The 144,179-nt window shown below is 47.5% G+C and overlaps 1 pseudogene; it reads left to right on the top strand.

The window, feature by feature from the left end:
- Window positions 1-55,224: 55,224 nt before the first annotated feature.
- LOC113619254 (cyclin-dependent kinase 2-associated protein 2 pseudogene) lies at window positions 55,225-137,693 on the top strand (annotated as a pseudogene).
- The last annotated feature ends 6,486 nt before the right edge of the window (window positions 137,694-144,179 follow it).

Genomic DNA, 144,179 nt, shown 5'->3' with positions numbered 1-144,179 from the left:
AGTTGACACAGTCATCCAGGCAGGAGCTTATGGGGTGCTATGGGCTGAATGTTTATGTTCCCCCACTCATATACTGAAGCCCTAATCCCCAAGGTGATGGTATTAGGAGGTGGGGAAGGTAATTAGGTTTGGTTGAGAGCATGAGGGCGGGGCCCCCATGGTTGGATTAGTGCCCTTATATGAAAAGGAAGAGACACCAGAGAGCTATGTTTCTCCACTGGTGAGAAGCTGGGCATCTGCAAGCCAGGAAGGGTTCTCACTAGGAACCAAATCAACCAGCACTTTGATCTTGGATTTCCCAGCCTCCAAAACCATGAGAAATATATACCCATTGTTTAAACCCTCCAGTCTGCAATATTTTGTTGTGGCAGCCCATGTTTACTGAGATAAGGGGCTTGAACCGGAACAGAACTGGTGAAGATGGTGACATGAGTTTTGGAGGAAGGTCTGGCTACTTATTGAGGGATGAGGAAACGGAGGGAGGAATCAAGGACTCTCCTGTGTTTTTGGCCTGTGCACATGGAGTGAAGGTAGCTCTGTTTGTTAAGATGAGGATGGAAGGGCCAAGGAGGAAGGGGGTGGGGAGAAACCATTCGGTTTTGAACATGTTAGAGAGGAGATGCCCATTCGACGTATAAGGGAGCAGATGCGTTTGTCAGTCTGGAGCTCAAGAGAGGGATGTGGACAGGAGGTATAGACGTGCAAGAGAAGGCAGAGAAGAGAGAAGGGGAGGGATGAAAAGAGGCTCTGGGATGGGCCTCTGGGGTGCTCCAGTGTGGGAGGGCTTGGCTAATGGGTCAGCCAAGTTCAAAGGAAGGCCTTGAGCACTGACCTAGAGGAATGAAGGCCTCCCTCAGGATCAGGAAGCCCCTTGCCAGGCCAGGCATTTCCCGTCTTGTTTCCCCTCTTGTTTCCAAGGATTCCTGGACAAGGGTCCCTGGAAAGTGGAGGCCCTTAGGGGCTTGGAGGAGCAATTTGCCAACTGGTATGAAAGTATTCTCATAGTTAAACAACCAGAATAATTGTCCCAGAGTCCACTGAATATCACCAACTTCAAGACCCCTTGGCAGGGGTGACCTGGGTCCGCCCCCCCCAGTTCCCTGATCCCCCTCTCAGGAGGGATACTGGCCTGGTTGCCAACTGGTCACTGTTTCCAGATCCTGAATTTTCATTAAAATCCTGGGCATTTCCCCAGAGCTCAAAGGCGTCCCAGTTAATTATGGGCAAACATTGGCTCTCCCCCCGGAAATCTGCCACCCCAGCCTGCCTCCGTCCCCTATGATTTTATTAAAATCCACCTTGCCAGCCAGGGCCCTGAGATTTATGGCCACAGCTAATAGGCTGCCTCCCCACGAGACATAAATCTGGGGCCTGCCCAGGGAGCTCCTTGCTGCTAAGAGGCCGGTTAATTGTTCCACCTAGAGGGTTCCACGGAGGAATGTTCAATTAGGCCTCTCAGAAAATTTGGAGCATTAAATAAGGTGGACGGGGATTTGGGCGCCATTATTTTCTGAGAAACAGCCCTTTCTTGCTCCCTTGGCTGGTTGCAGGCCCCTGGGCCTCCTCTGGCTTTTCTCAGCCCAGGAGGCATTCTTGAGGGTCATGGAGCAGTGTTCTCCATGGTCAGTTAGAAACAAGACAGCCCCAGGATTTATCTTCCTTCAAAAGTCCTTGGAACTTTCTCACCCAAAGTCAACTGCTGACTGGCCTCTCTGTGTCCTTGGTGAGTCACCTCAACTCTTAGAGACCCTGTTTCCCTTCCTCTAAGATGGGGCAACACTGACTGCTCCAGCTGCCTCACAGCAATGCTAGGGGATCAGGTTCATTCATTGGTTCATTCAACAACTATTGGCTGAGTCACGGGCACAATAAGCTATTGGCTTCCTAGGTGCCAGGAAATGTACCAGATCTGGGGTTACAGGGAGAAAAACCTCAAGGTCCTGCCCTCAAGGAGCTCACAGTCTCGACAGAAGGCAGGTGAAGGGACCCTGAAGAAGTGGGCTGGAAAATGCCATGATAGAGGTTCTAGGATAGGGAGCTGGGAGCCCAAAGGGGATGCAGGAAGATGACATCAGTCGCAGAGGACTTCCTGGAAGAGGAGATAGGCATTACATGTTTTTGTTGTGCCTGGGCATGGCTGAGCTCCCACATGGCGTCATCGCAGCACATCCCATTGCAACATTTCTTTCTCAGAGGCTAATTTGTGAACACATTTTGGGAATACCTTGCTTTCACTCTAGACTGACAACCACGGGAAAGGGGTCTACTGCTATAGATTAAGAACCTGGAGTTCAGAGAGAGTGGGTAACAGGCCCACGACCACCCCGCTAGCAGATGGTAGAGCAAATGGTGAATCTGAGGCTGACAGCTCTGCAAGACGTGAGGTCAGACCAGGGGACTCCAGCCAGGGGACCCCAGCTGCCGTGATCCACAGCCCCGTGAACGGCTGGCAGTGATGGCCACAGACCTCAGATCCCATCTTCTGCTGGGTCCTACCTGTGGGAGAGGCCTTTCATTAAGTCACTGTTTCTGGAGACCTGAATTCTGGCAAGTCTTTCATTTGTTCCACACCTCTTTGCCTGAGTCCAGCTGTGACCTTGGTCTGGCCTCCCAGGTTACACAGCCCCAATCAGTGGAAAGAGGACCCCCTTCTCTCTCTCCTCCAGGATGGATCGATCCCCTAGGCTTTCGGAACTTGGCCCGCAAATGGGTCTGGAACCAAGATTGAGCCACCAACAGACCCCTGTGTCACACTGCCCACCCTGTAAGAAGTCTCCTGATTAAATCTTCTCAAATCACCACACATGAAAAATACCATCTCCTTCCTGTTGGACCCTAACTGGTATCAACACCAAGTAAGATATAGACTGAGAAATGTCCCCTAGGTTTAGGCTCGAATGATGAGAACACTGATTCCAACCTTATTTAGGTCAATGAGCTTTGGGCCTCTGCTGATTTGAGGTTGAAAGTTTTTCCCAGTCTCACGTAATACATTAACAAGGACATCACACACAGGTAGCTCATTCTCTAAATCCAATGCCTTGCTCCTTAATGAAAACAGCTTGCAAAGTGGAAGGGCACTCAACGCGGAGCTGCACGGGCCTGCGCTACTCCTGGCAATCTTCCTTCACCCACTTTGCCTTCCCGCCCCCAGTTTCCTTATCTACCATTAGGAATAAAACAACCACCCTCCGAAGATGGTTGCAGAGGTATGTGGTGAAATATGGTTGGGAAAATACTTTGCACACTGCAGAGTGCCACAGAAACAGGAGGGATTATCATTATGCTTTGCATTTTTATTTTTAACCTGCATGAAATTCTGGAAACTCTTGGCTGCCAAGAAATGCTAAGCTGTCATTTCTGTTCCACGGGGAAATGGGGTTTATTTTAAGTGGGGGATTGCATGGCGTGCAGCTTATTTATTTGGGAAACGTGGACGGATCCAAGGCAGCCCTAACCACCCGGCTCTCAGCTTGGCATCGCCCCCGAGTTCGCTCCAATGGATTCGTCTGTTTGCAGGGGAGACACTTTCCAGAATCCAGGAACAAGGTTGTTTTCACCCAAGGGCACTGCCTCCCTCACCTCTCTCACCTGTAGGGTTGGGCAGCCTGGACTTGGGCAGCCTGCCCCCAACTCAGCTCCCCTACAAATATAATAGTAACTTTTCACACCAGGGGAGGTGTCACTGCTGGGTTCATTAGCACAGAGGAATAGCAACCGCTAATTCTCCCAGCAAGCCTGTAGTGGATGGCGGGATTCCCGGCCCCAGTCCTCCTTCGGGAGGGGACATTCAATTCTCAGCTTTGGGGAGCGTTGGTGGCCAAGGCTCTCTCCTGAGTCCTTCTCCAAACATGCCCTCAGCTAGAGAACCATCTTACTCAAGAGCAGGAGGGAGACGCAGCCCCAATCCAGGGAGGGGCCAGCTCTGTCTGAAGGGCCATGCCTCCTCCTCCTGAGCCCTTCTCCTGAGCCCGTGTTGTATCTGCAGTGCTGCTGGGTCTTGCTTCCCTCCCTCCCTCTCTCTCTCTCTCTCCATCTGCACGTAAATCACAGAGTCTGTTACCCAGGATGGACCTGTGACAAACCCTAAGAGTAGCTATCCCACTTCAGAGATGAGAAAACTGAGGCACAGAAAACTGAGAAACTCTCACGCAGCCCGCAGCTGGAAATTGAGAGCTGGGTTTGGAACCAAGGCCTTCTGGCTCCCAGGGAGGTGTGCTGTGCCCTCAGCATCAGCAGATGCCCACTGTGTGCCCACGTGGTGCAGCCCACCCCTAGCCCACCAGACACGTGGGCCTCCCATGCACAGGGAAGTATGGAGCGTGGAGAAGGCAGTGGCTGGCCACGTGGCCACTCTGCTGGCCTGCCCCAGCTGTTCCTTCCTCGATGCGCCTCCCCACGGTACCCGCAGCTCCGGCTAACAGACCTGCCACCTTGGCCTGGACCATGAGGCTCCCGACATTCCCTGCCAGAGGGGAGGGATGGGACACCCCATGCTGGTCCATGGGGACTCAGGTGACTAAGATACAGTCCCTGCAGACCCACAACTCACCATCTAGCCAGGGAGACTGATATGTCAACAATTTTGTGCCCCAAACCTGACGCACCAGGCACAGCGCTGTGCACTGGAACACAGAGGAAGGACACTGGCCCTGCCCTCTGTCCCTGTCCAGACTCACTGTAAGGCTGCTGGCTGCAGAAAAGCACCCTAGGTGCCAACAAAAATTAGCTCAAGGCAGTGGAAAGAGGGCCCAGCCTCACTCCACTTTCTTCTGCTCCAACAACTGTATGCACTTAGTGGAACCTAATTGCCTTGGATCCCCAGCTACAAGGAAGTCTGGGGAATGCAGTTTTTGGTTTTCCAGTCCCTGCAGTTGAGAAAGGAGCAGCAGATGGGGGTGAGCAGGGATTCTGGGGGCCAACCAACCACATCCATCTGCGCTGCAGTTCTGTGGGCCTTGTCAGCACCCCACACTTCCCTACGTGTTTATGGTCTTCTCCCATGAGAATGTACCCCCAGGACCTACCCAGTGCAGGGCTTTTGGTAGGTGCCCAAAGACTACTTGTTGAGCTGATGAATGAGTCTTGTTTAAACCGTTGCAACTGCCTCTCACAGATTGTGCTGCCCCCAGCCTTTCACCATTTCACCCTCCACACTGCCTCTAGGGGTCCCTTCCCCTAGAATAAAGTTCATGCTGTCTCTCCCCTGCTAAAAATCTTTCCATGTGGCTGAAGAACCAAGTCCAGGCTCTCCTGCCAGCCTGCAGAGGCCCCTTTAACCCAGACGCTGCAGTCCCAGCTTCATCACCTATGCATCCTCCCCCGCCCACTTGGGCTACCCTCAGCTGCTGGCCATTCCCAACACACTGCAACTTGCCTTGCCTCTCTGCACTGCATGTCTTCCCACACTTCTTTGAGGGGCAGACTCCTATTCAAACTTCAAAGCCCAGCCCCAAATTCCCCTTTCCTGCACAGTGGTGGCTCTCTACTTATCCTTTTCTATTTCCTTGCCTATCTCCTCTCCAGACAATTGGCTTTTACAGGCCAGTGACTCCATCCTAGTGATCTCTGCAACCCCAGAACCCATGCCTCGCACAAAGTGGGCACATAGGAAATGCTGAATGGATAGATAGATAGATGGATGGATGAATATGCAAGGTGAGTTCAAAAAGCAGCGAATTGTCTGGTATAGCTAAAACGTGGAATTTGGGACATATTTATGGAATTATTCTCACACCGTCTTCCCAACTTGATCCTCACTTCCAGTGCCATGACATAGTCAGGGGGCAGATTTCACTCCCGTTTTATAGGCAAAGAAACTGAGGCCGGAAGAGGTTTAAGCAACACACATCGGCAAGTGGCATCGCTGAGACCAGAACACTGACTGCACGATTCCAGAGGCAGTGCTCCTGGCTCAGCTCACCCCTGGGCAGCAGGACGTGCCACAATTAAGACTTCACCAAGAAGGAAGGGCCTTTTGATCCAAAGTATACGGCCCTTTGTGCTCAGAGCAATTAACACAGAGCACCGGAGCTGGTGCACCCGCCCGCGTGGGCGATGCCAAGCAGCCTGCCCAGCCCTGCCTCAGACCAAGGGCCCTGCTTGATGCCCAGCACAGCTGGAGGAGCCTGAGTTTCTCAAGTCACGCTAGGGAGCTCATGGGGCATCTGTCCGCTGCTGGCTACAGAGTTTGGGCCCCAGACCGACTGGCTCCAGCCCTCACCACTTCCATCCTGACTCAAACCTCCCCTTCTCAGACGGGCCCACTCTGACTACCCCACTGAAATCTGTACCCTCCACCCCACAGCCACTGCCAACCCCTGGAACTGACTGTGCTCTTTTTTTTTTTTTTTTTGCCATACGCGGGCCTCTCACTGTTGTGGCCTCTCCCGTTGTGGAGCACAGGCTCCGGACGCGCAGGCTCAGCGGCCATGGCTCACGGGCCCAGCCTCTCCACGGCATGTGGGATCCTCCCGGACTGGGGCACAAACCCACGTCCCCTGCATTGGCAGGCGGACTCTCAACCGCTGCGCCACCAGGGAAGCCCCTGACTGTACTCTTTTTATTCACCTGTGTGTCCCCAGAACATCCTCTGGAGCCTGGCTTATAGGAGACGCTCAATAGACGTTGGTGGAATGAATGAATACAGGAGCACCGCTACCTAGAGGTGTAACTTTGAGCGAGTCACATGACCCCTCTCCAGGCCTCTGTGTGCTGCTCTGTATAATGGGGAGAGGCACTGCTACCTCATCCAGCCAGAGTAAGACTCCAGGAGATTACAGAGGTGGGAGCACTTGGTATGGAGCCTGACACTTATTAGGGCCTTGGACTTTTTTCCCTGCCCCTCTGATCTCTCCCCAACTCCTGCAGTGGTACTTGCTAGTCATCTAATATAACTTCATGTCTCTGAGGGAGCAACTGTCTGAAGGTAGAGGGAATCATGGTCCCATAAGCTACCACTGGGTAACAAATGACCCCAAACTTAGAGACTTAAAACAATCATTTTGTTCTATGTCATGATTTGGGAGTCAGAGATCTGGGCAGGGTTTGTGGGGTGATTCTCAAGCTCCACGTGGCTTTGGCTGGTATTCGACAGGTAGCTGGGCTACGCGGAAGGTGATGTGCAGACACGAAAGACAAATTCGAGGCGATCCCCTTGACACCTGGGCTCGTTATCCAAGTCCTGGCAGGTATGGAGTGTCAGAGCAAACATCTCCAAACGGGGAGAGACTCTGATAGAATGATCACTTACGACATCATCTCCAGCAAGCAGCCCTCCGTACTCAACTCCAGAACTCACTGGGTTGAAACCACAAACGTGTATCTCTCTCTGCTGAAGCCAGATCAGCTCTTGAGGCCACCTGACCCCCTGGCAGCAAGCAATCCAATCTCAACATTTGCTGTATTAAGTGGAGTTCCCAGGAAATGGCCTCCAAGACACTGATGTGCACACAGGGAATTTATTGAGGGGTGATCCAGCCAACACCACCTTTGGATCAAGGGAGTGAGGGGAGGGGCCCCGGGAGGAGAAGCTGAACCTCAGTGCAACCTCAGCGCAACCTCAGCAGAGACCTCGCTATCCGTGAGAATCTCTGCGGCTGGGATGACCTTCAGATTGTCCAGAATCAAGGCCAGGCTTCTGCCCCCCTGGCACAGACCAGCCATTCCATTCTGTCTGCCTCAGTGGAGGGGGTGTAACCCAGGTGAGGCTGCTGTCAGCAGGGCAAGGAGGACCTGAGTGGGACAACGGGAGGGACACAGGTATTGGTAGCATATCACAGTATCCATTGCAGTTGCAAAGGAAATTTTGCTGTAACAGAATACCGCAGACTGGGGACTTAACAACTGGTATTTATTTTCTCACAGTTCTGGAGGCTGGAAATCCAAGATCAAAGCGTCAGCATGGTCGGGTTCTGGTGAGAACCCTCTTCCCCGCGTGCAGACAGGCACCTTCTTACTGTGTCCTCAGATGGCGGAGAGAGAGAGAGAGCTGGGGGTAAGGGAGAGGTCCTCCTCTTTTCATAAGGCCACCAATCCTATCAGACTAGGCCCATCCTTATGACCTCATTTAACCTTAATTATCTCCTTAATCACCTTCAAATACAGTCACATTGGAGTTAGGGTTTCAGCACACGAATTTTGGGGGAGGGGGTCATAATTCAGTTTGTGGCATAAAGTTTTCGAAGATGCATGACTTCCTGGAGACAGATAAAAGGGTGAAATGGTTTTTTCTTAGTTTCCTGTAGCTGTCACCACACCTTGTCACAAACTTAGTGACTTTACACTAATTTATTATCTTACAGTTCTGGAGGTCAGAAATCGGAAATGAGTCTCAGTGGGGCTAAAACTGAGACTGGTTCCTTCTGGAAGCTTTAGGGGGAATCCACTTTCTTGCCTTTTCCAGTTTCTAGAGGTCGCCCGCATTTCTTGGCTTGTGGCATCTTCCATCTTCAAAGCCAGCAGTTTAGCAGCTTCTATTTCCTCTGGTCTCGGCTTGCATGCTTCTCTCTCTCTCTCTCTACATCTGACCCTTTTGCCTCCTTTTTATAAGGACCCTTGTGATTACATTGGGCTTACCCAAGATAATCCAGGGTAACCTCTGTCTCTGAGGACTGTTAACCTTAATCACATCTGCAAGGTCCCCCTTTCCATGGAAGGTGACATATTCATTCACAGGTTCCAGGGACTAGGACATGGACATCTTGGGGACCATTATTCTGCCTACCACTGGTTTTCAAGAATTTCTTTAGCCACAAGCTAAATGGGGACCAAATGAGGATCTGGTGGTATTAAATCAGAGAACATTTGATGAGCAAACCCACTGCAATGAGGACAGTGTAGCAGCTTTCAAGGAGAATGATTTGAATAGCAAAACCTTGGGAAAGGCCCCTGGGAGCACTGATGAATTCCTCCAATGTTGTGGTAAAAAATGATGCTATTTATGTGATGTATCCTGTTGTCCTCACTTTGTCAAGATCTCCTGAAGGGTCAACTCTCATCTATCTGGACCAGTCCCAGGAATTAGTCCATAGTTTTAATAGACTACATTTTTTAAATGGTTTTCACAATTTAGAACTTCGTTTACAAGATCGACCCCAATTAGCCTCTTCCTGTCCCACATGATTTACTATGACTTTTTGGTGCCTATCCCAGAATCTTGCATCCTTGAGAGCCAGGCTGTCCAGCTTGCAAACAGTGGACAGGTCCAGAGTCTCGCAGAGGCACAGGACAGGACAAGAGGAGGAGGAGGGGGCCATTCTGCAGGGGGGGCTTGGGTCAGAGCCCTTCAGAGATGAGCTGATCTTGAGATGAGGTGCTGGTGTGGCTGGCAAGACAGGGAGCGTGATCAGGCAGGGGGTTCACAAGAGTGTAGGCACAGAGGCATGAAACCACCGGGAAGGTTCTAGAAGGTTCTGGAACTCTAAACTGTCCCAAAGGGGTGCAGTGGTAGTGGGGAGACTAGGAAAGAGGGGAAGGAAAGTACACTGTAGCTTAGGTTGGGGGTAGGGGTGGTGACAAGAGCCATGGAGCCTCCCACAGAGAAGAGAGAACCCAAACGTCATGTAAGACCAGGAACAGAATTGCAGCTGCGTTCAGCTCTCTGAATGAGAAGCGTTAAGAGCCAGGAGGGGAGGTGGTAAAGGGTCATGGTAAGGAGCCCAAGATCGTGGGTCACACTGCTTGAATTCATATTCTGGGCTTGACTACTTTCTAGCTGTGTGACTTTGGGCAAGTTACCTCACTTCTCTGTGAGTCTGTTTCCTCACTCTACCTAGGAGGTTGTTGAGAGGATGTACTGGGTTGGCTCCTGTAGACTTCTAAGGCCAAGCCTTTGCACAGGAAAAGCATTTGGACATCTGATCTCGTCGGTCCTCTCCTTGAGAACCTATCTTACTTTTGGACTATTTTCGTCTTACTGAAAAGGATTTATGTTTGGGATTTGTAACTCACATTGTTATAGCCTTCTTATCCATTATTTCAGTTTCTCTTCTGACAACCTTTTTATTCTTCTTTTTTTAAGCAACTTTTTTGATATATAATTGACATACAATAAATTGCTTATATTTTAAATGTATAATTTCATAAAATATTCACATATGTATATGACCCTGAATCTATCATCATAGTGAAGCTGATTAACATAAAAATCATCACTCCCTCAAAGTTTCCTGCTATCTCTTTGGAATCTTCCCACTCCTTCTCTTTCCATACATTAGGCAACCACTATTCTTTTGTCACCACAGATTTTCTAGAATTTTATGTAAATAGAATCATACAGAATGTACCCTTTGTGTCTGGCTTCCTTCACTCAGCATGATGAATTTGAGATTCATCCATGTTGTTGCATGTATCAAAAGGTCATTCCTTTTTTATTTGTTGAGTAGCATTCTATTGAATAGACATACCACAATCCGTTTATGCGTTCACTTGCTGATGGACATTTGAATTGTTTCTAGATTGGGGCTATTACAAATAAAGTTGCTATGAACATTTGTGTATAGGTCTGTCTGGACATATGTTTTCATCTCTCTTGGCTAAATATCTGGTAGTAGAATGGGTGGGTCATATAGTGGTGTAACTTTTTGAGGAACACCCAAACTGTTTTCCAAAGTGGCTGAAACCTTTCACTTTCCTCCCAGCAGTGTGTGAAACTAAGGTTGCTCTGTATCCTCTCCAGCACCTGGCATAGTCTCTCTCTATTTAACCATTCTAGTGGGTGTGTAGTAGTATCTTTTTGTGGTTTTAAGTTGCTCTTCCCTAATGATTAATGACCCTGGGCATCTTTTCATGTGAATATTTCTCACACTCATATCTTTAGTTAAGTGGCTATTCACATCTTTTGCCCATTTTAAAAAAATTAGTTGTTTGATTTCTTATCGGTGAGTTGTAAGAATTCTTTATATACTCGAGATACAAGCCCTCTTCTGGATAGGTGTTTTGCAAAACACTTTGCCCAGCTTGTGGCTTTTCTTTTCATTTGTGAGCGTCTTTTGAAAAGGAACACATTTTTATTTGACAAAATACAGTTTGATGTTTTTCTTTTATAGTTTGTGGCTTCTGTACCCTATTTAAGAACTCTTTGCCAAATCCATAATCACTATGATTTTCTTCTATGCTTTCCTCTTGAAGTTTTATAGTTTTAGCTCTTACATTTAGATTACATGTACATGTAGATTTATGATCTATTTCAGCTTAGTTTTAGCATGTGTTTTGAGGTAAACGTCAGGGTTCATTTTCTCATACATGGCTATCCAACTGTTACAACATCATTTATTGAAAGATTATCCTTTCCTCATTGAGTTGCCTTGGCACTTTTGCAAAAATCAGTTGTAGGGCCTGGTTCCAGCTCAGATAAAGGAAGCATCTGTCTCTCCTACAGAAAGCAACCCTAAAACCTGGACAGAATGCATGCAGCAGCTGCATGAGACTCTGAAAAGGAACCGATAGTGGAGGAAGAATGTCAGAATTTGAAGTACCACTGAGAAATAGTTTAGCATTTTTAAAATGCATCTGGAATCCTGAAAGTGAGCCCTGTGGCCCAGAGGGTGCTAGAAGACACCCTTATCTCCAGCTTATGGAGTGAGAAATAGAACTCCCAACCCCCAGGCAAGTGTGGAAATTCCCTGAGGTTTCCATTCTCTCACACCCCTTTCCCAATCCCCAGGAAACCTCAGGCAGCTGTGGAAGTGCCAGTAGTAAGAACCTGGAGGAGCCAAAGCTGAGGAGGTGGAATGTTTTCTCCCCATTGCTGGAGCTGTGGTCTCGAGTGTGGTCAATGCTCATGGCCTTTTCCTCTCTCCTTCCTTCTGCCATTTGGCTCTAAATATGGGTACAGCTGTAGAGTGTGAGGAAGAGTAGATTAATTGAGTCCCAGCTTTCTTGCCAGAAGATGGAAAAGGGAAGCTCCAGGGAATTGGAAAGTACTTGGGAAATCATGGAGGAGGAAGAACTTTGAAAAGTGACCTCATAAAGCTGCTTATGAATTCCTGGATTTACCTCCCTCCTCTCACCCCCTGACCTATGAGTGTGCAGATCTTATCCTATGCATGATATCTTTGAGAACTAATGTAATAAATAGACCACCCAAGTCCCAGGGTAACCAACGGCAGAACATATGTGGAACACACTTGGCCAGCATGGCAAAGTCTCAGTAGAAGCTGAGACCATTGATTTGAGACCCTTCTTCTTTGTCTAAAATGGGCATTTATTGCTATAAATTTCCCTTTCAGCACTTCTTTGACTGCATCTCACACATTTTGATAAGTTGTGTTTTACTTTTCAATCATCTCAAAATACTTTCTAATTTCCCTTTAGATTTCCTCTTTGACCATTGATTGTTTAGAAGAGCAATACTTACTTTCCAAATACCTTTCTGTTATTGATTTCTAATTTAATTCCAGGGTGAACAGAGAATATACTTTATATGACATGAATCCTTTTAAATTTATTGAGACTTGTTTTCTGACCCAGAATATGATCTATTTCAGTAAGTACTCCATGTGCACTTGAAAAAAATGTATATGTTGCTCTTGTTGGATGGAGTACTCTAAAAATATCAGTTGGGTCAATTTAGGTAATAGGGTTATTCAGCCTTTCTATGTTCTCAGTGATTTTTGTTCTACTTGTTCCAGCAATGATTGAGAGGCGGTGGTCAAATCTGTCACTAATTATGCATTTGTTTATTTCTCCTTTCAATTCTATCAGTTTTACTTCATATATTTTAAAGTTTTATTAATAGAAGGCTTTAGGATTTAAGATTTAGATTGTTATTTCTTCCTGATGAATGACCACTTTATCATTTTGAAATTATTCTCCTTATCCTTGGTAATATTCTTTGCTCTGAAATCTACTTTGTCTGATATTAATGTAGCTAACTCTAGCTTTCTTTTGCTTAGTGTTAACATGTTCTTTTCCTATCCTTTTTATAAAAACAAATTTGTATATTTACACTGGGTTTCATGTAGGCAAGAATAGTTGGGTTTTGTTTTTAAATCCCATCTGACAATCGGTGACTTTTAATGGGAGTGTTTAGACTATTTACGTTTAATGTAATTATTTATATGGTTGGGTTTAAATCTACCATCTTACTATTTGTTTTTTTAATTGTCTCATCTGTTCTTTGTCCTCCCTTTCCCATCTTTTATGTCATCTTTTTAATTTTATTATTATTTTTATGAAGATTTTGTAATTCCTTTGTTGGCTTATTTTAACTCTTTCTGCTTCTTTAGCAGTACTTTAGGGTTGATGGTTTACATTTTTAATGTACCCCAGTTTACCGTCAAGTCATATTATACCACTTCACATATAGGATAAGAGTCAACCCCCTCTTGGCCTTTGTGCTATTGTTATCGTACATTCAACTTTCACGTGTTATAAACCACACAACACATAATAATTTTCGCTATAAACTGCACATTGTGTTTTAATGACAACAAAGATAAGGAAAAAAAAAACTTATAGTTAACAACATATTTACCATTTCTGGTGCTTTTTTTTTCCCCTTTGTGTAGATCCAGGTTTCCATTCAATACATTTCTTTCTGCCTGAGTGGCTTCCTTTAATACTTCTAGTAGTATTGCTTTCTGCTCTGCTGCTTGTAATTTTTGTATGTCCTTTTCCTTAACCCTAACCTTTTTTTTATTTCACCTTTCTTTTTAAAGATATTTTCACTGGGTATAAAAATGTATTTGATAGGTTTTCTTTCTTTTTTCTTTTAATTCTCCAAAGGTTTTACTCCACTTATTTCTGTCTTGCATTGTTACCAATGAGAAGCCTGCTGTTACTGTTCTCATTGTTTCTCTATACATTATGTGTCTTTTAAAAAATAGACTATTTTTAAGGTTTTCTCTTTATCACTTGTTTTAAGCAATTTGATTATGATGTGCCTTGCTGAAGTTTTCATGTTTCTTGCACATGAGGTTCATTGAGCTTCCTAACTCTGTGGGTTAAAATTTTTATCAAACTTAGAAGGTTTTTAGCTATTAGTTCTTCTGATATTGTTCCTTTTATTCCCTGTCTCTCCTCTCCTACAATTACACCTATATTAACATATTGGAGGTTGTACCACAGCTCACCGATGATCTGTTCATTTTTTTCCTGGTCATTTCTTCCCCCTCTGTGTTTCAGTTTTGTATAGTTTCTATTAATATGTCTTCAAGTTCACTAATCCTTTTTTGTTTCCTCTGCAGTTTTTAATCTGCCGTTAATACCATAAAGTGTTTTGCTTTTAAAATCTCAGATATTGTAGTTTTCGTTTCTAGAAGCTTGATTTATGTTCTTTTTATATCTTCCAGATCTTGACCTAATACGCCCATTCTTTCCTCTGCTTTCCTAGACACAGTTATTTTTACTGTTTTAGGATGCTCGCCTCTTCATGTATCATCTGTGCCATTTCTTGTTCTGTTTCTATTGATTGACTTTTCTCATCTTAGATTGTATTTTCCTGCTTCTTTGCATTCCTGGTAATTTTTGTACCATTTATTACGATTTGTTTTTCTTATGTGCTGGATATTTTTATATTCTAAGTATTCTTGAGCTTTTTTTTCTGTGACACAGTTAAGTGACTTGGAAACCATTTGTTCCTTTTGTCACTTGCCTTTAATCTTTTAGATGATATCAGGGAAGCCTTTAGTCTAGAGCTAATTTTACCCACTCCTGAGGCAATAAATACCCTTCTGCATACTCTATCTAATGTCCTTTGAACTATGAGGTTTTCCCACTCTGGCCAGTGAAAACTCTATTCCTGGCCCATTTCTGCTCTAGGGATTTTCCTCTCTAATTCTTCGGTGGAGGGAGGTTTCCTCCCATGCGTGTGCTAAGCAGTACTCAAGTGAAGACTCCAGAAGGACTGTCTACAGATCTCTCTGTGTATTCTCTCCTCATTAGTATTCTGTCCTGTGAACTACAGTCATGTCATACGCCTGAACTCCCAACTCCATTCCTCAGCTCATGGCCACTGCCAAGTTCTGCCTGGGCTCCACCTCCCTGCATGGCTCTCTGGAAACGGTCTCCAGGCCAAAATCTGGGCAATTGTAGGGAACCTCTTGTTTGTTTTCAGTTTTTCAGGAATTGCTTCTTGCACTGCCTGATGTCCAATATCTGAAAACCATTGTTTCTCATATTTTATCTGGGTTTTTAGGGGAGGTTAAATCTTATTCCTGTTACTACTGCTGTGCAAGAAGCAGAAATATTCCTATAACATTTTAAGGTAGTTTTTTCCCTCCTTTTAACTGACCAAGAAACTCAGGCTCAGAGGGGTTATGACACTTTCCCATGGTCACACAGCTGGGCTGTGGAAGCAGTAGGTCTGTAAAAGAGATCCTCTGCCTTGGAAGCTTGTGTCATTTCCCTAATGTCCCCCACCCTACCCCCATGCTGATAACCCTGAAGAAATTGACTAAGGGTGGGCATGAAGAGCCCAAGTTCAGCTACTAGAATTGCTGTTTCATGAGTCTCCATTTGGATCAAAGATATTCAATCCAATGGGTCCTTGTTGAAAATTTAGGGAAAGTTACGGACTCTTTCCCCAGAAAATCATGTTTAAATATTCCTAATTTTGCATACAATTTTAGGAACTCTTTGATTCTGTTGTGGCAGAAATGGCAGGTAGTCTAGTCAACATCTACTCCCTTTCTTTCTAAGAGCAATCTTTTGGGGAGGCAACAATGTACCAACTCAAATACAAACACAATTTCCCAGCCTCTCATTAAGTTTGCAGTGACCAAAGGAATGTGTGCGGAAGAGCTTCCCAGGAAAGGTCTTAGGCATGAATGAACCAGCTGACATACACACTTTTGGCTCTTGCATATACCCCTTCTTCCTGATCAGAAAGACACCATGAGGGTGGGAGTGGAGGAGGGTATACCCTGTGACCATGAGAACAAGGAACGCAGGCTGCAGATGGCTGAGTCGATAGGGGAGGAGGTATGGGTTCAGATGAGTCCTGGATCCTGCACCTCCTCTTTTTGGAATTATCATGTGAGAGAAAAACGAATCCTTATTTGACTCCACCCCTGTAATGTGGCCACGTCTCATTGAATTCCTTAAGGAGAAAAAAGACTTTGTCTCCTTCATGTTTTGACTCCTTCACTGTAACTTTCATGGTGACAAGCACAGGGCTGGAAACATGGTGGGAATATTGTAAATGAAAATGACAGAAGATGCTACTTGGAAAGTATAATAAGACACAACATTATCACCCATTAAAGCACAAAGAAGCTGATGAGGTTAGTCTTTTCAGAGAGCAAGGCCTTGCAGAAGCGGGACACGGAGAGGCTAGTCATGACAAGGGGCAGTAAACTGCGACTCAGGCCCCAGATCCACCTCTGGCTCTGCCAACGGCTTGGGCAAATCACGCCTCCTCTCTGAACCCACGTTTCCATCAGAATAAAGCAGCTAAAGTCCTTTCCAGCTTGGATTTCTCCTTACCTTTGACTTTCTCCTTACCTTCATAACAGTGGCCGTTACGAACCTACCCTATTCCTATAAAGGTCCATGGAAATTTCACAGCACCCCCTCCTGAGCAAGGGGGATTTAGACTCAACCTGTAGGTCGGTCTGTCCTGTGGCTGATAAGGAAACGCCTCTCATGGGAGTTCGGACAGCAGGCTTTCCTTGAGGAAAAGGACGTGGTAACCGGGAGGTCTGCTCAGTCGAGGAACGTTCAACCACTTAGTGGAGGGGCAGCGGAGCCAGGCGGCTACGAGTAAGTCAGATGGACCAATGCATCCTCGAGTGCTATCTCCAAGCCTCAGTACACTCCACTGTAGCAAAGGGATCATGGCAGCACCTTCCTGAAAGGAATTAGGATCATTAAAGGAGATGAGAAGAATTTAAAGTGCCCATGATGCCAAGCTCCAAATGCAGATGACTATACTATAGGTGCTGGCAGTGTGCTGGGGGATGTGGAGGGGGTGGGGGAATTGAATTGACTCACCTTCCGAAACACCTCCGCCCCACCGGGCAGCATGCGCGCGCTCAACACCCCCATTGTCTTTAAAACTCTTAAAGCTTATCAGGAAGATCTTTCTCTTTTATCTCATTTCATATTTCCCTTTACCTCTGCCAACTAGGATTTATTGTTTCCCTTCTCATGTTTTTATGAAATGAGGACAGTGACTGGGAGAGGTAAAGTATCTTGCCCAAGGTCATGTGCCGGTCAGTTGCAGGGCCAGGTCTGGGTGATGACATGGGCCTCCCCTTTAGTGACTTACCCTGTTCATTTTGCAAGAGAAGAGCAGCCCAAACACTACGCATCCTTGCATCAGAACGTGCTACTTCGTGATGTACAACATGTGAAAGTTCTGGAATGCACACTGGAGAAGTCTGGGAGGCCTCAGTGTAGGGAGAAGCAGGAAAGAGCAGGAGGAGGAAGTCATGCTAAGAAGAAGGACCTTCATAGCAGAGTCACAGAGATGGAATTTAGCCCAGGGTCTGAAGGAGCTAGAGCAAGAGACGAGACGGGTTAGGCTAGAATAACCCAGATTTTGGAGGTCCTGGAAGGATGGACTAAGGGGCTTTCAAGAGTTTAGCTTAGTTTCTTTTTCTTTTTTTTTTTTTTTTTGCAGTATGCGGGCCTCTCACTGTTGTGGCCTCTCTCGTTGCGGAGCACAGGCTCTGGACGCGCAGGCTCAGCGGCCATGGCTCACGGGCCCAGCTGCTCCGCGGCATGTGGGATCTTCCCGGACCGGGGCACGAACCCGCGTCCCCTGCATCGGCAGGCGGACTCCCAACCACTGCGCCATCAGGGAAGCCCTCCATGGAATTTTTAACTAACTCTCATGGCATGCTAATAAAATTCCCATGAAATGTTCACAGAATTTGCATTCAATTATCTTAGAAACCGCAAAGGACACTCAGAGCAATCCTGCAGAATTCCCTGGGAACAAAAACAAACTGAAGCCTCTCGAAACCATCAGGAACAAGACAGGTCCAGTCCTCAGGGGTCTCTGTCAGAGGATGCTCAGGATGGGGAAAGAAATGGGGGCTTCTTCTCCAAATGTAACGAGAAGGTGGGTAGTAGGTATGAGTCAAGCTGCATCTTCAGACTTGAGCAGCAGGAAAGAAGACGCAAGATGGGGGGCAAATCTGGACTTTTCTCATCAAATATTTTCCCATTCCATCCTGTGTTGTCACACTTCAGAGGCATCTCCACCCAGGACCTAGAGACAGTTAAATGGAACGTCCTTGTAAAGTCCTTCCCATTATTAACCATGCCCCACCCCCTTCTCTTGGAGCCCCAGGCTAGCCATGAATGTTCTCCAAATCATTAATTAAGCCTGAGTCAATTAAAAGCCTTGGGTGTTGGCACATAATGGGCACCATCTATTGATGGAAGGTAATTCTTTTCAGGGCGGTATACAGAGACGTGGCGGCCATGACTGCATTGAGCTCTCCCCAGAGCCCGCTGTTTCAGGACAATGCACTGGGTTTTGCAAGTCAGCCTCTGCAGAAACTGGATCCCAAGGGTCTCGGCATGGGGGACAGCTGTTACACAAAGGGGATGCCCAGGGAGGTCAGGGAGGTGGCTGGGCAGCGCTGCCCAGCCTGCAGTGCAGAGGCATCTGCCAATGCCTGGCCCGCTCTGAGTCAGCCTGGCCCTGTCCCAAACTCTGGGCCTGGGAGCCGAGGCCCGATGAGCTGGCTTGCTGGCCTTCACGCCAGGTTTGCTGAGCAGCCCTGGATATGTCTTCCCTACTCTTAGCTGGACCGACTTCCAGCTTGTTCCTGAGGTCCCAGCTTGTGACAGCTTCTCCCTAGGGCACCCCAGGCTAAGCTCACTGCCTCCACTTTATGCTTGCGTGGCACCTGGCATGTACCACGATCCTCGTTAATTAAATGTGGGATGAGTTGTTTAGGGCCTGGGCTCCTGGCACGGCAGAGACTCGGCCTTTTTCACTGCTGACTCCGCAGTGCCAAGATGGTGCTTGGCACACGTGGTGTGTTTGTTGAATAAATGAATGATGACAATCCCCAGGATGCTATGATAACAACAAGAATTGTAAATAAGGGACTTCCCTGGTGGTCTGGTGGTAAAGAATCCGCCTTCCAATGCAGGGGATGTGGGTTCGATCCCTGGTCAGGGAACTAAGATCCCACGTGTCACGGGGCAATTAAGCCCGCGAGCCACAACTACTGAGCTCAGGTACCTCAACGAAGAGCCTGTGTGTGGCAGCTAAGACCCGACGCAGCCAAAAACAGAAAATAAATAAATATTTTTTAAAAAACCTCAAAAAAATGGAAAAAAAAAAAGAATTGTAAATAACACTAATGGAACACTGGCCATGTGCAGACCCTTGTCTGAGCCTTTCCATGCCTTAAACACATTTAATAGAAGAAGGACCACAGATAGAAGGCACTCATGTGGAATATTTATGATAATAAATATTTACTAAGTGCCTACTATGTGGCCGGCATTACCCTTGGCACTTGTTTTCCACTTTACCATTCAAGGTTCAAGTTACTGACTGAGTTTCTTTTCAGACTAGTTCCTTGGGGTGTGTGTGGCCCTGAAATCAACTGGGACCCCAGAGTCAATATCGATATTAATAATAGTCCTAAACATCAGAATAGCTGCCTGTCTTGTTTTGTGCTTTTATTGTTTACGTGTCATCGGCCAGACCTGGGTCTCTGGGTAACCCTGAGCTGCCAGGATGCTGGGAAAGTGAGTGCCCCATCTTTGCAGTCTCTGTGGTAGGTGATGGGTCAGCAAGAGGGGGGTGCTGCTGGGGGAGCCATCACGGTGGCTGCCACAGTCCCAAGAAAGTCTCTGAGAGGCAGTGAGCATGAGTCCTGGCCTTTCCTCCTTTGAAGGAGGAGGGCAGTGATGCCCATACTGACCACCAGTCTCCACGTCCTGGAGGAGCACAGATGGACCCCCTGCAGGCTGCTCCACCTTCACCACTTCTTACCACCTTCCTGACTGTTACCACATCCACGTGCCACCTGGACTTAATTTACTTAACAATTTCCTTTCAATTCCCTCATCTTTTAAAAACTTTAATCTCATCCTAAGCAACAATATCAATGAAATCAGTTTGGGTGTGTAGGTAGCAAAGACCAATGTCTCTTCCACAAAAATGACTCTCCCTGTCTTCCCTGTGGAAGAACTCTAATTTCCTTGCCTGGCCACTGGGATGCTTTGAATAAAAACTTACTGTCCTGGCTTCTCTTTTGGCTAAGTGTGGTTTTTATAACCTGTCCTCATCAATGGATGGGAACACAAGGTATGAGTTAAAGGAGAGGAATGTATTTTTTTTTTCCTTTCCTGTTCTGCTTCTTGCCATCTGGAATGTAGGCTGGATGGCTGCAGCTGCAGCAACCAGATTAGACCTCGAGGCAACCTTGAGAATGGAAGTCCTGCACAGCAGACTCACAGGATGGAAGGAGGTGGGGCCTTGATCTTGCAGAGTGCCATGCCAGCCCTTCACTTTTACCAAAGGAGAGGTAAACTTCTTTCTTATTGAAGTCACTCGTTTGTTGCTGTTTGTTGATTGCAGTGACCTGTGCCTAACTAATATAATGTACTAGAAATATTTCTGAGGGCATATTAAAATAAATGCCTAAGTATTAACGTTCTAAAAGGTTCATGACCGATGATGTCATCCTGGTTGCCGCCAAGGGAATGCTACCAGAACTTAGGAAACACTGACATCACGCAAGTGAAAAAAACCTTAAAAACTATAAAGTGCTCTACAAACCTCATCCTGGTGTCCTGTTCTTGTCCACTCCCCAGTACGTAGAAGGTACGTACTTATCTGAAAGGTGATCACAAAAGAAAAGGAGCAAAGGGACATTGATGATGCAAAGTGTGAAAGAACAGCCCCTCTGCTTTCCTCCCAGGAAAATCAGAATATTCCATCTCCTTTCTCAGATGTGGCAATAACCTCAGAATTCACACTGAAACTTACCAAAGGTGTAATCCCCCAAAGCCAAGAGTCATGGGTTCCAGTCATGGCCTGTGCTACTGGTTACCTGCGTGACCTTGGGCTGGGTAGTTGATTCCACTGAAATCAAAGCATTCAGTTCAACTCTCCAAATATTTACTGGACACTCACTTAGTGTGAACCTGGTGCTAATGCTTTGTGTCAGGCTCCTTGCCCTTGAGGAGATCATCATCTGGCTGAGGGTGGACTTGTCCCTGGGAAATCAGGAAGAGAGAAGTTAGAACACAAACCTGGACTCCGAGGGCATCCCGCTGCTGTGAGCTATTTGTTGGTGTGCCAAAGCCACTCTTTGTTTTTTAATTGAAGTACAGTTGATTTACAATATGGTGTTAGTTTCTGGTATACAGTAAAGTGATTCAGTTATACATATATATACATATTCTATTCCATTATGGTTTATTATAGGATATTGATTATAGTTCCCTGGGCTACACAGTAGGACTTTGTGTTTATCTATTTTATATATAGTAGTTTGTATCTTCTAGTCCCAAACTCCTAATTTATCCTTCCCCCACCTCCTTTCCTCTTTGGTAGCCATAAGTTTGTTTTCTATGGCTGTGAGTCTGTTTCTGTTTCATAAATAAGGGTCATATTTTAGATTCCACATATAAGTGATATCATATGGTATTTGTCTTTCTCTTTCTGACTTATTTCACTTATTATGATAATCTTTAGGTCCATCCATGTTGCTGCAGATGGCATTACTTCATTCTTTTTTATGGCTGAGTAATATTCCATTGTATATGTGTACCACATCTTCCTTATCCATTCATCTGCTGATGGGCATTTAGTTTGCTTCCATGTCTTGGCTATTGTAAATAGTGCTGCTATGAACACTGGGGTGCATGTATCTTTTCGAATTATAGTTTCCTCAGGACATATGCCCAGGAGTGGGATTGCTAGAACATATGGTAACTCTATTTTTAGTTTTTTAAGGAACCTCCATAGTGTCTCCATAGTGGCCGCACCAATTTAACATTCCCAACAGTGTAGGAGGGTTCCCTTTCCTCTACACCCTCCCTGGAGCCACTCTTAGCACAAATTCTGCCCATGCCTACCCAACTCCCTGTTGGCCATGGTGGGAGGTGGGAGCATTTGCACCATGGAAATTGGCAAATGCTACAGATGAAGGGCTTTCCCCAGAGAGCTGGTTGTTAAACACTTCCCGCTGTGTCACTGATTATTTATTGTACATGTTGTACACAAGACAGTGCCTGGTACACAGTGCTCCGAACAGGGTCAGTGATGAGAGTCATCGTGATTAGCACAGGGCAGCAAGGCTCACGTGGATCCCAGGCCCGGTGGACCGAGGACATCTTCTACTCCAAGCCATGGGTCAATCCTTTCGTGGTCTTGAAACTCAGAACCTGGAAGAGCATGGCCGAAGGGCAGGATGACCCTATTCCCGTGCAAAACTAGGATTCTTTGCCTTCAGCCAGACACCACTGCTTCTGTTCCAAAGCAACAATAGTGCAAGGTGGGACTTTATGCTCCTGCTCTAGAGGCCATTGAGCTTGGCCACCACCGTCCAGCCCTGCGACTTGGAACAAGTCACTTGACCTTTCTGTGCTTCCCTTTCCTGGTCTCTAAAATGGGAATGACAGTAGCATCAGAAAAATGGCACCTAGTAAGTGCTCAGTAAAATTTACCACGAATAAAATAACATATTGCCAACATCAATAGTGCCCTCACATCCGGGTATATTTCACCTCCACACACAGCCACCCAACCACTAGATCCAGCAAGATGCTTTGCCGCCATTTGGAAGATGCACAAGCGAGGTGCAGAGAGTTTGGAGGTCTAGCCGAGGACACGGTGCAAGGTGTGGGATCTGGCCCGTGGCACACCCAACCCCACCCCGCCCTGCTCTGTGCACCACACTCAGGCAGCCTCCGCCCCTTCCCAGCTGAGCAGCTGCCGCCCCAGATAACTTCTGTGTCCCCTCATCGCAGTGGGAATTTCAGAAGTCAGTGGCTTGGACAATTGCACTTTCTTTTCTCTTTCCAAAGAGGGATCAGCCTCAGAGGCCCTTTGAAAGAGCTGTGATTACATCTTCATTTGTGGGTAATGGGATTAGCATGGCTCACGGCGGAGCCTCGGGGCGGCAGTGGGGATTGGCAGCCCTGATGGTGATGGTGATGGCCGGAAAGAATTCTCTGGGCTGCTCAGCCCCTCCACACTGCCCGGCTCCAGACACTGGAGGGGGGTGAGAGTGCACCCCACGGCCTCTGATGGACGCAGGGACCGGAAAATGGAATTAGCCCCATCCCAATGCACTGAAGGCTGGCTGCCTCCCCCGGCCCTGGACTCTGCTAATCAAGAATCTCTGGGCCTGGTGATGTGACCTGCCTGAGTCAGCTACACCCAGTTCTCAACAACCCTACTGTGTGCCAGGCCCAGTGGTACTTACTGGGGGTGCACACCACATGAGCCTTCCCCATAACCTGGCTTCTGTGCCAGCCTTTGTGCCAAGAACTGTGCGTGTATTATTTCAAACCATTCTCACCACGTTCCCGGAAGGCCACTACCGGCCATCCCAGGATGCTGTAAAAATCGTCCCATTTTACATACGAGGGAATAAAAGCTTAAGGATAAATGATGCTGAAAGATGTCCCCTAAATTGACATCAGTGGTTCCCAAATCTGGGGCTTTAGAGATGACTGGAAAGATTTTGAATATTGGTATAATGCTCACTAACATGTTATGTACTTCTTTAATATTTTTCTGAAATTTCCTCTTTAAAACATTAATTATTTTCTTAACTTTTCATTTTGAAAAATTTCAAACTTATTAAAAAGTTGCATGAATGGGGCTTCCCTGGCGGTACAGTGGTTGAGAGTCCGCCTGCCGATGCGGGGGACATGGGTTCGTGTCCCGGTCCGGGAAGATCCCACATGCCGTGGAGCGGCTGGGCCCGTGAGCCATGGCCACTGAGCCTGCGCGTCCCGAGACTGTGCTCCACAACGGCAGAGGCCACAACAGTGAGAAGCCCGCGTACTGCAGAAAAAAAAAAAAAAAAAAAAAAAAAAAGTTGCATGAATGGACACCCATAGGCCCTTCATTTAGAGTCTAAATTCACCAGATGTTAACATTTGCTGTATTTGTTTTCTTTCTCTCTGTTTATATATATAATGTATATTTATATACATATATCTCTGTATATTTATGTACATAGTTATACATACCGTGTGTATGTATATGTGTAGTTATATATGTGTGTATATACATGTATAAGTGTATGACACATACATGTATAAATACCTTTTGATGAACCATTTGTGAACATCAATGACATCACTGCTAACTACTTCCGTGTGTATCTCCTAGAACAAGGGCATAACCACAATCTTGAGTATCACACTCAGGAAATTTAACACTGATTCAATTCTATTATTTAATTTATAACTGACATTCAAATTCCCCCCATTTAACCCAGTAATGTTCTTTAGGGCTTGTTTTTTCTTTTAAATCCAGGATATAATCAAGGACCACTCATCACATTTACTTTATCATCTCTCCAAGATGTCATCGGAAGAATTGAAAGCAAATCGGGGAAGGGAATTCTCTCTCCCTGTGTGGTTAGGGACCACTGCACCAGCAGATCACAGTAAATCATCTGTCTCGCGTGCATGTGGCACCTTCGGGAAGCCCTGCCCTGTGCTATATTGCTTCAAAGAGTTGGTACAATGATAGGTAACACCCAGAGCCTGTCCTTGAGGAGCGCCCTGGATTCAGTTTCTTCACTCGCCAGTGCGGAAGACAGTAGGTCTGGACTCCCCAACAGTTCCCTCCTCTCCCCTTACTCTCCCAACCCTGATTTTGTTCAGAGCAGCAGTGAGCCGGTTCCCAAGAGACAACAGTTGATCTGGGCCGGCCCCGGCCAGCCCAGCAGCCTCTGCTGGGGGCTCACTTTCTCATCCTCCCTTGCAGGAAGGGTCGACCAGGTGACCAAGGTAGCCAGTGAGACAGGAGGGGAAGTCTGCTGAGATATCTGCCACTGGGTACCTTTTTCCTTGGCTGATAATAAAAAGAAACCACTTCGGGAAATGCCCTCCCCCTCCTTTCTTCCCACTCCTTGCCTTGAACTTGGTTGCGATGCCTGGAGCTGTAGCAGCCATTTGTGACCAGAAAGCAACACATGTTAAGACAAAAAGCCAACTGTCTGAGGATGGAAAGAGCCTAGTTCTGTGCTACAACGTTCAGCGGCTGCTCCAGCCCTGAACTGCCACCCTCCACTACGCCTGGTGGGAGAGAAATACACATCGTTATTGCTTAAGCTACTCTTCAAAGCATTCCTAATTGATACTTTCAGAGGCTTCTAAGAAACTTCCAGACACAGTGGAAAGTATAAGGCACAGGGGGCCAGACAAAACTAGGCCCAAACATCAGAGGCAGACTCTAATTAGGTCTAGGATACATGATTTAACCTCTCTGTATCCAAAGGTCTCAGCTACAAAAAAGTGAGAAAGAAAGAAAGACAGAAATATAGGAAGGGAGGGAGGGAGAGAAGAAGGAAGGAAGAAAGAAACAAAAGAAGGAGAAGTTCCAGGAATGCTGTAGGCTGGAAAGACATGCTTTTGTACCTATATTTATTTAATTGCCCATTCAACAAATATTGGTTGAGCTCTTATTGCACCGTCCATTCAATAACACTTTAATGAACATTTCCTATGCTCTAAGCTCTGTTTTAGGCACTGCAGGTATCTCCGTGAAACAGACAGTTTCCTTCGGGTTTCAGTTACACGCCAGCAATTCGGTGGGTCAGCAGCTGGGACTGGTTCCATTTTCACAGATAAGGAAGCTGAGCCTCAGAGAAGCTTGGGCCCCACGGCCGCCCAGCTTGAGCGCGATGGAGCAGGGCCTCCCATGGCCTGGACACCGGCAGAGCTGTGCTCCACTGGGTCTTGGGATGGATCACGCCCAACCTGACCAAATCACAGCGATTTTGCAGCTGTACACGCTCTAAAGGAAGGACTGTGCATTTCCAACATCTTTGGGAAATGTGTTTCTGATTTTGATGCCATTTTATCAGATACATAAAGTGGATTATCTGGCGAATAGACAGGCTCGGTGGAGCATTATAAGCCAACAACGTTTGCTTTCAACTCCTCAGAGCTGAGTGAATCACCAAGCTGGGAGAACGCTGTCCTGGCTGGCACAGTGCACGCTCTCCTATTTATTTTTACCATCCTCTTCTTCTTTTTTTAATTTTTTAATTTTTTAAATTGAAGTATAGTTGATTTACAATGTTATGTTAGTTTCAGGTGTACGGCAAAGTGATTCAGTTTATCTATCTAGCGATCGATCTATATTTTTTTCTTTTTCAGATTCTTTTCCATTATAGGTTGTTACAAGATACTGAATACAGTTCCCTGTGCTATTTGCTGTTTATCTATTGTATATATAGTAGTGTGTATCTGTTAATCCCAAACTCCTAATTTATCCCTCCCCACCTCCTTTGGTAGCCATAAATTTGTTTTCAATGTCTGTATGTTCCTGTTTTGTAAATAAGTTCTTTGTATCATTTTTTCTAGATTCCGCAGATAAGTGATATCATATGATATTTGTCTTTCTCTGTCTGACTTAACTTCACTTAGTATGATCATCTGTAGGTCCATCCACATCCTCTTATTCTTTCTTCTTAGAAATACAAGTGCAGTGTTTCTTTCTCCAATTAGGGGAGAGAACTCCACTTTCTAGAACTTCTACTTAGGTGTTAGTTGCTGTCATCCCTACCTCATTTCGTCCTCATGTCAACTCTGGGATTTAAATAGGTGTCATTCATCCTATGTTACAGATAGAGAAATGAGGCTCAGAGGAGTCACATAACTTGCTCATGGTCACACAGCCTTCAGTTCAGGGCCCGATTGTAATGATTTGTTTAGCATCTGTCTTCCTGTTTGATCCTAAGTGCAGAAACCACGGCTGATTCATTTACCACTGAATCCCCTTAGTTCAGGGCCTGGTGCCTAATAAACATATGTGGAATTGAAATGTGCTGTTTAGGACCCCTTGCTGCTGCAGAGAAGTCGTGGCTACAATTCTCCAATGTAGGTACCTTAGTCTGAAAGGGGATGAGTGGGGCATAGGGCAGACAGAGGAGAAGGGGACTCATATTCCAGAGTAAGGCAAAGCCTGGCGACAGCCAGATACCAATGAGACTTTCCAGTCATGACCCAGGATCTGCTCCATCTGGGCCCCTGCGATTTCCATCACACAGATTAACGAAAGCCTGGTTCCATTTCCTGAAACAGGAAGAGGAGGGCAAGGCACACGGGCTTGGGCACTAGGACTCCCTGAGTGAGCCGGAGTTCCTGGGTAAACCCCTTCCCTTCTCCAGGCCTCAGTTTCCCCATCTGTAATATGAAGGCAGCTGGCTTCCTAGACTCAATGTTCTCTCAATTCAAACACCCTCCCAGAGCTAAGCTGTCTGGACTTTTCCCAGCCCCTCAAGGAAAAAATTCAAAAGTCTAGCCTAAGACACCTTCTTATCCATTTGTAAAGGTCAGGTAGCTTAACAAACCATTAGGAATTCACCTTATCAGTGCACAGATGATAACAAAAATCACACTTACATGGCACTCGCCAGGTATTTCATCATCCCCTTTCAACAGGTGAACAAACTGAGGCACAGAAAAGGTACATGATTTTCCCAATGAGCCACAGCTGCTAGGCAGTGGCGGCTGCCTCTCAGTCAGTGCTCCTAACCGCCACACTGGGCCTCCGTCCAGTTTGGTGTTGCTGAGTTCTAGACCAGGGGCCGAGACCTTAAACACAGTGTTTCTCATTGAGCTCCCTATGGGAAGATATTGCTGTCACCCCCATTTTCAGAGAAAGTAGCTCACGCTTACACAGGAGGTTGAGCTTGCAGTAGGGTCTCCTCTGCAAATTTTGTCCTCATGTCCCTAGAGCTGGGTTATTAAGCAGTCTGACCTAGGCTGGAATCCCTCTTCTGCCATCCAGCTCTGTGACCGCAGGAAAGTTGCTCAACCTCTGTGATCCTTAGTTTCCCATTCTGGAATCTCTCTCATAGAGCTGTGGAGGGGTGTAGTTCTTTTTGCTTTACCTCAGGGAAGGAGAGAGAAACTCCCCTGAATTATTATTTCCAGGGAGGCTGTCATGCTGGGGAATTGAGAAAACACGCAGCTGCTTCAGGCATTCCCTCGAAGTGAACAGAGCCTGGGTTGGACGGCTCTGCTTGGGCCACTGCATGTGAGGATTTGAGGGCAGTCAGGCTTCTCTGTCAGCAACCAGATGCTATTCCTCCCTCCACCCTGCCAGGGTTCCTGGAATGCCACCATTATGGCACTGTGGTCCCCAGCATCTCCTGACCCAACCCTAAAATACTCAGGAAGGACTGACGCTGCAAAGCATAGAGTTACTAATACAAATATTCACTCCCATTTTTAGAGGGTTCACTGTATGCTGGACTGTGCGAAGAGCTTGGCATGTATCGTTCTTTGAGGTAGGTGGTGTTCTCCCTAACTTACGGATGAGGAAACAGGGGCCCTGTTTCATACGCTATGGTAGTGCTGCGATGAAGGGCATCCTTCATCCCTGCCAAACTATATGGCTGTCGCTGCCTGATGTGTCCAGGCTGTGAACTTGAGGCTGTGGACTCCTGGAGACCAGGGCTGCGTCTGATTCATGTTTATATCCCATATTAGGGTTTGTCACAAGGTAGGTGCTCACTGTTCATTGAATGAATGAATGATTGATTAAATGAGTGCACCCCCTGCTCCTGTGTCAATGACTGACCGGCAGTTCACCACACTCATTTCCTCTTCCTCCTGGACACTCAGCTGGACTACATTTCCCAGACTCCCTTGCAGTTCTGGCCAATAGAACATGGGGAGACATTACGTGCACTGTTTCCAAGGCTGGTTCATAAAAATCTTCCATGCAATCCTCCACTCTTTCCTTCCCCCCATTGTCTAGCCATATGCAGAGGATCTGGCAAAGAATTCAGAGGCTGGAGGGATAGTGGAATCATAAGATGGAAGGAGCCTGGTGCCTGAGTCACTGCCCAAAGGAAGACTGCGACAACTGCCTGCGTTGGGCTGCTATTTGGCCAAGAAATAAGCTTCCACCGCGTTAGTAACTGAGGTGTGGAGGCTGTTTGCAGAGCAGCAGACCACCATAACTGACAGAGGAGTTGGAAAAGAAAGCTTCTCCGAGAATCGGAGGCCCTCAGTTTGGAGAGGAACTTGGACATCACAGAGGCCAAGTTCCCACCCAGTGCAGGGATCCCTTTACAACATCTCTGCCCACAGTTCTCCCAACCAGCCTGGCACCCCCACCACGATGGGGAGCTCACTCCCAGCGGAGGTGTTGTCTTCTATCTTTGGACTGCCCTGGGTGCAGGAAGAGATCTCTTTACCCCGAGCCGCACCTTAGCCCCCCATAGAGTGAGCTGGCATCTCGATCTTACACATAGTTGAAAGTGAAGCCCAGGTCCTCCTGGGTGACCCGTTATTTCTTCAGTCAACAAATGTGTACCGAGGCCCCGACCTGCCAGGCCCGCTCCAGACTAAGCACTGCCATCCATCCACCTTTCCTCCAGGGCCATGGTCCGTAGCACCTGCCCCGTGTTTATCATTTCATGTGCACGTGAGAGGTCTGATTCTCTTCAGCTCTGCCCCTGGCATTGGTCTCAGTGGGAAATGACCATAATAACATTTCCCAAACTGTCATGTGTGCAGCTCTTGGCATCCTTTATCTGATTTCATCCTCATCACAACCCTGTGGGATGGGGGTAATTTTAACTGATGGGGGTCAGTTTCCTGAACTGAAGAGGAATCTGAGGTTCAGGGGGTGACGTGACTTGCCCAAGGACTATACCTAGAAAGCAGCAGCACGGGGCTCAAATCCAGGTGTGCCTGACACCAAAGCCCAGGTACTTCCTCTCAAGTGGCGGGGAGCAGCCCCCGCCCCCCCCAAAGCTGCTGATAAAGGACGAGGCTAACAACTCTGGCCCCTAAACAAACAGAAGCAGGGGCTCGCCTCCTAGCATCTGCGGTCCAGGCCCGAATTCCATCCACCTCAATTGGCCTGGCTGTGTCCCTGGAGGGCTGCGGCTCCTCCCTGGGCACTGGGGAAGCGGAGGTTAAGGGAGGAGCCTCTGGGGTCTGCGCTGCAGCCGTTGCTTGTGTCCAAATCAGTTAAGGGAAGCCTAGGGTTTGGCAGGGCCAATTGCTGGGCAGACCTCTGTTGACCGGAGAGTTGCTAACACATGTCCCTAATCCGACCTACCGGCCATTTGCCCGGCGCTGGGACACACGAGCTGCTCCGAGGACCTGCTGAGTGGAGACAGTAGGACCCCAACTCACTGGTCCTGTGCACCTACTGTGTGCCAGGGGCTCACACACATCATTTTCTCTCATCCTCACAATGGGTCAGAGAGGTAGGTAATACTAGACCCATTTTCCAGATAAGGAAACTGAGGCTCTGAAAGGTGAAGTCATTTGTATACACAGTTGGGGGTGGGCGGACCTGGGTTTAAATTCTGTGTTCGGAACAGGATTCCCCAGCCTGTGGTTAGGAAACTTATAAATGGTGACTTACCCCTCCCTAACACCTTGCACACCATATGGCCCTGTATGGACAGGAGGACCATATGGCAATGGCCCCACTGGATCATGAGCTTGGTGAGGACAGGGACTGATCTGATGAACCCATCTGTTCCCATGGTTGGCACACAGGAGACCTCCGGAAATGGTGAGTGGATGAGGCTCCAGGAGTTAGCTGTGGGAGGGCGTGTGGGTGCGGAGGTGGACTGGGGAACACAGGAAAGGAGAAAGCAAGCAGAGTAAAATGGCAAAAGATATGGAGAGAAAGTCAATAAGAAGGCAAGTCTGGAGGGGAAGCAGGTTGCAACAAAAGCAAGAGAGAGAAGAGAAACAAAGGGAAAGGGTCTCAGCAAAGAGAAGATCTCGGCCTCCACGAGAGAATAGACAGAGAAGCAGGGAGCCATCTCAGGAGGTAGTGAGCTCACTGCCCCTGGAGGTGTGCAAGCAGGGCTGCATGAACCTGTGACTGGATAGTCCTAGGGAGGCTTCGTGCATCCCAGAACTGCTGCGTAGTCTTCTACCCCTGAAGATAGAGGTTCTGATCATGATAACCGCCCCCTCTGACATATAAACACGTTAACAGTGCTCATTTCATGATTCTCATAGCACTTTGAATGGAGGTAGAAAGACCCAGAATTGTAAGCTCAATGCCGCTCTTCTGCATTGCTGTAGGTGCTCTGTCCTTAACCCTGAACTTTCTCAAACCCAGGCAGAGGCCAGCTGAGATCTTGACGAAGGCAGAATAACACCATTAGATCAGGTTTAAATTCCTCTGCCTGCCTCAGGGCTGTCTGTGGCCCGGACCTGGTCCCTCACCAGCCTCCTCTCCCTCCAAACCCCCATCCAAACTCCTCAGAAGCCTGAGCTGCCCCAGCCAGTCCCTCCCCTCCCTGACCCCATTAGTCTGGCACTGGATGGAAGTTGACCCTAGAAAGAGTTGTGACTTTGGACTCCTCCAAGGAGGAGTCTGTCTTCCAGAAGCTGGGGGAGCCAAGGTCTGTCTTCCAGAAGCTGGGGGAGCCCGGCAATCGTCACAAGGTCCACCATGTTGGGCAATTTTCTAGCTCTGTGACCTCAGCCAAACTGCCTAACCTCTCTGAGCTTAGTTTCCTCAACCCCAAAATGGCATGAGCAGTAGTTCTCAAACTTTTTGGTCTCAAGACCCTTTTGCCCTCTTAAAAATTATTGAGGACATCAAAGAGCTTTTGTTCGTGTATGTTGCATCTACTGACATTTAGAAATTAAAACTGAAAATGTTTTAGAGTATTTATTAATTTATTTAAAAATATCAATAAATCTCTTGCATTTATTAACATGAATAACATATTTTTAATTTTCAAAAAACCAAATCACAGAAAAAGTGGCATTGTCTTCCACTTCTGCAGATCTATTTACAGGCTGGTTTAATAGAAGCTGAATTCTCATAGCTACTTCTGCATTCCTTCTGTTGCAATAGGTTGTTTGCTTATAGTAGATGAGGAAAATCTGGTCTCACAGATACATAGTTAGAAAAGGGAGGAATATTTTAATAGACTTTTCAGCTAATTTCTTGATACTACACAAAACTTGACAAGTGGTAGTATTTTAACAGTTAGTTGTGATGTGAAATTTGAAAACATATTGATGAACTTTTTGGGGTTTGTTACATTAACATCCATTGGTCTACACAGCGCTTTGAATGGATCTCTTTACCTAGGTGTGATTTGGAAACAACATCTGTTGGCCATTTATAAAACGCTGGATCACTGACTTATGAAATCTTCCAAATATTGACACGTTAAATGATATAACATAAAACAAATCACATTCATTCATCTCACCACCAATCTCAATCATGTCACCACCAAAAAAAGTCTTTCAGTCATTAGGGAGCAAGCTGACCATAGGAGAATCAAGTTTTCCGAAATTCCATATTTTGTCAAAAGGTCAAATCTTCTCATTGGCAACAAACACCGTTGTTTACCCTGAAGTGAAAGGCTTGCTTCCGCCATTTTCAAAAAATACCTGCCTCAAATCTAAGTCTGCATGATCATGGGTAGCCTGTCAATCACTCTTTTGACTAAACAATGGTGCTTCATGAAAAAAGCAGCTAGTTTAGCTCAAAACCCAGACAACTGCACACGTAACTTTTCCTCAAGGCAACTGTCACACTTCAGTCTGCAAAAGACGTACTTTACGTATACTTTCCATTTTTTCACACAGAATATTAAAAAGATGTGTACTTGAGGGCTGAGATTTAAGAAAATTAATGACTCTTATTTTATTGTTTACTGTGAGTGCATAGCAGTGAACAGTAGAATGACTATTAGTAGAGTTTGGGGCCAGTGTTTCTGTTCCAGTTAAGGAATCAATTTTACTCACCATTGGCTTTGCACCGTCAGTGACATGTCAACACAGTGAAACCCCATTTACTATTAGTATTAATATTAATATTACTAGGATACTATATAGTATTAACAGTACTAATATATAATACTATTAGTATTATCTAGGACCTTGGGGAACCCCCAGAGGTCTGTGAGCCATTCTTTGAGAACCACTGACATGAAAAAAAAAAAAAAGATGGCGTATGAAGTCAGATAGAACCGCAGGTTGTGCTGTGTGATACTGAGCCACTCAACGTCTCTGAGCCTCCGTTTCTTCATTCGTAAAATGAGGACTGTTACCTGCCTTGCAGGTTTGTCTCGAGACTCAAATGAAACAATGTCTATGAAATTTCTTGATACAGTGCCAGGCATGTAGTAGGCTTTTTAGAAATATATCTTCCCTTCTGTTATGTACTGAACTGTGTCCCCCAGAATTCCTATGTTGAAGCCCCAAACACCAGCGTGACTATCTATGGAGATAGGCCCTTTATGGAGGTAATTAATGTTAATGAGATCATAAGGGTGGGGCCCTAATCTAATAGGACTGGTGTCCTTTTAGAAGAGGAAGAGAAATCAGAAATTTCTCCCCTCACCATCCCTCTCCCAGCAAGCACAGAAGAAAGGCCATGAGAGGACACAGTGAGAAGGTAGCCATCTACAAGCCAGGAAGAGAGCTCCTATCAGAAATTTGCTGGTACCTCGTTCATGGACTTCTAGCCTCCAGAACCGTGAGAAAATAAATGTGTGTTGTTGGAGCCTCCCCCCTCCCCCCGACCGTCTGTGGTATTTTGTTATGGCAGCCTGAGCAGGCTAATACTCCCTCCCCATACCCTTCTCCTCCGAAGGCCCTTGTATTAATGGTTTGCATGGTTTGAAAGTCCTCTGTTAGTTGGAAAGAACTGGGCATGAGCAGACGATATTAGTGTTAGAAACTCCTTTCCCAGACAGCCCTTGGGCAAAGCTCCCAGCCTCAAGGATCATGCCTTGAAGGAGATTTCTGATGAGAACATTCCAAGATGCCAGTGGAAAATCCTGATGCTGGGTATTTGGAAACCATATTGGGAAGAAAGCAATTTTCTGGTTTATTTTCTAAAACAATAAACAGTGGAAAGAATGCCAGGGTGGTAGTTTTAACTACCACAAGTCAGAGAAAATCAGCTTTAAGTCCTAAAACCATCAAGTAGACTCACCAAGACTGATCCGTCACATGGGGACACCAGCAGCCCATCTGCTGGTGGTGGTGGTGGTGGTTGTGATGATGACAGTGATGACAATGGGGATGAAGATGATGCTGATACTGATTGTGATGATAGTGACAATGATGTAGATGTTGATGATGATGATAGTCATGGTAATGATGATGATGATGATGGTGACGACAATGATAATTATGATAATAAAGATGCTGATGCTAACCATGATAGTGGAGACGATGGCAGTGATGATAATGGTAACTATAGTGATAATGATGATGGTGATGATGATGACAATAAAAGTATTATTTTTTTGAGCATCAACCATATGCAAGGAGCTGTGCTAAGTGCTTCTCATGTGTCATCTCATTTGATGAGAAGTAATACTTGAGAGAGAGACATATCATACCCATTTTACAGATAAGTAAACTGAGCCCAGAGAGGCAGAGTAACTTGCCCAAGCACATAGCTGGTGAGTGGCTGAGTTGTATTCTTTCCATCTGTCCCAAGAGTAATTTATTTTCTTTTCTCTTTTTTTCTTTTCCTCAGTTTGTTATTGGGACTAAACCTAGGCTAGCAAGAGACTGAAATCAGGGTTTGGAGTTGTAGAAAAAGGAAGCTGAGAAACTTGCCCAAGGTCACACAGCTTGTAAGTGACCGAGCAAGGATGTGACTCCAGGTCTGTCCTCCCAGGCTCTGTCTGGCTTCAGGTGCTTGGGGCTGATGAGCAGGTATATGGCCTTGCCAGTGTGACTTCCAGAATCCAAGGGTCCCCTTGGGGAACCAGGAGAGGGAAGCGGCTTGGCCTCAAAAGACAACAAGCTGGGCATTTGGGCCCCACCCTGCCTTCTTCTTAGCCCCTGCCACCCCCTCTTTGCACCCCATCCAGCTCCAAACCAGCTTTCTGAGATGGTCTCAGCAGAATGCTGACTGCAGGCAACTCAACGGGGGCAGGCTTCCCAGAGCAGAAGCTAAGAGAATCTCACATGTTGGGTGTCTGTGTTGGGAGATGCAATGGGAGGGGTGGTGCTCAGCGGAGAGCAGACGTAGAGATGGGGAAGGAGGGACAGGGGCTACAGCACCTGCTGTCTTGTTTAACCCCCACCCTGGCTTTGCGGGCCCAGCGTTCCCATCAGGGACTGAGGCTCAGAGAGGTCGAAGCTGCTGCCCAAGCTTTTACAACTAGAGAAGGGAGGAGCTACAATTGGCATGTGGGTTCCTGGTACTCTCACACTGAGGGTCTCCCCACCACGCTGCACTGCTTCTCTTATGCTTGGAGAGGTCAGATTTTTCTGGACAGCAGGCCCCAGAGATGGAGAGGAGGAGAAGAAGCATCTATCTTTGAACTACATGTGGGCAGGTGGCAGGCAGGGAACTGACCCCTCACTATGTCCCAGGCCTTGGCCCAGGCTCCTGGCTCCTCACCACAGCCTCCGGGGACAGGGTCGGGGGGGATGACTAGGCCTTTGTGACTAATGGGAATTTGATGCTCAGAGAGGTCAAGTGACTGGGCAAAGTCACACAGCTGCTGTGTGGCCCTGCTGGGGGTGCAAGGGCCTAAGGTGGCTGACCTTTTCCTGCAATGATAACAGTGACAGCAGCCCTTACGCTGCCCTGCTCCAACTGCCATGTGTTGATCTACGCCATCCTCTCAACAGCCCCATAAGATGGTCATTATTACTAATAAGGCACAGAGAGCTTAGGTGACACACCAGGAAGTGGAGCCTGGGGTTTGAACGCAGGCAGCCTTGCCCCAGGGTCTGTGCCCCTCCTCTTTACTTCTCTTCTCTTTACTTGCCTGTCTGTCCTACCTTCTTTGATTAGCCTATGGACCTTCTAGGCCTGGCTGAACCCATCCTTTTACTTCCTATGCACAACTCCATTTTGGAATGGGGAGACAGAAAGGTTAAGCAAGGTCACCTAACTTGTGAGTGTTGGAGCTGGGATTTAAACGTAGTCCAGCTGTGGGCCCACGTTCCCGGCCACAAAGCCACGCCGCCTCCCATGCCTTCCCGTGACACACGGACGAGAATGGCTTCCTGGGCTCTCACATGCTGCCCCTGCCCACCTCTCTCTCCTTGACCTCCACCACCCTCCCCTTCTCTCTGGAAGCCAGACACACTTGTTCCTGCCACAGGGCCTTTGCACCTGCTGTGTTCTTGCTCAGAGCCTCTGCCTGAAGTGGGCTTCTTCTGGTCCTCAGCTCATGTCACCTCCTCACAGAGGCCTTCTCCCAGCCCCTTCAGAGTCCTCTCTGCCACAGACCCTGCTCCACCCTATCGTCACCACCTGAAGGCATCTTGCCTCTTTGCTTACTCACGGGTTGTCTGTGTCTACCCCTTACTGGGGCAGGTCTGCCTTGTCCACTCATGAATCCCCAGAGACCAGTGCTATGCCAGCACATAGTAAGGACTCAATTAATATTCATCCAAGAAATGTTGAATTGGGGGGATGTTGTGGTCTGAATGTGTGTCCCCCGCAAAATGCACATGTTGAAACCTTGACCCTCCACATGACGGTATTAAGAAGTGGAGACTTGGGGCGGAGCCCTCATGAATGGATTATTGCCTTATAAAGGAGACCGCAGAGAGCTCCCTCGCCCCTTCTGCCGTGTGACGTTACAGTGAGAAGATGGCTGTCAGTGAGGGAGCAGGCTCTCCCCAGACACTGAATCTGCCAGTGCCGTGATCTTGGCCCTCCAGCTTCCAGAACTGTGAGGAATAAATGTTTGCTGTTTCTAAGCCGCCTGCTCTCTGATATCTATCTGTTAAAGCATACTGAATGCACTGAGACAGGAAGGTGTTCCTGTCCCCATTTCACAGGTGAGAGGACTGAGGCTGGAGCAAGGTAATGAGTAGGGTGACCAACGGACCCAGTTTGCCCAGGACTTTCCCAGTTTTAGCAATGAACTCGGCACACCAGGATGGGTGGTCCCCCCACCTTCCCCTCGCTGCTAGATGGAGCCAGCTTGCTGGGCATGGTCCCTCCATCCCCACCCAGCCCCGCTAGGGAGGAAGGCCTGAAACAGCAAGGGAAGGGCGCACATGACTGCCCAGGCTCTGAGGTGGAAAAAAAAAGAAAAAGAAAAGAAAACCTCAGCCACCACCGCCACGCAGTCCCTCTCCTGCTCAGCAAGCACCCAACCTCTTCCCCAAACCAAATGTGACCACCTCTCTTGTCATCACCAGACACTGGGAGGTACTGAGGCCCTGTGGGGTTGGCTTCAGGGGCAGAAGGTTACGCAGCTCAAGTGACAGGGCCACTGAGACCCAAACCGGGGCTTCTGGCCACTAGCAGTGGCGTTCTTCCCACCGAACCAGGCCTGCCCCTCGTGCATGCCCACCCTCATGTGCACACCCACCTATGTACGTGCAGGCGTCTGGTTTTGAGTTTATGTAACATGCGTGCTTTACCCATTACGCATTGCGGCAGTATCACAAGGATGAAGCCCTGCTCGCATCTGCCTGCTGGGGAAACCAAGGCACAGAGAAGGGAAGGCGAGGAGACCTGCCATGTAGGGTGACCAACTCATCCCCACTACCCCGGCCTTAGTGTCCCGGGTACCCCTGAGTCCCAGGCAAACCGGGATGACTGGGAGCCTGTTCCCTAGCTTGACAGTGACGAGCACGGTGCCAGGAGCCTGAACTCTACCATTTCATGTCATTCTCACACCAAACCTCTTTATGGGTGTTATTCTTCCCATTTTACAGCTGAGGAAACTGAGGTTCAGAAAGGTTCAGTCCCCTGCCCAAAATTAAGTGATGGAACCAGAACTGGAATCCAGGTCTTTGGGTGACCTTCAGGCTTTCCGCAAAGACAGACTGCCCCCAGGAATGGCGGAAACATAGCTCCCCCTTAAAGACTCTAAGGTGGCCGGGTCCCAGGGGGTGGGCATCTTTGACTACAAGACCCTCCTGTTCAGCTGGTGGCAGGCATCCCTGGGGGTCACCCTAAGTGGGACCGGGATGGCTTGCTGGAGTTTAAGCCCCTGAAGGCCAAAGATCATTATCCCTGGGTGAGGTCTGCCGGTTCTCAGGTCTTAGGAGCCACCATGTGAAGTGGCAGCCCTCCTAAGACCCAGCCACCATACAAAGAAGCTCAGAGAAGTTTACTGGATGGGGAGAGACCACGTGGAGAGGTGGATGCACACTTCTGGAGTGTGCTGGTCCAGCCGAGCTCCCGGCTGAGTGCCGCCAACCCACAGGATCGTGAGATGTAATAATCATTACCGTCTTAGGCCTCTATGCTATGAAATGATAACAGATAATGGAAAGAACCCTTGAGGGCTCCTGTGTGCATTTCCTAAGAACAAGGACATTCTCTCACATAACCACCATGCAGTTATCAAAGTCAGGGGATTTAACATTGGCATCATATTATTATCTAATCCACAAGCCTTATTCAAATTTCACCCGTTGTCCCAATAATGCCCTTTACAGTAATTTTCCCCTCCAGTCCCAGATCCTTTGAAACAAACTTGCTCCTATTGGCCAAGAGTATCTCATACAACCGCAGAATAGTAGGACTGTCATATATGAAATATATCACCCATCTGAGCAAAGGAAACAAGGGATTGGCCGTCCCCCGGGCCCATGACACAAGCCATCTCCCAGCCCCAGGCAGGGGAGCCCTGATAAAGTGGAAGGAACTCACTCCTCAGACTCTCAGAACATGGGACATCCCCCGCCCCTACCCCGGAGCCTCAGGCTTCCACCTGCAAAAATAACCGCTTCCCAGATTGACGTGCTCATCCCATGGGCCTGCCTCGGGCAGAGCATGCCAGGAGGCAGGCATCCAATCGACAGGGGTTTCATCCTTCCTTTCCAACAAAACGTACATACATTTTCGCTCAAGAAAGCCTCTGTGCCCACAAGACGGAAAAAAAACTCTTCATGTTAAAGAAAACTGCCCACTCCTGGGACCACGTCAGCTTTCCTGTGTAAATGTACTACACTAGGCCCCAGGGATTACCACCCCACCATCCCTAGAAACGTTCATGGACCAAACACAATTCCATCAGTGGTTTGAGAGAGATGCTCAGGTCCAAGTGGCCCATGCAGACGCTGCCAGCGCATAGCCTAACAGATCACGCCCCTCTTGGAACCAGATTTAGCAGTACATGTGGTCCATTCTCCCCTCTCCCACCTTTATCCCTGATTTCCGCTTATAAATCCACTTTGAGATTCGGCTTCCCTATCCATCCATCTCCTGCAGAATTCATAAAGGAATCCAGTGACTGCCCACCACGCAGCAGGGGGCCAAGAGGGTAATTGCAGGGCTTGTCCCTGTGAGCAGGGCCCTTAGCAAAAATGAAAGGCCCGGTCCTTTCATTGATGGTGATTGCCTAGAGAATCCTGGGGGATGGGATCAGAGGCTCCCAAAATGTCAAGGCATGTGGAGCCCAAGAGAGGTACCCATGAGGGGGTGGGGGGGGCGTGGCCGTGGTCACGCGGTCCTCCCACAGGACCTCATCCTCACTGCCACACCCACTCCTGCTCAACAGGTGTGACTCCAAAGCTCCCAGAGTTTACGGGCCTGACCCGAAGTCAGAGAGTGCTGGGTTCACACACAGGTCCCTTGGCACTGAGGCCAGTCCTGTGACCCAGGAGGCTTCTCCCTTGTGCTTCATCACATGGGCTCTGGAGCTGGACAGGCTGGGTTCAAATCCCAGCTCCACTCCTCGTTGTATGACCTTGAGCCCTCAGTCTTCCCAGCTGCAAAATGGCAACAACAATGATAGCTTCAAGATCAGGTTGCTGTCAAGGGCTTAAAACAGGGCTTCCCCTATAGCAGGTGCTGGGTTATCACATCATCTTGTCCTTAACCAATACAAATGTCCCAACATCATTAGACATAAGCAATGTGTTATTATTGTTACTGAGGTGAAATTCACATAGCATCAAATTTACCATTTTAAAGTGTGCGATTCAGTAGCATTGAGTGCTTTAAGAGTGTTGTGCCACCGTCACCACTATCTGCTTCCAAAACCTTTCCATCATCCCCAAGGGAAATCTTGGACTCATAAACAAGTCACTCCCCATTTTCTCCTGCTCCAGCCCCTGGCAACCACTCATCTGCCTTCTGTTCCTAAGATGTCTCTTCTAGACTTTTCATAGAAATGGAATCCTACCATATTTGTCTTTCTGTGTCTGACTTCCTTCACTTAGCATCACGTTTACAAGCTCATCCACATGTAGCATGTTTCAGGGCACCATTCTTTTTTCCTGGCTGAATAATATTCCACTGCGTGAATATGTATATATGTGTGTGTGTGTGTATCTCACATTTTGTTAACTCGTTCACTTATCAGTTGATGGACGTTAGAGTTGTTTCCATCTGTTGGCTATTGTGAATCATGTTGCTGTGAACACACATGTACAAGTTTTGTATAGATATTTGTTTTCCTTCCTCTTGGGTGTATACCTAGGAGTGAAGTTCCTGGATCATACGGTAATTCTATGTTTAGGTTTTTGAGAAATCGCTGAACTGTTTTCCATAGTGGCTGCACCATTCTACATTCCCACCAACAATCACAAGCGTTCTGATTTCTCCACATCCTCGCCAACACGTCCTTCTCCACTTGTTGATTATAGCCACGCTAGTGGGTGTGAAGGGAGTAAAAATGTGGTTTTCAAACAAAGCTAAAAAGTGATTTTTTTTGCTCAAGCATTGATCCCTCCACCTTGACACTCTGTGAGCTCAACAGGAGACTCAAGCTCTAGACGAGGACGGACTGTGGCCAAGGATTTCCCCTTGCTGGGCTTAGTTTCCCCCATCACAGGACCTGGTTGGTTTGGATTCATGTTTCCCACGTGACCTGTGTGTTAACAGCAGGGAAAAGAGGCCTGAGACGTGTTGCCATTAGAATGGAGCCGTGCAGATCCTCTCCTGGGTACCAGAGGAAGAAAAGATGAGTCATTTGGGTGGACCTGCCTCCACCTGGAGTTTTTCTTCTTATACATGGAATCTGGTACACATTTGGGAAGGATCTGTCCCCATTGATCAATTTAGCTCTTCGATGTTATCATGTTAATGTCTCAAGCTGAGCCCCCAGCCCTCCTGGCCACCAACAAGCTCTTGAGCCACATCAGAAATAAGGGAAGTCCCTTCCTGCTTGCATTCTAGGCTTCTCCAGCCACTGCCACTGCCCTGAGTGGGCCTCACAACCCCCTGTGGCCATGCAGAACGCTCCAGGGCTCCTCTGACTCTATTGCAACCGCTTGTCCATCTCTCACTGCTATGCTTTTGCTCGTGCTCTATGTACCCTCTGCCCAGAACACCATTCCCCACTTTCTTCATCCAACCTGCTTCTACAGATCTGTGAAAGCTCAGTTCAGCACCACTTCCTCCAGGAAGTCTTCTCTGATGCCCCACCTGGATCTAGGAATCCTTTCCCTGGCTCCAGGGGCCCCTCTGTCATGCCACTCTTTACTCTGTTTTGAGTACCTTCTATTTAACCAGGCTCCTCCACTGGGCTGTGAGTTCTTTGAGCAGGAACTGTGGGGTTCATCTTGGGGTCCCTAGTACTCATCCAGGCTGTGTCTGGGATTAAAGTGCCCACAAGGGATGGTGGTGTCTGCACTGAATTTTCCTCTGGGCTCCAGCCTTCCCCAACTCGTGCAGTCTTGATGGACAGGCGATCATGGTACCTGAGGCAATTGACCATGAGCTGGGCAAGTGGCCCAAGCTGGGCCAATCAGACGTCCTCTCCTGAGAATTTCAGGCATGACAGAGTGACTCAAGGCGGGATAAGGGCTGACACCAAGTTGTTCTGACTTCCCCTTACTTCCTGGTACCTAGAAGCCCAGAGTTTCCCCAGGTCCTGTCTTTGTGAGGCCTAGTGGTTCAGGGTCTCCTGACCTCTGTGAACTACCCCAGATCTTGGAAATAAAAGTCTTTTACTGCATAAAGTTTCGCCAGGACCCGTTTCTGTTGCTTACCTCCAAAGAACTCTGGCAGATACAATACATCCATCTTTTTTAAATAGATGTGTGAATGGGTGAACGAATGAGCCCCGTCTTGAGGGCAGAGACAGCCAATCAGTTGGGAAGGGTGGGAGGAAGAGAAGGCACTGGCAGCAGAGAGCTCACCACCAACAAAAATCCCCAGGAATCCACATGTTGGCTGGAATGCTGAAGCAAAGGGGGGCGGGCGGAGTCCTGACTTCAAAACTGAGCCTGAAACTCGACGTCGGGCAAAGCATGAAGTGGAAAGCCTGCTTCATCCGTCCTCTACGGGGCAGGGGCTTCACACAGCTGCTGGGGGACACGCGACGAGAGCATCACCTCTAGAAGGTGCACATCCCAGGACACTCTCTGTCATCTTGGCCTCCTTTACTTTGTGTTCATTGTGGTTTGATGTAAAACAGAGAGATGATGCCCGAACATACACAGCAGCTTCAGGTGGTGGGACTGGGGACAGGAGTGAGCTGGGAATGAGGCTGTGGACAATGCCCCTCTCCCCAGTGTTTTGATAGAGAACTTGGTGTGCAGGACGGCGCCTCGCGGCAAGCTGAGGAACCAAGGCCCGATTCAGCCAACAGCACACTGCGGCAGAGTTGTCTCACTTGGATAAAAATTGACAGTCTCTCCCTTAAGCTTTTCAAAAGGTGGGCTCCAGATGGACTAAAGCCTTAGACGTGAATGTTACAATAACAAAGCCAGTCAAAGAACGCGTAAGAAGGTATCTGTGTGCCTAAAAATGATTCGACTCCAAAAGACCCTAAAGTGCCAGACAGAAGGGAGAAAAAACTGATGGATCCGCCAGCACCAAAATTAAGGATTCCTGCTCACAAAGGAGGCCACAGGCAAAGGCGGCACACAGGGCGCACGGCACAGATGCGACTGACGAGCGGTTACAATTTAGAACATCCTGGAACTCTCACAGAACAGTAAGAAAAGGACAGAGGTCTGAGAGAAAAATACACAACGGTGGGGCGGAAGACAGGCCTAAATGCCTAATGAGAGATGTTCAAACTCATTAGTAAAGAGAAGCACGCGTTTAGACCTGTTATGGGCCCGTAGAAAGGCCCGGTACTAAGTGGTCGGGCTAATGTTGGCGGGAATGTGTCACAGAGCAGGGCACCCTCATGCGCTGTGAGTGGGACAGGCTGGCCCAGGTCCCTGAGCCCCCACTCTGGGGTATCGAAGCAGGATGCCAGGCAGCTATCACATTGGTCTCTCCAGACAGGACACAGATGCCCAAGTGGCACTGGCCACAGAAACAGAGGGACAGGGGACAACCTGGCATCTGCCCTTCACTAGGGAACGTGTGTGATGGTCAAGGTTGGGGCTCCAGGCATGTGACGCCATGGGGTCACGTGGTAAGCAAGGAGAGCAACAGCGACGATCAGAGGTCACAAAGCAGGGCCGGCATTTGTCGGTCCAACCCCTATGTGGCCGCTTTCTAGCTGTCTGAACGAGGACAAGCGAACTCCCTGAGCCTCTGTCTCCTCTGGCGGATTAAGGGATTAGCTGAGTCCTGGAGCGGCAGGACCCCCAGGGCCGGGTCCGTAGTAGGTGCTCAGTAAACAGTAGTCATCAGCGTTTGCAAACGTGACATCCGCAGCAAGGCAAGGCTCTCACACACGAAGCTGCTTGCCTTCACTCCTTGGGCTCTCCTGCTGCCCAGCCAATGTCCCTGCAACCTTGTGGGCACCGAGTTCTTTATTTAGGCTCCTGACGTAGGCTCCAGTCTCTCTCGGGTGTGTTAGAAGCTGCACGTACCACCCCTGCTCCCCAAGCTCTGTCCTGCCCCAGGAAATGCAGCGGAGCTGATCCCGAGGCCAGAGTGGCCCTCTGCATCGGCTGTTCCTTCCTGCCCACCCCACCCCCCCGTTGGGGCCCTGATTAGCCTGGGTATTGGATGACCCCTGCTCTTCTTTTCTGCCCCGCAAGGGTTAATCAGCCTTCCTGCTGGGCGGCTGGGAGACTCGGAAGGAGGCTGCAGGGCGGCCTGGCGGCAGGAGGCTTTCATTACTTTGATGGGATACATGTGCTCGGCTTTATCTCCGGCCCTTTCTCCGTAATTCAGCGCTTGAACGTCTCAGCTGTCGGCCGATCTGCAGACAATTGCTCGGGGTAATACTATCCGGAAAAAGCTGATAAAACGCAGATGTGACGAGGCCTCTGAAATTTGCGGTTTGCTAAGTGGTTTGCTGCGATGCTTGCCCCTGGCCGGGCGGCTTCCCCACGAGGTTGGGAATGGAGGGGGTGGGAGTCGCCTTTTTTTCAGTGAAAGGTTGAAGAGAGGAAGTGACTGTAGAATTTATTTTCTATAATTAGGAAGATGGGCAAATAGAAAGTGGAGGGTGATGTGACCATCCCACAGGACTCACGTGTTCACGGGCCCCTCTGGTTCCATCTTAACCGGCCTGTGGCAGACCTCCAGGAGTTGGGTCACCCAGGCTTCCTCTGTGCAGCTTGGAGTGGGCGTCGTGCAGGGGGCCCTGGGAGGAAGTCTGTGTGACCTTGTGCAAGTCACCTGACCTCTTGTTCAGCCGACTCAACCGAAAGACCAAATCACTAACAACCTCAGTTACTTACCACATGTGATGCTGTGATGCACATGGCAGGCTGTCAAGCACACAGTAGGTGTTCAATGAATGATGCGGAGCTTCCTTCACTAGCTTACGTTCCCAGATGACCCCAGAGAGTAAAAGCGATAGGATTCTGACATGAAGAGACTGGATCCCAGTTGGGTGGTAGGTGAGGGCCCGGGCTGTTTGTCTTCAAAATCATGACTTCCCAGGCCAGAGTCAAAAGGCTGGACCCCCTTGTGCGAAACAACAGTCACCAGGGTCTTCCTGGGCCAAAGGAAGGGTTAGAGCAGTGGCCTCAACTGTACCGTGTGCCCAAACCACCGCAATCATGTCAGAGTGCAGAGTCCCATTCCGGAGGTCTGGGGGGCCCGAGAAACTGCATTTCTCGCAAGGTCCTATCGATGCTGAGGCCACTGGTCCCTGGACCGCACTGTGGGTAGCAACAGGTGGGAGGGCCCCAGAGGCAGAGCCGGGCTGAGGGGTGACCTCCTCGCCACACCTCTTACGATGCACCTTCCTTCACTGGCCAAGAGCTTTATTTTCAGACAGTGGAGGTATCCACATGAAAGCATCCCAAATACAGCATATTTCTTTATGTCCTTCCCAAATTGCATTGATGACAAAGGAAAAAGTACACAAATTGATACCATCATGTGCTACCCTTGAGGTCACGTAACGTGGTTCTCCAAACAGCCGATGGGTCTGACTCACAGCAGTAAATACTGCTGTGCTATCCATGTGCTAGCATCTTCCCACAGGTCAGTAATTCCACAAAGGGAGCCTGTGGAAAGGTGGTCACTGCTTCAGGATACCCGTTGGCTCTCTTTTATGCTTATGCTAAGGTGAGAACAGCCAGCACACATCAGGCCCCTTCCCCTTATGCTACCTCTTGTCCTAGCCCCGAGCGGTGAGTTGATTACACCCATTTTCAGATGAGAGAAACTGAGGCCCAAGAAGGTTGAGTCGTTTGCTCTCTCTCAGCTGATGGGAGCAGAGCTGGGATTCAAACCCAAGTGTGTTTAGGAGTTTCCGGCTACAAATTTGCACACTTGCATCTGTCCCACGCTGCCTCTGGACAAACACCCCCACCCACACCCCTCTCCAGGTCGGTGGGCAGACGCTTCAGCCAGCTCCAAAAGTGAGGGCCGGGCCTGGGGTTTTCCCTGCAATTAGAGGGCCCGTTTGCAGTTCCCACCTTTCAAAGAGAGAGGGCGTCTCTCCCCCTGCCTGGTGTGGGCAGAGCTGGTAGCAATTTTCCCACAATGTGTAAATTAGTCAATCTCTGAGTCTGTAAACGGGGGCCTTTGAAGGGGCCTTAATGAAGCACTCCATTAGGGCTTAATGACGGCCGCCTCAAGCATTACTGGACCGAGTGCCTTTTGATGTCTTGGGGCCACGGGTTGGAGGCTCAACTTATCTCAGTGCCCCGGCAGGCTTAAAAAAAAAAAAAAAAAAAAGGCAAAAAGCGCCCTTAGAGAAGTTGAAAAATTTTTAATGAAAAAAGTTAGTCCTGGCCTGACTGGTGTTGACACTTCAAAGCCAGTGCGCCCTAAATTGCTGTAGACTGCTTAATTCAAAAATGCTCCCTCGCTGGTGACAGCCCAATGGTGACAAAATACAATTGGCAACAGGAGACGGGCAAGATCAAAGGCTGGCTATTGTAATAGTTTTGTTCCATGAAGAATTGCTTATTGTCAGGAGTTTTTCAGCCTTTTTTTTTTTCCTCTTCTTTTCTTCCTTTCCTTTTTTTTTTTTTTTGATTTTCTCCTTTTGGCTCCAGCGCCATCTCTGTATCCTCTGGTTCAGAATCCGCTTACATAAATACTTGTAATTACATCCTTCTGATAATACATTTCAGTTTGCAGAGGCCGCGGCTGCCTGTCCGTCTCTCTTGAGGTTCGTGGAGCCGTGTGGTTGGTTGGACTGTAAAAACCATTTCTGTGTTTTTGTTAGAAAAGATCCTATGAGGCACCGGAGGGTAAATTAGAGCTGGGATCTGCTTGTCGTCCTGGGGACTATTTTAGGATTTAGTTCAGATTAAACGGCTGCCGGCCCGGGCCCTGGCGGAGCAGAGGGGTAGCATCAGAGGACCCGGCTCTGAAGTCCCTCTTGTCGACTATGCTGGTTTCTCCTAATCTCAGTTTCCCCAACAGCAACCCTGGGGCTCATCGACTCACAACCCCTCCTCCCCCCCATTATTTATGGAGCTCTGACTTACAAAAATACTTGCCTTGTAGGGCTGTTGAAAAGACTAGGAGAAAGTGAGGATAAAAGCACTTTGTAACCTGGAAACTCCCTCCTCCTCCCCCTTCTCGGTTTTGGAGGGTGTGTGTTCAGTCTCTTCAGTTTACCTGCTTCTTAGACCCCAAACACTGCCTAGGAACACAGAACCTAGTACTCTGGTAAGCTGGAGGGGGTGTAGGTGAGGGAACGTGTCCCCAGGCCTGGGCTTGTGTCCTCACTGCTCTTCTCAGCAGTGTGACTCAATTGGGTCACTTTACTCCCCGCAAACCTCAGTTTCCTTCTCTGTAAAACGGGACTCATCATCCCCGCGCTACCAAATCTCATGGCTTTTCCTGAGCTGACCCAAGGTTCATTTAAGCAAAAGGACGCAAAAGCACTTTGTAAATGGCCAGAATGCCGTAAACATCACAAAGTCAGTTCGAGTTATTTTCCGATAGACATAAGCTGGAGGAGGCTGTTCTGAGCTGGGTCGAGGCTGAGGATGACTGGGGACCGTCAGGAAGCAGGAATGCTCCAGTTCCTTTTATTGCTTCAAATATTAGTCACCAGGAAGCCGCCCCATGAAGCATACAAGCCTCACGTATCATTTCCTCATCTTGAATTCATTAAGAAGACCGGTATGGGGACAATTAGAGAAACCTTAGGCTGATGACATCTCCTTGTGATGGAATTTGCTTCTGCATCCACTCTGCCTCCCTTGCAATGCCCCAGATCCTGGCCGATTTGGTTTCTTCCAAACAAAGTGTCTCAGATATACTGTAGGACTGGGTTAGTGATTCTCCAGACATTTGGGGGCACACACAGCCCTGAGAGGTGATGGCTTGTGGGTCAGGTTGATGTCTGTCTGTTTACATGGACTGCCTCTCTTGCTTTTCTACTTTCCTTCAACCTAACTTCTCCGGCCATTCGCCACCCTCACCGCCGTTGTGTCTCTCTGCCCTTTGTTTTGAAATTCCATGGGCACCAAGCATTCTAAATTCCCAAACTTGTTAAGCAAACATTCTAGGGTGGCACTGCTCTAAAGCCAACACTCTACGGGGCTCCACCCCTGCTTTCTGAGGGTGTCGTCCAAATGTCCACAGGCCGTGTGAGGCCCGCAGTGACTCTGAGACCTGTCCGTTCCCCATAATCACGCACAAGTATGCATAAACCCAGCTGAGCAATTATGAATAATTAAATCAATTAGAGACAGTCTAGCACCAGGGATTATGGCTGCTCAGAGTGTGGGCCTCTGTAATATTTTAACAGTAAATGCAAAAGCCCCAGAAAGGACTGGCGGGAAGAGGGGAACAAAAGCAGGTCCAAATGCCAAGTCATGTTGCTTGGTGACCCTCCTCCGTGGAATCGGCGGCCTTCCCAAGGAAAACAATGGCAATGAAATGCCAATAAAATATTTGGGGGGGCAAGTATGAAAGCTTCAAAATGAGTTAATTAAAAAAGGATAAAACATGAGTCTCCAAAAGTATGTTGAGTAAATTTAGTGCTTGAAATTTGACAGAAGGAAAAGGTATTCAAACACGAAGCAGAACTTTTTAAAGTGGCAGGGCTGGGCAACTGGTCGTTTTTCTTCTAAACCAGCCTCCCTCCATCCATGCGTGGAATGAAGCCCAGGGGAGGCCTGGAAGGCGTTGACAGCAGTGGTTCCACAGACCAGCCAGGGCACCTCTTTTAAGGCCCTTGGGAGTGGGGACCTAGAAACTTGTTTTGGGCCTGGGCGGTGTACAAGGTGCGCAAATTCCGAAAGAAGCAAAGTTAAAGCGCAAGGTCTTGACTCCACTCAGGCTAGCTTAGCACAGTTAGCCCACCATAGATCCCAACAAGTGAGAGCCTGAGAGAATCCACACTGTTGTGACTCAGTTCCCCAGAAAGTGGCCAACCGGTCCAGATGCAGGGAGCGAGTCCAGAATTAAGGACCCATCCTAAAACATCTTCTTGTGGAGATGGGATTCTTCTCGGCAGCCCCGGTGGTTTGAGAGCCGCCATCAGAGGTACCAGCTTCCCCGGTTCTGTTGCCCCAATGGCCTGGACACGGTCGGGATCTGACTGGTTAATTGTGGACAGTTCGGGGATAATTAGGGCTACGATGGATATGATGAAATCAACAGGAACATTATCTCTTTTCTGTCTTCTCAGAGTCTAAGGCAAGAGCATAAATATGGCCTCCTTTGGGCCAGCAGAGGGGTCTGAACTGAGCCCTTCCAGCAACAAAGGACGAATGTGCCTTTTGAGTGACGGTCTTTCCAGGTTTGCTGACGAGGGCATATATGTTATGCAGGAAAAGAGTAGGAATACCAAGGGTCATCTCCAACAGCCAAATCCAGCTGTCTGCCTACAAGTGTGTGCAAAAGCACTGCCTCCCATCCTCCATTCCTCCAAGGTACCAGTTAACAGTTTGTGTTGGTCGTCCACTCCTACGATGATCTTCAAGACTGCATTGTAGACGAGGCTACCGAGCTCAGAGAGGTCCAGGAACCTCCTCAGGTCTCTGCATAGCAAGGGGAAGGCCGAGGTTCAATCCAGATTTTTCTGACTGGAAAGCCCACGCTCGCAGTTTCTGCCTTCTGCGGCTTCCCTGTGCAAGCGCGATGAATATTGTGCCAACAGCCAGGGGAACAAAGATACTCCAACGACCTGCTTCCCCAAAATGGATGAGTTCGGGGTCCTCACCTGTAATCTGCAGGATTGCTGCAAGGCTTAGCAATCACATCCCTGTGCGAACCTGATTTCCTCCAAATCCCAGTGATCTGGCTTCCCCGGGGCTTGATCCTCTGAGGGGCAGGGGACTCTCACCATCATCAGCCCCCGCAGGTCCCTAGCTCCCCACCCTCACCTTCAGCTCAGGCAGTCTGCTGAGATTCCGGCCCTAGTGGCCTCCGAAGGGACCCCAGCACTTTTGAGAACCTTCGGGGACATCTCAGGAGCGCGTCGTCTTTCTCCAGTCTCTGCTAAAGCTCATCCCCCCCTCATCTACTTGGCATCTGTGTCTACAGTCTGATTCCAGCTCATTCAACAAATGTCACCAGCGAAGCCCTGCGTTCTCAGGGTGCCCACACAGAGGGTGCTCTGTGGTAAGCTTCAGAGCTGGGGGAACGACACCCTTGCTCCTGCTGTGGGACACACTGTTAGAGGGTCCCCTGCCCCGGCCTCCACGGGCACAGGGTGGAGCACTGCCGGTTTCCTTTCTAGAAGCTGTCGTCTCTAGGGAACCAGGTGGGGGTCTGTCCAGGGGATAGATTTGAGTGAGGCTGCGGTCAGAATCCTGCGTCACTCTCTTCTAGGGACCTGGGCTTTGTCACTAGGTAATTTTCTTCCAACTGCCATACCTGCCTAAGCAAATAACGGGTCCTAGAATGTGTTCTTCCTCAGCAGGCTCCTGACCTGCCCAGGCACCAACCCCAGGACCTTCCTCAACCATCAGCCAGATGAGCCCAGAGACGTTTGCTTATCGGCAGTGGATGCTCTGTGGGTCCGCGCTGGGACCCCTCTGCACACGCATGATGCTTCAGAGGATGCCCTTGGTTCACGTCAAGCATAAGCTAAGAATACCCTTATTGGTATAAAGAAGAGCAGAGGTGTGCTGTCAGCTTGAATCTGGTGTAGGATGAGCAGATTGGCGTCATCCCGTTGAACCTTTCATGACGATAAGATCAAAGCGCCCTTTGGGGTCTAAGGGTGGAAGCATGTTTCCCATTTCGTTAGGCGAGTCCTCGTGAAAGCCCTGGGGGCGGGTCCTTGAACCCTGGGAAGATTCTCTGCCACGTTTTCATGGTCACCAGGAGAACGAGAGGGGCAGGCAGGAGACCCTGAGCTGGCAAACTTCTCCAAGTGACCTCTGTCCCTGCTGGTGAGGAGGCATCTCCTCCTGTCAGGACAGTGCAATCCCACCTCGAGTCTTGTTCAGCCCTTCTCAACCGCCAGCAGCCTTGTTATCAACTAACTGCGCAGGAAACTTGGTGGGACTGGGGCATAGATGATGGGCATGGGCGGTCGGAGGGACGAAAACCCAAATCTTTTTTATTTGCAGTTTTGTCCAGGGCCTACCCTGCACCAACCCTGCACCCTGGTATCCATCCCATCCTGTGGCTGTGACGAGGTGTTAGTTCCAATCCTGGCTGCGGACAACCGGCCCAGGGGACAGCAACCAGGTGGGAACCTGAGCCCCGCCCCTTAGAGCTTGTTGGCCAGTCAGGTCACTGTTCCAAGCCTCAGCTTCCCCATCCAGGAAATGGGGACCACCCTAAGGCAGGCCTGGCTGTCGCACAAGAACGAGGAGAGGGAAGAAATGAGACTATGGGTGAAAAGGGACTTGCAAACTGTAAAGTGCACGTACTTTAAAGGCAACACTATTTCATCAGGAATTCTGTGGAATCAGAGAATTTAAGGCAACATATCTTTATTTGGTTCCCCTGACATGGTCGTGAGGAGTGAGCAGATCCTGAGTGTGTATTCTTCCAAATATTGTCAGTTTCCAGCGGCGCTTCACCCCGCAGGGGCAGCAAAGGAGGAAGCCCGGTGGGCAGAGCGCGGGATCCACCAGCTCAGCTCTGCTGTCTTTTCTGCTTTAAAAATGGGTGAGATTTCCATACAGAAAGATTCTAGCCCTGGATGGAAAGCCACAAAGTGCGTCGGCAGACCTGTCAGGGAGACAGACCCCCATAAATAACCCCAGGCAGGACCCCAGAGGAAGAAGCCAAGCTCTTTGCTGAGTAAAAAGGGAAAAACAAATCCCATTTTCCCAGGGTATGACAATGTCACACTGGCCTCCTGAGATTCCTGGGAGAGCGAGGCTCCGGGAACAAAAGTGCTCCTGGCGTTTGATTTGCCGGAATCCCTCCAAGCTCTCAGCTCTCCTGGCCCCAGCCTCCCTGGGTGAGCTTGATTAAGTCGTTTCCCCTCTCTGAGCCTCAGTTTCCCCATCTGCATCATCGGGGGTGAACTGGATGGTTTGAGGCCACCCTGTGCGTTCTGCCACCCCAATCTTCAATCCACCAAGGCCCTCTTCCTGCCATGCCCCTGTCACCCTCTCTGAGCCCTGCCTCTGCCCCAGGGGCTTCCAGAACCCCACCTCTGGCCAAAGCCCCTACGACTCCAGACTTCCCCTCCTCCCCCGCCATTTCCCTACAAGGCCACCGCAGAAAGCAGCAAGGCGGACAGAAAGCAAGGATGTTTTAATTTACTCGATTAAGTCACCATGTGGACAGAGGCTCACGAAGGAATCTGCTCTACAGAACTTTTCGTTTAATAGAATTAGTTGAAACCAGATCAGCCAGCCCCCATTCCTGCAGGCCATCTGCCCAGACGTGGAAACGGCTTCCCTAAACAGAACCCCATGCTGCCGGGAGCCTCCTCTAAATGGCCGGCAGGGAGCTGCCCCCTGCACCCGCCTGTCTGTTCAAATGGGTTCAAAGTCCTTCCCTTTGGGGCCAGCTGGGCTGGCAGAGCTCAAGTCCACTTTCAGCTAAGACTTGGGAGCTATAATCAGATTCACATTCAGCTCCACCTGCAGGGAACTCCTGCCAAAATCGGGGACTGTGCGAAGGCGATGCCAACATAGAGACTTTTAATTCAGAAAAGAAGTCTTGTCAAGTCATTTGCCTGAACTCTTAAGAAAATTAGATAAACTAACATTTACTCAGCATTTTAGAGTCTCCCAAGAAGTTTCCCACGTGTTTTATTTAATCCTTGTGACAAACCTGCAGGAAGGCTCGTCATCATCCTTTTGTAGACAAGGGTGAGAGAGGTTTAGTAACTTTCCCAAGGCCACACAGCTAGGAGCAAGGACCTGGGGACCTCTAGGACAGCAGTAACAGCATATGCCAAGTAGGCTGTTCTGAGACTGAAGTGAAGTGTGTAATTGCAGTGCCTCGCATGTGGTACTTTTCTGCCCTTCTGTGTGCATGAGTCCAGAGCTGCTGGTTCAAATCCCACCTCTGCCCAAATTAGTTATATGACTTTGGGGAAGCCATCTAACCTCTCTGGATCTCAGTATTTTCATCTGTGGAATGGGAGAGGGCAGTGACCCCTCTCTCTCGGGGTCGAATGAGTTGATGTATGGGAAACTGTCTGGCCCACGGTTAGGCATCTGTAGCCCAGGCTGGGAATCCCAGGTGCCAACCTAAATCCTATACGTGGCCCCGCCCTTATAACTCAGAAATAAGGCTGCCAGTGCAAAGACACTCAGGAAGGAGGACGTGCTGTTTAGAGCAGGGGTCAGCAAAGTCTGTCCCTTGGGCCAAATCCAACCCATCTGCTTTTGTAAATAAAGTTTTATTGGAACACAGGCACACCCACTGGTTTACATATTGTCAATGCCTGTTGTGACAGAAACCACAAGGCCCTCAAAGCCTAAAATAGTCACTCTCTGGCCCTTTACAGAATAAGTTTGCCAACACCTGATTTAGAGTAAGAGGGTCATACAGTCTCCCCTGCCCCGCCCCACACACCCCAAAGAGGCTGAGCACTCGTGGGCGAGGAGAGAGGAAGCTGCTTAGGGACACTGTATCCTAATTGTTAAAGAGCTTATTTAACCTCTCAGGGTCCCACTCCCTGATCCGAGCGAACAGTTTGTGTCTTAAGTGTTTTGATGGAGCATTCGTGTTTAAAAAAGAAATTATAAATGTGCCCTGATTAGTCGGCCTTGAGGAGTTTAAAAGAAAGGAGCTGGGGTAGCAATAAACTGTCTTGTTGTCAACGGCAGCCTTAAAAGTCTGGGACTTCCACCCCGGGGAGTGGCTGCTGTATGGAATTGATACACACAGAGATTTATAAGGTCAAGTTTTATGAGCCTACAGATTCTCGTGGTGTGTTACCACATCCTTATTACAAGCTCATGCTGCTGTCCAGTTAAACCAACGGAGCTAATATATTACTCCCGCCTGCCTTGGGCCTCAGACTCGAAGGAAAGAGTGCAAATAAAACACCACCTTTGGGAATCGATCGCGTCCTGTTTCTTTCCGCACAACTGACTTGGGTTGTTTCTCGCCTCTCCCTAAACCCACAAACTGCCAAGGGGCTGTTTGGTTTGTGCCCCCAGAACTATGTCTTGGGGGTGGCCCTGGTGGGACACTTCTCCAGCTGACCCTGGTGACGCCTCTCCAACAGGAGGGGACGGCTGCAGGGACCCTGCGCAGCGCAGAAGGGATGTCTCTTCGCTGCTGTCGTGCTAACAGGACCGTAAATTAAGGCTGGGTTGTTTGTCTTTGGGCTGTTTGAATGGGAAGGGGGAGGCAGCCTGAACTAGGACACACCCAGGCTGGTGTGGGCAGCTGTCCCCTTGGCTCCGGGCCTCTCGAGCCTTGCACTGGGGAGGCCTGGAAGCCGGGGTCCGGGCCAGCTTCAGGGAGCAGAGGCAAGGACTGCTTCAGGCGGGGCAGCAGGGATCCAGGCCCCATCTCTACCACCAGAGCGACGCGTGGAAGTGATCTCCAATCCTTCTCTGTTACAGATAACACCGGGATGACTTCTTTTTTCAATGAATGAACTGATGTACACACACACACACACACACACACACACACACACACACACACACACACCTGGTTCTGAAGCCAAAGCAAATGCTGACAACTTCCTGAGATGACCCCCTGAGAGACTGTAGTGATGCCCACAGCATGAGGTCCTGCTGCTTCCCTCCATTCTGCCCTGGCCACACCGCATGGCCCCCCAACCCCGGCGCTGTCAGAACCTAGGTCCAGAAAAACCCGAGGCTCTGGATCCACGCCGGTGGGCAATGGCAGACGACTGCTGGCCAGATGGTCAGCTTGGCCGAGTTCCTGCCCCCTCTGCTCCTGCCCACCTCATGACCATAGGCCAGTCCCAGCCCTTCTCCGGGGCTCATGGCCCATTTCTGCTTCCCTAAAAAAAAGGTTCATTTCTAGAAAGAAATTTGACCATCGGTACAAAGAGTCTTAGATAATTTTGATTCAGGAATTCTACTTCTAGGAATCTATCTTACGGAAAGAATTACATATTTGTATAAAGATTAGGGATAAAAGTATCCATGCCGGTGTTATTGATGTGAGAAGATTGGAAATAACATAAACGTCCAAACCTAGGGGACTGGCTAAAGAAACGTAGGGTCATCTCGTCAATGGAATGCTAAGCAGTCATTAAATATTTATCTTTGTAATAAATTTGTAATGACATGAGAAGAGCGGGCTGTAATGCTCATGGGTAAAGCAGGATACAAGGGGGGTCTCAACCCTGGTCCCCACAAAGCTGGGGAGGTTGAGGGTGCTGGGGGCTAACCCCCAGAAACTAAGGCTCCTCCCACTTCCCCATCAGGGCCATGAGGGCAGCTGCAGGCCCACCCAGAGACTGAGTCCAGTCTCGCCCCCATCGTGTCAAGCATGACTTTGGACCACCCTCCATGGACTATGTGAAGGCAGTGAAGCCAATGGGTGCCCAGGGCCCCCAAAGCACCTTCACAGACCTGCTGTCAGTCATAGAGGAGATGGGCAAAGCCAGAGCTCCTTGGAGCACCTGAAGAGAGGTATCATCCAGGCACAGGTCCTCATTCTACAGACAGCTGAGGCACAGAGAGGTCATGTGACTTGCCCAAGGTCACACAGCAAGTAGGTGCTGTCTGGATGTGAACCCAGGCAGGTCCACCTCTCCGAGCCCAGGGCCCATTCACAGTGAAGTCCCCCACTCTGAGCCCACTGCTGTGCAATTAGCACATAACACCCCCTTGGGCTCGCTGTATTTATTGTTGACCTTCAACTCAGCACAGGATGAGGTTAAGTAGGGTTAGGGAAGCCTGGAGAAGCAGGGTGTCAGGGTGGAGGCAGGGAACTAACAGGTGTGCAACCTTCCCACATGTCAGGTACAGGGCTAGACACTAGGTCCGTGATAGAAAGAACATGTGGTACTAGCTGTTTCCCATCTAGGACCTCATTAAATTCTCACTGCCTCCTACCCACTGGTACTATTATTATCCCCACTTACAGGTGGAGATACTGAGGGTACATTCCTTGCCCAAGGTTACAGACTAGCAGGTGGCAGAACCGAGACTCAAACCGAGGCAGACAGGCTCCTGAGCCCGCTGAAACTCTCCCATCTAGTCCCACAGCAAGGGAGCCCTGAGATTTACTCTCCTTCTGCCTTAGATCCCACTGGATCTGCTGCAGCAACAGACTAATCCTAAATCTTAAAGACACAGTCTGTCACAGGCCTGGTGGCTCTCCAAGCAGCCCTTTCACACTGTGACTTGGGGACTCGGTCAGCTTCCAGCCTGCCTCTCTGCGTCCTCAACTCTGAGTGTCCAGCGCGCTGGGCTGAGGAAGACGAGAGCATCAACCGGAGAAAGGTCACGCCTGGGGAAGGGGCGTGGCTGGGGGTGTGGCCACCATGCACTTCTGCTCCACTGGCCAGTACCAGTCACGTGGCCCTAAGACTGTTGTGGGCTGGGAAGAGAGGGCTGGGTGAACTTTCCAGGAAGGGGAGATGGGGTGTTGGTAATGACTTTCACGGTCCACCTTTCTGGACACCAAGTATTCTGTAAATGGCTCATCTCAGAGAGCACACTCCCCATCCCCCCAAGAAAGAGACCCCCTCCCCACCTCAAACCTCACAGGCCCAACTGTTTCTGTCTGCCTGGGGTCAGGGGGCTGACATTCCCACCACCTAGAAGGCTCTAGAGACCCATAGGCCCCCCGACCTATTCCCTCCTCCTTGGTGGTTCAGAAAGTTGCTGACTTTGAAGCAATGGGCCGGAAGCCGAGCTCCAGCCAGGGTGACCCCCAGGCAGGGCGGGCTCTGCATCTGGGTGGTTATAACCCCCTCCCACCCCCTTACCTCTCTGTGCCCAGGTTGTCCTTCCCCCAATTCAGACCTCCCCAGGCAAAGGCGGGGCAGGCCTGATTTCCCAGTCCCACTGAGCTAAGCCCGTGAGGCTCCCCTTTCTGAAAATCTATGGGAAAAATTTCTTCTCAGTTATCTGTAGCAGGAAGAGCAAAGCAGTCCCTGGGGCAATGTGTGTGTCTTACAGACCCTGTGAATCTAGCACGTGATCGTGTTTACCTCTTTGCTTTGGCCACAAGGAAGCACAGTCGCCCTTGCAGTTCAGCTGTGTAAATACACTCCACCTGTGGCACCCTCCACAGACCGAACTTAGCTTGACTCCACCTTACTTTCCTATTGCACCCAGATGCCCTCATTTTTTCCCCTTTCTTATGCACAAAATATATCTTAGTACAATGTCTCAAATCCTCTTTAATGTGAGGCAGAAGCCTAAAAATAAATACAATATAAAAAACTCCATTAAACCCTCCTGTCCCCACATTTTGCTTCCAGTCCCCTCCCCTCCCCCATTCCTAAAGATTGCTCTAACAAATATCCTAATGAGATATATCAGGTTTTTAAACGGTCAGCAATGAGCCAGGCATACGGAGGGATGGAGAAGGCAAAGAGCCATATTGCACGGCCACCACTATTGCCAGAGCCCACATGGTCATCCCGAGGGATTTCTTCATTTTTCCTCCTAGCCTTAAAATGACACTAAGAGCTCTGGAAGAATTCCAGGCACTGCCTAATTTTCCTCCTGCCCTTCCATTGTGTTCCAGCCTTATTAAGAGAAGATGATCATGTTTGATACCAAAAATGGCTCCGTCCCAGTGTTTCCCACGGCTCTGCCAGCACTGCCCTTCCCCAGGCAGCGTCAGAGGCTGGAGGGAACAGGGCGTGGGGCTCTTGGATGGCTTGTCCAGAGCTCAGCCGGGACTCCTGACCACATAGCCGTCATCACAGGGAGCGAGGAAGCAGAGCTCAGAGAAGTGGGGGTTCTCCGCACTGACCAACTTGGGAGCATCTGAGAAACCCATCCGGGATGTGCCCAGATGCTTCCTTCTCACTGAGAGTCATGAAATTAGTACAGATTAGAGGAGCCATATCAGTCACCCTCCTGCCTACCAGGAAGGAGATCCACATGGAACTGGGCCAATTCCCACTTGAGGCGTGGACTTGCTGACCCAAGGACAAGCAGGACCCCCTGAGAAACTAGAGCTTAGACCTGAACCCGTCTTACCCACTGAGTCACAGGCTGGGAAGCTGGAGCGTAGGGACCCACTCTTCTACAGGGTGGAAATGTGCCAAGGGGCTTCCTTCTGGAGACAGGAAGGGCGTGATGAATTCCCCCTGCCCCAGGATGGGCATCCTCAGAGAGCAAGGGCCACGGAGAGAGAGGAGGTGGAACCTGCTTCTTTTGACTCTGAAAATCCCCAACATTAGTCACAGGTCTGATGGGTATTGGGGGGGTCTGTGCAGCAGGCACGTGCAGCAGAGGAACTGCTAAGGGGTACTTGCCTATAAGGGGGGAGAGAAGAGAAACAACTCCTTCCCCATGACCCCCTGGGCCCCTGCAGGGTTGGTTGAACTTCCCTCCTCTGATGGGCCAGGGCGGGACTTGGGAAGGGCAGCGTGGTAGAGGGTTGCACCAATGGCCCTGATTTCCACCCCTTCCCATCTCCTTTGCCGCAGAGACTTTGCAGTTCCTTTCGCCGAAGGAACTGAGTCTACAGGCGCACCTCGCTTTATCGAGCTTCACAGATGCTGAGTTTTTACAAGTTGAAGGTCTGTGGCAACCCTGCTCGGTGTAAGCGTATCAGCACCACTTTTCCAACAGGATTTGCTCACTTCCTTTCCCTGTGTCATGTTTTGGTAATTCTCGCAATATTTCAAACTCTCCACCAGCAAAAAGGTTACGACTTGTTGGAGGCTCAGGTGAAGCTTAGTATTTTTGAGCAATAAAGTATTTTTTTTATTAAGGTATGCACATTGTCTTTTTAGAGATAGCGCTATTGTACACATAACAGACTACAGTAGTGTGTAAGCCTTTATATGCCCTGGGAAACCGAAACATGCAAGTGGCTCACTTTATTGTGATATTTGCTTTTTTGCAGCAGTCTGGAACAAAGCCCGCAGTATCCCTGAGGTCTGCCTGTATGCTCCTACCCCTGAGTTCGTCCACTGGGCGCGCTTTAGCCAGAAGGATGTGAGGGAATGTGACACATGCACAAACTCGAAGAGGGGAAGACGTGTTTCCCTTCTGATCTCGCTCCTCTGCCTTGGCTGTGAGAGCCTGCCGGGGCTGGCCTGCTGGAGTAGGACACAAGTTGGGCAGCCCAAATCCCCCCGATGGCTGTTCCAGCTGAGGCCACTCCAGATCAGCCCAACTGCCACGAGCTGCCAGAAATGAAAGAGACCCCCACTGAGCCCAGAAGAATCGCCCAGCTGAGCCCAGCCGGCATCCCCCACCCACTAATGGGAGAAAGAGATGCTTCCTTGTTAGAGGCACTGGGTGTGAGAGGGGTTGGTTAAGCTGCATTATTGTGGCAATAAATAACAGTCCCCTTCGCACGAGCTTGTCTGAGCTAGGAAGGACCCTACTAAGATCTCACCCAGTGATTTTAAACCGCTCTTTTTAGGACCATTTCAGACACATGTTTCATATTTCAGTATTTTAATATAGTTGTTAACGGCTACAGAAAAGAAATTTTAAAATATCACAGACTCACATAGATGGAGACCAGATTTTAACACCCTGGAGGGTACCACAGATGTGTTATAACTTGGACTGCCAGGTTAACTAGATTTTGTTAGACTTAAGAAAAAAGAGGGGGAAAAAATGACTCTCCTTCCCCTCTTTATGTAACTAATGAATTACCTGAGACCACTAGACAGATGTGTTACCATTTGCCACTATTTAGCTCTGTGAATGAGAATTCCTTTCAAAACTAGACTCCAGATATCAGAAATAAATTTACTTCAGAAGCAAAGAAAGCAAGTCTCTCAGACAGAACGCCTTCTTTTAAATGTTTGTGTTCAAAACATCACTGGCTCTATAAGTAAACGTTACAGTGGATTAATGAAATGCCATTGATATTGTGTTATTTATCAGGACTCTATATGAAGCATGGGGCAGGAATGGCCAGCTCCATGAGAGCCCATTGGCTAGCTCCATGAGAGCTCATTGGCTAGAAGGAGGGGGTGTGGCCTTCAGGTATATGCTGCTGTCCCCAAGCGGTGGCAGGTGGAGGCTGTGGCCAACTTCACTCCTCCTGGTTGTCTCCCCTGTGAAGGGAGATCTGAGCAGCTGTCCCCGGAGTGGTCACAACTTTGGGGGCACAATCCCATTCAGGACGAATCCCTCTGCTGTCTCCTGGGGGTGTGACCATGAGACTGAAGTCTGGGAATCAAATTCAGAACGGACGGAGCAGGAGAGGAAATCAGACACCTAGAACGTCAGTGCTATGAAGAACTCAAGGCCTTAGTTTGCTCATTCATTCATTCATCAGCCAACATTAAGAGAGGGCCTGTGTCAGGCACTGGGCCAGCACCAGGGATTCTAGTCTGGCCTGGTCTTTGTGGAGCCACACTCTAGCAGAGCAGAAGGGGAGAGCGGTGCAGTAGAAGGTCCAAGGTCACGGGCATTGCCAGGGCAGAGTTTGAAACCTGGTCTCCCTTCTCTCGGCTGTACGACCAGGAGCCACTTGCTTAACTTTTCTGAGCCCTGATTTCCTTATGGGTAACAGGGATAAAATCACATCTAATACAATACCTGATGCTTCAGAGACACTCAAAAAATAGCAATTCTCAGGCTTCCCTGGTGGCGCAGTGGTTGAGAGTCCGCCTGCCGATGCAGGGGACACGGGTTCGTGCCCCAGTCTGGGAAGATCCCCCATGACACGGAGCGGCTGCGCCCGTGAGCCATGGCCACTGAGCCTGCGCGTCCGGAGCCTGTGCTCCGCAACGGGAGAGGCCACAACAGTGAGAGGTCCGCGTACCGCAAAAAAAAAAAAAAAAAATAGCAATTCTCTTCCTCCTTCCCTGCCAAGCTTGTTTGTTTGTTTGATTTTAGCTTGCAAATACCTGGTAAGTTATAAGTCATCTTTTAATGTATAACCCAACCCTACTCCAACTGCATCTCTTACCCCTCCCTTTATCCATAAAGTAATAATCATGGCTCTGTTAGTTCCCTAGGGCTGCTGTGTCTACACTAGGGTGGTTTAAAACAACTGAAATTTATCCTGTCAGTTCTGGTAGCTGAGAAATCATGGGGTCAGCAGGGCCATGCTTCCTCCAAAGTTTCCAGGGAAAAATCCTTGCCTCTTCCAGCTTCCGGTGGTGCCAGTGTTCCTTGGGGTGTGGCTGCATCACTCCAATCTCTGTCTCCGTCTTCACGTGGCCTTCTCCCTCTGTGTCTCTCTGTGTCTTCATGGGACCTTCATATAAGGACACCAGTCATTGGATTTAGGGCCCACCCTAATCAATGTGACCTCACCTTAACTACATCTACAAAAGCCCTCTTTCCAAAGGAGGTCACATTCTGAGGCTCCCAGCAGACAGGAATTTTGAGGGGACACCATTCAACCCAGTTCAATGGCTGACAAGTATTGAGTGCCTCTGAAGCATCAGCGCTGTGCTGAGAACTCAGCAGGTTTTAGCCATGTTTGCTGTGCAGAGCACTTAGAACAGAGCCTGGGACATGGGGGAGTATTCACGCTCTCATCACTACAATCCATCCTTACTACCAATGTATAAGGCAGGACTATGAGCATCCCGATGATTATAAGGTAAGGCTATTACCATCCCTAATTACAGATGAAGAAACTAAAGCACAGAGAGGTCAAATTAGTTGCCCAAGGCCACACAGCCCTTAGTGATGGAAGCAGCACTCAGGCTCATGCAATCTGGTACCAAATCCCCCCTTAACACCACTTCCACTGTCTCATAGGGCTGAGGTGGGAATCCTCCCCAAAGAGCTCCCTTGAGTCTATTGTAATTCTCTATTATCAATTACAACTACTCTCCCATTTCAAAGATGAGAAAGTTGAGGTGCAGAAAAGCAAAGTGACCTGTGACTGTAGTACTGTGACTCCTCCACCACTCAGTCTCCCACTGGTGCCCCCCATTTGTCCAACGCAAGCCGAACGACAGCTTGTGCTCCCACCGACATTCCAGGCCCAGGACCTGGCACAGGCTCTGTAACTGCAGCTGCTGAAATCTGTTTTGTGTTTAGTGAGGCAAATTATGCCAAGTACACCAACCCAGAGCCGTTTAAAATTCCTCTGGGCCTGAGGACAGCACTTGGGGAAAGCATTCGCTTTGCCATTTCCCTGCTGTGGTCCTTCAAGACCCCTGTGCACCCAGAACAGAACTGTGGCCCCAGGGAAGGGCCTGGGGCTACAGAGGAATGCCCTCATCCTTCTTCCTTACTTTGCCCCTCCTCATTTCCTAAAGGCCTCTGGGAGAGTTTAGCCATAACGTGAACTCTAGACTTGGCCCTGATCTAACCCAGTTACAGCCAAGAAAAAAAGCTCCCCAGTCCTCATGTAAAACATTTTACGCAGGCCTGCACTCCAGGTCCTTGATGACGAAGCCATGCTCCAGACCATCAAAGATAAGTTGTGGGCTCTCCCGGGGCAGTGACCTCCTATCAGATTTCAGGGCCACGGACAGAGCAGGTTCAAGAAGCCCCAAGTTTTCTCTTAGGACAGGAATCCTAGGGCCAGGGGTAGGAATATGTGGAGAATTTCCAGAGACCCAGCTAGGGGGTTACAGACTCAAGGGCCCACCAGGGGTTTGGCAGGAAACATAAGTGAGCAAAGTGAGGTCAGCATGAGGAAGTAGGGAGTGGTGGGGACTGTGGTGGAGTGGAGGGCCAGGCGTGTCTCTGGGGCACCTGTTCTCAGCTCTCACTGAGAGTGGCTAGGCAGGATACAGGCCCATGCTCTCAGATCTTCTGAGTTGTCAAGAGAAGTTGAAAGTCTAGACCTTTTGGTGAAACTATTCATGTTTTCTAGACTTTTTCTTGAAATTCTTCAAGTTTTCAATGTTAGTGCCTCATTCAGATTTTTGGAGAAACACCGCATGGTTTGATAAAACACGTCTGGGCTATTTTTACCGGTCTTGGACCGTCACTTTGAGACCAGTTGAGGAGACACTGATACCATGACTTCTCATTGCCTTTGGGTGATCCTTGGTGAAGGAACGCACCCAACATTGCACCCCATCCTCTCAGCCTTGGAGATGCTCAGGTATCTCCTTGTCCACATTCCCTCCCTTGCCGACTTCATCCCATCTCACGCTTTAAATACCAGCAGGTGGTCCCCAAACTGGTATTTCCAGGCTTTCCTTCTACTCTGAGGCCCAGGCTTAAATGTCCAGCTTCTGCTTGACACCTTTATTTGGACATCTAATAGCTCCCTCAAATTTAACATGTCCTTAACCCAACCACTGAGGGTCCCCATCTCCTCAAACCCATTATTCTTGTCATCTTCCCCAAGTCAGTACTAAGTGTATCCTAAGATTTCTGGCTGAGCCCAGCCTAACTCAGCCAACCTCCAGTCACCCTGCAGATACATGATGGCTACTTGAAGTCACAAAGTTTCTGGGGCAATTTGTTACACAGCAATAGCTGGCTAATATACTTCCTATGTGGTAGCATCTTTTCTTCCACCATAATCACTTTTCTTGCCCCCATGCTCAACTTTTGAGGGGCATATTGGTCAAACGAGGCAAAAACAAGGGCAGCACTGTTGACAAGCACACAGCAGTAGGGAACGGCTCATACTGAGAAGAAGCTGGAAGACCTCTGGGATCAACCTCATCTGAAATACACTCTCCTTTTGTTGACAATGTATGTGTGATTCTGACATCCTTTGGATTTTATTTGGAATGTAACTAGAGACTTTTCCCACTCATCATTTTATTTAGGAGAAATGTTGAGTTATTTGAATGTAAATATATTTTTTTCTTATATAAACACCGACAAAAAGTAAAGTACTATAAGACACAGATTGTGTATAAAATTTGGATATTAAAAAAAGAGAGACATCCTCCTGGGAGAACATTAGTGGGGTGGTGTTCTGGGGAGGGGAGCCTGTATTTCCTCAATTCTAAGACCAATGATAAGAGGTTTCACTGAATTAGTAACAGCTTTTCTTCTGAGGAAAAAAAAAACACAAAACATTCCACGTACCTTCAGATTTTGGCATCCCAGATGCAGAAGAGTTAAACAGACACAACAGGACCCTAGATTTGAGGACACACACGTTCTCACAGACACACATGTGCACAGAGACACAGCAGCTGCTCCCCTTGAAATTCCCAAGTGATGCTGACGGCAGAGTCTGATCAGACTGTGTGTCCGTCCAGAGCACCTCGGATCACTTTAATTGGGATGACAAAGCATGGTGTGGTCACTTCACTTTGATCTGTGTAAGACTCTAAATGGAAACGCAGCTGATCTCCCTGTCAGATATTCCCCTGAACTTAGGACTGGGGGCTGGATTCAGCTCCCATGTGCATGATCCCATGGGTCCTGACACAGGAACGCAGCTACCTGTGAGATGAGTGTGCAGAGGCCTCCAGGAGGTTCTCCCGACCCCCAAATATCTCCCTCACTGCCAGTCACCATGCCTGAAATTCCACTATTAAGTTCTTGGATTTTTTCTTTCTAACAGAAGAAGCCTTGAAAATTATTTGTGTTTGTCAAGGTTTAACCAGGAAAGCAGAAGCCACTTGCAGACTTTTTAAGGCAGCAAGGTAGCACAGAGACCAGCGATAGCAGGAATCACTGGTACCCCTAGGAAGGAGTGGGGGGCCAGCGCCACCCGATGGAGCCAGGGCCACAGTGGGCTTGAGGGGGCAGGTTAGAAGCTGTCATGCAGGAGGCAAGGCTACTTCTGGAGATACTGGGAGGCTGAGATGAGGAAAGAAACCCTGCACCAACTGCCCTCCCTGACCTGCCCTCAGGCCTCCCTCCAGGGCCTTCCATTCATTGAACCCAGCCAGAACCCAGTTGACAGGAGCCTGGGAATTGCAGCCTGTGGGGATCAGCTCCTGGAGACACAGAGCAGGGCAGGGGATGGGTAAGGAATGGATCTGAATGAAAACAGACCTCCAGAAATCTCATCCACTAACCCAATCTGAGGCCCAGAAATGCTGAGGGTCACCTGTCACTTAGGATCATTAACTTGTGGCCACTGTGAGCTCTGGAGGGAAAGGATGGCATGTTATCCATCTTTGCATTCCAGGCCCCTGGAGCAGGGCCTGGGACATAGTATGTGCACATAAATATTTTCAGCAGGCAAAGAAGTGAATATATGGCTGGATGAGTGAATACAGGGGATAGATGTGGAATGAAGCTGCGTTCTATCTCTGGGCTTCAGTTAGCACGACAGGAAAAGTATTAGTGATAACTGACATTTACTGTGCTTAGCACTGTTCTAATTTTGTCCTTATCCCTTTATTGTGGTATAATTGACATGCAATACATTGTGCATATTTCAAGTGTACAATCTGTTTAATTTTGACATAATCCTACATCTGTGAAATTATCCCCACCATCAAAATTATCCATGACCCTCAAAATGTCCTTATGCCCCTCGTGTCCTTTCCACCCCCAACTCAGACAACCTCTGATCTGCTTCTGGTCACTATAGATCAGTCTGTATTTTCTAGGATTTTTATCGATGAAATCATACATATCTCCTCTTCTGAGCCTGATATTTCACTCCATACAACGCTTTTGAGACTCGTCCATGTTGCTGCATGTGTCAATAGTTCACTCCTTTTTATTGTTGACTGTGTTCCATTGTACGGATAGACCCCAATTTTTTATGCATTCACCTGTTGATGGACATTTAGGTTGTTTCAGTTTCTATTACAAATAAAGCTGTTGTGAACATTTGTGTATGAGTATTTGTGTGGACATAAGTCTTCACCTCTCTTGGGTAAATATCTAGAAGTAGAATGAGTAAGTAATGTGGTAGCTATATGTTTAAATTTTCAAGAAATGGTCAAACTGTTTTCCAGAACTTCACCCTTTCACCTTCCTACCAGCAATGTATGAGAGTACCAACTGCTTTATATCCTCACCAGCACTTGGTATTGTCTGCCTTTTTAATTTTAGCCCTTCTGATGCATGTGTACTAGTATCTCATTACGGTTTAAATTTGCATTTCTTTAATGATTAATAGTGGGGGCCATCTTTGAATACACTTATTTTCCATACGTCTCTTTTCTTTGGTGAAGTGTCTGTTCAAATATTTTGCCCTATTTTTAAAGTTATTTTCTCATTATCAAATTTGGAGAGTTCTTTATATATTCTAGACACAAGATCCTTAACAATATGTGATTTACAAATATTGGCTTTCAATCTGTCATTTTAACCCCTTAACAGCATCTTTTGAAAAACAGAAGTCGTTCATTTTAATGAAGTACAATTTATCAGTTTTTTTCCACTACGTACTGTGCTCTTGGTGTTGTACCTAAGAATCTTTGCCTAAGTGAAGGCCGCAAAGATTTTTCCATGATGTTTTCTTCTAGAAGTTTTAGAGTTTGAGGTTTTACATTTAAGTCTATGATCCATTTTGGGTTGAATTTCCATATGTTTCAGGATATGAACTGAGGCCCAATTTTTTGCAGCTGGATATCTAATCCATTATTTGGAGAAATTTAATTGCCCTTACTCCCTTGTTAAAAATCAGTCGACCATAGATGCGGGTAGCGTGGATGGCTCTACGTCTGGACTCTTGATTCTACTGAGGGTTTTTTAAAAATCTATCTGTTGATTTTTATGCCCACAGCACATTCTCTTGTTCTGTAACTTTATAATAATTTTTGAAATCAAACAGTGTGGGTCTTCCAACTCTGTTTCTTTGTAAAGTTGTTTGGACTAATCTAGCGCCTTTGCAATTCCGTATGAATTTTAGAATCAGCTTGTCAGATTCCACCAACAGTGCCTCCTGGGGTTTTGCCTAGGATTGCACTGAATCTATAGATCAGTCTGGAGGGAACTGACATCTTATGGATACTGAGTCTGCCAGTCCAGGAACACAGTGTAGCTCTCCCTTCATTTATGTCCTCTTTAATTTTTCTTAACAATGTTTTGTGGGTTTTTTTAACATAAAGATCTTAAATATCTTTTGTCAATTGTATCTCTGGGAATTTTATCGGTTACTCTACTGTATATGGCAGGGGTTGGCCAATTGGCTAAATCTCACCCACTGCCTGTTTTCCTCAACACACTTTTTTGTTTGTTTTTGTTTTGTTTTTTTTGCGGTGCGTGGGCCTCACACTGTTGTGGCCTCTCCCGTTGCGGAGCACAGGCTCCGGACGCGCAGGCTCAGTGACCATGGCTCACGGGCCCAGCCGCTCCACGGCATGTGGGATCTTCCCGGACCGGGGCACGAACCCGTGTCCCCTGCATCGGCAGGCGGACTCCCAACCACTGCGCCACCAGGGAAGCCCTTCCTCAACACACTTTAATTGGAACACAGCCACGCCCATTCATTTACATATCGTCCGTGTCTGCTTTTGCCCTACAACTGCAGAATAGAGCAGATGTGACTGTGTCTAGACCACAAGCCCACTATCTGGTCCTCTGGTTCTCTTCTGGTCCTTTACAGAAAAGGTTTGCTGACTCTTGACATATAGTATTCTTTTTAAATTTCAGTTTCCTGTCACTCATTACTAGTGCATAGAAATACAGTGTGTTTACATGAATTGATCTTGTAACCTGAAAACTTGCCGAACTCACTTATTAGTTCTAGTAGCTTCTCTGTAGATTCCATAGGATTTTCAGCATATATGATCATGTCGTCTGAAAATGAAGGTGATTTTGTTTCTTCCTTTCTGATGGTGTGACGGCTGCCTGCCCACAGATAGGACTCCAGGCCACTCCTGGATGAATCTGGGGAATATCAGAGCCTCGCTGGAAGGCAGGCTTCCAAGCACACTCTCCAGGTTGGGTGGAAGCTGCCCAATATCTTCGCTGAAAGGTAAAAGGGACATTTTATTAAATAGATTAAGCAGCATTATAAGCAATAGGCACCAATAAACGATTTTAAGGAAAAAATTTAAATTTAAAAAGAGCAATGTATTGTCTCTCCAGAGTCATGGAAAGATAGGCAACCTCCACAGGCAGGGCAGCAAAAGCCTGGGCCTGGTGGTGACTGCCAGCGACCTGCACTCTCCAGTGTTTCTTGTCTATCCTCTCCTCCTCCTGTTCCCTGTGAAAGCTCCTACTACAGACAGGAAACTCCGCCTCTGATGGCTCCCATGCTTTACCTCTTAAAATAGAGACCACAGGAAACAAGGGCCAGGTTTCCGTTCAATACATCCTGGTGGCAGCAGCTAATTGGCCAGGGCTTGGACACAGGACACCTGTGGACCAATCAACAAGGGACTGAGGGGAGGAGTCACATAAGAACATGGCTACCTTGGAAACCACGTGCTGAGGGGAAAGGAGCACTTCCCGGAAGTAGAGGAGCGCTGCTTCAAGAGGTGGCACCGGCAGGGATGGGGCAGACAAAACAGAGGATGCCCACCACCCTGTACACCTATGTGTCATAATACTAATTTTAAAATAATAGCCAATCATTTATCAAATAGTCACTGTTTTGCCATCTATCTTGCCAAGCCGGTCTCATAGGAACTCCATGAAGTATTGTTTTCCTCAGTTTCTCCTTGAAGAAACTGAGGCAGAGGTGAGGCAACTTGCTCAAGGTTGCTGCCAAACTCACCACTCTCCCTGTCACACCCTCAGAGCCACCGTGTAGTCAGCGTTGGGGTCCCTGCTGTTCAGATGAAAAACTTGAGGCTTCCAGAGATGAAACAAGGTATCTAAGACCACATCTATGAGGTGCTACAGCCAAGATTCCAACCCAGCTCAGCCTGACCAAGCCTGGTCTCTGGTCACAATTCTGACCCCCTTTCTGTTCCTTTCATTTGACCAATGGGGGAACTGAGGCCAGGGAGGTACCAGGTCTTGTGAAGGTGGTTGTCCCAACAGACAATTGAATGACCCCAAACCAAATAACCCCTCCATTGCTAAGCTGCTCTAGAGATGGCTTACAGCCCCTGTTCAAAGAACAGGGGGAAAGTGCCATTCAAGGCTGATAATGATATAGTAAGCTCCCCCCATTCTTCCACAGTCTTTCTCTCGACTTGACACAGTGTTTTTTAATTTGCTATTTAATAATGCTCTACGAAAAAAAAATTTATTTTATATTATTAGCATGACTTTTACCACTCATCTTCATAGTGTGCAATGCTAGCTATAAATGCAAGTTTAAGAGTCTGTGACTCTTTCGTAGGCGAAACGGCAGGAATTACACATTCACGTCTCGTAGCTCATATGTATTTCGTATGTAGCATATGTATTTCGTTCTTACCAGGAAAGTGGAAACAGCACAAAACTAACTCAACTTTTTTTTTCCACTTCTTGACGTACGCACAATCTACTACCACTCTCTACCTTCAGCTCCCTCACCAGTAAAGAAAAACTAAAGGGGAAAGGAACTGGGGGGTTACCCAGCCTTCCTTTTCCTCCAATGCCATCCTTTCAGCATTAGCTGGCTAATACAGGGAAGTAACATGAGTCAGAAAGGATATCACGGGTCGTTTGTATTTCTTAGAACGTGGTTGTCTTCCTTCTGCGTTTGAGACAAATTCCGGTTGGAACAGAAATTGTAGCTTCTTGGAGCTGTTGACACTCCCCCTTACTCAGTCTGTAGATGTAACCGTCTTCCTTCGTACTTGCTTTGAGCCTCCCTGACCTTTCGTACGTTTGGGTCCATCAGAATGCTGCACTACTGGAGCCTCGCGGGTGCCACACACAAATGGGGCAGTGAAGGGCTCCAGGAAATACGTATATTGTACACGTCGCCTCTGTTCGTATGCATACTCTGCTTTTCCATCAGAGATCACTTGCAAAACTCAAATTCAAAATAAAATCAGGAACTCGCATCTCCAGCCTTGATGACAGGCAGGGCTACTTACAGTTCCCTTCTCTGTTCCATCCCCCCAAACTCCCACTGCCTCAGCCTCAACAAATTCCAGTCAGGTCCCCAAACACACACTGAGTGGAGTTAAGCCTCCACACCTTTGCCTGCACGATTCCTTCTGCCTAGCCCCCACCTCCCATCTGACTGGTGAATTCATCTGCCGACACTTGGACCCAGTACCTCCTGGGAACCTCTCCCGACCTCGTCAAGCTGGGCTGACTCTTCCCTCTTGGTGCCTCTTTCCCATCCCCTGCTTCTAACTGGGAGGCATCCCTGTGCAGTGATGAGAGCTGGGTTCTGGAATCTGAAGAGGGGTTCAAACCTCAGCCTCCCACTTACTCTCTAGGGGATTTTGGTCAGTGATTTCATCTCCCTGAGCCTCAACTTTCCCATTTCTAAAATGAGGCTAATCCCAGTACTGCAAAGGTCTGTGACGCAGAGGAAATAGGAACACAACAGTGGGCAGCTCTTCTCTGCCCCGCTGCACACTGAGTGCATCTGTTCTGTTACTCATTTGCACCCGCTCCCTGGAATTTGGGATCATCATTGCTGTTCCTGGGCTTTGCCTGGGCTGTTTCTGACACAGTGGATGTGGACTCTCCCTCTCCTCTTGGGAAAGACATCTCAGGGGGGAGGCAGGAGAATTCCCGCGCAAACCCCAGGCTTTCCCACCGCCCTGGAGTCAATCCGCCTGCAGGATTCAAAGCGAATTCCAACCTCCTTCTTCATTTTCCACCCGCCCCAGCTAGAATTCCCATCCTGCCTATCCCTCCGAGCCTCTGTCCGGGGCTGATTTGTGTTTATGCTCTTCATTTCTCTGTTTGTGTTCACCCTCCCCTTCCAGGCCTCCAGCCCACATTATCCCCCCTCCTCAACCCTGCTCTCCAGCCCCCACTTGCTCGGCCCTCTTAGGGCAAGCGCCAGTTTCCCTTCGCAAACCTTGAGAGAAGAAAAAAGGAGCCACAAATGCCAAAAGCTTCCACGAAGCCCAGACACCACACCACAATCATCTAGGGCTCTTCTACGTAATCACGGATCCTGCCAAGTCTCTGGTTTAAAGGGGAAAAAAATACTATGTAAATATACATATCAGACTATTAGGAATTTTCAGTGTAGATTCCAAATTATTTGCAGCCCTGAAAAGAGGCAGACAACCCTGCACTGGCATCCTTCCTCTGCCGCTTCCTGGCAAGCTATGAAGCCACGGTGAACCTCCATGGTCTCATCTGTGAAATGGGTACATCTGAAGCAGTTCTGCAAGGGCCAGATGATTCAAGGTAAATGAAGGGGGCAAACAGCACCCAGGTCTGGGTAAGTGTTGAGTGCATATTCATCTTCTCTCCTCTTGAACAAAATTGCTCCAAAAAGGGGCGGGGGAGAATGCGCAAGAGTTTACAAGCAGCCATAGGGGCACCAGTAAACCCAAAGGACAATTATTTCAAGCAGGAGCATAGATGCTACTGGAAGGTTCATGGGGTTAGGTGGAGCTGGCTTCTGAGAATCTAAGCAGCTCTGAGGGAGAAAAATAAATTAAATAAATGGTTTCTCTAATACGGGGCCATCTGGTGATTTGATAAAAGTATTGGGTTTCTCAAGACAATCTACGAGTGCTCCCTGGGCGCCAGCATTTATGGCTTAAATATGACTCGCCTGTGGAACCAGCATTACAAATGGGAAACAGCAGCTCGCGAGCTTGTTCCCTAATGGGGGCCTTTCATCACCCAGTTACCCTTAAGCGTCTCCCTTCCTATTGTAATTGGCCCTAAATGAAAAGCATTAGTCCCGTCAATAAAAACTAATGGTTCTACTTACTAAAAAGAAGGGGGTGGTGACAAGAAAAGAGGTCTCTTTAAAGGCAGGAAGAGACTGGCATCACCTCCTTTCCAGAATGTCAGGGTTTGATATTGGGGTGCAGAGGGCCACAGAGGGGAAAGTGACCCTCCGGGAGTCTGGAGTCTAGGTCCCCATTCTGGCTCTGCTGTACCATGCTGTGTGAGCATGGATGGGTAGCTCTCCCTCTCTGGGCCTCCCTGATCCTTGTTAAAGTGGATATAATGAGGCCACTCTGGTCTGCTCACAGTAGGGCTAGTTTCAGGGATCAAAGGAGAGCTGGACATGAAAAGGCTTTACAACTGTAGAGGGCTTGAGCCCTGGAGGTGTCATGGCAAGTTTACCCTTCCTGGAGTTGGGAGCTGTCCCCCAGGCATTTCTAACCGTCTTCTGCCAGGATCCAAAGGGAAGCCTGTTCAGGGTCCCTACGGCTGCCTGGCCCACAAAAAGGGGCTGTTTGAAATTAAACTGAGAAGCCATTCTCCATCGGGTGGCTTGGGGGAAATAGTTATTTACTTGTTTGCTTAAGATTTTTCAGAAATGGTCTGATCCTCTCTTGGCCACGGGCCATACCCAGCCATGGGGTCCCTGGTGCACACAGTGGGAAAGGTGTGTCCTCCAGTATAACATGATTATAAGAGGCTAGAGATGAGAGGTCCAGGAGCCAGCCTGTATTTTCAACAACCCTCGCTCCAGACTTGTCACACTGAACTTCTATTTTGCTATCTGGCCCTGGAGCATATGGTGCAAGCCCGCTTGAAGTTACAGCCACTGGGGCCGAGAGGTAGGAAACTTATGCTAGGAACATTTGCTGTGGACCAGACCCCTCACCAGGAGCTGAGCGGACATCACAGTGTGTGGTCCTGCCGGCCAACCTGCAGGTGTAGATTGTGATCCCATGTCATGGATGAGTAAATAGAAGCTCAACTCGGCAGAGCAACCCGGTAAAGCATTCTGGTAAGTTGCACGAAGCCACAAAACAACAAAGGAGGCAGTAGGTTCGCACGGGGCACAAAGCAGGTGCTCAGTCCTTCAAAACGGCTTCCTTAGGACAGTGGGCCGTGGGAAGGAGCCAGAGTCAGGCTGTGCGAAAGACACTAGCATTGCCACATCTATCTCCCAACGCCTTCACCATCTCAGAGCACGCTGCCCCATTTCCCATTACCAGCACTTGTATTTCCTTGTCTGAGGGCTTTCTCTGGTGGCCACAGACAGAGCTAGAAGTGCTGGGAGTTCACACCTCCCAGGAGCAGCGCCTGGGCAGTACCTCAGGGAACTTGGGGTATAAATACCTCAGCTCCCTCTCCCTGGGGTAGGGTAATTCTGAGTTGCCTGTCTATACTCTTTCTCAGAGTTTTCAGCAGGTATGAGCCACAGTCTGCTTTCTAATGTATTCTTCATCGACTGTCTTCCCTTTCCTGTCTCACTTTCCCTTGGGCCTCAAATCTGGGTCTCATTCTCTGCTTCTGGGAGAATCCAAAACTAAGATGAGCAGGTTGGAGCTGGGGGAACTGACTTGACAAGTGGGTCATCCAGTACCAAGGAGATGGGAGCCCAGATCACGGTTGAAATACAGCCATATTCATTCATTCATTCAACATATATGGACTGTAGGCCTTGATGGGCCAGGCACTGAGCTGGGGATGACGTTTCCTGTGGGCACAAAACAGAGATTGTCTGAAATCAGACATGTGGAGGATTCCAACAATAAGCGATGAACAAATAGACTGTGAAAGACCTACAACAGGGCCACGAGGAAGAAAGGAGGGGTCCGAGCAGGAAAGTATCAGAGCTGGATCTGCTGCTTCAGGGAGGGGATGTCTAAAGGATGCAGAGAAAGAGCACTTCCTGGGAGAGAGTGGCCCATGGGAAGGCCCCGAGCATGGGGAACAGAGGTTCACTGGTGGGGGGAAGCCCTGAGCTGTATTTGCAACAAGGCTGAGGTGGGGTTTTAGGACTTGATGGGCATTTAAATAGGACAAGTAATTGAAAACATAATTCAACCTGGCTTACGCACATAAGGGAAAACATTGCCTGTAGAGGTAGGTGTAGTTTCAGGCACAAACGGAATTGGGAATCAGTGTATTCGGGAGTGGCTTTTGCTCCTGCCATCCTCTTGGTTCACTGCCTTGTGTTGGCTATCTTAGACTGGCTCTCCTTTGCAGCTGAAGAATACTTGCCAGATGCACCCAAATTCTCAGCAAAAGGCTGGGGATTCTTATTGGTCCGATGAAGTGGTTCATAGCAAAGTAATTACCATGTCAGGGCAAAGTGATGCACCAATTGGCTGACATCTGGGTCGTGTGCTTCCCTCCCCCCCGCAGGGCTGGTGAATGGTGGATGCCACCGATACTCAATGCTTTTGCCCAGTGAAGGGGAAATGATTGCTGAGAAGGGAAACAATGTCTTCTAGAAACACTATGTCCCAATGGGAATGGCTAAAGTGAAAGACTGACAGCACCAAGTGTGGACAAGGATGTGGAGCAATTCTCAGATGCTGCTGGTGGAAGTCTTAAGTGGCACAGCCGCTTGGGAAAAATGCTTGGCATTTTCTACGAAAGCTAAACATACACATACCATGTGTCCCAGCAATCCCATTCCTGAGCATATACCTGGCAGAAATGGGCGCTTATGTCCCCTGAGAAGGTTCATGGCAGATTTCTGCATAATTGCCACAGAGTGGAAATGACCCAGGTATCCATCACCAGTAGAATGGATAAGTACAGCCTGGCATATGAGGGAATACTACACAACAGTAAAAAAAAAAAAAGAACAAACCAGTTCCAGGTACCAACATGGATGAATCTCAAAGATGCATGATCAAGAGAAATTAGTCAGACACAAAACAGTGCTTACTGTATGGTTCTATTTACCTGAAGTTTTAAGAACAAGCAAAACAAATATATGGTGAAAAAAGTCCAAATATTGCTTATCTTGTCTGTGGTCATGAGTCGAAGGAGAAGGCTACCAGGATGCGGCCAGTTCTCTGTTTTTATCTACGTGGTGGTTACTTGGGTATGTACACGGGCAAAAATTCGTCAAGCTGAGCTGAACATCTAAGATTTTTTTATATTATTTTTTTTTATTGGATTATAATTGCTTTACAATGTTGTGTTAGTTTCTGCTGCACAATGAAGTGAATCAGCTATATGTATGCATATATCCCCTCCCTCTTGGACCTCCCTTCCCCCGATCCCACCCATCTAGGTTATCACAGAGCACCGAGCTGAGCTCCTGTGCTGTACAGGAGGTTGCCACTAGCTACCTATTTTACACATGGTAGTGTATTTATGTCAAACCTAAGTTCCCAATTCATTCTGCCCTCCCCATCCCCTCCCTGTGTCCACATTTCTGTTCTCTATGTCTGGGTTTCTACTCCTGCCCTGCAAATAGGTTCATCTGTACCACTTTTCTAGATTCCACATATATGCGTTAATATACAATATTTGTTTTTCTCCTTCTGACCTACTTCACTCTGTATGACAGACTGTAGGTCCATCCACATCTCTACTAATGACCCAATTTTGTTCCTTTTTATGGCTGAGTGATATTCCATTGTATATATGTACCATATCTTCTTTATCCATTTAGCTATTGATGGACATTTAGATTGTTTTGAACATCTAAGATTTTTATACATAATATATGTATGTTATACCTCTATTAAAAATAAAAAAGAAATGAGCTATTTTTAATGCTCCCTAGATCATCATATATTTCAGTGTATCATCTTTTCCCTGACGTTATTCTATTATTTATCTTTACTGTTCCTTCTTCCTGATTTCTTAATCTATTTCTTTTTATCCTATCACATTTTGTCCTTGTAAACTATCTCAAACTCTTTCACAATGAGACAAGTTAAGAATTCAAGAAGGAATAAAAAAGTTTGAGTAGTTGTCTGCTTTTTTTAACTTAATGAAAGTGATTCTCTTTTTATTGCCTTAGCTTCATTGCTTCTCATCCTAAATCAAGATTTGTCTCTGTCTGCCAATTTGCAAGTGGACCAATTTCTACCAATTGGCCTTAACATATACAAATCAGTCTCATAAATGAAAACAAAAGTTTTCCAGCTGACACGCTTTGGTTTTCCATCTCCAGGCCCCTGCCCCACGATTGTTCTTCTGGCAGTAAAACAAGAGAGCTATCACTCTCTTCAACACAGCATAAATTGTCATCTTTGCCTGGTTAAGTCTCAGATGCCGACTGCCAAAAGCAGCCCTCTGCTTCATTCCACTGAGATTCCAGAGTAATCGGCCTCGCAGCCTGCAACCAGAGATGCCTTCAGCGGACCCCATTATAAATTAACATTTAATCCTGGCCCAGGGAATGCCGGAGCTGGAACGGCCCGTGGGGACAGCTGAGCCCACCCCTGTGAAGCCAGGGAAGAGGCCCCGTTCTAGCTCTGTGCCCTGTGGACCCACCACAGTCCACGGATGGATACATGGCTGTATCCAGCCGTGGAGCCTGTATCCATCGTTGGATACAGGGCTCAGTCAATGACGCCGTGTGATCTTGTGAGCCTCTCCAAGGCTCTCTCTTTCCCACTCTGCCCCCAGCAGCTCGAGGTGCATGGTGTGTGGCTTATTGATTCAGTGACCTTCTCTGTGACTTGACCCCTTCTGGATTGCAAGCTGCTGAGCCCAGGGACTGAGTGGTACCCCCAGAGCCCAGTGCTAGACCCATGGCAGGGACTCAAAGTTTGTCGAAGGATTAAGTATGGATCCAAGAGATGCCGCTGCCCAGTTGGGCATGTGGAGCCAGGGAGGGGGAAGAATGAAATATGACAGCCAGGTCATGACTTGGATGACCCAACAGATGGTGGTGACATTGACCCACGTGAAGCACAGAGGAGAGGGAGCCAGCAGTGAAGGAACAATGTCAGCCTCGGCCACGTACCTGCTCCACTCCGCAAACCAGCACCATCAGAGAAAGATTCTGGGCTCGGACTTCCCTGGTGGCCTAGTGGTTAAGAATCCGCCTGCCAATGCAGGGGACATGGGTTCGAGCCCTGGTCCGGGAAGATCCCACATACTGCGGAGCAACTAAGCCCATGCACCACAACTACTGAGGCTGCACTCCAGAGCCCGTGAGCCACAATTACTGAGCCTGCACTCCAGAGCCCATGAGCCACAACTACTGAGCCCATGTGCCGCAACTACTGAAGCCTGCACGCCTAGAGCCTGAGCTCCAAAACAAGAGAAGTCACCACAACGAGAAGTCCACGCACCACAACAAAGAGAAGCCCCTGCTCGCCACAACTAGAGAAAGCCCGCGCGCAGCAATGAAGACACAACAACGAAGACCCAACACAGCCAAAAATAAATTTAAAAAAATAAAATAAAAAAGATTCTGGGCTCAAGGATATACTCAGAGCCATCCTCGTTCACCCATCAAAATGCTCATACGGAGTAATCAAATAGAATAAAGGGGCCCATTGTTTCCGAGGGCGAGGCTCCAGTCTTACCAGGAGAAGAAGGCAACTTTTCTCAAGATGGAAATGGAGTGTGGTGTCACCAAAGACAAGCATCACCCAGCTCTGAAAGATGGACTGGGGGCCCAGACCTGCCACTTGGGCTGGGGGGATGTGGAAGGGGATGAGTGTGTATCCACCCTGGCTGGCCAGCCAGCCCAACCCAGAGAGACAGGAGGGAAAAGGCATCAGAGCCCACCCGGTTGAAGGCTGAGACATGTCCCCCAACCGCAGGGCTCGGGGCAGCTCCAGGATGAGCCCAAGGGTGAGACTCATGCTGTTGGGTGAATCCATGTTTCCAGAAAGAGGGAGGGAGCTTCATACCGAGAGACTTGTAGAAGGAACTGGGTCTGGGGTCAGGGCAGGGTGGTGGGGCAGGGGTGAGGGATTCCCTCCCCTGAAGGCCCAAGTTCTGAGCAACACAAGAGAAACCCAGATCAGATTAAATGCTGAGCATCGCCCGTTCCGGGCTGTCACACCCGCCAGACAGTCTCACCTCCAGCGGCTCCGCCAAAGCCTGTGTGCGCTGGTGGGGGTCTCTGGGAGGGGGCAGGCTGTCCCTCACCTTCCAGACTGTCACAGACAGAAGGACCTAGCCTGTGGTGGACACTGGGCAAGAGTTACAGGGGCCATGTACCCGCAGGGCTGTGAGCTACGCTGTGGATGGGTCATGCCGGAAGGGGCTGTGTACAATCCAGTCACTCAGCATCCACGATGCGCCAGCATCTGCACTCCTCTCTCTGCCCAGTGAAGCTCTTAACCCTCACGACCACCGCAGGAGAACAGTCTCTCCTCATCCCCGCCATCCTCGCTTCCTGATGACCCAGGCACCGACATAGAGCTAAAGATCGGCTGCTCAGTGACACCTAGAAAACTGCAGGGTCAGGACTCCCACCCGGGAAGGCGGACTCTGAGACCATGCCTCCTAGTCACGCTTCCTGATCCCGTGGGATTTGAAAAATGCCCCAGGAAGGGTCCCAGGGCCTCCACACCACCCCGCCCTCCACATAGAAGGGATGCTTGGTGCAGGTCCACATCCTGCAGTGTCTGTTCTGCTTGTCCTTTGTTGAGAATTTCGGATGCCTGTGTTGCCGTGAACTTTGTGATCTAGTCAGCCAATTCCCAGAAGGGCAGAAATTCCTTTATTGTGTCCTAAGATCCATCTAGTGTAACTATGAAAATAATCATAATACTTCACATGGGTTCAGCTCTTTACAATGTACCGACCTATTACCTCCAGGAATGCAACCAACCCCCGAAGCAATCGAGTGTAGAAGTGGTTGGACCCCTTCCAGAGCTGAGGAAACTGAGGCCCAGAGAGGTTAAATGACCTGCCCAATATTGCACAGTGGAGGAGTGTCAGACTTTTCACTCAACGAAGCCTAAACTCAAAGCTTATGTAAGCATTATCTCGTGAGAATAAGACTTTTTATTTAGAGGAAAAAAAATATTTTAAAAAATCTTATGATGGGTAGGAAGCAGCTTGGTGCTTTTAATATGTAGAACCTACCAAAAATTGTAGGTATTTCCTTTCCAGAACAGACTCAGAAGTGGTTTTGCTGTTCTTGTGTGATTCTCTGTGATGAGACCCTCTGTATCTACTTGGATGGCTGAGGCACTGAGGGGGAGGTCGATACAGCCCACCACCAGCCACGGAGCCTTGTCCTCAGAGAGAGGCCCAGGATTTGCTCCAAGTTACTACAGAGTAAGAGGGAACTTTCCCACCATCTTGTAATTGCAGAGTGCGGGATAACCGAGCCATGAAAAGCGATCAGACCCATGTTCCAGGGCCGGCCTCAGAGAAAAATCCTGAAAGCAAATTGTTGTGGTGGGGAAAAAATTGTCTTTGTGCCATGGAGTTCTGGGGGGCCGAAGGGGAAGATTCCTATGCTTCTCAAGAAAATATCCACAGAATTCATCCCGTTTCTTGGGTAGCTCCAGTGAGAGGGACCATCTCCTTTTCAAGGTTCTGCCCCCTGTGGGATTTGTGACCACGGCTAAGCTACTACACCTCCCTGTGCCTCAGTAAAATAGGGACTTCTAGACCCACCTGCCAGGGTAGTTAGAGGATATAAAAACATAACAGAGGTAAAGCACCTGGCCCACTCCTGACCCACAGCAGGCTTTGATCAAGGTCACTTTTCTGACCTTCAGAGACACACGCCCCTTCCCCACCACCCAGGGGACACCTTCTGCTCTGGAGGAGGAGTGCGCCCATAGTTCTAAACACGTGTGACCTTGTCTAGAGACGTGAAATGAAACTGTGTTTCACCTCACTGGCCTCAAACTTAAACTGTCTCCTGGGAAAAGCCAGAAGAGAAACAATAAGAAGCTGCAGCTGAAACTCTGTCACCCAAAGCGTGAGGGGACTCTTGTGAGGCTTCTGCCACGTCTGCATATGTTGGCAGTAGGAAGAAGCATTTATGAATTCTAATAAGGCGACCTGTATGCTCTGCTTCAGCAGCTCAGGGTGCAGCAGACATTTCCCTACTTTTCCACTAGCATGAGGTTCTAATCTCCTTCTTGAGGATCCCTTTCTGCACAACTGAACCTACCCTACTAGCTGTCTCATAATTGTTCGGATGCTTGGAAGCTTACTCAGCCTAGAAGGGATTATTCTTGCCTCTGAGGTCCCTTTGGGAAGGGGAGTCTTGAGCTGCCCACTGCTGTCATTGCTCGCAGTGGCCACAAGATGTCACTGTTGAAGAGGGGCTTAGGGCAGTCTGGCTAACACCTGCCCCTGCTGCTGACACACTCTCGCTCCTTGGGGCTATCACGTTGCCCCGACTCTAGGCACCACCAAGTCTCGTGCTTCACATTCCCACATTCCTGTGCTCAACCTTTGCTCCCCCAAACATAACCACTGTACAAGGGTGACTGGGTCCAGAAGACATTTCAGAACAGGTCTTAACTTCTGCCCAGACCAGTTCTTTCCCTGCTGACCCTCCATGATGGTTAATGTTATGTGTCAACTTGGCTGTGCCCTGGAATCCAGACATTTGGTCAAATGTTATTCTGGATGTTTCTGTGAGAGTGGTTTAAGATGAGATTAACATTGAAATCAGGGAACTTTGCATAAAGCTGAAATCAGGGGACTTTGCGTAAAGCAGATTGCCCTCCATAATGGGGGTGGGCCTCATCCAATCAGCTGAAGGCCTGAACAGAACAAAAGTCTGACTTCCCCCAAGCCAAAGGGAATTCTGCCAGCAACAACAGCCTTTGAACTCAAACTGCAGCATCAGCCCTTCCCTGGGTCTCCAGCCTGCCAACTCACCCTGCAGATTTTGGACTTGCCAGCCTCCAAAGTCGTGTGAGCCATTTCTTTAAAATAAATCTCCTTCTATATATACACGCATCCTATTTGTTCTGTTTCTCCGGAGAACCCTGACAGATACATCCTCCATCTCCGTGTTGACCAGGGCCTCTGACGCTTTTTCCTGTCTTCAGAGCTTGATCGGGGTGAGCTCAGTCTTTCCTGATAGCATTCTTCAATTTGGAATTTCAGAGAACAGACACAGGAAACTGACTCCCTGGACTATGTAAGCAAAGTGGTCTGAGCAATGAGGGCCCATCTGCCTTATATTTACAAACTCAGGTTCTTCAGAAATTCTTTGCTCCATCTCCCAGGGGCTAAGAATCCCAGGCTGGATTTTGGCAGCCAGAAGCAATCACAGACAAGACCATCTGTGTTCCTACTAATTGCGCTTTACATAGATTCTCTCACCTAATTGGATTCTCTGCTAATCTTGAGAGGTGGGTGTTGTCCATTTCACAGTGGGAAAGAGGCCCGGCAAACTGAGTCACTTCTCCCAGGTCACAACATGGGTCAGTGGCAAAGCTAATATGCTCCTCAAAGTTCATAATAATGTTTTAATAAAAATGTTGTTTTTTTAATAGAAAAGTAAAATTGGATTTGTGCTTTAATCTCCAGCCTATTTTAGCTGCCTTGGGTCAAAACTATGCTCCAAACTTTTAAAATCATTTTTGGATTGATTAGCCAGGAACAAAACAGCTTCTAGAAAGTGTGCTTAGCAATGCCAAGCTACTAACTTCCAGCAAAAGTTGACTATGATACTGAAATGAAAACTTGATAATATCTATTATTTATCATATTGTTCCCCCACCATCCCTTTATGAAAAATGGATGGAGGCCCAAAAATCCTAATGGCCATGCTTCTGCTAGATGGGAAAAAGTAAAAATTTTCTCTGTTCTGCCTTTTTTTTGTATTCGAATAAAGTTTATAGAGAACTCACAGTTTATTCCATCTGGTGGTTATGGAAAAGCAGAAAGTTCTAACTGTGTCCCAAATCTTTGGGATAAGTCTGGCATGATCTAGGTACCATGGTGAAAGTCACTTCATCTTTCTGAGTCCCAGGAAAAATGAGAGGCGTAACTGGAGCACACTAAGTCCCCTCCAAGTCCCATGGTCCATCAGGCTCTGATCCTGCAGACACCCCCCGGAGCTCCCTCAGGGGCAGGAGTTTGCTCTGGAGAGACAGAGGCCACAAGGCCCTTCTGTGGCCCAATATGGGTAACACCTTCATAATCAGAGCTTTCACCAGGCCCAGATGCTACTCCTGGCTCACACCATTGGCTACGAAATCTTGGACAACTCACTTAACATCTTGGCCTCTCTTTATGTGCATTTTCCACATCGGTAAGGTAGGGATGATAACGCCGCGTCGAAGCCTACCATGAAAATATGAAGCAGCTTCCTTTAAAACATTACAAAGCTACAAGGCCGAGCACTCCACCCGCAGAGTCTCTTGGAAAACAAGGTTGGCTGCCCAGCCCCCCACTCCCTCTTTGGCCATTGCAAGGTTTCCATGCAAAACCTGCCCTCCCCACACATCCATTCCAGACTGCGGGGGGTGCCTGTTCCACTGAGGGTTCGCACCAGCCTCTGTGTCACAGAGCAAGAGGAGGGCCATTTGATTAGGCAGAGATGGACAGAGTTACAGCTGGACCACAGGGCAAGTTTTCTACCTCTAGCCTAGCCACTTCTGCTCCCCTTGTCTGGGTCTGAAGCTCATCTCACCAAGCCCAGAACGCCCATGCTCCAGGAGCACAGGGAGTTCTTTCTAGGAGGGTTGGGAAGGCCTAAAACTGGCAAAGATTCTTAAGATCAAATTTCCAGTCAATATTTCCATCCCTCCAAATACCCTGCCCCCTCACACACCATACGAACTCCCAGAGGAAGGGAAGTGGGAGGCAAAGGAAGACCCGTATGGCCAAGGGTGCTGGGGCCAGGGCAGCACAGCACCTGGTTTTGCAAATAGCAGTTCTTCTATAGAGAAATGAGCAAACCAGCAGAACGTGCTCCCACTTGCCCGGGGCAGGGCCTTCTCTGAGCCCGGCAGACAGAACGTGCTATTCCAAAGGGAGGAGGAGGGATCTTTAAAACTAGTACAAAGAGTGGCAATAGTCATCTAAATCTTCTCTCCCTCTGTCCTGGACACCGTCTCCCCGGGTCCGGCCGATTAAGGACTAGCCAACCATAAGGTTCACATGTCCCACAAGCAAGTCTACACTAGAGATAGACATTTACATACACAGGTTTACAAAAATATTAGTCTGCACAAATGACTGCCTCTGCTGTTCTGTGAGCCGGTTACTGATGAGAATTTTTATTTTATAGCCCATAGATATTGCACCAATGCAAAGGAGGGAATGAAAGCCAAGACCTGGCAGGGACCCAGCAGTAGGAAGGCAGGTATGAGCTCATTTGGGGAGTTTTTGAGTCTAACTTTCCAGGGCCGAGACCAAACAGACAGTTGTCAATTGCTCGATATTTCCTGAACGTGAGAGTCTAGACATGAAGGATTTATTGACAACGCAATTCTGGACAATATACTGGCAGCCCAAGCCCCAGAATTTATATCACCACAGGATATGGGAGAAGAATTTGGGAGGAAGGTAAGAATCCAGAATTAGTAGAGTCCTGGCCCCCAAAAGGCTGTTTTAAACCAGAAGTGACTGAGTTACCTTGAATCGGCGAGAAAACATTTCTGCCAACAAGGGAACTGGGAGATTTGTAAGACAAGCTGATTTCAGTGGAAGAAAACTTCTATTCTTGAGCCCATCACTACAAGGGAAGGAGAAAAAGAGAGGCAGGAGGAGAAGCAGGTAGGCCAAATAACTCACCTAATACTGCAACTAAAATGGAAGTACAAATATCTCCATTTCTTACCCCGCAGAGGAGCAAGAGGAGAAAACAGCAGTGAAGGCACTTTGCAAACTCAAAAGTACACTCTCCAGTTGCGAAATATAATTTTTTAAAATAAGTGTTTTACTGGGGACTGGAAGCTTCTGGACCGTCATTGAAAGTTGTTTATCAGTTCATCTCTAGGGCAGTGGTCTCCACATTGTTTTGATCTGGTACTCATTTAGTAAAAGCAAATTTGCACCATTAATACATGTTAATTTCTTTATAAATGCAATACATGTCCTACAATTAATGGCTAATATCCCAAGATACAAGAAACACCTTAAGGCAAAACTGAAGACCAAATCATGGAGCCGGTAAAAAGATCAGTGGTTGCCAGGAGCTTGGGGGGAGGGAAGAATGAACAGGCAGAGCGCAGAGGATGATCAGGGCAACACAACATCTGTATGACATTGTAACGGACGGTACGTAACTATATACATTTGTCAAAACCTAAAGAATGTACAACACAAAGAATAAACCTTAAGTCAACTATGGACGTCAAGTAATTCTAATGAAACCATATAGGCTCTCAACCATTGTAAGAATGTAGCACCGATGCAAGATGTTAATAACAGGGGAAATTATGGGGGTGCGGGTCTGTACTTTCCATTCAATTTGGTCTATAAACCTAAAACTGCTCTGAAAAATAAAATCTATTAATGTAAAAAAAAAATGTTTTACTGACAAGCCATTTTATTCAAGAATTTCTCATTGTTTTAAAACATGAAACCCTCCTGAAAAGTTTTTTCGTAACTCCAGTGAAATGCATTTGACCGTCTGCATTTATCCTAAGGCAAAGCAGGCTGGTCTAATCCTCGTGAAAATCCATAGGCCAACCCCGTTTTTGACATCGTGAAAATGCATTTCTTAGAATCCTTTCTATCCCATAGCAAATTTGATATGCTTTCCTTTCATCGACTGCTGGGAGTTATTCTAAGGGGGTGGTCCCCGGGTTCTTTTTGTTATTTCTGGAGTTTAAAATAAGCTCCATGTTGTTATGGAGGAGAGGAAGGTACATGAAAAGCTTAAGGGGTTCCATTTCATGTTCCAGAACGCAAATATTTCAAAATCAATTATTCAGCTCTTTGCTAGAGTCTTCAAAACCCGTCGGTAAGTCATAACAGAGATGCCTGCAGGGCAGGAGGCCTGGAATAGCCTCTTTGTTGTCATTTCCAAGGCCACTTGCATGTTCGGGGCTGATGGATCTACCGGGAGCCCAAATCAGCCTCTTCCTGACTTGTGTTAGGGCTCTGCTCCCTTTTTCTCTGTCATCCCCAAATGCTGCGAGCAGAGTCACCACTGCACCCCCCAGGCAGCCCCGCCCCTCCTGGCCCCATGCTGTTCTCATTTGCCTGACAGTGTTCTGGGAGTTTCCTGTATTATGTCGCTTCATTACCAAGCGGTCTCAAAGGGTGGATAGTAGGATTAGGATTATCCCATTTTCCAGATGAGGAAACCGAGGCCAGAGGGGCTGAATAGCTCTAAGGCTTTAAAAATTTTGCAGCAACATCGATGGACCTAGAGATGATCACACTGAGTGAAGTGAGTCAGATAAAGACAAATATCATATGATATCACTTACATGTGGAGTCTAAAAAGATGATACAAATGAACGTTTTTACAAAACAGAAATAGACTCACAGACATAGAAAACAAACTTAAGGTTGGGAAGTGGTGGGAGGGAGGGATAAATTAGACGTTTGGGATTAACTGATGCATGCTACCAGATATAAAATAGATAAACAACAAGGACCAACTGTATAGTACAGGAACTATATTCAATCTCTTGTAATAACCTATAATGGAAAAGAATCTGAAAAAGAAAATATGTATATATATATTGAATTACTTTGCTGTACAACTAAAACTAATACAACATTGTATATCAATTATATTTCAATAAAAATGTTTTTAAATTAAAATTAACATAAAAATATATTAAATAAAAGCAAGTTCAATCAAATATATTAGTTTTCAAGGGCTGCTTTAACAAAGTACCAAAACTTGGTGGCTTACAACAACAGAAATTTATTTTCTCATTATTCTGGAGGCCAGAAGTCCAAAGTCAAAGTGTTGGCAGGATTGGTCCCTTCTGGAGGCTCCAAGGAAGAATCTGTTCCACGTCCCTCTCTTGGCTTCTGGTGGCTGCTGGCAATCCGTGGTGTTCCTTGACTTATACTTGCATCACTCCAGTCTCTGCCTCCTTCTTCACGTGGCCTTCTCTCCCATGTCTCTGTGCCTCTCCTCTTTTTTTTTTTTTTTTTTTTTTTGTACTTTTTGCGGTACGCGGGCCTCTCACTGTTGTGGCCTCTCCCATTGCAGAGCACAGGCTCCGGACGTGCAGGCTCAGCGGCCATGGCTCACGGGCCCAGCCGCTCCACGGCATGTGGGATCCCCCCGGACCGGGGCACGAACCCGTGTCCCCTGCATCGGCAGGCGGACTTTCATCCACCGCGCCACCAGGGAAGCCCACCTCTCCTCTTTTATCAGGACACCAGTCATTGGATTTAGGGTCCACTCTAATCCAGGATGACCTCATCTTAAGTAATTACATCTGCAAAAACTATTTCCAAATAGTCTTTTTTTCACATTCACAGGTGAATTCAACCCACACAATTCAATCCACGACAGGGGGTGCAGTGGACATTGAGGGAAGATTGTTAAGCACAGGGCACAGGCAATGCAAATGCCCTGTGGCAGGAGTGTGCCTGGCATGTTTGAGGAAGAGCAGAATTTGGTGTCCTGCTGGACCCTTAGGTGCTCCAGAGGGAGACAAGACCACACCCAGCTGGCTGAGTAATATTCCATTGTATACCTGTACCACATCTTCTTTATCCATTCATCTGTTGATGGACATTTATGTTGCTTCCATGTCTTGGCTATTGTAAATAGTGCTGCAAAGAACATTGGGGTGCATGTGTACTTTCAAACCAAGTTTTTCTCCAGATATATGCCCAGGAGTGGGATTGCTGGATCATATGGTAGCTCTATTTTTAGTTTTTTAAGGAACCTCCATACTGTTCTCCATAGTGACTGCACCAATTTACATTCCCACCAACAGTGTAGGAGGGTTCCGTTTTCGCCACACCCTCTCCAGCATTTACTCTTTGTGGATATTTTGATGATGGCCATTCTGACTGGTGTGAAGTGATATCTCCTTGTAGTTTTCATTCGCATTTCTCTAATAATTAGTGATGTTGAGCATCTTTTCACTGCAACAACATGCATGGACCCAGAGATTATCATACTAAGTGAAGTAAGTCAGACAGAGAAAGACAAATATCATATGATATCACTTATATGCAGAATCTTTAAAAAATTGACACAAATGAACTTATTTACAAAACAGAAACAGACTCACAGACTTAGAGAATGAACTTTGGGTTACCAGGGGGAAGGGTGGGTGAGGGAGGGATAGACTGGGAGTTTGGGATTAACATGTACACACTACTGTATATAAAATGGATAACCAAAAAAAAAGGATAACCAACAAGGACCTACTGTATAGCACAGGGAACACTGATTAATATTCTGTAATAACCTAAATGGGAAAAGAATCTGAAAAAGAATAGATACATGTATATGTGTAACTGAATCACTTTGCTGTACAGCTGAAACTAACACAACATTGTTAATCAACTATACTCCAATATAAAATAAAAATTTTAAAAAAAGACCACACGCTGCTGCAGCAGTGCATGATGGGAAAGAAGAGAGCTCTCATCTTTTAATCATAAAAAAGTAGGAAATCCTGGGGCTTCCCTGGTGGCGCAGTGGTTGAGAATCTGCCTGCCAATGCAGGGGACACGGGTTCGAGCCCTGCTCTGGGAAGATCCCACATGCCGTGGAGCAACTAGGCCCGTGAGCCACAACTACTGAGCCTGCGAGTCTGGAGCCTGTGCTCCGCGACAGTGAGAGGCCCACGCACCTCGATGAAGAGTGACTCCCGCTTGCCGCAACTAGAGAAAGCCCTCGCACAGAAACAAAGACCCAACACAGACAAAAATAAAATAAAATAAATAAATAAAAATTTAAAAAAAAAAGTAGGAAATCCTGCCGGTTTCAACAACATGGATGAAACTAGAGGCCATTACGTTAAGTGAAATAAGTCAAACAAATAAAGACAGAAATCATATGATCTCCCTTAAATGTGGAATCTTAAAAATTCAGACTCATAGAAACAAAGTAGAATGGTAGTTGCCAGGAGCTAAGGGGTGGGGGAAATGGGGAGATGTTAGTCAAAGGCTACATGCTTCCAGTTATAAGATGAATAAGTTCTGGGATTTAATGTGTAGCTTGGTGAATATAGTTAATGATATCATGTTTTGTTCTTCAAAGTTGCTGAGAGTAGATATTAAATGTTCTCAGCATGCACATATGCACACACATACACACACACAGTGGTAGCTATGTGAGCTGATGAGTGTGTTAACTAAACTTATTGTGGTAATTATTTCACAATATAAGTGTATGCAAATCGTCACGTCATACTCCTTAAACTTATATAAAGTTGTATGTCAGTTATATCTCAGTAAAGCTAGAAAAAAACCCTCATTTCTAAGTAGTGATGGGCACAAGTGGTAAAAACCATGTGATGTGAAATATCTATGACTTCTATCAACAACAAATTCACAGGAACTGCTAATGCTTCAGTGGTTCACTGTCTATATTCATGAATGAAGGAAATGGCTAAATTTCAATTCAAGATTAGTAAATCTAAAGATGGCATTTTTTTCTCCTGCTGGACCTATTCCGAGAGCTGGTGCTTTCTGAACTGTTGTTCGCATGAGAAATCACTCCTCCCATCATCCCAATAAATCCTCTTTAATACCGGAGGAAGCCTGCCATCAGAAGAAACGGGTTTAAAAGCTCTGTCTACACCTCCTCCCCCTACAGGGATATTGAACGATTGTTAAACTCTGGGTACTTCCTCCTTGCACGATGTGAGTCTCAGGCTGATCTCTTTCTGTGTTGGTCCGTTAGCATCTAAGAAGCCAGGAGAAGAGCCAAGCATGCGTGAAGACCTCTGTGGACCAGAAATTATGCTGGGGGCCTCACAATAGCCCTGCAAGGCAAATGGTCCATTTTGCAGATGAGAAAACCGAGGCTCAAAAAGGCCAGGAGACTTTCCTAAGGTTCCACAGCAAGTAAGCAGTAAAGCCAAGATTCAATTTCAGGTCTGGCTCAAAGTCACGTACTCCCGTCCACTATATCATTGGAACAAAAAGACTTCATGCTATGTATGTTTTCTACATGCAAGACTGCTTTTAGAAAAGTCCAACTGGCCATCATTTTGTAATAATTGTATGGTTTGGGGGGAAAACAACATATACCCAGACATCTTCCTTGAATCTGAATGTTTCAACAGATTGTTACAGATCAAATATTTTAGTGGTAAGAGCCCCTGACTGCAAAATATGACCTATGCACTTATAGCTGTTGTACTTTCCAGATTCTCTTCTGATGTCATACTTCATTGTGCTCCTCTTTGCCACCCAGCAGATCTGCTACACACTGTCGAGCCTGACTCAGCTACAACCCAACAGCCCAGGGATCCTCTAGTGGGCTGAATGATGGCCCCTCCTCCACAAAAACATGTCCACATCCTAGTCCCTGAACCTGTGAATAGTAGCTTAGATGGTAAAAGAGAGAATATTATTTTATATGGCAAAAGATGCGATTAAATTAAGATTTTTGAGAGGAAGCTCTAATCCTAGACTACCAGGTGGACCCTAAATTCAATAAAAAGTGCCCTTAATAAGAGTGAGGCAGAGGGAGATTGGACACACACAGGGAAGGGATGTGAAGACAGAGGCAGAAGTTAGGGTGATGTGCTCCCGAGCCCAGGGACGCCAAGGACTGCCCACAGCTGCCAGGAGCTAGAAGAGGCTAGGAACAGACCCTCCCCTGCAGCCTTTGGAGGGAACATCGACCCTTTGATTTCAGACTTCTGGCTTCAAGAACAGTGAGAGAATAAATCTCTGTTGTTTGTGGTAATTTGTTACAGCAGCTACAGGACACTAATACAAACCCCAGCAAATGGACACCCTAACACATTGTCTCTCCACCAACAGAACCATGAACCCCCAGAGGCTGCTGCTTCTCTCCTATTTCAGGGTTCTGCACCCCCTCCCAGGGGAACTGATTGTCTAGGCACAGGGTAAGGACCACATCGGCCTTGATGGCTCCATATCTCCAGAGCGAGGAGAATATGGAGTTGCCTCATACACCTTCATCCATGAGAACTTGGGGTTCAGGTGTCAACTCCATGGGTTCGAATCTCAGCTCCTACACTTACCGTGGCTGAGTAACTTTGGGCAGCTGGTCTCTGAGTCTCCCTTGGCATCTCTGCTTCACAGACGCTCAATGTGTCATTGTTATTTTCAACAATAATTACAAAAAGAAGGAAACGAGCAGTACTATTAATAGTAGAAGAAGGTCTGGATTAAGTATCAGAAAACCAAGTTTGTTTTTTTAGTGTATTTATTTGTTTTACAATTCTGAACTATTCAAATATAAAATCAAATACACAGGTTAATGTAATAACTATGTTCCTCTTACCCAAATTTAACAAGTAATAATACTCTGGCATATTTGCTGCTGGTTTCTCAGTGTTCTTGTTTATAGGATTTGTAAATATTCCCGAGATTAATTACTTGTGCCTTTTCTCTTTTTTTAATCGGTCTTACAAGAGTCATTGATTCCATTAAACTATTCAAATTACAAACTTTTGTCTTTGTTGATTCTAATGCTAATGTTTATTTTCTATTTTAGTAATTTTTACTCTTATTTGCATTATTTCCTTCCTTTTACATTATTTGGGTTTATTTTGTTGTCCTTTTCTTAACTTATTTAGGTGGACACTTACTGTTGCATTTGAGGGGTATAGTGTCTTATTTATGTCAATCAGACTGAGTTTTGTAATTCTGTTACTTAATTCTTCTACATTCTTACTGAATTTTTACCTATGTATTCTATCAATTATTGAATAAGTTCACTAAACTCACCCACTATGACTTTATTTCTTTATTTTTTATTACTTCATTCCTCTTTTTAGTACTCAAATTTTGCTTTATAAATTTTGAAGCTATGCTATTAAACATGCTTATAAATTTAGAATTGCTATAAATTACTGGTGAATTAACCCTTTTATGAAACATCTTTTTTATCTTTAATAATGCTTCTTGTTTTAAAGTCTTTGTCTGCTATTAGTATAACCACACTAGCTTCCTTTAGGTTAGTGCTGCATGGTAAATATTTTCCATTCTTTTGCTTTCGACTTTTTCTGTCTTCACTTTAACGTGTGCTCTGGTAAGCTACATATCATTGGGTGTTATTTATCTTATCATGTCTCACATTCATTCTATTAATTGGAATATTTAGCTCATTCACATTTAATACAATTTCTGAAATAGTTGGTTTAAATCAGCATCTTACTATTTGTTATCTTTTTTTGTCCCAACTATTCTATAGTATTCTCTCTTCTCTTTCTTGCCTTTTCTTTTGATTCATCAAATATTCTCTTATTCCTTTCCCCCTTCTGTACACGTTTGTCATCCATTCCTTTGGTGTTTGTTTGTTTGTTTGTTTTTGCGGTACGCGGGCCTCTCACTGTTGTGGCCTCTCCCGTTGGGAGCACAGGCTCCGGACGCGCAGGCTCGGCGGCCATGGCTCACGGGCCCAGCCGCTCCGCGGCACGTGGGATCTTCCCGGTCCAGGGCACGAACCCGCGGCCCCTGCATCGGCAGGCGGACTCTCAACCACTGCGCCTCCAGGAAAGCCCTCTTCTTCATTTTTGAGTGATTTTTCTCTAGGCTGACAATTCTGATTGACAGATTTTTTTTTTCTTTCAGCACATAAAGATGTTGCACATCGTCTTCTGGCTCACCTAGCTTCTGACAAGGCATCTGCTGTAGTTCTTACCTTTGTTCTTCTGCATGTAATGTGTCTTTTTTCTCTGGCTGCCTTCAAGATTTTCTCTTTATTTTTAGTTTTCTGCAGTTTGAATATGATGTGCCTAGAGGTTTTTTTCTTCTGCTTCAAGTTCCCTGGGCTTCTAGGATCTCTGGTTTGTTGTCATTCATTACCTTTAAAATTCTCAGCCTTTATCTCTTGAAAAATTCCTTTGCCCCGATCTCTTTCTCTTCTCCTTCTAGGATTCCAATAATGCATACACAGACCATCCAGTATTGTTCCACAGCTCTCGTATGCTCTGCTCTGTTTTTTGCACTCTTTTTTTTCCTTCATGTTTCAGTTTGGGTAATTCCAATTTGCCTATATTCATGTGTACTGATTCTTCCTTCATCTGTGTTGACTGATGAGCCTGTTGAAAACATTCTTTATTTATGTTACTGATATTTTTATTTCTAACATTTTCTTTTGATTCTCTGGTGTCCATCTCTCTGCTAAAATGCCCCCATTTGTTCATGTATACCTCCTCCACTAGAGCCTTTAACATAAATAATCATAGTTATTTTGAATTTCCTCTCTGATATTTACAGAATGTGGGTCCTCTTTTAGTCTAGTTATGCTGATAGCATTTTCTCTTGACTGAAACTTTTCTCCTTGCTTTTATATGGGCTTCCTTTTTTTAATTGATTGTGAGTCTTCATATTTGGAATCATAGAGAGTGACATAAATAGCACTTATGCCTGGAAGTGGGCACACTTCTTCTAGCAGGCTGTTGTTGTCAAGATTGATTCAATCTAGGCTGATTTTGAACTGGTTTAGGTTCTGTTGTTATTGTGATTGTCTTCAATGCATCAGCAGATTCAAATTTCTTTGGTTTTACATTTTACTAAGAGTAGAGCCTGGTTTGTTCTAGGATTTTTCACAGTACCCCTGCTTCGCCCTCAGCTTTAAGGCTCCTCTGTGAGCCTGTGTCTCAGAGAGGTCTCTCCCCACACCCCTGCTCAACCTCCAGTGGTAGATTGTTGCTGCTGGTTACTCGGTGTTTGCTAGCCTGGTTGAGGTAGCACGGAATATTCCTTTATGTCCTGGATCAGGCTCGATCTTAGGCATGCCCTGTGCTCTTGGAGATCATGAGTGGGACTTTCTTAGTGATTTTGCCTCTCCCTGAGCAGTAGGAAATCTCTGAGTCCAGGATGCCTTCCTGCCCCTTACCCAGGGATAAAGGGTTTTTCCTCCCCCATAGCTGCAGTGGGTTTAGAGTGCATTGATCACGTGGGAAGTCACATGAGAAAACATCAAAAAGAAAGCAAAGGACCAGAATACATAAGCCTTCAAACCCACGGTGACACTTGGGATTTTACTCTGAGAAGGATAGGAAACTACCAGAGGGTTTTGATCAGTGACATGAGCTGACGTGTTTGAAAAGAATCACCCTGGCTACTGTGTGAAGAATTAAACCAGAGGGGTAAGAATAGAAAGATTAGCTAGGAGTCTTCAGCAATAAGCCAAGGCAGAGATGATAGTGGCTTGGACAAGTACGGTAACAGCAGAGGAGGTGAGTGATGTTTGTTTCAAGGACACAGTTAGACAGGATTTGCTAGTGCGTTGGATGTGGGATGTAAGAGGAAGAGAATGTTTGCCTAGCCTACCTCTTCCTTTCCCCCTACTTTTATTTATTTTTATACAGCAGGTTCTTATTCGTTATCTGTTTTATACATAATAGTGTATATATGTCAATCCCAGTCTCCCACTTCATCCCACCACCACCAAACCCCCAACCGCTTTCCCGCTGGTGTCCATACATTTGTTTTCTACATCTGTGTCTCTATTCCTGCCTTGCAAACCGGTTCATCTGTACCATCCCCTTACTTTTGAGTTCTAGGTCTCATTACATTTTAGGTTTGTTTCTGATAAATAGCACAGAACAAGATTTTAGAACTCCTGTCCAAGAATCCCTGCAACTTAATAAACTTTAATCCTTTTGGATTTATTGTAATTGCTATTCTGTTTGGACTTATTCCTATTATCATTATTTGTAATTTTTTTCACTTTTTATTTTAATCCTTATTTTTTATCCTCTCCTGACTTTATTGAACTATTGCTGACCAAATATATATATTTGGTCCTTTTTGCTTGTCTGAAAGATACATCATCTGTTTCCATTATTCTAGGAGTTATCCTTTAATTCTTCAATATGCATATTTGCCTGAACAAAGGAGAAAGTCAGTTTCTAACCTCAGTTTTGTGGATAAGCAGCTGTGAAACCTTAGCCAAATCAGTTTATATCATATTCTTTCCTTTACTCCAAGCCAGAGTTCAGTGATTTGTTAAACGAAGGCTAGGGATCAGTATGCTTTCACACCGCAGTACCCTGTGCCTTTTGCACCTACTGTCAAAATCACAGAGCCTCCACAGCATGCGACTGAGTGAGAGAAGCCAGACAGAAAAGAGGGCGTACTGTATGATTCTGTTTATACAAAAATTAGAGGTAAAATTAATCACAATCAGGATAGTGGTTCCCTGGAAGCAGAGGGGAGATAGATAATGGCTAGAAGGGACCTGAGAAGGGGTCTGGGCAGCTGGTAATGGTCTGGGCACTGGTTTCATAGCTGTATCCAGTTGGCAAAAGTCATCGAGTTGCATACTCATAATACATGTACTTTCTGTGTGTATATTATATTTCCATAAAAAGGTTTAAAATTTTATTTTCTAAGAAAAAATGAAAAAGAAAACATGAGTCTTTGTTGTCAAGGAACATTTCACTTTGTTGGTTACATTGAACTTTCCTAGGCAGGCAGGTGAAGACAGTCATTGGGCCAGGTGTCCAGGGAAGAATGCAGGCTAGTTCCTGTCTTCAGGAAGATCTCCAACTAGTAGTAGGGACGGGCTTGTTTTTTAAAAATTCATAATTTCATGTGGCGAGTGCTATAACAAGTTTTACAAGATGATGCCAGGGGGGTGGGCAAGCGAATAACATTGTGAAGGAGGCAGAAGAGGCTCTCAAAGGAGATGTGCCTTGGGCTTTCTCATAAAAGACAATCATACACTCCCATTCCTAAGGGAATGCCAGGGCACATTGCATACTGGGAAGCCCCGGTAGTTTGCTGTGTCCTGAGCTTTGGGTTCCAAGGAGTAGATGAGGCTGAAGGAGCGGGTAGGGAGTGGCCGTGAAGGGCCTGGTGGCCTGGCCACAGTGTCCCCACAGAGACTCTTGGATGGGGGAATCCAAGCACAAGAGGAAGGGAATGAACACTGGCAGCGGGTCCGATGAGCCAGAACATAGCTTCTTGCAGCCTCTACCCTAATTTACCTTCTAGACTACCCTTGGCAAAGGTGTTTGTTGGCTTAATTAACCAGAATCATTTTCCCCAAGCATTCTGGGTCATCATTTCTTTGTCGCTACACAAAGGAGCAGGAATTGCTGAACCCTACAGGTCACTCATATTGAACCCTAACGTTCTTTCTTCCCATTGCAGACCAGCTGTGTGACCTTGGGAAAGTCAACAGCTCAAGGTCCCCGATGTCTCCCGGATAAAATAGGGAACCAAACTTTGTGCTCAGGGCAGGGATCAGAACACTTCATCTCTCAAAAATGATTTTATTTCAAGTCAGTGACTCTGTAATAATGATCAGTAATCTAGACCGAACACTTCCCAGGCACCAAGCATTACTAAACTGCCTTATATGTAGAAACCCAACCTTCACAGCAACTTCATGGGGAAAATACTGTTATTATCCACAATGTACAGACAAGAAACCTGAATTACAAAGAGGTTGAGTAACCTGCCCAAGGGTACAGACAAAAGCTGGCAAAATTGGGATTTGAACTTGAGAGACCTGTCAACATCCATATCTTTGGCAATGATGTTTTAGTCCCTCGAGGCAAGCCAAAGATATTGCAACTTATATCTTTTTACTTCTGGAAAAACTCTTATACTTGCTTAAAAATATTACTTTTCTTTTCATCCTGTTTCCCATGGAGTTTGCTCCAAAGCAGAATTTCCTTCAGACTCATTTAATTTGGCATCAGGCATTCTATTGGTCAAACATCTATTTTTATTAACACTTCATCTTATGAAAGTTCAGTATAATTGCACTGGTTATATTTTCTCACGAAATTATTTTCACAGGAAAAAAAAATAGCCGCTTAGCAGAACCATTGTGTTTGAAATCAGAAGGAGGTAAAAACCAAAAAGACAGCCTCTCTTGCAAAGTTTCTTCCGCCTTTCCTGCCTGGAGGAGGCGCCACTGGCGTTTCTCAATAGCATCCTCGTCACTTTCAACGTAGGATCATAAGGTGACATCAAGGAGCGTTCATTGCCATTTCAATCCCCTGATTCCACGGAAACTTCAAAATCAGAAGCAAGTATGCTTAATTTATAGAATGCCAGAGCTGCTCTGAGAATCATTAGCTAAACCCTCATCGAGAAATTGAGGTTCAAAGGCACCATGTCATGTCCAACATTCAGCCATTTAACATCAACTCTGAACCTGGGTTTTCTGGGTTTTGCTCAAGTAGTCTCCCCACTAGTCCAGTCCAAGGGAAAAGAAGCTGGAAAAAATAAAATAAAGCAAGGTTTGAACTTGATTTTGTTCAGGCAAATTTTGTTGTCTTCAATGAAATGGTAGAATTGAATCTTTAAATTTTTCAGTTACAAAAAAACCCATAAAAATAAAAGAGTAAGATGTAAGGGAGCATATGGAGGGGATAAGACTAGCAAAGGGGTCCTGACGTCTCACCAAAGAACTGACCAAGCACCAGGGTCCATCACTGGCCAACTTCTAGAAGCCCCTAATTTCCAGAAAAGACAACCTTAGGGCAACCTTCCAATTTGCATTGGCAAATACATTCATGTTTCAGAAAGGCAGTGCAGCTATTCATTAAGAAGTTCTACACAGCCTATTATCCGAGGTCATAGGAAATTACTGCTCTCTTAAGCAATTTCAGGTTTGTTGGTTCAAGCCAGAGGTCTGTGATGCTTGGAGAGATATTACTGGTTTATTAAAAATTATATGGAGATAAGGCAGGAGGCCAAGCCTGATGGTCTTTGAAGACCTTCCTTAAGCAGCTTCCATTAGCCCAGGCACCAGAACATGCTTGCGAGTGAGGTGCAAAATATATAAAACAGGTCCCTGTATGTAGAGAAACAAGCTGGCACTTAGCAGAAAGACATGGGAGCCTTTCATCAATTAATGTGGCATTGCCACTTACCAGCTAGTGGCTTTGATAAAGCTTCATCACTCGGGTGAATCACCTGAGTCTACCAGTGGACAGCATGGTGGATGCAACCCTGCTTTTCTACTTACCCGCTGTGTTTTCTTGGGTTTGCGCCTTCACCTGTATGCACCTCCATTTCTTTACCTGCAAGATGGACTTAATGATGTAGGCATCACAGAGCTCTTAGAAAAAGTCAGTAATGTCTGGAGGGCTTCCCTGGTGGTGCAGTGGTTAAGAATCCACCTGCCAACGCAGGAGACACGGGTTCGAGCCCTGGGCCGGGAAGACCCCAGATGCCGTGGAGCAACTAAGCCCGTGTGCCACAACTACTGAGCCTGCGCTCTAGAGCCCATGAGCCACAACTGCTGAAGCCCACGTACCTAGAGCCCGTGCTCTGCAACAAGAGAAGCCACCACAATGAGAAACCTGCACATGGCCACGAAGAGTAGTCCCCGCTCACCACAACTAGAGAAAGCCTGCGTGCAGCAACGAGGACCCAACGCAGCCAAAAATAAATAAATAAATTTATTTTTTTAAAAAACTCTCCTTTAAAAACAAATAAATAAATAATGTCTGGAAATATATAAGATCTTTATCACCATTAATTACTATTACTCCTAGTATTATTAGTATTATTGTTACCTGATCTCCACCTCTGACCACGTAAGAGTGTCTACATTAAAGGACAAGAGATGTGGTGCATGGCTTTGGTGGAGTCAGAGTTTGGAAATGTTAAAAATGGCAAAGTGGGCTTCCCTGGTGGTGCAGTGGTTGAGAGTTCTCCTGCCAATGCAGGGAACACGGGTTCGTGCCCCGGTCTGGGAAGATCCCACATGTCGCGGAGTGGCTGGGCCCATGAGCCATGGCCACTGAGCCTGCGCGTCCGGATCCTGTGCTCCACAACGGGAGAGGCCACAGCAGTGAGAGGCCCACGTACCACACACACACACAAAAAAAGGCAAAGTTTAGGTCTGATGAAGTAGGAAATAGGGAGATACTGAAGGATTTTCATCGATGAAATAACATGTTGAACCAACATTTAAGGAAGACTGATTTGACAGGATATGCCAAATGAACTAGAAGATGAGAAAGGCCAAATATTGGTAGGTCAGCTCAGAGATAATTATAGCAATGCAGGCAGAAGGGGGAGAGAACGGGAGGCAAACACCAGACATTTAAAGAATCCTTGACGATGAATACAGAGACACAATCGAACAGGGAGGAAAAGTAACTTTGAGGAAACAGACTATAGAAGACAGAAAAAAGGTACTGCATCCATGAAACAAGAAGAAGCTGCTACATAAAAGGAACACTCGGAGAACCAAAAAAAAAACTTGTTTTGGAAATTCAAAATATAATAGTAGAAATAGTAAGATTAAAGTTTTGAAAATAAATTTATGAATTTGAGAAAATTTCCCAGAAACTAGAGAAAATGAATAAAAAGAAGAAAAGGGGAGAAAAGAAAGAAAATTAGAGTCCTGTCCAGGAAATTTAATATATAAATGATAGAAACTACCAAAAAGGACAAAAACCGAATAGGAGAGGGAAATCTTCAAAGAAATAAACTTCAAGAATATTTTCCAGAACTGAAGGCATGAGTTTTCAGATTGAAAGGGTCCCCTGAGTGTCCATCACAATGGACAAAAAGGAACTCACTACATGGCACACCATCATGAAATTTCAGAACACTAGAGACAAAGAAAAGATGCTGCGATCTTCCAGAGAGGAAAAGCAGATCACATGCAAAGGGACAAGAACCAGGACAGCATTGGGCATCTCCACCACAACAAAACCACGTCTAGAAAGCAATAGTACAAAGCCTTTTGACTCTGAAGGAAGTAACTTTTTTTTAAATTATTTATTTTATTTTCCTTATTTTTTTGGCTGCGTCAGTTCTTAGTTGCAGCACATGGAACCTTCGCTGAGGCACGTGGGATCTTTTGTTATGGCACACAGGCTCTTTGTTGCAGCGCTTGGGCTTCTCTATAGTTGTGGCGTGAGGGTTTTCTCTCTCTAGTTGTGATGTGCACAGGCTCCAGGGTGCTTGGGCTCTGTAGTTGTGGCACACGGGCTTAGTCGCCCTGTGGCATGTGGGATCTTAGTTCCCCAACCAGGGATCGAACCAGCGTCCCCTGCATTGGAAGGCAGATTCTTTACCACTGGTCCAACTGGGAAGTCCCCGAAGGAACTAACTTTTAACCCAGAATTCTACACCCAGCCCTATTCTCCATCAAGTGTGAACATAGAATATCCTCAGACATGCTGTCCTATAAAATTTTAAATTGAAAAATACCTATCTCAGAAAGCTACACAAGAATGCACAATTTGTTTCTAGAAAAAGGAATAAACTAATTAAGAAAAAAAGATGCAGCATATAGGAAAAGAGGATCCATCACAGGAGAGAGGCCCTGGGAACCCCCTTTATGCTGGTGAAGGGAGAGCCCAGAATATAACTCTGCATTGAGCCTTGACTGGCTTGAGTCAGAAGTTTCCAGGAGAGGCTTATATAGGAAGAAAAATGAGTAGAATACCCAATATATTGGAATAACATTTACATAATTATAATAATGTAAAGGCAAATATTAATCTAAGCAAAATTAATATAAAATGTTTGGGGAAGCTGGAAAGATTCGAAGGTTGAAGAGGGAGGTGGATGGAGAGAGGAGACTGAAGGAAAACGAAACCCAATCTTCCATAGTGAAAAGGCAAAACGGAAAAATCTGGAAGTAGTAACATAAGCACGTTATCTCATAACAGGAAAATAATTTCCAAAAAAAAATTTTAAACAGGCAAAAGGGTTGAAAATCATGATCTCTGAAGAAAGAGAAAAGGGTGGGCAGGAGACTGCTCTTTTTCAAAGCAAGCACAGGAAAATTATTTGGCCCTTTACATTGGATACATGTAAATTTTGATAAAATTTAAAGAAGGAGGATATAGGTTGCGTTTTGCAATCTTGGCAAAAACAAACAAAAGAAATCTCATTCTGGGCTTAGGTGAAAGCCCAGGACTAGAAAGACAGCTTTGGTTGTCATGGCAAAGGGCATTTAGCTAGATATTAAAAGTTGGAAAACTCATCCCAGCTCCACTCGAATTCACTATGTGACCTTGGGGTGAGTCCCATGAATTCTCTTAACTCCGCTTTCCCCTTGGAGCAAGACAGGAGTTGAACTAGAGAACCACAGAGGTCCCCCCTGGTACCTACATTCTATGCCCAAGGTGCTTGGATTATGAGCCCAGTACCATCAGGGAAAGGTCACACAAAGTCGCATGAAGGCGAAACAGAGGAGAGACAACTCAAAAGGCAATGCGGCTCCCTCCTTCCTGCTCTGAGAGCTCGGCCAGGTCAGCAGATCTGCATTTGTTCAGGAGGCTGGAAAGACAGCTGCCTCCCCCTCTCTAACAAGGATGATTGCTGCCTGGTTGCTTCCTGTGAATTCCCCTTCTCTTTGTCTGCAGAGCTGCCCTAGGGCAGGGTCCCTCTCCAGAAACCTCTCCGGGGTATGTCCATCCAGGTGGTGCACTGGTCAACTAGAGGCCACCGGTCCTGCACTCTCTACTACTTCTCCGCTGGAAGTTTACCCCAACTTGCCAGCATTGACTCTGCTAGGTGCATGTGGTGCTAGGGTCTGTGGGTTCCCTGCGGGACAGACACCTGCGGGGCCCAGAGACCCTCCCAGACTGAGCGAGCATCCCTAACACAGCAGCTAGCTCACCAGAATCTGCTCCTGGGAACGAAGATGCTCTCACTCTAGACTAATAAAAACAGGCTGGACAACTCTTTGTGACAAATCGAAACAAAACCCCATGCTTTGGCTGTGGGTTATTTGTTGAAAATCACCTCATTTTAAGAGCGGCGGCGAACATAAGTGCCTGTGGTCTTTGGCGAATCCTCTAAGAATTTATATTCTAAGCATCCACACTGCGGCCTCAGGAAGGAAGCTGTGAGCTGGAAGTGCACAGTGAGGAATCGTTGTTTAAATAGGGAACCAGAAAAGCCTTCGACGTGTTATAAATTTTGAACCCAGGTATTCTCTGGAAGAAAAAACCTTCCACTGAGTGAAGGAATCCTTGTGTACTGAAGTCTCCTGGGAGCAGAACTGGCCTTCTGCATGTGGCAAAAATGGCCACCATCCCAGAATCCTCCCCACCCCACCCTCGCTTTCCTTTTTTAAAACAAATCCATACAAAACAATAAAATAAATGAAAACTAAAGAAGCCCAAGTTTAATATTCAGGGGATATAATTCAAGTATAGCCAACTGGACCACTTCCCTGTTAATCAGAAGAATAACAAAATTTTTCTCCTTGTGTTCTTTGCAGAACATAAAGTTAATACCCTGTTGAGGAAGGCCGCATGGGTGTGTGGAAGGAACACAGGATGGAAAATTGAAGCCTGGCTTGCCTTAGACTCACCACATCTCCCAGGAAAGGCTCAAGACCAGATTTTCCCCAACATGACTGTATTAGAATCGCTTGAGAGCCTTCTTGAGAATTCGGAAGGCCAGGCCCTCAGACTCTCAGCCTCCAAACATAAGGCCCTGCTCTCTCTGTCCCATTCCCAGCTCCAGGTCTCTCTCGCCTCTAATTTCTCTCAAAAGCACTCACTTCTCTCCTCTCCCCATCAAGGAGTTAAGGCCTCTGGATGACGAAGAAAGTAATCAAAACTTTTCAAGGTGATAGTTCATTATCTTGATCATGGCGATGTTTTCACAGGCATAAATATATGTCAAAGCGTATCAAATCATGCACCTTAACTATGCCCAGTTTCTTATATGTCAATTATACTTCCAGAAAGCTGTTTTGAAAAGGAGCTAATCAGGTGGTCAGACGGCAACTTCTGCTTCAGGCCAGCAACATAACTATCTCCAAAGGCAGCAAAGGGCAAACACATACACGTGTTAGGCTATATAGGCAAAGCTGCTATAACCCGAAGTTCCTAAGACACAGTGGCCACAACGTGAGAGAAGCTTCTTCCTCTGTCTCATAACAGCCCAGAGGAAGGCAGGCAGCCCAGAGTGGGTGGGGTCCACAAAGTCATTCAGGGACCAAAATTCCTTCCATCTTGTTCTGTGCCCACATGATGGGAGTTGACCATGGCTATCCATGGCCACATTCCAGCTTCTAAGAAGTCAGAAAAAAGAGAAATTGGAGGACTAGAAAGTTCCTCTCAGGGAAGTGTTGCAGAAGTGACACACAATCCTTCCACTCATCTTCTATTGGTGAGAATGTGGTCACGTGGCCACACCTAGCTGCAAGGGAAGCTGGGAGATGTCGTTTCTGACTATTAAAATGGGGGAGGAGGTTTCTATTATTAAAAGGAGGGAGAACAATTAGCCATCTCCATCCTAGTTTGGAGAGATAGGGAGGAAAAAGTATGGGGAGAACAAAACACAAGTCTTAATAATTTACATTGCCACACAGAGTAGATCCTCAAGAACTACAATTTCCATTACTATGATGAACGGTGTATTAGCTTCCTCATGCTGCCGTAACAAAGTACCTCAGAACTTGGGGGCTTAAACAATAGAAATTTATTGTCTCACAGTTCAGGAGGTTGGAAGTCTGAAAGCAAGATCTCACAAGATTGGTTCCTTCTGAGAGCTGCAAGGGAAAATCTGTTCTATGCCTCTCTCCCAGCTTCTGATAGCCTCAAGCATCCCTTGGCTTGTGGATAATGTTCTTATGTCTTGACATCATCTTCCCTCTGTATGTGTCTCTATCTCTCCACATGGATTTTTTCCATAAGGGTCCCAGCCATATTGAACTAGGGGTTCACCCTACTCCAGTATGACCCCATTTTAACTAACTGCAAACACCCTATTTCCAAATAAGGTCACATTATGAGGTATTGGGGGTTAGAACTTCAATGTAAAAACTGTGGGGAGACAAAAATTCAACCCGTCACAAGCACTGAATTTGAAATCAGGAAACGCGAGCTCACGCCCCAGCCCTGCCACCCACTGGCTGTGTGATCTTGGACAATCTTATGACGTCTGGTCTCATTGAGCTCATTTCTCAAGGATGAAATAACCACACCAGCTCCCAGAGTTGTTGGCAAGGGCCTCGAGCAAACTGGGAAGGGCCCTGGTGAGACAGGCAGGAACCTGGGCCCTGGGCGCCTTTGCTGCAGTGCTTGCACCTGGACAAACGTCTTCTCTAGCAACAGAATACAAAGAAACTCTAAGGGACTTAAAAAAAAGAACCCGCGTGCATGTGCAGTTGGGGTAAATTACGGACAAGATACAAAACGACCAGCAAAACCCAACTGCCGTTTCTGAAGAGCTGGGAGCAAAAGCAGGGTACTGCACTTGCGCCCTGCACATGACACCGTCAAAGGGGCGGGCCCACATCACCCCTCCAACCCGACCCCTGGACCCACCCCTAGCCTCACCCCATATGAGGAACCAGCACCCCTCTTTGGGGAGCAAGCAAGGAAATCTGTTACTTGCTTTTCCTCCCCCCTGCTGCAGCAGTGGCCCCAATAAAGTCTTGCCTGAATTTCTTGTCTGACTTCTTATCAATTTCTGTTGATTAAGGAAGACAAGAACCCTGATCGGTTACACTGGTGGTTCTCTGCCTCTCATCCTCCTGTGGCTGGAATGCTGGCTCCAGAGGGAGGCATAACTCTGGCACACAAGCCTAGCTTCTCTTCCCGGAGTGCGCCCTTTTGTGAATTAAACTTTGTGGAGGATTCTCCACGTTGCTCAAGTCGGAAGGGGCCTCTTAGCGAGAAACGCTACCATGGGCAAAATACCTTCAATTCCCTTAAAGGAAAAAAAAATTCCTTTTGGTCCACAGATGGGTAAATGTATTCACTATTTCCAAATGTCAAAATGCCAGCCTGAGCCAGATCTCTACTGAGATCAAACGGACTCCCTGGGTCTCCTCTCTACTGATGTGGGTGTGTGTTTAGCCGTGGTGTAAAAAGCTGATTCCTGGGCAGAGTGGGCTTGGCGGACTGCACGGTTCACACAGCAAAGAGATGGGGCATCAAGCTTCCTCCAGGTTCAGACACCAGGAGTCACACCCCCGCCCCCCCCCACCCCCCGCCCAGGGAGAGCTCTCAAGTTCCCAGAACCTACAGTTGATGTTGCCCAACACTCAGAAACAAACCCAGAACATCCTTGAGCTCAGGCTAAGGTGTGCTAAAGTGGTAATAAGATTGCCATTTATGAATATATCAAATTAATATGTTGTATGCCTTAAACTTACACAATGCAATATGTCACTTATATCTCAATTTAAAAAAAAGCAAAAAATTTCTGGACCATCTCATGAAAATAATAAGGCAAGCAAGGTTATCCGGTCTAGGTTTAAATTTTTGTGATTAAAGGCCAGACTAAGTCTTATCATAAATTGGTATTTGTTTGTGTTTTTAGAAATTCAGTTAGTAACATAGTGGGGATGTGAGTGGAGGAAGATGTACCTGCCGGCATACCCCTGGAGGGTGTGGGAGGTAGTACAAACCTCCCTTTTCCCAGGACATCCTGGGAATGTGCTAGCAAAGCCTGAAGCAGTGTCTTTATCCTAAGGAAGGATCACACAAGTTTACATCAAAGACGGTCCACTGTTTAAAACAGCAAAGAATGTAAACAACCTGAATTTTAATTCTTTTTTTTTTGTTTTTTTTGTTTTTTTTTTTTTTTTGTGGTACTTGGGCCTCTCACTGCTGTGGCCTCTCCCGCTGCGGAGCACAGGTTCCGGACGCACAGGCCCAGCGGCCATGGCTCACGGGCCCAGTTGCTCCGCGGCATGCGGGATCCCCCCGGACCGGGGCGTGAACCCGCGCCCCCTGCATCGGCAGGCGGACTCTCAACCACTGCGCCACCAGGGAAGCCCAACAACCTGAATGTTAAGGATAGCCTACAGCTTGCCCTGTGGACCCCTCGGGTCTCAACTCCAGGATTAGCTCTTCTGGGAAGCCCCCAGCATGCCCCCCATCCTCTCCTGTTCCCACCACACCTCTTCACGTCTCCACTATAGCAACTGCTTGCATTATGAGCCTTTATTTGGCATGTTTCTCATAAGGACGCTAGAGTTTGGCAAACCAAGGTGGGCCAGCCCACCACCTGTTTTTGTAAATTAAATGTTAAGGTTGTACAGCCACACCCATGATTCACATATTGTCTATGGTGGGAGACCACAAGACCCCCAATATTTACTATCTGAGAAAAAGCTTGCCAACCCCTGAACCATGCCAGCAGCCCTTTGAAGAAAGAAAAAGTCTTATTTACTTCCACATCCTGTGAGGCCTGTGCGGTGCCAGGCACACAGTAGGTGTTTCATAGATATGGACCAGGTTGCTTGATGAACCTGAACCACTGAACAGACCAAGGTTCTCACACTTGTATGTGCGTCATAATCACCTTGGGCATTTGTTTAAATGCAGGTTCCCGGGCCAAATGCCCACAAGTCTTATTTGATGGTTCTGGGGTGAAGCTAGGGAATAGGCATTTGATCGATTATACATTCCCAAGGTGATTCTGATGCTAACAGATCTTAAATGGGCCCTGCAGAGAGAAGATCATGGTGAAACAGGGGATCAGGCAGGTTTCTAGCAATACGGTGGGACTAGATAACCCTCCTGCTATGTACTAGAAAGAACATACAGAACAATTTAAATGTAGGGCTAAGCTCATAGAAACAGATAAAGGAAATTTCTAGGGCTGCAAAAAGGGTGGGAACTGACAACCAGAGAAATTGCACAGGTGACCTGTGTCTGCCCTGGGTGAGGGAGGGGCAGAGTTTTGGTAACTTAGAGGCTGGGGTGTTAGTAGGCTAATTGGGGCCAGGAGACGAGGGCCTAGGCCCATGCAAGATGGGGAGTTAGAACTGAGGACCCCACCAGGAAGTGGGGACTCTCAACAGACTACAACTTCAGTGAGAGATGGGTTAGAAAAATCCTCCCACCAGCCCCGGGAGCTGACTGACAAGCTGGTCTCTCTCAACCATATTGTCCTTTAAGAACTCACTCCCACAGCTTGTCTGCATTTGTCCTCTATGTTAGCACTTATACTCCTCATGTGGTGGAAGAACCTTTAAGCAGAGAAATTAACCTAAGAGGCCAGGTCAACTAGTATCATGAATATCATGAATCCATACTTGTTGGTTGTTTTGAAATTAAGTTAGTAGCAGTGGTGATGGGGGTGGGTGTCTGGGGTGCCTGGGAGAAGCATATGCAAAAGCTCCTTGAACGGTAACCCTCAACCCCAGCAGCAAAGTGTGTCCACCGAAAATGAGCTCACACTCCACAATCACAAAACAATGGGAGTGAGTTGGCAGACACAGCCAAGTACTAATAACAGAATTGTCATATCCTACTGTTTCTCATCACCTTCCTGAAACCACTCCCTCCGGGTGGGATTACTGCTTCTGCCCTTGTCCTCTCTGCAGTTTATGGTCAACCCTGATGATCAGAGTGAGCTTGTTAAAATAAAATTGGATCACATCTCTCCTCTGCTCAAAATCCTCCACTGCTTCTCCATCTCATATAGAGTAAAGCTGTGAGGTTTGACATCCCCCAGGGCCCTCACTGCCTTTGAGAGCTCACCTTTAACACTGCTACCCATTCCCTCACTCTATGTCCAAGGGCATCCTGTATTCCCCAAACACACCCCAACTATCTCTACATTCTTGATGTTTTGCTTATTCTGTTTGCTCTCTACTATTCTATCCTGTTTGTGTATTCTCTATTATATTGTAAGCAGAAGACCAGGGTGTTGCCTTGTTCCTCAGTGTGTCCCTGGTGCCTAAAATAGTGCCTAACACATACGAGATGCTCAATTTGTGTTGAATGAATGAATGAATGAGGACACTAGAAAACCACTGGTGCATTTTCATAAAAGGAGTAACTTGATCCTATTAATGTTTTAAAAAGTCATTATTCACATGAAAACCATGATTCTGTTCAGCACATGCTGCCTCTGTGTATTGATTTCATGGTCACAGCTACCATGTGAGGTCAAGGGGAAGTGAACTCTTTTTATCCTCACTTCACAGATGAGTAATTGGGGATTCGGGGGTTTTAGTGTCTCATCTGACTTCATGCAACTGGTGGGACAGAACTGGACCCACCCTTCAAGATACATCACTCGGCCACCTGCTTTCTCACCTGCCAATCTTCCCCTAGTTTCAAGTTTCGGTGTGAAATACCTTTTGACAGATGAGGGATTTAGAGCTGAAAACCTAAAATCAAGTGTTCCTTAAAGAACAATCCCAGGGATGAAATGTCACTTAATGAAGTGTCTCATGGCAGGATTATTTGTGGGGATATTTCATCCGGGAAGAGCATGAAGTGGGAAGTGTCCACCTCTGTAGAGTCAATGTTAACACAGTTGAGTTGCGGTGAAAGCCCACCCAATGGGACACAGACAGCCTGGACTCCAGCCCAACCAGCATCCCCTGACCACTCTGCGTATGTTTCCTCATCAACAAGGAAAGCAGAAGCTCAAACTGAAGGAACACTACGGCCCTTCCAGCTCTGAAATTCCATGTGGAGGGGTTGACGGTTGAGATTGAGAGAGCACAGCACTTGATCGCTCTAGTAAACACTCTTCTGACCATTTCTCTCTGTGAAACGAGCCCAAACATAGCTCTCAGCCTCCCCAGGGACCCTGGTAACTCCCAGAAGCCAAAGCCGGGTGTCACGCGAGGATGTACTAAATTGTTGCCATTAAAATGACTCGCCGTTGACTGACCCAGCACAGAGCGCCGTGCTGAAAGCTACGCTAAGAGATTGAAGCCCAAGGCCTGGATTGGAATCCCGATCCCACCTCCAGTGAGTTGCTTAACCTTCAACCTCAGTTCTCTCCCCCCAAACTGGAGATAATCACAGTCCCAACCCAGTGGGGCCGCTGAGAGGACGCCAGGAGGTTAGCGCCATCAAGCACTGCGCACCTGTTAGGGAAACGTTTCTCCGCTAAATGAGTATCGTCAAGAAAGGAGAAAAGACAGTTCTGGGCTCACAAAGGCTGTGAAAGAAAGCTTATCCCTCTGCTCTGCACCAGCCTCTGTCCTAGACACCTGGACAGGGTCCACTGGGACCCTGTTGCTTCTGTGCCTTGGGCGCGAAATATCTGGTTTTAACAACAGGGACTTGCACAGCCGTGAAAGGACGATTTGCAAACACGCACAGCCAGAGGCCCAGGGGGATATTGCCAGCCGCGACCCATCAGGATAAACAGTGATGGATTTTAGTGCAATAGGAGCTTTATGCGGACAATGCTTCCTAAGTTTTGCTCAGCTTCATTTCAGCCTCTGGGGAGGCAGCCGCGGGGGAGGGCTGTGACATCCCGGCCTCCCGGCCTGCTCTGCCTAGCACCCCTGCCCCTCCGTTCCCCATCCCTACAACACGCCTGCCTTCCGTCCCCTCCCAGCACTCTGTGGGCCTGGCCTACACTGCCCCTTGGGTGGAGGGCTCCCTGTCCCAGCCCCCGCCCGCGCCAGGGACGAAGACCCCTCAACCTGCAGGTTGGTCTCTGTGTAAAACTGACCTCCCTGCGGAGACCCTTCCTGGGCCTCCCCCAAGGTAACCCCTCCACCTAATGTCAGTCCCCCTGGCTTTGCTCTTAGAGCCCCCCGTAGATTCTCCCTTGTATAATGTATCACAGTGGCAACTACTAAATTATTAGTATAATTTAGTGACTGTCATTCCAACTAAACAGTAACTTTCACGAGGGGAAGTGTCCTCCACCTCTGTCCTGTCACTGCTCAACTGCCAGGCCTGGCATCTAGTAAGTTCCGAATTACTGAATGAATGAATAATGAATGAATCCGAAAGAGGAGAGCCAGCATTTATGAGCTCCTACTGTGTGCCAGCATCTCCTTCCCTTCTCCTGACTCCCCAGGGCGTAGGGCTTACAGATGAGAAAACAGACAAGGAAATTGCCCAGCATCTCTGGGGCCGAGAAGCAGGGTAGCAGGAGTTGAATCCAAGCAGCGCGACCCCAAACTCAGTGCCCCTCTGTGACCTCTTGCTCCTCCGTCCTCTGGGGTTCCAGCAGACCCCCTCAAGTCTCTGAAGTCACCCCAAAGGGGGTCCCCTCATGGTAGTTAGACGATGGACCTCTAGTGGGTATAAAGCTGCTGGCATGTGGGGACATTCAGAGAACGTGAGTTCTCATTCCTCCTCTGTTCTGTGTGGCCTGGAGACTTCCACATAGTGCTTCCATGTGTCTCGGCAAGTGTGGGGCGTGGGGAGGTAGGGGCTCACTCCACCTCACCTGACCCCGGAATGCGGCTGGAGGAGGCCGAGAGGGCCGAGGAGCGCCTGGCCGGCCGAGCACGTCGTGATGTGCGACCTCTCACGCGAGCAGACAAGGCTTAGTGAGCGATGCGAGACCTCCGCCTGGCGCAGGGAATTGGCTGGAGTCACCGAGGCTTCTGCACCAGCACAATGTCATCCCGGGAAGCCAGCTGAAGGGAAAACAAGATTACACAAATCTTGCCGCCTCCTGGACTCATCGGGTTAATGAGGCTTGATGCCTGCCTCTCTGTGGTCAAAGAAATTAATTGTGGTTCCAGTGCCCACCTCGCACGGTAGAAGAGAGGGGCCTCAGATTACGCGTTGGTGGACCAGCTCCTCACCCACTGGTCTGGAGTGTGAGGGATGGTCCTCTTCCTCCTTTCCATCCTCCTATCAAATACTTACTGGGAAGTCAGTCCTCTCCTTAAAATTTACCTGCGACCTGTCTGAACTTGACAGGTAGTAAATAAGAGGCATAAGAATAGTATTGACTAACACTGGAGTGTCTGCTCTGTACCACTCACATGCATTACACCAGATAACGCCCACAGCATTCTTAGGGACTATCATTATCCCATGTCACAGATGAGGAAATGTAGACGGGAGGGAAGTAACTTTCCCAAGATGCAGAGCCAGGGTCCACACCTGGCATGGGACTCTCAGAGCCGGGCACAGGAGGGCAGAGGGCAGCTCTGCGAGAAGGCCTAGGGACAGACATCACAGAGGGGGCCCTGGGCTAGCTCTTCATCTCTCTGAACCTCAGTCCTCTGCTGGGTTAACCGGTATAGGAAGCCCTGCTTCATAGGACTGAATGAGGATTAGAAGTGGAAATGCACGTGGAGTGGGGATCCCAGCACATGACACAAAATAGTGCAGAAGAATGATTTGAACTCACAGCCCTCATTGCCTGGCAGCTCACAGAAGCAGGAAGGGCCATAAGGTCAAGATGCAGGGAGGCCTGGTGATTCTGGGGGTCAGACAGCCCTGGGACGGAAGCCTGGCTCATGGACCAACTGTGGAACCTTGACTCCAGCTGCAAACTCCGCAGCATTGGGGCCCTGGTGTGTAGGATGGTAGATGGATGAATGAATGGATGAAAGGAGAAATGGATGGAAAGATGGATGGAAGGATGACTAGAAGAATGGATGGATGCGGGATGAGTGAATGAATGAGTGGATACATGAATGGATAATGGATGGAAGGATGAATGGGTGGATGGGTTGGTGGGTAGACAGAATTTCAGAATGGAGAGGGGCTGGTCAGCTCAATACACCTCTTCCTCTTCAAGTGAACAGAGGCCTGAAGTGGGAAGTGACTTGCTCAAGGCCACACGATTAATTAGGCCCAGGGCTGAGGACCCCCAGCCCTTTTAACCTTGCCCCTCTCTCCCTTTAAGTTTCCTGATGTCATATAACACTTGGGTTGTGACTTAACTTGAAGCAGAGAATCTGGATCATACCAGCCAGGGTCCCTGCCCTGTATCCTCGTGTCCGGCCTGAGGTATGTGTGGTGCTGCCTCATTCAGCCTTCACGAGGACCCATCCCCATCTCCGCTAAAGACCATATCCTCCCCTCTCCTCCAGGGCAGCCTCCCCACCCAGGAGATCAGGGAGCCACTCCCAGGTTTAATACTGCTAAGGGCAACAGTAATCATCGTGGTTATCAGTTATTGAGCTTTTACTTGATGTCATATTTATTAATAAATTAACCTTCATGGAGATGATAATAACAGTGATAATAATGTTAATAATAGTCACAGCTAACATTTACTGGGGTTTATGGGGTTTACTGGGGTTTCATGTCCCAGACATTGTGCTTAGCACTTTAACTCAACTCAGTGAGGTAAGTACATCATCCTTTTACAGATGAGGAAACCGAGGCACAGAGAGCTTAAGTGACTTGCCCAAGATCACACAGCATGGAACTCAAGAAACCTGGATTTGAACTTGGGAGTGTCTGACTTGGGCACCTCATCTCTTTTCTCACACTAGTTCCCACTGGCTCCCAGATTACACAGACAAAAAAAAAAAAGCCCCTGGTCACGATCAGCTACACCTTTATGGGAGATTTCACAGCATTTTCTACTCAATTTCTCATGAAACCTCAATAAGGTAGGAAGGTGAGTCCAGGTGGGTCCTGCATTCATCTGGAGTCTAAAACTCTCTCATATACCCAGATACTGGAAGACTTGAGGCCAGCAAACTTGGCTGCTATAACTAATTCTGCCACTAACTGGCTGTGCAACGTAAGGAAAGTTGCTTAACCTCTCTGAGCCTGCTAAATAACACGCAAGGGTCATTCCACCTTTCAGGTTTATGGTGGCTGGGCAGAACAGCTTCCAGGGCCAAGGTTTTTCAGAGCCATCCTGGGGGCTCAGGTACCTCCTAAATGTGGAGGAAAGGAGATTCAAGAGGGAGCTGCCCACATGAAGGGGAGGGGGCAGCAAGCCCTGAAACCCACTGGAAGATTCCTCACCTATGAAGCTTCTGCGGAAGCTGAGGGGAACTTCACAAGCAGCTCCAGCTGTCAGGCTCCCTGGCCACGGGGGAGGTAACGAGGCAAAGATGCAGTTTCACCGCGGCTCTTATTCAAACAGCAGAAGAAACTGTCTAAACCCTGGCCAGGCTGCCAAGCCCACGGGGGCCTCCTGCAGCCTTGTCATTCCATGAGCTGAGAAAAGTGAACCACACGGCCCCGTGATGGCAGGGAGCTCTGCCAGCTAGGACCCTTCAAAGGTGCTCATGTGTCCTTGTCCAATAGTCCCGTTGACTCCCTCAGCCTGCCCGGAGGGACTTCTTGCCCCGGAAGGGCTGCTTTGGAAGAAGCAGAGGAAGGATGAGTAAGAGCTGAGTGCAAACAAGAGCTAGGAATCAGGGGACGCCCCCAGGCCAAGGTCACAGCTGGGGCTGGCCAGGGAAATCAGTGAGTAAGCAGAATTCACCAATCCCTGTGGCTCTTCAGCAGCAGTGCTGCGGGGAGAGGGGTTCTACTGGGGATCGATTTAATTCTCACAATAGCTCTGCAGAGCGGTACTGTTATTCCCATCTTATGCATGAGAACAGTGATGCTCAGAGGGTAAGGAAATTGCTCAGTTACACGGCTATCAAGCTGCAATTTCAGGTTTTCAATCCAGGTCTCTGGGACTCAAAGCCAGCGAGCTCTTGCCTCAGTGTGCCCCCATGCCTGCTGCTGGGCCCTCACTGAGCCCAAGGAGAGGGATGTGCCCACTCACTCCCCACCAGAGAGATGGAGGAGGTTGCGCCAAAGGGAAGATGTCCAGCCTTTAAAAAGCATAGGCAGCACCCGGAGCAAGGGCCATCAACGCCCACCCATAGCGCCTCGCATGTACCCCGGATGCCACTGCAGACATTCCCAAACAAGGCCCAAGGCTCCTCTGGCTTCAGGGGCTCATTTGGCTTGGTCAATGGAGTGGCCAGAGCGCTAGAAAGTGGACACTCCAGGAGCCATGCTTAACCAGTGCCAGACAAGAGCTGGAGGACCAATCCCCCAGGCTCCCCTCCTCTGGGGGAAGCTCTGGGGTGGGTTCTGCACACTCTCTGGACCCTCTGGGGGATTGAGCTCAGGATGCCCACAGCGGGGACCTGCCCACTTCACCCCCTTTATTGCCTTTTCTTCTCTTCCTACCTCACTTCCCTCTTCTGGGTCCATCTCATGATATATTATACACATCACACATGAATTACCTGAATCGCATCCTTGTCTCAGGATCTGCTTTGGGGGAACCTACACATAGACACGTCCCTGGAAGTAACAGGCGTTTTGTAAAGGGGACGCTCCAGGCCACTCTTGCCCTCACAACCTTAATTCTGAGTCATTCTCAATTCCTCCTCGCTGGATTCCTCCTCATTCTTAATTATCTGGATACTGACCTGGCGCTGTCTTCGCTTCCGTCCTTACCTTGCTGTGGGGATTAGACTCTGGGGTCATTCTCCAGGCTCCCGTGTCATGTTTTCTACTCAGGTAGATACTGTTGCCTGGACCCTGAGCCCAGGCAGCTCCCTCCCATGAGGCCACCCTTCCGGTGACAGGTTATCCAAATCTGCCCCATTCTCACTTACTCTCACTTTCATGAATAGTCTAGAGTGCAGCAGTCCCATGAATGAGGTACCAAGAAGGGGGAGTCGATGATGACACCCACGGGTCTGGTTTGGGCCAGTGGGTGGACAGTGATAGCAGTCAATCGAAGAGGACCCCCAGCATGAAGGAAGTTTTGGTGAAAGAATAAGTATTGAGTTTAAAGTGCTAGAGGGACAACCCAGGGGTGATATCCAGTGAGTGGGGGGAGCTATGGAGCTCAGTCTTGGCCGATAAAGTGTTGCTGAGAAATTTCCACTACAAGGCGGATGGGCTAAGTCATCAAGTGGATGAGATTCCCTAGGGCCAGGACCTGATTCAGGTGTTTACGGGTCAGGAGCTTATACAATTTGGGATGGGGATGCTTATTAAGGAAAAAACCCACACAATTATGAAACCAGAATTGCAAGGCCTCTCTTAGACCCTTGGAAGGGATTCATGCCAAGTGAGGGACACTGAAGCTTAAGTTTGTTAAATTCACAGTAAACCAGTAGGGAGTTAAGAGACAGGTACATTATAGTGAAAGTACTTTCTGACGTTCTGTATCCATCACTAGAGTGTGAGTATCTTGAGGTCTAGAATTATGTCAGGTTCACCTGTGGCCCCAGGGCCTTGAACAGTGAGTGATTGCATCAGCAAAATTCAGTGCAGGAAACAGAAATGTGTCTAGGTATTTTGGGCGGAAAGGTAGTCAGTATGAAGGAATAGGTGCTTACAAAATTGTTGGACAAGCTGGATGAGTAGAACTTATGCTGTTGCTAGTGGGTTTTTAGCTTCAGTTTTCACCACTGCTTCAATTTTGAACTCAGGAAACAGCTAGAAATCCCTGTAGATGTCCCAGCAGCCCAACACCCATGAACTGATAAATAGAGAGTGGGACATGGAGTGCGGCCACTGCAAAGCTCACGTCTGCCAGAGCCTGTCCATCAGCTGCCACAGCAAAAATCCTGCTTTCCAAATCTCTCACAGGCTCATCTCATTAGCAGAACCTAAATTACATCCAGAACACTAGCAGGAAGGGAGTCTGGTAATGCAGGGTTTATCCTTCCAGCCCCTGGGAAATATCAGGGTGGGGAGATCAAGGGGGCACAAATGAATGCAAAGTGCCGGTAGAAAGTATCAAAGACAATGGCCCAGAGTGGGTGCTGCATTCATTATCTACTGCTACACAGAAAATCACCCCAAAACTTAGTAGTTTGAAACAACATTTATTATCTCATGGCTTCTGTGGGTCAGGAATCCAAGCAGAGCTTAGGTGGGTGCTCTGCCAGGATGCCATCAATGTACCAGCCCAGGGGTTGTGGTCTCATCTGAAGGCTCCACTGGGGAAGGAGCCACTCACTCAGCAGTTGTTGGCAGCATTCAGCTCCTCGTGGCTATTGGCTGGGCCTCAGTTTCTCACTCATTGGCTGGAAGCCACCTTCAGTTTCTTACCACGTGCCAGCTGACTTCGTCTTCAAAGGCACACTCTGAGAAGTCAATAGGAAGCATCTGGTAGCAAGATGAAATCAGACTTTTAGAACCTGACGACGGAAGTGACTTCACATCATTTTTGCCATATTCTCAGGTTAGCAGTGAGTCACTGGGTCTAGCCCCCACACAAGGGGAGGGGCTTATCCAGGGCATGAATACCAAGAAGCGGGGATCACCAAGGGCCATCTACTACAGGTGCTAACAAACACTTCGTGAACAACTGAGTGAAGAAAGGAAAAAGGAAAGGGGAAAAGAGACTGATATCCCTGAGGGAAGCCATCTGGCTGCCCACACACAGCTTCACATGGTCCAGGGATCCCGATGGAATCACCTGGCTCAGAGTTCCAAAAGGTTATCAGCCTGGGTGAGGCCGGAGGACAAAGTGAGAGTGGTACCCACTCATATGACATGGATGGATGAACTGAACACCAAGTGTCCTTTACAGTGAGAAAGGTGACTGCCGGGTGGGCCAGCAGTTTTAATCAGCTGATGCATGTAGCATTGTCTCAGTTTGACTAATTTTGCCTTCTCTCCTAAAACTTTTATCTCCCTGTGTCTCTTTTTCCATTTCTCAGCCCCAAAATTCACACGGTAGACTGTGGATTCATTCATTTGGACATATTCGAGTGCCCACTATGTCACAGGCACGTTAGATAAAGGGAATGAAGAAGTAAGAAGAAAATGGTACTTCCTTTCTAGGTCTTTGCAGAGCCAGGGTGGGGACATGAGCACAGATGCTGACAACTGGGTGTGACCAGGGACAAGCATGGGGAGGGGGCTCTGAACTCGAACCTGGAAAGACAAGAAGGCTTCCCATGGAAATGACTCCTAAGATGTATCTCAGGAGTAGTTCCCCAGCCTGTCCTCCTGGAATATTTTGATAAAGAATGCAGTGTTTGGGGGTACATTATTTTTGGTCTTTGTTTAGACTAAAAAGAAAAACAACTAAGGCACTTAGCCTTAATGAAATTTGGTTAGCCCAGGACATCAGCCAACTGGAAAGAAAAAGCCAATTCCTTTGACTTTCAGAATGCGTGCGTCACCTTAGGAGAAGCAAACGTTGTGCCTCAGTGTTTCCATCTGTAAATGGGGCTGATTGCATTTTACACCTACTCACTTGATGGCGTTGCCCAGGGATTAATAAAAATGGGGTTCCCGGGCAAAGTCACTTTCCGAGGAGTAATCCCCTCCTTTCAACAGCTTTGAGGCCCTTGGGATGAAATAAAACACATACGTAAAATTCTGTGATTCTCTAAGAAAAGAGTCCTGACCAATTTGTAGGCTTAAGGAATAGGTGACTTACTGGAAGGGAGAGATGGGAAAGCCATGCGGAGCCAGGGAGGAGGGAACCAGTGAAATTGCTGAGAACCCAAGGGTGACTTACAAAGGCAGGAGTAGGGATGGGAAAATCAATAACACCACAGACAATGTAATATGCAGCTGTCAATGAAATTGGTGTTTACAAAGCAGCTTTAAGGATGCTAGAATAGAGGCATGACAATTATTCAAAGAAGATATATGTGCAGGGACTTCCCTGGTGGTCCAGTGGTTAAGAATCTGCCTTCCAACGCAGGGGACGTGGGTTTGATCCATGGGCAGGGAACTAAGATCCACATGCCACGGGACAACTAAGCCCACACGTCACAACAAGAGAGCTCATGCACCACAACTAGAGAGACTGCATGCCGCAACTATAGAGCCCACGTGCTCTGGAGCCGCACACCACAACTAGAGAGAAGCCCACACACTGCAACGAAAGATCCTGAGTGCCACAACTAAGACCCAACACAGCCAAAAATAAATAAATATTTTTTTAAAAGAAAAAGAAAACATATGTGCAGAGGAAAAGGAGTGGAAAGAACTTTGCTTAAATAAAATATAGAGGTAGCGGAATCACAGTTTTTTATTTTACATGTGAGTCTTCAAATTTGCCAGATTTTCTAGGGAGGGCATGTTATGCTTTGAACTCAGAAAAGAGAAATGTTTAGAAGTGAAGAAAGAATACCAGGGGTGGGGGCAGAGGAGAAGGAAAATGGATGAAAGCTGGAAAAGAAGAAATGCAGGCTGCTTTCCTGAACACTTCCCTGACCACATGCTGCATGCCGGGCACAGCATGAGGCCCCATATAAACAGAAAAGAATAAGATGAGGACAACCCCTCCAAGGAGCTCCAGTCTGGGGAGAGGCTGAAAAGTAGCAGGCAGCCTCAGTACCTGTGACGTATGCTAGAGCTAAAGGGAACACAAGGGCCGTGGGTGAGTACTCAGCCCAGAGAGATCTGGGAAGACTTCCTGTAGGAGGCAACACTGAAGCTGAGTCTTGAATGAGTGGTAGACGCCCTGATACAGGGAAAATGGATGATGGGGAGGAGTGAACAAGAGGAGACAGACATCCCAGAGAAGGTTAATATTTGAATTTTGTCATGAGAGACAATTAAAAAGAGTGTCTTGCCGACTAGACCAGCCAACAGAGAGTCCTAAACATCAGCTTGCACATCCTCATCTCTGTGGGTGATGGAGGTTTACTTTTTAACAACCTCATATTTGAATGGTGTTCGATTGTCTTAAAAGTCTTTCCATGTCATCTCATTTTATGTTCTGACAACTTTCTGGTGTAGATATCATTACTATTATCATTCTATATGTGATAAAATTAAGATGTAGAAAAGTGAAGTGGGGTAGAGGGAGGGGAGTGTAAGAACCAGAACCTGGAGCAGACTGTGTGTGGTCTGTCATGGACTGAATTATGTTCCCCCCCACCACCAAATTCGTATGTGGAAGCCCTAGCCCAATGTGATTGTATTTGGAGATACAACCTTTAAGAAGTGATTAAGATTAAATGAGGTCATAAGGGTGAGGCCCTGATCCTATAGGACTGGTGTCCTTAAAGAAGAGGAAGAGGCACCAGCAGCAAGATGCACAGGGAAAAGGCCATGTGAGGATACAGGGAGAAGACTATTGTCTATATGCCAAGGAGGCAGGCCTCAGGAGAAACCAACCCTGCTGACACCTTTATCTTGGACTTCTAGCCTCCAGAGCTCTAGAAAATAAATTCCTGTTGTTTATGCCATCCAATCTGTGGCATATTGCTACAACAGTCCCAGTTGACTAATACAGGTTCCTATACTGACTCTACTACTATTAGCTTTGTGACCTTGGGCATGTTACTTAACCTTTCTGTGCCTCCATTTCCTCAGCTGTAAAATGGGGACAGGAATAGTAGCCTACTTCTGAAAGCTGTCAGGAAGAATACATGAGTTAATATCTGTAAAGCGTTAGAACACACCTGGCACACAGTAGGTGCTCAAGAAGAATTGTTTATTGGGGTTTTTTGGGGGTTTTTTGGTTTTTTTTTTTTTTGCAGTACGCGGGCCTCTCACTGTTGTGTCCTCTCCCGTTGCAGAGCACAGGCTCCGGACGCGCAGGCTCAGCGACCATGGCTCACGGGCCCAGCCGCTCCACGGCACGTGGGATCTTCCCGGACCGGGGCACAAACCCGTGTCCCCTGCATCGGCAGGCGGACTCTCAACCACTGCGCCACCAGGGAAGCCCGATTTTTTGGATTTTGATTCATGTGACTATATTAGCTATTTCCACCAAATTTTTTAGGTTAAAAGAAGGGAATAAAAACCATCAAGTTTCTCACCCTGTCTCTGGCGTTAAGTAGCAGAGCTGGGCATTAGGTGCAGGGAGTCAGGTCCTGCAGCCCAAGCCCTTAGCCCTCAGCTCAGTTCTGTTCCTGAAGCAGGCAGGGCTGATGGGGCCTGGCTGGGAAGGAGAGTGTCAGCTGCCTTGACGGATCACAAAGAGACTGCCAGGTCACCACCATCTCTTGTCCCCTAGTCATCTGCCCTGACTCCAGAGGTCCCTTCAGGCCAGAGCTTACAGAAGAGCTGGTCCCAACAGAACCTGACGGGGATGCTACCTGAGGGATGCTCCCTGTCGTTCCCAGAGCTACAGCACTCCTAATGCACTTGACCCTCCTCGTACCTCCTCCTCTGAGGGCTCGAAGGATCAATCCCACCTCTCTGATGAGGAAACTAGGTCCCAGCAGCAGAAGGAACTCGCTCAAGGACGCCTAGCTGTTAAAGGGCCAGAACTGGGGCCATGACCTTCCATCACCTGCTGTTAAAAGCCAAATTGTAACCCCCCAAAATTCATATGCTGAAGCCCTCATGCCTGGTACCACAGAATGGGACAATATTTGGAGATAGAGCCTTTAAAGAGGAAATTAAAGTAAAATGAAGTCACTAGGGTGGGCCCTGATCCAGTCGGACTGGTATCTTTCTAAGAAAAGAAGATTGGGACACAGACATGCACAGAGAGAAGACCATGTGAGGACACAGGGAGAAGGTGGCCGTTTGCAAGCCAAGGAGAGAGGCCTCAGAAGAAACCAAACCTGGGAATTCCCTGGTGGTCGAGTGGTTAGGACTCTCACCACTGAGGGACCGGGTTCAATCCCTAGTCGGGGCACTAAGATCCCACAAGCTGCACGGTGTGTCCAGAAAAAAAGAAGAAAGAAAGAAACCAACCTGCCAACACCTTGATCTTGGGCTTCTAGCCTCTAGAATGGTGAGAAAATACATTTCTGTTGTTTAAGCCACCCAACTGGTTACGACAGCCCTAGGAAACAAATACACTCACCCTGCCCTGGGCACATCATTTCATTTAAATTCACAACAAGCCTGGATGTGTTATTCTCATTCAATGGCTGGGCCAACGGAGATGCAATGACTTGCCAAGTTGTCTTAGCCAATGAAACTGTGGCTTTTAAGAGAGACAATCGATAGAAATGAAGGAAAAGGAAAAGTGTAAAACTTTAAAGAAATCAGGTGCCCTGTTCTACTGTGAGAGTCAATGCAACACTTCCATAGGGCTGAGCATGAGGTGCTCAGGTCAGCAGGACTTTTTGCAGCCATGGAGTTTCTCAGCACTGTAACAGCAGTACAGTCTCCCAGACTCAGTAACAGGGGAAAGAGCTCTAGACTCCGAAGACCGTGCTCCATTCACAGCGCCTCCACACCCGCCCCTGCCCAGAGAATCCCAGATGTTTTCCAGTCCAGTCATTTTACAGAAACATATATACATCACCACCTCCAGGCACCTCTATCCTGAATGCCTCTCTAAGGGGTCTGGCTCCCCCTAAGCAAGGCAGCAATATGCCACGGAAAGTTCTCCAGCACTGCAGTTCAACAGACACAGGTGTGCACCCAGGTTCCGGAGATCCTGGCTCCGGCACTCTGGCAGAGTGCCATATTATGCACTCTGCCAGCATCCTGTGAAGAGTGTCCCCGAGGAGTTGCTGTTCCTTCAGAAATAACCAAAAATGAGGACACAGGGGGCAGAGCCACTCCAGCCCAGCTCAGCTGGACTGGCAGCTTGAAGCAGAACCACCCAGCTGAGCCCAGCCTGAATGTGCTGCCCCAGAGGACACACACACTTTGTGTCCATTACTGAATGCCACAGAGTTCTGTGGTTGGTTGTTACACAGCATCATGAGGCCATAGTTGACTGATACAGGATATTAATGGGCCTTAGAAGTGCTTGTACATCATCACACGCTGGGCTTTAAATTGGCAATGAGTTGTTCCTGGTATGGCCTGATGCGGAGGAAAAAGTTTCCTTGCCTTTATGCTAAAACCATAGTAATAACAAAAATAGCAACCTTAAGAAGCAGGGTAGCAAAGGGGCTAAAAGCCTCTGAATTCAAATACAAGTTTTATCCCTCACTAGCTGAGTGACCTTGGGTGAGTTACTTAACCTCTCTGTGTCCCAATTGCTACTCTGGAAAATAATATGTCTAAACCACAGGACTATGTAAGGATTGAATGAATTTTTACATGCACAGCCCTTATGCAGTATCTGACACATATAAGTGGTAGCTGTTAGTGTTCACTAGCACCTACTGCATACCAGGCTCTAGGCTGGGGGTTCTCGCTCAGCTACGGCTTATCCTCTCAATAAATCAATCAGTCCTATTTTGCCAATTAGCTCAGAGAGGTTAATCCATCCAATTCTTTCCATCTACATATCTGCCCCCTAGCCCAAAATCTAGAATGCTTTTCCTCCAGGACCCCTCCCTATCTTTCTCAGATCTCAGCTCAGTTGTCACACCTTCAGAGACATTCTCCTAACCTCCCCTACCCAGCCCATTCCCCTACTATACACTTTCACAATACCGGGTACCTATCTAGTGGGGCTGTATTAGTCAGGATAGGCCAGGCTCTGCTGCAGTAACAAACAAGCCCCAGTCTCAGTGGTTGATCAAAGGTTATTTCTCTCTGGTGCTACAGGTTCACTGTGGGACGATGAGAGGTGGGGAGTGGGGCTAATTCATCATGGTCACTCTGGGACCCAGGCCTAGCAGAGGCTTCATCTTGGCACATGTTCCCACATTCCCCAAAGCAGTGGGAAGGGAATGGGGCAATGGTGCCCTGGCTTTTAAATCTTCCACTCATCACTGAGACACATGACTCTTATGGTCACATTTCATTAGCCAAAGCAGGTCAAGGCCAGGCCTAACTTCAGAGGAATAGGAAAGTGCAGCCCTACTATGTGTCTGATGAGGGATAAGGGGGTGACTCTTCAGAGAACATCACTACTAACTGCCACAGTGGCACTTAGCCCAGCTGTGAATTGACATGCATTTCCATGACTGATTTATGTCAGCCTCTTCCCCTAAGACTATAGTTGCTGGAAAGAGGGTCCTTGTTTGGTTTTGCTCATGCTTGCATCTCTGGTGCTCTGCAAATAGTAGGCACTTAATAAGTACTTACTGAGTACATTATTGAAGTGACTGTTCCAAAGTCACCCTGTGACAAGATCTGGATTTGAATCCACATCTAGCTAACATAAACACTTTTTTCCATATCACTGTACCAACATTTGAATTCTATCCACTATAGCCTAAATTGGGTGCCCTTTTGTCAACTAACTTTTGTTTATTTGTTTGTTTTGTTAATTCTGAAAGAGTTCAGGTAGGAATACTATGATTAATTCATGTCACAGTGGGGAATTAATTCAATCAGATTTTTTTTCTCACAAAACTTTGCCTTGCTCTGCCTCAGAAACTGAATCTGGAGTATAGGGGATGTGATGGACCATGGTTTTAATGAGATAAAGAATGAAGAACAGGAAAGAGGCAGGGCTCATTTTGGAACTTTTACCACCTGGCAACATTTTGAGATGGGATGACAATCTTTGGCCATTTCCTAGTTTTGCCAACTGTGGACTCTGGCTGTGCAAAATGAGACAACTCCAGTTGGACAACCTGATTCCTTCCTTAGAAGGCCCGAACTCTATGAAACTGTCATGGGACTGCAAAATTCCATTCAATTTGAGTATACAAGACAAGGAATCTGCACAAGTATAACTTTCTTTTTTCTTAATTGTGGTCAGAAGTCATTTGGCCAAGAGTAAGCAGGCCCTGGTTATGAAATACTTTTACTGAAAGCTACCCCACACAACACCCTGTAATCCTCAGGGTCTTGTGCAATGGGATACCAAAGCTCCCTCTTGTGTAAAACCTGAGAACTACAAACCCACCCCAGACACCACTGGCCAAACACACCCCTTACCTCTGTTCTGCAAAGTATGTTTCCTAAGACCTTTTCCTTTGCTATCAACCATAAGCATCTCAGACTCCATGCAGAATGCCTGAAAGACATGCATTAGCACGGGATTCTTATGAGTATGGCAAGAGGGAGTATGGAAGGAACTGAGCTATAGGCTGACAATCACTTGTTCACAGTAATGAAACTACTCTGATATTTTCAGTAATCACAACCTTTCCTAACTGCCAGCTTGAGTTGCACAATGAATGAGGAGGAAAAATCTGTTTTTAAGGAAAAGAGAAGACCTACTTGGATAAGTTAGGAGTTTGGGATTAACATATACACACTACTATATATAAAATAGATAACCAACAAAGACCTACTGTATAGCACAGGGAACTATACTCAGTATTTTCTAATAACCTATAAGGGAAAAGAATCTGCAAAAAATAGATATGTATGTATAACTGAATCACTTTGCTGTCCACCTGAAAATAACAAGCATTGTAAATCAACTATACTTCAATTTAAAAAAAAAATTTTTTTTAAATACATACTTGGAACATGACCAGAGTTAGGGGGAGGGGTGGGAGTGGGAGTGTTAATTCGGCACAGACATTTTTGCATCGAGAATCCGCCAGAAGAAAAGTGTGTTTTAAAGTAAACTGTGAGTTTGTCTCCTTTCTGGATTTCAAAAGCCTGACTGAGGAGCATGTTCAGGTAGGGCATTTACATTTGGGGGGGGGGGCATTTACATTTTAGCCTGAGGATTTCCTGCCTCTGAAAAGGCAGTTCTGCAGATTTGACTACTGGTGACTCAGAAGCACAAATATCAATACAAGAGGTTTCTAACCTCAAAGGCAAGGCATCCCCAGGCACTTTTACTGGCTTCATTGTTGAGGTCGATTTAAATTTAAATTTTCCCCCAGGAAAACACACACACCCAGCTCCTGCTTGCACCCCAAGCAGAGAGGGAACCCCTCTCAGGCCAACAAGGAATGAGGATCCCCAGCTCAAATGCCAAGGAAATTCTTATCAAGTCAGAGCTCCTTTCCGTGGGGAGACAGGCAGTATACTTGGAATGACTTGAGACAGATATGATCCAAGTCATAAAGAACCCATAATTACCAGTAACATTTACTAAAGAATTTAAGAATAGGAAAAGAGAGAGAAGAAAGAAGGAATGAAAACAACAACTAAAGAGTAGGACATTCAACAGTGAAGTTGAGAAAGTAAGAAGAGAGACCAACGTGAAAATGTTCACCATAATACACATGTGCTTACAAAGTTGCCTTTCTTCAGCAAGAGCCACTGCCCAGATGTACCACACGTGAGGACAGCTGTGACACTTGGCACCCATGGAAGACTCCTAACTTCAGCTCTAGGGAAGATGTGACTCCTCCAGAGAAGAAGAGGCTGTTAGAATCTTCTGAATGGGTTTCCAGAACTTTCTGGAAAGTTCTGGAAATGTTCTGCTGCTCCTTCTAGGATCAGGGGAAGATGTAGGCTCTCAGAGGACTGTCCCATCTGGGTTCCCCTCCTCTTTTCTCCAAATGTTATTTGAAAAGAGAAAATTCAAATCAACGAACTCATGTTTTCCTTTTGGGGGTCAGAGTGCTCGAAAGACTGAACTAGCCCCAGAAAAGCCCAACGACAAGAGAGTTTTTAGAAAAGGGAGCAGTATAGGTGGGAAAGTTGTTTCTAAAATAAGCGCGTGCTCTTGCCAACCGCCCCGATGCTCAGATGCTCAGCTTCCTGGAAAGGGGTGGTGGTGGCGTGAACTCCCCGTGGCAGTTAGAAGGCTGGAGGTTTGAGCACAGACACACACGGGTAGCGTTTCGCTGAATCTCTGCCCACGAAGTGGTATTTTTGGCTTGGTCCTCAGCTAAATCTTACGAAAAGGCTTCTCTCTAAAGTGTCCATTGGACGGATGCCGACAACTTTACTCTCAAAGGAAGCCGCTGGGGAAGCAGTAGAGCAACTATAAAAGGTGGTGGCAAGACACCCCTGAATGTGCAAGACCCGGGAACCCGGGATCCAGAAGGTGGACCACAGCCTCCATCCATCTCTGACACATTGTCCGCTTTTCAATGTGGACATTGCCTCTGTGACAGTAAACCTTTCATTTTGTTTTTAGGTGAGAAAGTAGTTTTTCTTAATTTTAAAATTAAATTGTAATTAATTTTTAAAATTAATTTAGGGCTTCCCTGGTGGCGCAGTGGTTGAGAGTCCGCCTGCCGATGCAGGGGACATGGGTTCGTGCCCCGGTCCGGGAAGATCCCACATGCCGCGGAGCGGCTGGGCCCGTGAGCCATGGCGGCTGAGCCTGCGCGTCCAGAGCCTGTGCTCCGCAACGGGAGAGGCCACAACAGTGAGAGGACCGCGTACCGCAAAAAAAAAAAAAAATTTAAAAATTAAAATTAAAAAAATATTTGTTAAGCCAACTTTGGGGTCCACTTGTCATCTCTGATTTCTTCTTTTTAGATACCAATTGGACCTAATTCTAAAGTGCTTTTTTTCTTTCCTTGTTATTTATTCCATTTATTTGAGAAAACCTTTCTTCCTTTGTCTGTTTTAGAGTGATTTCTAGGGAATTGATAGACCTATAAATATTATGATTGTTTTCTATTTTTTCATAGAAATGTCCCCATACAATATACCTGTCATTTCCATTTCTATTAAAACACAAACACAACCCCCCCCAAACCTCCCCTTACAAACTGCTGGACGAAGCGGGAACACAGCAGGATGTACAATTAGCTTTAAATCACTGTAAATACCTCCTAATTCTCTTAGCTTCAGGCCCAAGATGCTCTCTGCAAGGGGAGATGTCTCAGAGCTCAGGGACATGCAAAATGCCCCCCTAAAAGCCACTCCAGGATCCCAGGCAGCGACCTCATTAACCCACCTGCTTGGTAAAGAGCAAAAGCAGAGGTTGCACATTGGTGAAACTGAAACTCCATATTGACAGTTGAACGTGCTTTCATAACATGGTGGAGACTGGGCGGTGCGTAGGTGCGGGGAGTTTAATCTCTGCTGAAAAGATTCAGTGAAGAAATTTCAGTGAGACTGGGGGCCACAGGTAGGGAGCAGGGCGGTGACTTAGAACTAATAGTAGCTAAGGCAGAGAAAGACAGATCCTCCGCTATCCACCTTTTTATTCTGTGGTATTGTAAACAAACGTGGGTGTAGCTCCCAGGAAGTCAGAACTGCAAATAATAGGATGGATGAATGGGTAGGTGGGTGGGTATACAGGTGAGAGAGTGGGTAGAACAATGAACAGATGGATGGGTGGATGAGCAGGTGAGTGGTTATGGGGATGAGTGGATAGGTGGGTAAATAGAGTAAGCCTTTTCCCACTTCTATATGTAATTTCATTACAGCATCCCCCCTTCCACATTCACAGGTCTTTTATTTTCAAAATTACCATCAATCACTAAATATAATAAAATAGGCACTCTATACCCACTGCTAGTGGACATGTAAATGGGTACAACTTTTCCGAATGGTAAAGCTTATCGAGAATATTTAAAAGATTGGTGCACAACAATGTTTACAGCAGTATTACTCATAGTGGCCAAGAGGTGGAAACAGCCCAAATGACCAATGGAGAAGCAAAATGCGGTCTATACATACAACTGAATATTCAGCCTTAAAAGGAACGGAAATGCTTTTTGAAAACAATTTTTAATAGTTCAGCTAAAAACGTAAGAATATTGATCAGACTTGCTATCGAACTAATGCTGGCCGTTGGTCCTCCCCGTGTGAACACAGCTGGCAGAGAACTGTTTTCCCAGGAATGGCCCTGGATTGAAAGTGCTTCACCCCCATGCCCTTTTAATTTCTCATTGGTGGCCAAGGACATGGTTTTTGGTTTCATTTTGTTTTGTTTTTCTGGCTGTATTGAGGTACACTTGACAGATAAAATTGTACATATTTAAAGTGATGATTTGATACGTATACGTTTCAATTTAACAAATCTACCACTTCACGTGGTTACTTTCTGTGTGTGTGTGTGTGTGTGGTGAGAACTCTTTAAGATCTACTCTATTAGCAATTTCAAGTACACAATACATATCATTAACTATAGGCTGTACATTAGATCCTAAGAACCTATCTTAAAACTGAAAGTCTTTACCTTTGGACCAACATCTCCCCATTTCTCCCACACACACACCCCACCCCAGCCCCTGGCAACCACCTTTCAACTCTGTTTCTACAAGTTTGACTTTCTTTTTAGATTTCATATATAAGTGACACCATACAGTATTGTCTTTCACTGCCTGGCTTAATTCACTCGGCATAATGCCCTCCAGGTTTATCCATGTTGTTGCAAATGGCAGGCTTTCCTTCTTTTTATGGCTAAATAATATTCCATTTTCTGTGTGTGTGTGTGTATATATATAGACATATATATGTGTGTATATATATATGTATATATACATATATATATACACACATATATATACACACACATATATATACCATATTTTCTTTATCCATTCATCCATCGACAGACACTTCAGTTGTTTCCACATCTTGGCTACTGCAAACAATGCTGCAATGAACGTGGGAGTACAGATATCTCATAATCACTGATTTTGTTTCAAATATAGATCTAGAAGTGGGATTGCCGTATCATATGGTAGTTCTATTTTTAACTTTTTTGAGTAACCTCCATACTGTTTTCTATAACGGCTTTACCAATTTACATTCCCACCAACAGTGTACAGACTCTCTTTTCTCCACATAAAAGGAAGGAAATTCTGGTACATGCTACCACATGGATGAACCTTGAGGACATTATGCTAAGGGAATTAAGCCAGCACAAAAGGACAAACACTGCATGTTCTAATTATATGAGGTATACCTAGATAGCCAAATCCATAGAGACAGAAAGTAGAACGGTGGTCGCCAGGAGTGGGGGAGGGGTAATGGGAGTCAGTGTTTAGTGGATACAGAGTTTCTGTTTGGGAAGATGGAAAAAGTTCTCAGTGCTGGTGATGGTTGCACAGCAATGTGAATGTAGGGCTGCTGAACACTTAAAAAAGTTAAAATGCCAACTTTTATGTTATATGTATTTTACCACAATTAAAAAAGAAAAAGATTGGCGCTCTCTGACCCCTTCTAAAGCTACTTAGAGCAATCAAACCTTAGGAAATATATTAAAATACAGGCAAAGAATTATGCACAGTTATGCTCATCACCCAACTGTTTACTGAAAACAATCTAAATGTCCAAAAATGAGGACTGATGGAGAAATGATGGTACATCGACACTACAGATTATCATGCATACGTTAAAAATGAGATTTATAAAATTGTTTTAAAGAAATGGATAACATGTAAGATCATTTTACAGTATAAAAACAGAACACAAAATGGTGTTTGCAAATTATTAATAAGCTCACGAAGAAAAGAAGTAGCTAGAGAGACTACTATAAAGAAATTGGCCAAAACATTACTTCCAGCCGTCTGAGTAGTGGGATAATGGATAGGAGTTTTTTGGCTTTATATATTTTTATGTTCTCTCCAAATTTCCTACAGTATGCACGTGTTCTTTTGACGGTGGTGGGTGGAGTTAGGTAATTGGATCGGAGCAAGAAGTATAGGTAATCTGCTCTCTCCTTGAGCAAAATAATTTTCAAATTTACTTGGTGGTGAGGAAACTTGGTCTCAACTGGCATCAGGATGATGTGTGCAGAGAAACACCTTAGCTGCCACCAGAAAGGAGGCTTCCAAAAGTGCCCGCGGGGAACCAGAGTCCCCAGTGGAAGATGAGGTGGGGGTGGCAACGACGAGGGATGGGCGTGGCCTGCAAGGAGGACGGGTGTGGTCAGGGCAGGACTCCTGGCAGAGACGTGCGCTCTTAGGCAGTCTTAAGAGAGTGAAAAAGACAGATTCCTTTCTATGGTGAACAAGCCAGGCCGGATATTCAAAGAAAGCCGAAGGAAAGGAAGGGCTCAGAGAGGAGGCAGAGCCAAGCAAAAGCTTTTCAGAACTAAATAAATTACTGATATAACCAATGGGGCTTTTTATGCTGTAGGGATGGGGTTAGAATGGAGAACAGTTGTTTCCGAGACTTTTTTAAATGAGAGAAACAGACGCAAACATTCTGGCCATGAAAGTTGTCCATGAGTTATTATTAATATTACTCATTATTTCTGCAAATATTTATTGAGGACCTACTATGTCGGCACTGGTCCAGGCATCAGTGAACAAAACAGACGAAATTCCTGCTCTCCTGGAGCTTACATTCTAGTGGGAACAAATGACAGTAAACATAATAAACAGGTCCAAAAGAAGCTGTGCACCTACTGTGTGCCAGGCGCCATCCCCATGTTGGAAATGAGGAAACTCGGATGCCTGTCTGCTCCTGCTACACTACATCTCCCTGCCTGCCAGTAAGGTCCTCACTGCAGCCAGAGCAGTATTCAAGTGATAAAGAAAGAGCTGGACACTTGGAATATTGCCCATAGCCTAATCCAGCGACAGCACATGGCAGGCACACAGTAAACCTTTGCTGAACAAATCAACACATTGAAAGGTAAATGAGTGAACGCATAACCAATCAATTAATGACCACATTCACCTGGCAGGTGGAAGGATGAGGTTTCTAGAAAAAGAATTGTACCAGGAAAGAGGAGCTTGCTGGTATGAGGACCCACTGTGTGCCTGGCACTCTGTCCATGTAAGATCCAGTCACCGACCCTGAGCACTGAGTCAAGGCAAAAGGTTACATACCACCGTCCTACACGGGTAGGACGGCCAGGGGGGACCAGGGCTCATATCCAGGCCTTTCCACTCCCCTTCTCGAGGTATCCCTGTGAAACTCCTGAACTGCTAAGTTCTTGAAAACACCAGTGTCTTTGCCCCAAGCCACTGAACCCTGGAGAATTTCCCCAGGGATCCAGATGGGTTTGCGGCAATGGTGGCTAAAGGTGGTGCCTCAGACTGGCCCTTTGTGCATCTTTATCTAACAAGGCGGAGGTTCCTGCTAATTGGGTTGGTTTGTGGATGTTCCACCTGATCTTACAAATTGCCGTCAATAAATTCAGGTCCTGATGCAGTCCTGGAGGCTGACTAGGTTTAAATCTCATCTTGGTTGGGAGTAGATAAGAGCAGCCTCAGGTCCTCTGGAGGGGCTGGAAGGGAGCCCAGCAGGCCCCCAACCCACCCCCACCCATAAGCAGCCCGCCCTCTCCCGGCTCAGCTGACAGCAGGTATTTATGCTCCGGGACCTGGAGACGCTGTTCTTATAATGACCTAATGGCTGGTGAGCCGATGCTGCTTGGAGGAGGTCATAAATTAAGCCTGGAATTCTCAGGATAAACATCTTCAGGATTTATTCTTGTAGCTGCTCTCATGAGGCACATTTTTTTCTGGAGCCAGGGTGTTGGGAGAAGCCCACACAGCCCCTCCTCAAAACTCACCAGAGAGAAAGGCTCCCTCTCGAATGGATGGAAACTTCTGCTCTGGGAGGGCAACCGCATTGCGGAGGCAGGGCTTAGGAAGCCTGCATGCATGGAGTATCCCCTTTGTCCAACTCCCCGGCAAAGGCTAGTATTCGGCGAGCTTCCGCTTCAGGACTTAGCTCTAGCCATGCCCGGTGCGGTGCAAGGAACATGGTCTTGGGAGCTGGAGGTGGGCTTGGAAGCCAGCTGGGGCATATAGAGCCGCTTCCTCACCTCTCTGAGCCTCAGGGTCTTCATTCATAAGATGAGAAATTAGCCCACTCACGTGTGGGCTTTGTATTAGACGGCCTGGACCACCTAACAAACTACAGACTGAGCAACGTAAACCACAGAAACTTATGTTCTTAGAGCTCTGGAGGCTGGAAGTCCAAGTTCAAGGTGTCAGCAGGGTTGGTCTCTTCTGAGGCCTCTCTCCTTGGCGTGTAGAAAGTATCTTCTTCCTGTGTCCTCACAGGGTCGTCCCTCTGTGCATGTCTGTATCCTACTCTTCTTTTCGTATAAGGACACCAGTCCTAGTGGATCAGGGCCACTCTAGTGACCTCATTTGACCTCAGTTAGCTCTTTAAAGACTTTAAAGCTAGAACACCAGCATTTCAGATCTCTCCCAATATCAAATAGTATCAATCCTTGAGAGTGGTGGTATTGGTGTGGTTAACACAGAGAATCCTGATAAATAGTTTACTGGGGAAAAAAAAAAAGCCACAAAACCGCAGGTGGGAAGAAGTATAATAAGTGGTTAAATGTTGGGATTCTGGAAGCGGGTTGCAGGGTTTGAACCCCAACGCTGCTGCTTGTTGTGTAACCTCAGGCAGACTTCGTGCTGTGAAGTTTCATACGTATGATCTCATTCTTGCTTTAGAAAGGTGGATGTATGTACATCCCTGTGCATAGAACAAAAGGTAAGGAAGGATGCTCGCCAAACCACAGAGGCAGGCATCTGGGGTGGAGGATAGCAAGGAATATGCTGCCCTCGGGCCTCCTCTCTGCTTATGGATTCCAGAGCCTTGGAAGCCCAGATACACTCCACCCCCAACTCCACAGATGATCCTCTGCAAACAGATAAGCAGACTCCACTGTCCCGATGCTTCCAGGGAGGAGTGGTCAGTAAACTGCTCATTTACAGCAACTTTGCCAGCTACGAGGTCCCTAAGATCCCCAGCAGAACTTTTTCAGATGCCCTGAGGCTGTAGAATAATACTGGTGATTAGGTTCCCAGGCTCTGACATGAAGCAGCCCAGTGCAGGAGGCAAGAGGTGGCCTCAATCAAGGCCCCACAAGCGTCAGATAAGGACCTGGTGAGAGGGAAGGCAGCCCTCCCGACAGCCCTCCTCACTGACCACACCCAGAGCAGGAACCAGCAAACAGCACCCTCATCCCACCAGAATTTGACTTTTAGGAGAAAGTGGGAAATTGACAGGACGATAAGCTCATAAGAACTGATTTTCTGTGTCTGGACCTCAGGACCCAGACAAACATGTTCCCTGGAAGACATCTCAGACAGGAGACATAGATCCTGGTGTGTGGCTCGGGCAGGGTTTCCAAAAACATGCAAGTTATGGGCTGAATTGTGTCCCCCAAAAAATTCATATGTGGATGTCCTCACCCTCAATACCTCAATATGTGACAATATTTGAAGATGGGGTGTTTAAAGAAGCATTCAAGGTTAAATGAGGTCACTAGGGTGGGCCCTGATCCAATATGACTTGTGTCTGTATAATAGACCGTTATGACACAGACATGCACAGAGGGCAGACCACGTGAGGACACAGGGAGAAGAAGCCGTCTATACAAGGAGAGGGGCCTCAGAAGAAATCAACCCTGCCGACGCCTTGATCTTGGACTTCCAGCCCCTGGAAGTGTGAGAGAATAAACTTCTGTTGTTTAAGCCACTCATATAGTGGTTAATTTTTAAAAATTGGGAGATTTCAAGCAGAAATCCAAATTTCTATTTTCTCTTTAAAAACTGTGAGTCGAGGGGCTTCCCTGGTGGCGCAGTGGTTGAGAGTCCGCCTGCCGATGCAGGGGACACGGGTTCGTGCCCCGGTCCGGGAAGATCCCACATGCTGCGGAGCGGCTGGGCCCGTGAGCCATGGCCGCTGAGCCTGCGCGTCCGGAGCCTGTGCTCCGCAACGGGAGAGGCCACAACAGTGAGAGGCCCGCATACCGCAAAAAAAAAAAACAAACAAAACAAAAAAAAACTGTGAGTCGTGGCCTCTGTGGGCTCATTCCCTCCTGGCTAAAGCTGGAGGTAGCTGTTCACTTCGGAGAGGCATCAGCTCCACCTGGCCTCACTCCCGGACCCTTGTTTTCTGGCCCCAGTTGGCATTTGTGTCTTCAGTTCCTGAATTCAAATCTGCTAATCCCAGACACAGCCTTGGGACAGAGATGTTATTAAACATAGAGGCCCACGGCAGTTTGGCTAGAAAGGCATGGGATGTAAAGCCACCGTTTCTTACAGATCCAAGGGCATTGTTATCCTTGATGATAATAATTTCTCTTATTGTTGCTATTAACTGACCATTTGTTATATCCCCACCTGTGTTGTCTTATTTAATGCTCACAACAACCCAACAAAAGCTGAATATTATTCCCATTTTACAGATGAGGAAACTGAGGCCCAGACCCAATAAGTGACTTGCCCAGAGTCACACAACTATGAAGTGGGAGGACAGTCATTTCTGCTTGACTTTTCCACCATGTTCTCATTTGTAAAGAAGAGGTGCCTTCTATCTAAGGAAGTGGTCTGGGTGGGAGAAAGAGACCAGAGGCAGGAGTCAGGAGCCCTCATCTCAGGGAAGCCCCAGCTTGAAGTTAACACAGGTGCTCACAAGGTACTCACTGCCCTGCACCCCATCTCCCCGTAAGTGCACACTACTATGACCTTGGGCTTCCCCTTACATGTCTATTAGGAGGATCAGATACAATCAGATATTTCCAAAAGGAAATGCCTTTCCAGAGGGAAAAGCTTACTAGGGAAGGAGACATAATTCTACAGCCCCCAAACAAGCAAACCAAAATCAAAAGGAAAAACAAGCTTTTAATGTTAGTTTTTAATACAAAAAATCTGGGAATGTTCAGACTCTTTACGTTGGGGTTTCTGTCTCCACATCACAAGCCAGGCTCCCACCTTCCTCAGGATGTCATCAACTATATGCAAATATATGCAAACTCTAGCCCAAGGGGTGGGGGAGGGGCAGAATACCGGAGCCCCAGTGTGACCCAGGTGTGCGCCTCTCTGAGCCTCAGCTTCCTCATCTGTAAAATGGAGCTAGGGGCTTGTGTCTCGCCTGCTGGGAGGAGATTCCTTCTAATTCTGCAAGCTCTGAGGCCCATTCTGAGCCAAGATGCTGTGCTTTTCCTGAGGATTCAAAGGGCCACAAGAGGGGGGGTCATTGGAAGCTCGTGGGTGACCAGGTGCTGGATACAGCATCCACTCCTCGTCAATGAGCAGGGTTCTCACCGGGAATAGAGAGCACCTTCCTTGCCTTTCTAAGAGGGAGGGTCACTCCATGGTCTGGAGGATACCCGTCTCATGTTCATTCAGACCCAGCATGAGCTCTACCCCGACTGCCTTCCTAAAGTTCCCAGAACCTGCCACTGCTGGCTCACCCCTGATAATAAAGATGGAGACCACTAACTTTCATTGAGCACTTACCAGACTGAACCCCCATTTTACAAATCAGGACACAGAAGCACAGCAAGATTAAGCAATGTGCCCAAGGTCACACAGCTGGTCAGAGACAGGGCCAGGATTTGAACCCAGACACTCTGGCTCCAGCGTCTGCACTGGAGCTCTGACTATAGTGCTGCCTTCTGCCTCATCTGCCTAGGGACTCCGTAAGCTCACGTCCAAGCCCCATCTCCCCTCAGAAGCCTCTCCTGGCCACCTGCTAACCATGGCAAAATGGGACTCCACCCTCTTTGTGCCACTTCTGTAGTCCCCACACATCCATGCCCACACACCAGGCACTTAATCCCTGATGGCCGCTCACCCCCAACAAGCATGCAAGGTGGCCACTGTTAACTGCCATTTAACGATGGGGTCCTGAGGCTCAAGACATTTAAGTAACTTGACAAGGCTGCATTGCCGATCAGTGCTAAGGCAGGATTTGAACTCAGGTCCTCCTGACTCCAGAATCCTGGGCGTCCACTGTTATATGCCGCCTGCCTTTCAAACCCAGCAGCCGTCACTTGTCACACTGACTTGCACTTCTGCCTGGGGGGTGGGGCTCATGCCCGACACATCCCGGATGCCAGGAGCCAACCCCAGGCCTGGACGGAGCCAGCACTGAGGACCTGGGTACCAGATGCCTGTGGCAAGGGCGACAACTGGGAAGACGCCGAGCAGCAGTCACACGGCTAATCCAGCTTCCTCTCTTCCTTCTGTCATTCATTCCATCGACAAACATTTATGAACGCCCACAATAGGCCAGGCACTGTTCTAGTCACTGGGGAAACAGTAGAGAACAAAACAGAAATGTTCCTGCCCTCATGAAGCTTGTATTCTACCGGGCAGTCAGACACCAAAAAAAAAAAAAAAAAGACAGCAGTGTCAGCAGGATGGTCTTGAGTTCTGTGAAGAGAAAGAAAGCAGCGGGGGTGATAGATACAGGCGTGGGGCTCACTGTTTCATATCAGGTGGTCAGGAAAGGCCTCTGGTTAGAGTGTGTCTGAGCAGAGACTTGAAAGAAGTGAGAGGTCAGGGGAAATGGGGAATTCCAGGCAGAGAACAGCAGTCCTAAAGGCTGAGTGAAAGAAGCATTAAAGATGGAGCAAATGCTGGCTGCTGAAGGGTGGAGACGAGGCCAGAGCCGATTCCCAATGATGCCCAGTGGTGCAGGGGAAAGAGAAGGCCACAGGAATGAGGTCTAGAAGATGCTGCACCCTGACAAAGTGAGGAGGTTCCTTCACCCAGGGGCCTTTGGGGGCTTTGACGGGCCGCTGCACCTTCTGAAGGCCCAGGTGTGGGAGAGCACACACGGTGCCCCCAAGTGTATCTGACCCCAAAAAGCATCTGCAGGATAAACATTCCTCGGAAAACATATTGGAATTATGGAGAGTGATTTTCTGCAGGGGCTGTTTTCTGAGCTGGAAGGGAATATGTGGCCTCAACCCCTCGAGATGTGATCCTGGGAAAACAGACCCCATCCTCAGGTAGGTGCATCCCCCTGCCTTCCCCAGCCGCTGCCCTGAGAGGCAGTGAGGTGGGAAAAAATGCCTGTGGGAATGAGGGCAAGTGCCTCAACCTCCCCAAGCCTCAACTTAATAGCACTTCCTGCACTGGAGTTGTGGGAGAATTAAATGACTCAACTTGTGGGGAAACTATCAGGTCAACCGTAAAGCGCTGAATAATTATGAGTCATCGTCACTCTGAGTCACCATCATGTCTCTTAACAACAGTTTAAGATATTAACTTTCCCAAAGAACACTTGCATGTCGATGGGGAACTTCTTGAAAGGCAAAACCTGAGTCAAAAGAGTGGCAGTAAGGACGAAAATATTGTTCCGTCCCTAAAGGCAAAAATAGTAATAAATAATAAAAATGGCAAAAAAACCAAAAGTGACCCTTCATTTACCACTCATCTTTGCCTGGTGCTTTACCGCTATAAGCACTGACCCTATGGGGTAGACATTAGCATCTTTATTTTACAGATGGGGAAAATAAGCCTCAGAGAGTTTAAGTAACCTGTCCAAGGACACACAGCAGGAGAGGATGCCACTGGGAAGTAATTTATTCACTCATTCATTTACGAAATATCTGTTCCTGCTTCCTCTGGCCTGTTCTCTGGTGTTTCTCTGGTGTTTCCGACACTGAGCTTTGAAAATGAGGACTTCAAAAGGAGAGGAAGAAGGGTGTTTCAGAGCAAGGGACTGCCTTGCTGCAGGAGAGAAACTGCAGCCCAGGTGCTTCGAATCTGTCCTCTGTTCTCAAGCAGGTTCGTTGCTAGTGCCTTGGCAGTGAGGGGTCCCCTTGCAAGGATAGGCTCCTTTTTTTCATGGACGAAAGAACGAGCACTGGACCAGGGTACGGGCTCCAGGTCTGCCACCTTGGGCAACATGACCTTGGGAAAATCGTTCTGAGTCTCCGTTTCCCCAGAGGGGGCATTTTTTGGACAGTGATTTTCAAAGTGTGGTCCCTAACCTGGCAGCATCAGCCTCACCTGGGAGCTTATCAGAAACAAGCTCTCACCCCCGACCTGTGGAATCAGTAACCCTGAGGGTGGGATCAGCAAACTGTGTCTTAACAAACCCTCCAGGGATGCTGATGCCTGGGAGAGGTCTGCTACCCCAAGCGTGGCCCTGGGGACGGCCACACTGGCATCACTGGGGAGCGTGGTAGAAATGCAGAGTCTCAGGCCCCAGCTCAGGCCTACAGAATCAGAATCTTCCTTTCCACAGGATCCTCAAGGGGTTGCCTGCATATTGACTCTTGCAAAGCGAAGTCTGATAACTGGGTGACACCCGGATTCTGAGTGACACCTCCTGGCAGCTGTAAAGCCCTATCAGGCACTCTTGGGAAAATCACCCAACCTTTTATTTCTCCTTCTGTGAAAACTCCCAGGCAGGAGGGAGGCCCTTTGGGTTCAATCAGGGCTCTGAGTCCCTTTGATCCGTTCCAATCTCTGATAAGAACTGGGGCGAGGGGCACTGAGAGGAGCCCTCTGGCCATAAGGAGAAGGTGCTTTCCTGCAGGAGTCAGGAAACTGAACAGCAGTCTTCTGCCAGCTCAGCCAAGGAATGTTCCCTTACAGATCCTCTGGAATTGGGAAGAAACTCCGTGCAAATTCCACGGCCATCCCAAGCCAGTGCGAAATTGCTAGAGCTGCCCAATGCGGTGTGGCCGGCTCGAAATGGAGTTCAAAACAATTACCAGCCCACATGTGTTTCCTATGAACGGTGCAAGTGTTAAAACGGATTTAATTTTCTTTTGTAAATAAAGAGGGCCATCCAGACCAGCCAGTTTATCTCCCTGGGAGAGATGAAAGTGTTTCATCTGCCAGTAGCCTCTGCCCGCTGCAGAGGTGGGGGGCAGCTATCTGGACCCCATGTGTTCTCTATCTTGTAATCCAAAGTCATCTTTCCCATGTAGGACTGTTTGGGCACCATGGGGTCTTGGCTGGAAGTCTTATTTTTAGTTATCTAAAATGGTACTCCCTTTCTTTTCTTTTTTTTCTTTTTTTTTCTTTTGGTTCTTAAACATATTAGTGATTCATAAACAGTAAAATTAGTCTGCTAGGGGCTAGTGGAGGTATTCATCCTGGTGGCGCCTGCTTTCCAGAGTTAGTAGTTAAAATAAATCATTGCTGTCACAGTGGAATTCAGGCCTAAAAATCACCTGTAGGAATCCCCACCCCCTCCCCGTTCCACCTCCCCAGGCCCCCAGAGCATCAAGGATCAAAGTTATCTCCCCCACTCCAGCTGAGGGGGTGAAGGAGGGGAGGTGGACGAGGCACGGGAGGAAAACCCCAGAAGTTATACCAAACCAGGAAATTAAGGTCTCAGCTCTATTGTCGAAGCTGGAAGCACAAAAGTATGAGGCCAATTTATGATATTAGTGTTTCTAAAGTGGAATATGATTAACCACTTTATTATGTAAAGTTATGTTTCCACTTAACCTCCTTGCGCTGGCATCCAGAACTTGGGGGCGGGGTTTCTTTTTAATTGCAAATTTAATAAATTCCAACATACCCAAACTTCCTGACTTCCACTGTCCACCGCTGGTATCTCTAGAAACTTCAATAGTGGGAGATAACTCATCCAGTCTGCTGCCTACCTTCTCTGCCGATGCCCTAATCCGGGATCAGGCAATAAGCTTTCATCTTCGGAGCACTTAAGTTAATTACACGGAGGCCGGCGGAGGCCCCGGAGCCGGTTCTGCGCACAGCCCTCCCGAAGCCAAACATCATAGGATCCAGATGCAAACCCTTGGCAACTTAAGCCCAACAAATTTCCTTTGTCAAGAAATGCAAACAGCCAAACATTGCCGCGTAGGCTACTTCAGTGAGTGGGCCTCCTTCTGGGACGCTGGGCCGGCGGGGCGGAGGCCAGGAGTGCAGACCAGAAACCATTAAAAAAAAGCGCGCGTGGTCAAGGGCCTAGCTGTTTCCCAGGCGGCTGGTGGGTTTGTTTTATTTTGGACGGGTTACCGATCAAAATGACTGGCTGCCTCCTTTAATCCAGCCCAAGGCGTTCTGATGATTTAGGAATCCATCCTAGGAGTGGGAATGCAGGGTCGGGGGGAGGGGATGTGTGGAGGCTGCTCCCACCCCACTGACCCCCTGCAGACTTCCTTCTAAGTTCACTTCTGCACTCCACTCTCTGGTTCCCTTCAATCTGTCCCAGTGTGCACAGTCCCTTTGTGTGGACCCTTTCCGTGGATATCCTGTCTCTGCTCTCTATCCCCCTGGGACCTGCACTGTTGGGCAATCTTCCTCCCTGCCTCTGTGCTCCACGTGCCATCAGAGCGACATGTGTGGCCCTCTCCAGCCCCCTTCTCTGCAGGGCGGCTTGGACTGGGTGGTGAAGCTGCCAGATTCCCAGGGTGGCCAGAGGAAGCTCAATGAAGCAGTGTAACTGAGACAACGTTCATCAAGCCACAGAGCTGGAATTCTGACTCTGTCCACATGACTTTGGTGACTCAGAGCTCAGGTGGAGAGCAGAGGAGCGTGCTTCCTTAGCTTCCTGTTGTAGGTGAGATTGTGTTTCCCCGCCCTCCCCCCCGCCCAAATATAAGTTCAAGTCCTATCCCCCAGTGGCTGTGGATGCAACATTACCTGTTATTACTTATTATTACTTGGAAATCGGGTCTTTGCAGATGTCATCCAGGTAAAACGAGAGCATACTGGTCGGGTGGACCAGAATCTGATGGCTTGTATGCCTAGAAGAAGACAAAAATTTGGACACAGAGACACAGAGAGGAGAGAGCCAGTCATGCGAAGACAGAGGCAGGAACTAGAGGGATGCCTGTAAGCAAGGATGGCCAGCAGCCACCAGGAGCTGGGAGACACAGGACGAGCCTTCTCCTGAGCCTTCAGAGGGAAGATTTCAGACTTCCAGCCTCCAGAGCTGCAGAGAATAAATGTCTGTTGTTTTAAACCAGTTCATGGTACTTTGCTCCGAAGCCCCAGGAAACGGATACACCTCCTAAAACCTCAGCACTAACCACCTGTGTTTTCCCACCTGGACCCAAGCATCTGAACCGGATGATGGGGCAGCGACTTGCACGGCTGTGCCTGTCCTCCTGGCTGGCACACAGCACTGAAGTCTGCAAATGCTCAGCTGACTTGTGGGCTACGGCCAAGCCCGGGGCCACCCTGCCAGCCTCTAGGATTCCATCCCTGGCTGCCCAGGCCCCCTCCTCTGTGCCTCAGCTACGCTGGGGCTTTGCAGCTCCCTGACTGGTACTAGGACTGCCCAGCCGGCCCCCAGCCCTTCCCCCAGGCTGTCCTCCCTCCCAGTTCTCAGGACACAACTCCAGAGTGCCTCATCCAGGCTCCAAGAGCGCTTCCCTGACTCCCATCCAGCCTGACTCGGGGCCTCCCTCTGTGACCCCAGAGCCCCTCACACAGCACCTGTCACCTTCTACTGTCATTGTCACTTGCCGGATTCACTACCGTGAGGCAGGCGTCACAGATGGCCCACCTCGAGTGCGCACGCGGGCCCGCCATGCTCCGACGTGTGTGAAATGAAAAAGTGACTAATAAGTAAGTGGGTGGATCCCGATGCCCTCCCCAGATGGGTCCTCCACACGAAACTCTACGTCCCCTCAAGGGTCATGCCCCCCCCATAGGAACAGAAATAGGAAGGGACACCCCAGCAGGACCTGCTGTCCCCTAGAAGGGCAAAGAGAAATAAAGAGAAAAACCCTCTGAATTCCCTAAATTGGCCCATTTAAGTCAGACCTGAAACACGCTGTCTGAGCCCTTGCTTTTGGTGTGCTTGTGTAAGAGAATTGTATTTTGTCTGGCTGGAGAACATTTCCTCCCTTGACGGGTTTCCTAACCCACCTTATCAGCCTGTGTCTTTGCCCGCTTGCTTTCTCCTGAGGGAAGAGTGTTGCTGGCAAGGACGGAGATCCAATCAATTCCCTGAAGGCCATTAGCTTGGAAGGACCCAGAGGGAACCCACCAGAGAACATCCTCACAATGATTCTGGGAAGAAAGTTCCAGACGCAGGTCGGTGTTTCATTGATGGAAAACTATCTTTGAGCCCTGAATCAAGGAAGACTCTTTCTAAAAGTTCAACAGCCAATAATAACTTAATATTTCTGCAGTGGCCACAACCCACCAGAAGGAGAGTCGGGACGGGCCATGTTCTCTTGTATAAAAGTCTCATCTTTACGCCGCACTTCTTGCTGAGGCTCAGATATGCTGCTTTCCGTTGTCCCCTCAGCCAGAAACTCCGTTCCCCAGGGGCCTTAGCCCTAACGGCCACTCCTCCCGCAGCGATCAGTCTAAACGTCACGTGTCCTCAGGGAAGCCTTCAGTCCCATCCAGCTCGGCCCCGCCCGCAGGCCCCATGTGTTTGGGGGTCCCTGGTGAGGTAACTGTCTCTGCCCCGGCCACACTGTACCCCAGCACCCAGCACCTGGCACAGAGGGGACTCTCAATATCCGGAAAGATGAGCTGCAGCTGCCTCCCTGCAGCCCTGTTTCAGTGAAAGATACGAATCAGTGTAACCAGCCATTCAGGTTTGGCGGCTCTAACAGAGACCCAGAAAAACAGCAGTTTAACAAGATAGAGACCCATTTCTTTCTTATCAGGGATCCAAACTCCCTCTATCTTCTCCCTTTGCCTTAATAGGAAACTTCTACCTCATGACCAAAATGACACCTCAAGTTCCTGCCCTCGCATCTGCACTCCAGTCAGTGAAATGAAAGGGGACCGAGGAAGGTAGGCTCCTGCATTTAAGGATGTGCCTCACTTCTGCTTGCATCCCACTGGCCAGAGCTTGATCACGTGGCCACACCTGGCTGCAAGGGAGTCTGGGCAAGGAGGCACTGGCTGGGCAGTCCCATGCCCAGCTAAGAACTCAATTACTGTAGAAAAAGGACAGAATGGATATTAGGGGACAGTGGGCCTACTCTGCCTCCCCCTGGAATCATTCTGAGGCACTCTCACTCTCCTCTCTTCCCAAACATTTCTCTAACCCATCACCACTTCCTTGTCCTTTGATTTTTACCTCAAAAATGTAGTTTGATTCTGTCCCTGCTCCCCGTCACTACTGTGGCCTCAGGTCAGCCACCTTCCTCCCTTAGCTGGAACCTGCAGTGGTCTCCTGCCGTCTCTGGTCCTGCCACCCTGCGCCCCGTTTATCCGCCATATCTGAGTCCATTGGGTCCAACCCTATGGTGGCCCTTTGCAAATAACTATCAAAGGGGCAAATTCATAGAGCCTTTGACCGGCGATTCTATATCTGAGAATTTACCCCACCACTGTCTTAGTCCGTTGGGGATGCTATAATAAATTACCATTGACTGGGTGACAGATAAGCAACAGGTATCTTTCACAGTCCAAGATCAGGGTGCCAGCAGCTGAAACAGAGAGGCAGTCAGTGCAAGAAAGTTCAAGGGGGTTCTGGGTGTTAGGTGTGTTCAGTTAGTGAAAATGCAGCACACTACACACATGTGCACCTTTCAGTGTTTATTGTAATCAGTTTTCTAAAAATAAAATAAAACCTGCACGTATAACATGCCTACAAGTGCTTGAAACCTAAGTATGGACCAGGAGAAGAGGAGGAAAAGGAAATGGAAATTACAGGGTAATGATGTCATGGATGCACTGTTTTCCACTAACACCCTTTTATATCATTCATTTCCTCTTCCCTTCTTCAGTATTTAAGAAGTAACTAAGCTAGATGCGGAGCAGGGAGGAACTGGCCACATCCTCTCCCACAGGGTAATGAGGGCAAAGATTCAGAGAAAGAAAATAATTTACCCAAGTTACATAGCAGGTAAGTGGAGTTGTCAGGATTCAAACCCAGGTCTGGGGGCAGTCCTGGGTTGGTATGTGCTCCTCTAATCCACATCTAGCCCATTCCATCCAGCTCAGCCCATCACATGCTCCCCTATTCTGTGCAAGGCATATAGAGAAGGGGATGCAACTTCTGGAGGTCATACAAGTCTGCTCATTAAAGGATGCATCACCCACTCAGAGGGTACAGAGCCAGGAGCCTTCATGGGCTCCTCACCCAATGACAAATGTTTTTCATTCAGCAAATATTTTTTTAGCATCTGTTCTAGGTGCTGTTGTAGGTGCTGGGGATGCAATATTGCCCTGCCCTCGGGAGGCTGTCATTCTAGTGGAGGGGGATGAACAGTGCACAGGGGAGCAAGGGAAACATGGTGCAAGGGAGACGGGCTCTAATGGGAAATGGAGCAGAGTCAGGAGGGATGAGTGGGGCTATGTCTATGTCTGATGGCCAGGGAAAGCTCCTCTGTAGCCGTGACCTGGAGCAGAGGCCACCATGGCGGAGAGCAACGTGGGTCTCTGGGAATGATCATTCCAGGCAGATAGATGAGCATGTGCGAAGGCCCTGAGGCAAGAATGGGTTTGGTGTGTTTGATGAAGAGCAAAGAAGCCAAAGCAGCCAGAGCAGAGCTGGAAAAGAGAGGGCGCTGGGGTCTAAACCCATCACATGGTTGGGATCCTGGATTTTATCCACATGAGATGTGAGCCATTGGGTTTCGAGCACAAAAGTGACAAGCGCTGAACATTGGCTGAAGGGGAATGTATTAGTCTCCTCGGGCTGCCATGACAAATTACCCCAAACTGGGTGGCTTTAAACAGCAGATATTCATCCTCTCCAGTTCTGAAGCCCAGGAGTCCAAAATCAAGATGTCGGCAAGGTTGGTTCCCTCTGGAGGCTCCGGGGAGGATCCATTCCAGGCCTCTCTCCTGGCTTCTGGTGGTTTCCTGCAATCCTTGGCACCCGTTGGCTCACAGACGCATCACTCCAATCTCAGCCACCATCTTCACATGGCCTTTCTGTGTATCTTCTCCCTTCCCTTCTTTTCTACGGATACTTGTCATTGGCTTTGGAGCCCATCTGGGTCGTCCAGGATGATTTCATTTCAAGATCCTTCACTTGCTGCCCTTCTTTGCAAGTAAGGTCACATTTGCAGGTTCTGGGTAAACATATCTTTTGAGGGCCAGCGTTCAACCCACCATGGGGTCCAGGGTGGACACAGGGAGACCAGCTAAGAGGCTATTGCTATCACTCAGTGAGTGATGATGGTGGCCTGGACCAGACAGGGGAAAGCTGAGACTCAGCAGGTTTAAGAGGTTATCAGGAGATGGAATCCAAAGGATGTCATGCATGACCAGGTACAGAGAATTGAGGAAGAGAGCACAGTTAAGGACGACTGTGAGGTTTGGGCTTAAACAACTAGGTGGATCATGATTAAAACAAAATAAACAAAACAAAACAAAGAAAACTTTGTTTCATCCAATCCTATACCACACAACTTACCCTTCTCACACAACACTGTAAATCAACTATACTCCAATGTAAAATAAAAATTAAATTAAAAAATTAAAAAGAAATAAACTTACCCTTCTCCCCAGAACCAATTACCCCAGTTCCCAAAAAGAGCACACCCAATCTCTTAAAGTCTGTCTGCTTCCCTGCAGACATTTTTTAAGGCTGCAGAGCCCCAGGAAACACAAGAAGACCTTCATGTGATTGCTAAGTAATTGCTTTTCAACTATAAAAGTAATTAAGAAACGGCACCAATTTCCCTAAGTGTAATGTAATTAAATCCACTGGCTTGGAAAATCATTTGTGATAAACTGAAACAGAGAAAGATCAGGGGAATTAGGGAAGTGTCTGACACGAGGGACAGAGTGTTCTCAGGGGCTTTTCCCCTGGAGGGGTGGCCTTGGCAGGTGCAGGAGGTGGCTGGCAAAGGAGGGGAGGGTAGAGGATGGGGAGGGCCAGATCCCAGGCTGGAGAGGCCCAGCTGGGGCAGGGTTACCTGCGGGAAGAGGGTGGAGTGGAGTAGAGCCCTTATCCCAGGAGGCCAGAGGCAGCTTCGACTTTGGTCAAGAAGGTGGCCAAGGAAGCAGGGTGAGTGATCAGGATTGAGGAATGAAGCTGGACCACGAACAGAAGCAGGTGAAATCAGGGTCCAGTTGGGCCGAGAAACGCAGACAGGTCAAGACCAAGACTCTGGCCAAAAGGCAGGCCATCAAAGGTCTCTTCTTCAATGGTTCCAGCTGCAGGTACAGAGTCTCATGGCTGAAGGGAGCCAGGAAGGCCAAACAGACATATTTCCAGTACAGACTGCAGCTAGCACCTTTTGGGGCAGAGCGTGGTAGAGAAATAAGAAAGAAATTTTACATCAGGCGGAGAGCTCTGGGTTCAGATCCGGACTCACACACCTTGTTAGCTTGAGCACTTTGCTAAGCTCTCTGAGAACTGTTTCCTCTCCCATAAGAGCATAACAATCGTTCCTAACAAGTGCATTGTTAGGGAAAGATGCACACAATGTGCTTTAGAAACTATCAAGGCCCATACAGATGTCCGCTGGGATTACTGAGAAAGGGCCATGCATCCTCTAACCCCTTTGTCCCATCTCTTCTCCCTCCCTGGGAACTCCCTCCAGCTGGGAGTTCCTTCAGCTCCCTCTCCGCCTCCGCACCCCTCTCTCCTCTTGTTCCCTCCCCTTGACCAAGGCCCCTACTCTCTGCCCCTCGGTTTCCTCAAATATAATAAAAAGAAAGTTGAAGTCTCTCCCTCACAGGGTATTGTAAGGATTGAAAGAGCTAATGCATGAAAACATGTGAGGATTAAGCTGGGCCCAGACCTCTGTGAGCCTGCAGGAGATCGCAGCTATTATTATTATCACTAACAATCTAGAAAACAGTGAGCAAAAAGAAGAAACAAAAATCACCCCCAGATTCCCCCACCTAGCAGGAACTATCGTTAACATTTGGAGAATAACGTCGTTGGCTTTTTACTTTTTTTTTTTTTTTTTTTTTTTTTTGCGGTACGCGGGCCTCTCACTGCCATGGCCTCTCCCGTTGCGGGGCACAGGCCCCGGACGCGCAGGCTCAGCGG

Source organism: Aethalodelphis obliquidens, unplaced genomic scaffold (genome assembly GCF_003676395.1).
Source record: "Aethalodelphis obliquidens isolate GAN/ISIS:26980383/991018 unplaced genomic scaffold, ASM367639v1 scaffold6, whole genome shotgun sequence".
NCBI classification, from domain to species: Eukaryota; Metazoa; Chordata; class Mammalia; order Artiodactyla; family Delphinidae; genus Aethalodelphis; species Aethalodelphis obliquidens.
This window is presented reverse-complemented; position numbering and strand designations above follow the sequence as displayed.